This window comes from Mauremys reevesii, linkage group 11, assembly GCF_016161935.1.
Source record: "Mauremys reevesii isolate NIE-2019 linkage group 11, ASM1616193v1, whole genome shotgun sequence".
NCBI lineage: Eukaryota > Metazoa > Chordata > Testudines > Geoemydidae > Mauremys > Mauremys reevesii.
The window spans coordinates 73,787,791-73,925,423 of NC_052633.1; the positions used below are offsets into that span (position 1 = coordinate 73,787,791).

General features: G+C 49.2%; 1 long non-coding RNA gene across 4 annotated transcripts; it reads left to right on the plus strand.

Annotated features, from left to right (window-relative positions):
- Positions 1–58,783: 58,783 nt before the first annotated feature.
- Positions 58,784–117,266, plus strand: LOC120374854. 4 transcript variants are annotated; one of them, XR_005586289.1, is made up of 3 exons: positions 58,784–58,883; positions 114,093–114,242; positions 116,779–117,266. It is a non-coding gene; the product is annotated as an uncharacterized LOC120374854 (long non-coding RNA). The 4 variants fall into 4 exon arrangements; XR_005586288.1 differs by lacking the exon at positions 58,784–58,883 and adding an exon at positions 91,856–91,944; XR_005586290.1 differs by lacking the exon at positions 58,784–58,883 and adding an exon at positions 113,886–114,006.
- The last annotated feature ends 20,367 nt before the right edge of the window (positions 117,267–137,633 follow it).

A 137,633-nucleotide genomic window follows, 5' to 3' on the forward strand; every position in this document is an offset into this window, starting at 1 on the left:
AGACTTGGGAAAAGATTTGAGTCATTACAAAAATGTAATTCTATATCATGATACAGCTGTGCTGGGCTACGGCAGCTGGGGCTGGGGGAATCGGTAGATCGAGCTCTCAGATTAGGATTCAGGGAGCCCTTTGGTCAAATGTAATAAACACAGACTTGTTCTATCTGGAAGGCATTTATTTGAGAACATGTAGCCTCCTTAATAAAGTTTTATATCTGCTTGTCAGGCAACAGCATGTTTCCCATGTGGGAACTGCAGTTTCGACAGAGGATTCAGAGGTGTGTTCTTTGCTTTCATTGGGGCGATTCATAGATTTTAAGATGACCGGGGGCCATTGTGTTTGTCTCATCTGACAACTTCTATCATGCAGGCCAGAGAATTTCACCCAGTGACAAAGAGGGAACTTAGCTAAGATTTAAATGATGTGGGTTACATGTATTTAGCTCTCTCCTTCCCAAGACACACAGAAAAAAATCCTTTTATTTATCTGGCCTACCTAACATTTCTTTAAAAAAAAAAAAAAAACCCTGTGTATTTACCGGTTAGATTTTGAAAGTCTCCTTCTCCCAACAGTCATAGCACTGCCACTGATTTAATAGACATTAATGAAATTGTGCAAAATCAGTCTGATCCAAAGCCGCTTGAAAGCGACGGGAGTCTTTCCATTGGCTTCGGATCATGCCCCACCAGTGATGGGTAGGAACCAAATGGCAGTGCCATTGTAGTGAGATAGAAGGAGGTGTGGAGGATGTGAGTCAAACATAAGCTACTGCTGATGCTAAGAAAAGAAAAAGCCAACAAGGAACTAGAGATGCAACTGACTGATAGCACTGACACCATTAGAAGCATATGCCGGGTGGAAGGAGTGAGAGAACTGTCCCCATGAGTTGAAGATAAACCCTCCAGGCAAGGTCAGGATAGCGCAAGGGAACGAGAGAAGGTAAGGAAACAAAATGATGATGTAAACGGAGATATTAGCCTGGATGGAGGCTAACAGGCAAACAGTGGCAAATAGAGGATTAATAGGAAGGCACAAGGAACAATTAACTTGCTGAGAAGAAGCACGTTCCTGAAGCCTTCAAATTACACTGCCCTGCAGGGTGAAGTCCATTGAATAAGACTGAGCTCCTGTCAAAATGTGGGATTTTGACGTTCAGGGACTGTACTGCTTGCCTAAGGTCCGTGCTAGGACTGAGGGTGAATCCCCGCCCCTTGCTTTAACCACTCAACCTCCTCCCACCCATCCCTGTTGACTTGAAGCCATGTTCTGATCTGAGTTACAACAGAGGAAATGCAGAATATCTTTTCAGAAATGCCACAAAACCTTGCTGTTTGATAAAGCTTTTCCGCCATAACCAGAATTATACTCCCAGCCTCACCTGCTGCCTTCTTCCTTCCTCCTGCAAAACCAAATCTAAATGAAACAAAGAAACAAACAGGTCATACCCCAAACAGGGCTTTCTGCACCTTGAAAATGGAGAAGGCCTAGAGTTGCCACCTCACCAGGTTTTCCCAGGATTGTCCTCTTTTTGAGGTAACTGTCCTTGGAAATCTTTAAGGGTGCTCACTCACATGGCCAGCTGCCCAGTTTTATGGACCCAGGATCATCCTGGATGTCCCAATTTGTTGTACCTCAGAGTTGGCAACCCTAAAAATGGCTCCAGATTCCATAGAGCCTGCTAGCTACTTCTCTATTGCCAATGAATTTTATATGGAACTGTGGAAGGCACTCAGACACTCCGGTAATGAGGAGCAGTACGAAATACAAGTAGACAGTGGACATTAGATTTACAGCATACAGACAGAGAAATTAGATAAAAGCATCCATACTGTTGCTGGAAGGTTGCAGCATCACCCTACTTTGTTTCTTAGAAATCAGACCATGACACACATGAAGCCAAAGAGAGAGAAAAAACAGGCTGCACCCTAAGGCAGCAAGGCACAGGTCACCCCACTTTGCTCTAAATTGGCTCTTTCCAGAATGATTCGGATCACACACTTTGCTACAGAGCCCTCTACCTGCAAGGAGGACCAGGGACACCACTACGCACATTCTCTAAGTGATAGCTTGCAATTCCAACATAGTACTCAATACACCACAGTAAATACATGGAGCAACTCTTCAATTCTTCTCCACCTGGTCCTGTCTTTTGGAGATGTACTACATTCAGTAACAGAAGCATCCAAATGGGAAAGCGTTTGCCGAGAAGTAACCGCCTAGATTATAAATTGGGATCTATCTGTGGCGTCCTTCAGGTTTCAATGCTCAAGACCTTTCCCCGCCTTTCCCTTTTATAGATTTATTTACCTACTGAGTTGTTTGTACTATATGTAGCCAGAGTAAGATGTTGAAATCTATCTATCTATCTATCTATTTCCATACACCCCCCTCTATCTATCTAGCTCTCTATCTATCTATCCATCCCCATACACCCCATCTATCTATCTATCCATCCCCATACACCCCATCTATCTATCTATCTATCTATCTATCTATCTATCTATCTATCTATCTATCTATCCCAATGAACATGGACAGAAAGGTTATTTATAAAGCAGAATGTATAGGTTTCTATGTCCAAATGTTCCTTATATTTAGATGTACTGCCTGGTTTTGGTTAATTCTCACTCTAGTTTCATTTTCCATAACACACCTAAAGGAGTTTGGCCATAGGAGCTTATATAAATTTCAAATCTGTTATGATGTGTCTGGTGGATACTACAGTGTGTACAGAGAGGAAGCAATGGATTGAACTCGGTACTGGGAGCCAGGAACTTCAGAATGTGGATTGAGAGCTGATCTGGAGTCCCTAGGAACTGAGCATTTCCATCTTGTGTTGCAAGGCGAACATCACAGTTTTGATCCAGAACACCTACTAGCTTAATCCTGGCTGAAATTAATTCTCTCATATATATGTATAGTTTGAGCCAGGTAATTCAAAGCATTGTAGAGTCGCAAAGCTGTTCTTTGGGTTTAATAAAATAGAACTGGATAGACCATTCCTGTGGATTCATTTTAGAACCTCTCTACCTAAAACTTAGGAAATGAAGAGTTACATAGGAAATCCATGCACAGACATTCCCAGGCAAAGAGTAGTGCACATGTGAAATATATTACTAAGAAAGGCAATTTCATGAAGAAAAATCAGTGATTAAAGACAGAGGCAACTCGCTTCCAACATAAAAAATAGATTAAAGGAGAAAACGCGCTGAGGTTCAGAATGTGAAACACACCAAGGTGGGGTGGTCTTATTGAACCATTAGCTTTTTTCTTGAGATGACTTATACATCTATTGCCAACTATTATATCCCTCTAGAAATGAAGCAGATCATCGTTGTGTGGCTGTGATTCCTTCTCCTCATGTGCACAGATGCACGTTTAGATGGCTGTGTGATCTAGCGTTACGAGGGGGGATAAAGTTTGGAACCAGGACGTGAATTCTAATCCCTGATGTGTGAGTGACTCAGTGTGTGATCTTGTGTAAGTCCTTGGCTGACTGGGAAATGTATGATCTCTTTGGAAACCAGATTGTCTCCAAACTGAGGCCTCCATCAGTCATAGGGAGGCCACGCCCTTTGTTAATAATAATAATGACCAATAAAAGATAATGGCCAATGGTTCTGCAATCACATCAACTCCCTCGGCTGCATTAGATCCGGCCCCATGGACTTGTGCATGTCCAGCTTTTCTGAACAGTTCTTAACCTGTTATTTCACCACAGAGGGCTGCTCACCTCCTCCCCATACTGTGCTGCTCAGTGCGGCAGTCTCAGAGCTGACCTTGTCTACGAAGACCGAGGCAAAAGAAGCATTGAGTACTTCAGCTTTTTCCACATCATCTGTCACTAGGTTGCCTCCCCCATTCAGTAAGGGTCTCACACTTTCCCTGATCTTCTTCTTGTTGCTAACATACCTGTAGAAACCCTTCTTGTTACTCTGAACATCCCTTGCTAGCTGCAACTCCAGTTGTGCTTTGGCCTTCCTGATTACACCCCTGCATGCTCAAGCAATATTTTTATACTCCTCCCTAGTCATCTGTCCAAGTTTCCACTTCTTGTAAGCTTCCTTTTTGTTTTTAAGCTCACTGGGGCTTTCTCTGTTAAGCCATGCTGCTTGCCTGCCACATTTGCTATTATTTCTACACATCGGGGTGGTTTGTTCCTGCACCCTCGATAAGGCTTCTTTAAAATACAGCCAGCTCTCCTGGACTCCTTTCCCCCTTATATTAGCCTGTCAGGGGATCCTGCCCATCAGTTCACTGCGGGAGTCAAAGTTTGCTTTTCTGAAGTCCAGGATGCATATTTTGCAATTCTCTTTTCTTCCTTTTGTCAGGATTCTAAACTCAACCATCTCATGCTCACTGCTGCCCAGGTTGCCACCCACTTCTACTTCCCCTACCAGTTCTTCCCGGTTTGTGAGCAGCCGATCAAGAGAAGGCAGGGCCACCCAGAGGATTCAGGGGGCCTGGGGTCTTTGGCGGTGGGGAGCCACCCCCCCCCCCCGCCGAATTGCTGCCGAAGACCCGGCACTTCATCGGCGGGTTCCGGGGTGTAAGGACCCCCCGCCACGGGTCTTTGGGGCACTTCGGCGGCGGGTCCCGGGGTGAAAGGACCCCCAGCCACTGAATTGCCGCTGAAGACCCGGAGCGAAAGAAGCTTCGGGGGCCTGGGCCCCACGAGAGTTTTCCAGGACCCCCGGAGCGAGTGAAGGACCCTGCTCCAGGGCCCCCGAAAAACTCTCGTGAGGGCCCCTGCGGGGTCCGGGGCCTGGGGCAAATTGCCCCACTTGCCCAACCCCACCCCCACCCCCGGGCGGCCCTGAGAGAAGGGCCATGGTTGATTCCTCCAGCACTTGCACCAGGAAGTTGTCCCCAACACTCTCCAAAACTTTCCTGGATTGTCTGTGCAGATGTCAGGGTGATTGAACTCCCCCGTGAGAACCAGGGCCTGTGATCTGGAAACGTCTGTTAGTTGTCCAAGGAAAGCCTCGTCCACCTCATCCTGGTCTGGTGGTTTATAGCAGACACCCACCATGACAGCACCCTTTTTGCTCTCACCTTTAAATTTAACCCAAAGACGCTCAACAGGCTTTTCTCCAGTTTCATACTGGAGCTCTGAGCAGTCATACTGCTCCCTTACAGACAGTGCAACTCCTCCAGCTTTCCTCCCCTGCCTGTCCTTCCTGAACAGTTTATACCCATCCATGACAGTGCTCCAATCATGTGAGCTACCCCACCACGTCTCTGTTATTCCAATCACATCATAGCTCCTTTGCTGTGCCAGGACTTCCAATTCTTCCTGCTTGTTTCCCAGGCTTCTTGTGTTCGTGTACAGGCACCTAAGATAACTAGCCGATTGCCCTGCTTTCTCAGTATGAATCAGGAGGCCTCCCCTGCTGCACCCTCCTCCTTGTGTTCCCTCCCGTTATCCCACTTCCCTACTTACCTCAGGGCTTAGGTCACCATCTCCCATTGAACCTAGTTTAAAGCACTCCTCACTAGATTAGCAAGCCTGCCTGCGAAGATGCTCCTCCCTCTCTTTGTTAGGTTGATCCCATCTCTTCCTAGCAATCCTTCTTCCTGGAACAACATCCCATGGTCAAAGAATCCAAAGCCCTCTCTCCAACACCACCTGTACAACCATGCATTTACCTCCACAATTCAATAGCCCCTGCCTGGGCCTGTTCCTTCGACAGGGAGAATGGACAAGAACATGACTTGCTCCTCAAACTCCTTTATCCTTCTTCTCAGAACCACATTGTCTGCAGTGGCCTGCTCAAGGTCATTCTTGGCAGTATCATTGGTGCTCACATGGAGAAGTAGGAAGGGGTAGTGGTATGAGGGCTTAATCAGTCTCGGCAGACACTCCGTCACATCCTGAATTATAGCTCCAGGCAAGCAGCACTCTTCTTGAGTTTCCCCATCTGAGCGGCAGATGGATGACTCCATCCCCCTTAGGAGAGAGTCCCTAACCACCACCATCCATCTCCTCCTCCTGAGTGTGGTGGTCATGGAATCCCCCATCCCTAGGACAATGCATCCTATGCCTTCCAATCAATCGGCTCTCCTTCTGATCCCTTCCCTCAGGGCTGGTCTACACTACGGGGGAAAATCGATCTAAGATACGCAACTTCAGCAGCGTAGCGGAATATAGCTAGTGAAATATAAATATATATCATCAACTCCCCGCGCCTCTCCACGCGCGATCGATGCATGTCTATGCTCCGTCGACTCCGCTACGCGCCATTCGGGTTGGTGAGTTTCGGGAGCGACAGGTTGGGGGGATCGATATATCGCGTCTAGATGAGATGCGATATATCGATCCCCGAGAAATCGATTGCTACCCGCCGATACAGTGGGTAGTGAAGACGTACCCTCAGATAACTCTTCGAAGCCACTCTCAGCAGTAGTACCTGTGCAGAGAGCCTGAAATCGGTTTCTTACCTCTGTAACAGCTCCATGCTCTTCTTACAGGTACAGTCTCTGCACCATTCAGTTGTGTCCATGACCATTGTTTGGGGAGGAGCCATTGAATGAAGGTCTTTTCCCAGCATGCACAGAGGTCTTCCACATTGTATAGTCACCTCCTCTTTCCCCATCCCCTGGGAAAGGAACCTCAAGATGGTCCATTTATTGTAAACTTTATTGCCTTCCTACAGTCTAGACTCCGATAGTCAGGCTTGCTGCCGGAAGTAGATACCAGAGATACATTCTGCTCTGAGTTACATCAGTGTAGAACTAGAACAACTCAGTTGAATCCAATGGCAAAGCCTATTTAGCTGCTCTGGATGTGTCATGGGATCTAATGGGGGAACCAAAAGACTTCCAGGATTATGATTTAACAATAGGAAGGGAGACGCCCTGGATAAAGAAGGGTATTCTCTAGGAGGCAAGTGCTCTCAAGTGCATCCCTCTTCCTGAGCTGTGGAGGTGGTTATTAGAATGGATCCTCCATGTGCACATCACAGACAGAATTTAGTTCATAGTTCTGCCTCTTTTTAATCTGACAACTGCACAGCCATGCTCACGCTCCTGCACTATCCCTCATCAACCTCCTGCCGTCTTCTCCTGATCTATGAGCACTCCCACCTTTGTAATTCATGCCACTGTAGAAGCCAGAGAGGAAGAAGAACCAATGAGGCTTCCTCGTGCTAAAACAGGATTGGTCGCTATTTTATATACTTTCTTCAGTGTTTTGTCCAAGCTACTTTTAAAAGACTTGTGCAATGGAGTATCACCATTTCCTGTGGGAGACTATGTCGCAGACTAATAGACCTGATTGTAAGGGCTAAATTTTCCATTGCTTAGTTTATTCCCATTATTCCGAGTTCCACCCTATATCAGCCCTCTCCTATCTTAACATTTATGCTTTTCAAGCACATGTAGGCAGTTGTCAAGAGCTGTCCCCCATGGTAGGCCATAGATATGTTATGCTTGGTGGAAACAAAGTAGTGCTAGGCTCACATCTTCTCCGGAAAGGGCAGTCATTCCTCACGGCATCTCTTTCCATCACGCAAAATTAAATTTCTTCAAAATCTCCAGCCATGGAAGGAGGAAGGTTTCCCAAATGAAAACACAAAAACTTTCCGTGAAATGCCAGATTGTGCGATATGAACCATTGATGGCCCGCCGGCCACAGCTGCTTCCGTTTAGTCATAGTGTGTGAGTGAGTGAAGAGACACTTGAATAACACATTTTCACTGGAACATCCCTTCCAATAAGTTGTGTTAGTGCAGCTGGAGTCACATCAAAACCCAATGCACCGTGTGGAAAGCAATTACCCACTGGAAAAGGGAGGAATGAAAAGAACTCTTAGCTATCCTCTTTCCTAATGGAGCCGACCCAGATTCAACAAGTCTACAAAATACTTGAGCCACGTTTTTTTTTCCCCTTCTTCAAGCTGTATCTAAATGATACAATAGCGGAGACCGGTGACATCCAGCTGAGACTAACATTAGCAAGTTCCTACCGGCGCATCCTGGCTCCTGGCGGCTCTGATGAGATCTGTTCTGCTCCTTACAGACCATGAGGGTCCTGATTAGAGTTGGGGCTACATTAATGTGGTGGATATAGGCACACACCAGCAGCCCAGCCATGTGATATGGGGAGAATTCCGCTAAGCTGATGGCATTCACTTTGGTCCGTCTGGTGGCTAGACATAACCCAGCTGCATATTTTTGAAGTTCCTGAGGTTGCTGTGGGATTGGACCGGAATAGTTCATGAAGTGTAACCTATTGAAAAGATGAAGGAGTTAAACGTTAGAGGCTACATTTTGCAAACGAGGTGTGTACATTGCACCAGCAAACGATATGAAAAAGAAACCAAGCACCTGTGTGGTCAAAATACATATTCATGTTGCAGAACAGGAATCCACCCATATGCTTCCCTGTTTGTAAATGCCCCAGTAGCCCAGCAAATTCAAGTGAAACCAGAGGAGCTACATTTCCTGCCGGAGGAACAGGGCCATTCTAGGCATGAAATGCCTGCCAAATTGAATTTCTTTCAGATTTGCTGGCTGTCTTGATGGAAACTTTTCAACGTCAGTCATTTAAAACCTTTTTCTTTTTAGTGAGTCCCGGTACTAAGTTACTGGCTGGTCACCATATATTCAGGATGGACCATCAGTAAGTTAATCTCCATTGGCCAGTCTGGTGCCCTATTAGCCTCTCTGACAGCCCACAATATTTTTATTATTATTATTTATTATTAATATTATGGGACCTAGGAGCCCTAGTTCTGGACCGGGACCCCACAGTGCTAGGTGCTGTACATACACAGAACAATAAGACAGTCCCTGCCTCAAACAGCTGAGACTCTAAGCATAAAGCAAGAGACAGACAGATGGGGGACTACACGGAAATAATATGCTTAGATTATAAATCAAAGGGCCAGAAAAGACCCCCTGGAGTCTCCCAGTTTTCCCCCCTCCCTTGTATTTTGCAAGACTCCACCCTGTTGTACTACTTCACTCCTACCAGTATTATTTTTTTAATGGCCTTCTGTGAGTTTGGCACAGCCACGTAGAGGACAACCGATTCCACCTCGACACATGTGGGTGTATGAGGCTATGGCTGGTGGAGGGTGGAAAAACGCTCCCACCTAGAGGAGAGCGGGCGGGGGGGAGGCACAGCAGTGTCTGGTGAAGAGGTGGGCACCTTGTGGGAGATGCTGATGACCATCACACCCCCCTGAAATGAGGGAGGGTGGCGATCCATTCCTCACCTCCCGGGAAAAACTCAGCAGCTGACAAGATCCAGGGCCGGATTCATCTTTTGTGGGCCCTGGCACCTGGACTGTGGCCCTGCCACCTGCTCCGCCCGTGCTCCACCTCGAGACCCCGCCCCCGCTTGGCCTCTTCCCCATGAGGCCCCGCCCACTGCTTGCATAGAGGGGAGGGAACAGAGAGAAGCAAGCAGCGGGTGGGGCCTCGGGGGGGGGAAAGAGGCCGAGCAGGGGTGGGGGCTTAGGGAGGAGCACAGGTAGAGCGTGCAGCAGGGCCACGGTCGGGGTAAGGTTGCCAGGTTGCCAGACATTAAAAGCCCAGTTAGCAGCGGTAACCGACCTCCACCACCCAAGCGCTGGCAGAGCAGCCTGGAGGAGCAGTGGCGCACTCAGGAGCAGCATTGGCGGAGAGCGGTATGGACGGCTCCGCTGTCCTGCCCCGAGCGTGGCTCTCTCTTCCCCACCTTGCCCCAGTGACTCACCCCCGGAGCCCAGCTCTCTCTCCGATGTCCTGCCCCAGTCACCCCTCCACCGCCACAGCTCTGCTCAGCTGGCAGGGGGAGGGTGGTGGAGAGAGCAGCCAGCAACGGTGGGGGAGGGGAAAAGAGGAGCAGCGGCGTGGCCTCGAGGGAAAGAGGTGGAGCAAGGGGCGGGGCCTCGAGGGAAAGAGGTGGAACAAGCGGTGGGACCTCAAGGAAGAGGTGAAGCAGGGGGTGTGGCCTCAGGGGAAAGAGGTGGAGCAAGGGGTGGGACTTCGTGGAAGAGGTGGAACAGGGGATGTGGCCTCAGGAGAAAGAGGTGGAGCAAGGGGTGGGGCCTCAGGGAAGAGGTGGAACAGGGGGTGTGGCCTCAGGAGAAAGAGGTGGAGCAAGGGGTGGGGCCTCAAGGAAGAGGTGGAACAGGGGGTGGGCCTGGGGAAGAGGTGGAACAGGGGGTGTGGCCTCAGGAGAAAGAGGTGGAGCAAGGGGTGGGGCCTCAGGAGAAAGAGGTGGAGCAAGGGGTGGGGCCTCAGGGAAGAGGTGGAACAGGGGGTGTGGCCTCAGGAGAAAGAGGTGGAGCAAGGGGTGGGACCTCAAGGAAGAGGTGGAACAGGGGGTGGGCCTGGGGAAGAGGTGGAGCGGGGATGGCCTTGGGGGAAGAGGTGGAACAGGGGGCCGGGGAGGTTAAGGTGCTCACTATCTGGTTTTCACAAAGAAGAACGTTGCCCCCCTAGGTCAGGGCACTGGTGCCTCTTCTGAGTGTGGGCACGGCGCCATTGGTGCCATTGTCAACCCGATACTGCCAGGATCAGAACCCAGGACAAAGAGCGGGAAGTTAGTGACTCCAAAGCCTGCAGCAGCCGTGCTTGCACAGCGCTGTTATAATGGACATAAGGAGGGGTGGGGGGATAAAACATGAGTGCTCAGGAAAAGCACAAGGCGCCTCCAAGAGAATCAAGGAACAAGTGCGTTAATTAAGAGAGCAGCAAGGAAACTGAAACGCAATGTGACCGAGGGGAAGCCAGAGAGGCCCTGTCAGCCGCCTGCTTGGCAGGACACAAAGTATTTCAGCAGAGGAGTCTCACAGCTGTACGGAGCAGGTGCAGGGCAGACAAGCCCTTGTTCTGGGGCTGGAGAGAAAGGGAAGGGAGGAAGGAAGCTGGATTTTCCCAAGTTCCAAACAACAGCACGCACGAGAGAGAGAGAGAGAGGAGAGAGCAGCCCTGGGGGTGTCTCGGGGCAGAGGTGTCACTCTCCACTCCGAGAGCTTGATGGGCGGACGAAAGATGAATGGCCTTCACCCGCGCCTGGTCCGCTGCTTCTGTGCCATGGGACTGATCAGCTGTCAGGCCGGAGAGGAATAAGCTAAACAAAAAGCTTTCACAGGCCTCGTTCCCAGAGCCACGCATCACCGTGTGCCAGGAAAAATGAGTCTTTGCCTCCTTTTGTGTGTGTGCGCACTGCTACTAATGCTTTCGCCTTTCTCTCCCTGGACAGCTGGAGGGGAGCCAGGCTGCTGCTGTTCTTGTGGCTACAGCCTGACCGCGGGGGGACTGGGGCGGGGGGAAGAGTTTCCTTGCGGTTGAATAGGATAGTGGTGCAGCAGGAGGAATGAAGGCAGTGCAGGTATTTAAAGGAAACCCTAAATGTGCCTGTTTCCAATTCCCTTCTGTTGGTCACCTTAGCTCTCTCTTTCCCTCCCCTCATAGGTGCTGACTCTGTGCTTGCTCCAGGGCTGGAGCACCCACGGAAAAAATGTAGCGGGTGCTTAGCACCCACCGGAAGCCAAGCTCTCTTTCCTTCCCCCCCACTCCCACCCTCCTGCCGATCAACTCCTCCCCCTCCCTTCCAGCGCCTCCCAGCGCCTCGTACACGCCGCAGAACAGCTGTTCCGTGGTGTGCAGGAGGCGCTGGAAGGGAGGGGAGGAGCGAGGACGGGGCACGCTCGGGGGAGGGGGTAGAATGGGGGTGGGAAGAGGCGGAGTAAGGTCAGGGTCTCTGGGGGAGGAGGCAGGATGAGGACGGAGCCTCAGGGGAAGGGCTGAAGTGGGGGCGGGGCCTGGGGGCAGAGCGGGGGTGGGGCACCCACCGGAACAAATAAAAGTCAGCGCCTGTGAGCTAGAGCCTCCACTCGCACAAATTGTTGTAGCTCACTTGAAGCCAGTGGAGCGCTGACAGTTTACTCCAGCTCAGGATCCGGCCTCCATTCTCCTGGCTCCAACAGTGGCCGGCACTGGCTGCTTCATGGGAAGGTGCATTCAGAAACCCTGCAGCAGACAAGTCTCCTCCTGATCAGCAGTTTCCTCCTGATCCCCATTAGACAGAAAGTCTTTTATGGCCTGAACCAGGAGGGCTTACAGCCTTTCCACGCTATTGTGACTCTGCATGCTCTTGTCCCGTTTGAACCCTGCTAAACTCTTGGCCTCCGTGCCAGGGCGATATCAACTGGGACAATAGAGAGATTCTGCACAGCTCTCAGGAGTATTGCATCCCGATTGGAATCAGCCTCACCGCTTTGCATACCCTGTCCTATAACCTCAGTGTAAAATGCCCTGTGTTGTCTGGCATTTCCAGGTGCACCATGCTCATCCGATGGGTATCCAGCAGGATCTCAGAGGCCGGGGTGGATCTCAAAGCATAAACTTCTCTACGGCTGGAGCTGTCCAGATCCTCCAAAAGATTTAGGCACCTGGGAGTTAGGTGCCTAAGTACTTTGGAAGATGTGGGCTTAGGTCCCTTGCTTTGAAGGGAGCAGCAGACTCATGCATGGTCCAGCCACTGGTCAGCCACGGTTACACACATTCTGTGGGCTCATTGCAGAACGAGTCTCTTGTCAATAGCTAATCTATCACTTGGACTGCGATGCCATTTCCCCAGGCACCGGAAAGAGACAGTATCAACTGTCCAGCTACCCACTTGGTCCTGGCCTATCTTTTATCTTCCTTTGAGAACTGCTCCTTCCCCTTTCAACCATCTCACCTTGGGCTGTGGCGGTATTACATCTCTCCCGCTCTGCAGGGTTGGGCTGGGGCAGCTGGCACCAGCGAGTCGAAACTGAGCCAGTCCCCCAGTCTGATGCTTGGGACACCCCACTGCAAGGTGGGGTGTGCGTGACCAAACAGGGGGAGCTCTTCCCTCTGAGTCTGAGCTGACTCCAATGCCCCAGAGAGGTGCTAGGGGACTCCATGCTGCAGGGAGTGATTCCCTCTGAGTCGGGACTGATGCCAATGCTCTAGCACGAGGCTAGCGGAGCTGTGCTGCCAAAGGCGCTGTCTGTTTGGAGGGGATACAAAACCCGAAAGCCTGACCACTTGTAGTAATTTAAACTCCTGTGGCACTTTTCATTTTTGCCTACCTACGTTTCCCCTGTGCTTTCATTTGGCTACAGTAGTCATTAGAATACGGCATCCTGGCCTGAATTGTTTTGTTTCCGTAACCTCGTCAAACAGCTGCTATGTTCCGCTCCAGAGGTGGCTGCATTCCAGTGGCGGGTCACAAGATTCCTTACATACGTGAAATTTGGGAAACCCTTTGGGAGCCAGAGGTGACGTGTCAATGGTTAGATTGTTATCACTGCTGTTAGTATCTCAGCAAGACAGGAGAGAGCACCTGTGTTTTATTATTTTCACATGCTCGCCTTGGCCTCCCATAACTCTTGGCATTCCACCCCACCCTGTCTCCGCTTCGCTCCTTCCAAATGTTTCAGCCTTAGCAAACTTTCCCCCAAATCGTACACTGGAATCTGCTCTCAAGCTGCTGATTGCCACAGCACCAGGTACGGAGCTGCCGAACACGACCCTGGGATGGGGCAGCCAAGCAGCTGGGCCGCATCACTTCGCTCAGGCTGCGTTAGGGAGCGTCACGCTGCATTTGCCACGCTGGGTTGGGTCCCTGTTTGCAAAATACTTTCTGGGCTTCTCAAAAATCTCCCCTTGGCTCCGATGATGATCACTGGCAGGGGAGAGCTTGTTCCAACTTCCTCGCTCCTGGCCCTTCTCTGTCCACCTCAGCTGGCATGGCTTTCCTCCACAGAGAGGACTGGAGAGACATCTCTGTACACGGCTTTTGCTCACATTCAGCTTGTGGCAAACTCCTCTGTGTAATAACAATCTTCTGCACTCCCCTAGAGAGAATCACCCTTGAATCTCAAAGTGCCCTGGATGCATTCACTCCCTTGGGGCCTGTCCATAGGTGCTGGAACTAGAGGTGCAGGGGGACTGTCAAACCCTCTGGCTTGAAGTGGTTTCCATCATATTCAGGGTTGACAGTTTGATTCAATGGCTGTCAGCACCTCCACTATACAAATTGTTCCAGCGCCCCTGGTTCTGTCTACACTTGAAAGTTAATTCAGATTGAGGTAGGTCTCTGAATTCAGAGTGCAATGGCTATCCCATAATATCTCCAAGTGTGGACAAGTCCTGGGCTTCACAACCATCCTCTGTCCAGGACGGACACTGAGACACAGAGAGATTATTGGACTTGCCCCAAAATCCACAGCAAGCTGGTGGCACCGCTGGTGGAATTCAGTCTCAGGGCCTGCTGGCGCTCCGTTCTATGTTCAGTCCGGATGGCCATGCGGCCTCTCACAAGATACAGTATATTTCACCCAAATCAGCAGGAAACAGGGCCCACTTTCTGAGCTTAGATAGCCATGGACTGGTCTGGCACCAGCCTCCCCTTGGCTAATTATTGCATTGCTGCGTCAAGCTTTCCTAGGATAAGAGACGCTTTATGAATCCATCATCATCACCACCATCCAGATAAGGAGGCTGACACCTGCGGTGGCCAAAAACGTCCACCTTCGTTGCCTAAAAATATGCCTCTCTGTAAGCGGCCACAATGTCAGAGGTGCCTGTGTGCTGGCAGCACCCACTGACTGCCGTTTGCCCACGTGGGGCTCGATTGAGGTCTCGCTAAGGTCTCCCGTCACCCTGGTGCCTGAGCACGCCGGACGAGGTTAACACTGAGCAAAGCCCTCAGGACCTGGCCCACAGAGGATGGTTTTATGTATTTTATTGCTAAGCAAATGTGCTGAAGAAACAAGTAAAGAGCTGGAAAGCTCCCTCCCTGCCTAGTTACATGGCCCCTTCCAGTCATTTGTCCAGTCCTTTGGGGTTCTGGTGAGGGGGAAGGTGATAACCTTCTAGTACCTAGAAATCCCCCTCTCCCGTGATTAACACCAGAGTCCAAAGTAAAGTCCTAGACAACACAAATGGTCCCTTCACCCGCACCAGGCTCCTTTACTCTCAGGGCGGGACTCCCCCACGGATCGGCGTGTTCCCCACCCTGCTCGACCCACAGAGGATGGGAGTGGTCCGGCTCTCGGCACCGGAGCCCGGCTCGTTAGCTCAGCCTATGAAGGCTCACGCTGTTAGCGCGGACGGTCCCGGGTGTGCCGGTTAAAATGGCAGCCATTACACGGGGATTGCGCTTCTTCCTTTCCAGTCACTGCCTCCCCAGCACGGGTTTAGGGGAGTCCACTCCCTCCCTCTACCCTGCATTCTGGGCCCTGTACAGAGGAGCAGCCGTCCACTCCAGCTTCAATATGCTGCACTAGGAGCTACCTCCTACCATGCCAGTCGCTGGCCAGGCTCCTTCCCTACCCCCTCAGCCAGGGCACTACCTCTGGCTTCACTCTGGCTCCCCAGAAGCCTCCAAGCCAAGCTGCTACTCCAGATAGCTCTCCCTAGCCCAATGCAAGGAGATTCTGCTGCAGCTCCTCCACCCGTTGCCTGAGCCACGGGGAGCCTTATCGCCTGCGTTCCCAGCAGTCGCTCGCCTGCCCCCACTCACAACGTTCCTCTGGCAAATCCAATCACACCAAATTCCTGGCCTGACGGGGGCCAAAGTCCCAATAACCGGGAAGGGGAGGGGGTTGGCCACGGCTGCCATGAAGGGGCCAGCACCTTTTGAGAAAGCATTTTTTTATCATGCAAAAAAAAAAAAACAAAAAAAACCAGGCAATCCTGGTGCATTGCACCAGGCATGAAGAGCTTACATGTGTGAGCATCATCCACACAACCTGAAGGTCCTATGCCCCAGTCAGTGTTCCCGGGGGTCAGTCAGCTATGCCATGGCACATCCCATGGCTGCGGAGGGGAGACCGTATACGTGCAGCTCGGGAGATGTCGGAAGGTCTGGCACGTATGATGATCAGTAGAATTGGAGTCAGAGGGGCCATTACCGGTGGGACACCCACCAGTGGCAGGGCGTTAGACAGGGGCAGTGCAGCCACATGGACAGAGCAGGGTTTAATAAAGTTCAGCTTGCTCAATGTAGCCTGAATTCAGCTTCGCTCTTGGCTAATGAAACATCATGAGCTGCTTCATCCGCACTGCTGTGAAGTCTATCAATCTAATGCTCCTCGTGCTAGGCTTAGCTCTCCACCCCCATACTGACAGCTTAATTGCTCCGGAGAGGACATTGTGTTCTCAATGCTTCTCTTTTGTTCCTTAGCGGGTCTGGGGGGACCTGCTGTGCGTGCTGGGGGCTGTAAAACAATGGAGCCATTATTGTTATTGTGAGGGGAAAGAAATTCAGATCAAATTTAAATGGAAAGATGGCTGGAGCTGTTCTCAGAGGCAGAGGTCAGGTTCTCAGCAAGCCACGAGGACATCCGAGGGCTAGGCCGAGATGTAAACACGCCGCCTTTGAGGAACAGGGAGGAGGGCATAATCGTGCAGGCTGAGCAATCTGGGAGCGCAGAGCGGGGGGCTCTGCAGGGGCTAGCACAGCGGTTGTCAGGAGCCCCGGAACCACGGCAGCAACCAGCCAACCAAAGAAACATGAAATGTTGCGACCATGTCTAGCAAGAGCTATTTCCGGGACGGATGCTTTTGGCTGATGAACGAGCTCCTCTATTTAATAAATTGTGAAATTCCATCTTGTCTCAATGTCACGCCCCCCTCAGCGGTATCCCCAGAGGGCCCACTGCCAAATCTTCACACTCTAGCAAAGACAACACCTGGACAAACTCATATCATTAGAAGCAGCTACATTTCAACAGGAAAGATTTTTGCCTAGGTCCTTATGACCATCTCTCACAATTGGTTAATGGATTTAGCCTCACAACCCCCCTCCTCCTGCACGCGCGCACACACACACACACACACACACACACACACACACACACACACGGGAGGAACAGAGCGTGTAGGGCCGAAATCCTCAGAGGCACCTAGATACCTTTTGAAGCCAAAGTGACTTGCCCAAGCTGGCCCTGGATGTTCATGGCTGATCTGGGAATTGAATGCCTGTCTGTCAAGTCGCTGGATAGGGGCCTAACCTCTGGAGCATTGGTAGACTATTACCCCTGTCGAACGCTGTTGGAGGCCCACGTGAGATGAGCTGGTTGTCTCACTCCCCCTTCCCTGACGGAGTCTCCCAGAAGTCCTCCTCAGAGACATTGAACCTCGCACATGAGGTACGTAGCCTGAGGAGAAACACGCCGGGGAACGAACTCATGATCAGTGCGAATGCGGAAGGAAATGAGATCAAAATGGATCAGAAACAATTGGAAGTTCTGTAAGGATGAAAGGCTGGGGGATTTGACATGTTTGGAGAGATTAAAAGAATTTAAACACATATAGCTTGGCTAAGAGACAGGGCGGGGAAACTTGATAACATTTTACAAGTAGCAGGCGTAAGGGGATTATTATTGAAAGTGCAATTTGGGCAGAATATCAGGGAAAACTTCCCGACGGTGCAATCTATCAGAACAGCGTATTCCCTAGAGGGCACTGATGGAAGCCCAACTCCTTGAGTCATTTAAAACTTGACTGGACACAGCACTGCCGAATATACTATCAGGGAACTGCACTCCCTTGCCGGTGGGAGTGGGAAAGATGATGTCATGGTGCTCTCTTTCATCTCACCCTTGCGGTGGAATTAGGCCAAGTTACACCAGCAGAGGCGCTGACCCTGAGCATGAATGGATAACAGGGAGGTGCTTCTCCAAAGCACAAAGAGGAGGAGATGCTGAGATGGGGAACTTTATGGGAATGTCTGCACTGCAGCTGGGAGCATGCCTCGTCCGGTAACTCTGCATGAGTCAGAAATGGGAGTGTGGCCATTGCAGAATGGGCTTGCCACCCGAGCTCGGACGCAGGGGGATAGGGCGGGCTGGGACTCGGGAAGCTAGCCCATGCCATAATGTTCACACTGCTATTTTGAGCACGCTAGCATGCGTCTGCCTACCCTATATGGCAAAATGAAGCACAACATCATTCTCTTCCTTAAATAAGGTCAAATGGAGGAGAAATATGGATACTCCTCAAAAGAAATCAATCCTCAGTCTGGATTACGGTTTCCTTGAGCCTAATGGATAGATCATGACTTCTGACATTCAAGCCTACCTCAGCACCAGAAGACACCTGCCATCTTTAGCCCTGGTTTTTGCCATGTGGTTTTTGACTGAAACATGATCTTGTCCAGAACTTTGTAACCCCTCATGAAACCAATTTTTTGATGCTGTTTCTATAGACCTATTTTCGAATATGTTCGTTATTTCACAGATCTACTGATTTTGCGTATTATGTTGCTCTGTGCTAACCTGATTAGCACAAACCCAAGAATTTCCTAATTTTTTAAAATTAAACGTACTTATGGATTTAGAGAGGAATTTTCCAACAGCGCCTAGACTTAGGGTGGGATTTGCAATTTCATCTAAGTGACTTAACAACACATGTCCCATTGAAAGTCAGTGCAGCTTGTGCTCCTAAACCTGCTAGGTGCTTTTAAAATCCCACCCTAAAGAGGGCAAGCCATGCAAATCACTTGTGCTGTATCCTTTCCGCTTGGAAAAATACTCAATGGGTTGATTGCATGTGTGCAGTCAAACAAGGTCAGGATGCACTCCATGGAAATTCAAAGGGGAGGGTGGGAAGTCGGTTTCTGTTGTGCTGATGTTTTTCATATTATGCACAGCACAGCACGACCTTTGCCATCTCAAAGCCAGGTCGTGCTGATTAATGGGCTGTCGTCCCAGCTAAATGAGGTTCAGAGGGGTGTGGGGTTGCTGGGAGGGGTTTCTCCTAACTGCTTCTCCAGGAGAATAACTTCAGGTCGCTCTGCACCATTAAATGCAGAACCCGGGGCTCTTAATTTATCAGGTGGGAACTGAGGATAATTACTTTTCAGGCCGTTGATACACCCCAATCGCGCTCACAGCGGAAACAAAGGGAAATTTGGGGGGCTCGGATTGTGTTTACATTCCGGTGAAACTGGAGCTTGGAACTGCGTGGAGCTAGAAAGGGAGTGCGGGGCTGGGGTGGAGAGAAGGACTGGCTGTTACAAAGTGACTGACATATTCATCGAGCAGTCTGGACTCTCACGCGCCACAGGTGGTCAGCCCAGCTGTCAGGCAGGCCAAGTTTGCAGAAAGTAAATTCAAAAGCTGCTAGTCTGTTGCATGTGTCTGTAATGAACAATCTTGCTAGGAGCAGTGTCGGATGGATGATGGGATACAGGACCTCTTGCAAGGACCACAAGAGTCAAGTGATGCTAATTTTAAGATTATTTTTAAGGCAGATTTCTCTCCTTTCCTCTCTATCTATGGTTTCCATGTTGTGATTATCATCAAGGTATTTAAGCATTACACCAAATTAAAGATTGCCAGAAGAAACTGTCATTTCCTCTGCTCTGTTCTTCCCAGACAGAAGAGTGTGATTTATGCGGCAGGGGTTTTTTTAGTTATTATTTGTTCATTTTTACGTGCACTGACCTTGAAGGAGAGTTTTTTTCTAAAAGGGATGTATTACACCATAACCTGCCGGCTGGGCTCATCCCGAGCTCTCCTGGCCCGGCGTTCCACAACCAGGAGCAAGAATGCATAGACGCTGCCCTGTAGGTGCTCCAGGTTGAATGCTCTGTCTATCCCCGGGGCCTGATGGTTGGAAGCCGGGTCTATCCAGCTGAATCATTCCTGTGGAGTGCAGTGGTATTGTCTGATCACCCCCAGGGCCCAGAGAAAGCCAGCACCTGTGTGTCACGGTCAATTTTTCAACCAGGATTGGATTTTGTTTTCTATGTAACCCACACACCTCCTGGGTGTGGTGTTCTGTCCCATCTAGTGGCACCCAGACCACTGGAGAGAGAGAGAGGTTAATGAGTCTGCTCTACAGCCTTAGCTAACAACCAGGTGGCTTTTAGCTCATGCTGCAGAGGCTCATGCACTAAGCTCCAGAGGTCCCCGGTTTGATCCCGCCCACCGACAACCGGGGTCTGGCACCGTTACATCTAAAAGGTCTGCTCTAGGAATGACCTAGGGGCAGGTCTCTGATCTGTGCTATGCAGGGGGTCAGACTCGATGAGCACAGTGTTTCCTGCTGGCCTTGGAATCTATGAATCTAAAAGAAAAGGGACTGAAACCCAGTGGCCACTGGGAGCGCTTTGATGAGCCGGCCCACGGGCTATTTGTCTCTCTTCCTCCCAGCCTCTGCAGCCAGAAAGCTGGGACTGGGAAAGACGAGCCGGTCTGGTGCTGCTCCTCAATCAGCCACTGGGGACATCACTGAGCATGACCCACAAACCCTCTCCCCTCTACAGCACTTCCAGCCCCCTGTGGCCCCAAAGGCGCAATCTGAATGTCAGCCCTTTTACGGGCTTTTCAGGGAAATCCACTTGTAAAGGATCTCTTAAAAATCTCTAACAGATGTACGCACGTCCCCTGGGGTCAATAAACACACCCTGGACTCTTCTCCTCTCAGTCATAAAAACAATAAGTGAAAAGAACCCCAGATGCAGACAATTGCCCTGTGTGATGGAGCACAGCCAGACTTGGAGAGATTAGAGGGTAACGTAACCATCTATCAGTTGCTAAAAGGCGTCAGCATTGAGTGCCAGCTATGCCAGCCATGAAGATATTCACAAGGGCCACCAATCCTCATGCTTCAGGATATAAACTGATCGCCAGCTGGGGACAGGCAGGAATTTCTCTCCTGGCTGTGTATAGTATTGCACCAGGGCACAAGTGAATTATGGTGTTGAGCAGTGAAGGGGGTGGGGCTTCATCCTCCAAATTATCCAACCATGGCCGCTTTCAGATACAGGAAAGCAGACCTCACGGAGCATCGATCTGATCCAGTGTGACAGTTCCCATTGAACTGGGGGTCCTGGTATGAAACTGCTGAAAGGGGTGGCATAAATTCTATCTGAAGTGCTCCTCTGGTCCCCATAATCACAGCTTCTGAGCTCCTCCCAATCTTTAATGTGTTTACCCTCCAAACCCTGTGTGGTAAGGAAGTGCGATGACCCCTTTTTGCAGATGTGGAATTGAGACACAGAGAAATTAATGGCCAATTTTTTTAAAGGTGTTTTGGCACCTCAATACCTTTAAGAATCTGGCCCTAAGTGACTTGCCCAAGGTCACTGAGGAAGTCGGTGGCAGAGTAGGAGGCTGGATGCTGGTTTCCCATGTGCTAGACCACTACCCTAACCATTGGGCCATCCTTGCTCCTTTTCTAGAATGGCTCTATGCAGTGCCAATGCCACTGAAATCGATGGGACGTCACCCAGTATTGTGTGTTTTTCACGACACTCCTAACAATCTCCTGTCAGCCCCTAGGGATGCTCTGTTGCCGAGGACCTTCATTGCTGAGGCTGGGTAAAGCACTCAGCAAACCCCCAGAGCTGGCCACTGTACTTATTGTGAATTATTTTAGGTCAGTGCTGGCTAGAGGCCCCAGCGGAGATCAGGGCCCTGCCGTGCTTGGTGCTGTCTGAACACACAGTGAGCACCAGCTGGTCCCTGTACCATCTATTACAATAGACAAAGGGGTAGCGGGGAAACAGAGGCAGAGAGAGGAAGTGACTTTAGCACTCACTTCCTGTGGGATCCAGAAACAGAGGTTAGATTTTCTCAATCTATTGGGCCTTGCTGGTGGGCCACACTGACTCCTCCAAAGGAAGTAGGCATTGGGGGACTGAATAGGTCCTTTCCATCTCTGATAGCTGCAATTCCATGCTAGTACCAGGTGGTGGTGGGGCTGGCGGGGGGGGGGGGGGAGACTGAATTCTAAGATCACTGGGGGTAAGCTCAGGTTCCAGTCACAAAGTTTGGCAAATGTGCCCTGAACCCAGGCTGCACCAAGAAATGTCACCTTGTTGCCAGTCAAAGCACGTAACATCACAGCATCAGCTCAGAATAGCGCATGTTCCCATAGTTCAGAGCATGGGGCCAGACTGGTTACGAGGGAGGATATCTGTACTGTTTGTTTAAAACTGCGGCCGAGGACGTTAGGCAGAATATCTCCAGTGAAGAAGAGAGAGCAAAACACTTTAAGGATAATATGGTTTCCCTTGTTCTAACAGAGTCCCTTGTTCAGTGTTAGAAGAAAGTGACTCTCTGTTATTTTTTACCATTATCACATGGCACTGAAGGTTTCCTCCTTTACTTTCAAGCCAGGGCTCCTTGTCCTACCATCGGCTTAAATCACAAACAATTCCTCTTTCCTTTATTTATCTGTGAGAATTTAGACCGCGATCATTCAGACCAATGAGCTGTCTCTCTACTAAGATCCATAAACCAAATTCACTCCTGGTGCACCTCCGCTGGCTTCGGTCAGGTCTGTCAGTCTCTCTTATAAATTCTACTTCAGGCACACTCAGCACTGGACTTTTTCAAATCACTGTGTAAAACTCAACCGATTGCTCTTTAGGCTGTAAGATCCTTGGGGAAAGGCCTGACTTTATTCAGTGTTTGTACAGAGGGGTCATGTAATCGTGTGTGACCGGGGCTTGACCCTCTCCGAGGGGCGGAGGGGAGCCACACCGACTCACTACACGCCGTCAGGTCCGGGCAGGTCCCCGGTGTTCCTGGGCGACAAACACAAAATCCCAGGGTGCGGGCCCTCTGGCTCGGAGCTGCGCAACAATGCAGAGTCAATGGGGCTCAGACCCCTTTTGGCTCAGGGCTGAGCAAAGCACCAAGTTCAGGGAGCTCAGGCGCTCTGGTTCAGGGCTAAGCAGCAGTACAGTTTAAAGGGGCCCAGCCCTAGGTTCGGGCAGGGCACCAAACACAGAGTCACCAGGCTCAGACCCCTTTTGGCTCAGGGCTGAGCAAAGAATCCTGTACCTAAGCTCGGGCTCGTATGCCTGAGCGTTGGGTGAGGGGGAGTCTGCCATCCGTGAGTGGGGTGGCAGGGGGGGACGCAGGCCCACCCACTCCACTGCGTCCCAGCCCAGGGCCCTAGCAGCGGCTATCACCGCTGACGGTCAGTGGGGCTCCTGACCGCAACACACTGACATCGGTTCGGGTATGTCTGCAGCCTGACTGGGGCCGGCTGCCCCCGGGCTACTTCCGGTCTCCCCCTCAGGGCCTACCTGGTCCGTGGCCTCGGTCCCCAGCCAGTCCACCAGCACGGGCTCCTCTCGGCCAGGGCTTGGTGGCAGGTCCGGCAGTTCCTCGGGGAAGTCCGGCCAGGCATGCTCCGGCGGCTCCTCCGGGTAGCGGGGAAGCTCCGGGGGCTCCTCCGGGTAGCGGGCACGGGGAAGCTCTGGGACCTCCTCCAGGTAACGGGCGCGGGGAAGCTCCGGCCAGTCTGGGCGGCTGCCCTGGGTCCCTGAGGTTTCCCAGTCGCGAGCTCCCTGTGGCACGTCTGCTCCCTGCGGCGGCTGGCCCCTGACTGAGCTCTGGCTGCCAGCTTTTATCCTTTTGGGTCGCCGCCTGACCCTTGGAGGGGCGGGCTCAACGCTCCTTAGCCCCGCCCCCTCAGGCTTCTGTCTAGGTGCTCCCTCTGCTGGGCAGGAGGGGAGCCACACTGACTCACTACAGGTCACAATGGGGTCTTGGTTCATGACTGGAGCTCCTCGGTACTACCACAATACGAATAGTTAATAATAGCAATACAAGGCATAGCCTCTGATCTCTGCCTCATTTCTGCTGCCCTTATATGTATTATTTATTGTGTTTCTATATCGTCACCAAGCTTCGGAGGACTCAGCGGCCCAGCTGGTTCCTAACGGCTAGAGAACCATTTCAGCTCAGGTTCCCTGGTTCAAATGAAGCTAGACTGGTGCTCAGAAATCCCTCTGATGAGACAGGCAGACTAGTCAAACAAAAGTCAGGATCAGTGATCCGGCTAGACCAAAATCCCGACCAATCATCGTCCCAAAATTTAAGGGTTAGATCAATTGACATCGCTCCATGGACAGCAATGGGCTTGCGTTGATTTGCTCCATCAGAGGATTTGGCCTGAAAATCAGATCCCAGCTTTCTAATTTATGCCCCTCTTTGTCATGACCATCTGATCATCATTCAGTGGATTTTGTGTCAAGATTGGGTGGTCTCAGTACATTGCCAGTTGCATAGATGCCCAAATCACACAACCCTCTCCCCCTGCCCATTGCCTAATGGGCAGCAACTTCAACAGAGAGGTGATTACCGTATCTGACGTAGCCACAGTGGAGCAGTAAAAACTGTTTTACTTCTGACACCATGTTAACAGCTGCCAGAGATGCCATCCACAGTGTACTGGAACAGCAGTATATTGTACTGGTCCTACAAAACCCTGGGACTGTGTTGCATATTCATGAGCCCCACCTATGGGCATCTTGTTTATGAATTAACAGGACATCTCATTTAAAGAGCCTTCATGTAGCACCCTTAGCTAAACCTCTTGTGCCTCTAAAGCAAACAGAGCAGCTAGCAGGCGAAAAACAGCAGAGAAAGGGGCGGCAGGGTTGGGTCAGATTCCATTCTACTCCCCACGGAGAAAGGGTGGGTGAAAGCTAACTCCTTCCTGAAGTGATGTCACCAGCTATCGGTGCCCAGAGCACCAGAAAACAGCAAACATATATATATATAAAAATACATATTTTTAAAATACACCCATATTACAAATAAAAACAGTCTTGCATAAAGAGGGAGACTGACTGAAATATGTTCCAACTTAGCTAGCGGTTCAAGGAATTCAAAAGTACGCCCATAATAACATCAGTCGGGACTGCTCCAGCGCCAGACCTTCCGCGCGGCTTGATTCCATATTGCCAGCGAAAAATCTGTTCTTCATAAATAGTTTAATCCTAAAGGAAGCCCATTACATTTTTTATGCAATTGAAGCAAATCGCCTGCTGCCAATATCATGATTTAATACCCCTTTTTATTTGCAATAATTGCAGTCAGATTCTTGGGGCAATATATCAACGATTTCAAGGCCAAAAGGGACCACTGTGATCATCTAGTCTGGCCCTGGAGTAACACAGCCCAGAGAACTGCCCCCAAAATAATTCCTAGAGCAGATACTTTAGAAAAACTTGATCTAAAAATTGTCAGTGACAGAGAATCCATCCCAAACCGTGGTTCATTTTTCCAATGGTCTATTAATCTCAATATGCTTTATTTCCAGTCTGAATTCGTCTGGCTTCAACTTCCAGCTATTGGATCATGTCAGACCTTCCTCTGCTCTACTGAAGAGCCCGTTATTAAATATTTGTTCCCCATGAGGGTACTTATAGGTTTTTAAGGCCCGGCTTGACAAAGCCCTGGCTGGGGTGATTTAGTTGAGATTGGTCCTGCTTTGAGCAGGGGGTTGGACTAGATACCTCCTGAGATCCCTTCCAGCCCTGAGATTCTATGATTCTATGATAGACTGTGATCAAATCATCCCTTAACCTTCTCTTTGATAAGCTAAATAGATTGAGCTCCTCACGTCTGTCACTGTAAGCTTCTTTTCTAATCCTTTCATCATTCTCATGGCTCTCTCCTGATCCCTCTTCAATTTATCAACCTCCTTCTTGAATTGTGGGCATCAGAACTGGACACAGGACTCCAGCAGATCCTGCATCTGTGCCAAATACAGAGGTAAAATAACCTCTCTGCCCCTACTCGAGATTCCCCTGTTTGTGCATCGCAGGATCACATTAGCTTTTTTGGCCACCGGGAGCTCATTGTTAGCTGATTATCCACCACAACCCCCAAATCTTTTCCATAGTCACTGCTTCCCAAGATAGAGTCTCCCATCCTGTGAGTGCGGCCTGCACTCTTTTTGCCTAGATGTATACATTTGCATTTAGCCATATTAAAACACATATTGTTTGCTTGTGCCCAGATTATCACGTGATCCACATCACTCTGTATCAGTGACCAGTCCTCTTCTGTATATACCACCCACCCAATTTTGGTGTCACCTGCAAACTTTATCAGATGATTTTATGTTTTCTTCCAAGTCGTTGATAAAAATGTTAAATAGGGTAGGGCCAAGATCCAATCCCCACAGACCTCACTAGAAACATACCCATTCAATGATGATTCTCCGTTTACAGTTACATTTTGAGATCTATCAGTTAGCCAGTTTTTAATCCAATTAATGTGTGTCATGTTAATTTTACATCTTTCTAATTTTTAATCAAAATGTCACATGGTACCAAGTTAAATACCTTACAGAAATGTAAGTATATTATACCAACATTATGGCCTTCATCAACTAAACTTGTAATCTCAACACAATAGATATCGAGTTAGTTTGACAGGCTCTATTTTCTATAAACCCACATGGACTAGCATTGATTACATTACCTTCCTTTAATTCTTTATTAATCAAATCCCCTGTATCAGCCACTCCATTATCTTGCTTAGGACTGTATTAAGAGGAGGCCTGGGATATAAACCCTGGTATCAGAGGCCCAGTATGAGGCCTAAGGCCTGAACTAAAGTAATGGTCAAGACTTTGCGAACATAAAGCAAAGTGAAGCTGTGAGCCAGAGGCAGGCCCTGCTCACAGAAGCTGGCAAGGAAAGGGCTGATGCTGCAGAGAGAGACATACCTAAAAGGTACTGGACACCAGATATCAGAACATTCACATACTCGTACACTCCACACAGATAACAAGGAACAGGCTGAACCATCCCAATGACAGGGCCAAAAGGGGAATATGATGGATAGAGTTGTTTTGTTCGAACCAACATGTACAAGGTGAGAGGTGGCACCTTACTACGTAGAGGGGTTGCACCTTGCTACGTAGAGGGGTTGCACCTCCGTACGTCAGGAGTGATGTGTAACTTGTTTGTACCTGTGTATAAGAATGCATCCCTGGGGCGGTGTCTTTGTCCAGCCTAGGGGGCAGTGGAAAGTCCCACCACTGACTGAGCTGAGTCCATTGCCAGGGAGCACATATGTACTGGCTAGCAGCACCTTAGCAGCACCTTGGACTTTGTTTGCCCGGGAGCTGGAGACTGTGTTTCTCTTTGACAATAAACCTGGCCAACGTGCCTTTGTACCTTATTAGAGTCTGTGGTCATTGGGGGTTCTCTCGGGATCTGCCGTGTCAGCTATCTGCGCAGAGCTGGGGCAGCACACAGAGGGAACACACGCACGCAGCCGAGTGATATCAACATTGAACAGAGCAGAGCACCACACCGGTAGCATCTGATGACAAGGACCAATGTCAGACTGCCAGGCCTATAATTACCTGGGTCATTCTGTTTACCCTTTTTAAATATTGACTTATCATCAGATTTCTTCCAACCTTCTAGAACTTCCCCAGAACTTTATGAATGATTGAAAATCAACATTAATGATCCTGCGATCCCCTCAGCCAGCTCTTTTAAAATTATTGGAAGGAAATTATCTGAACCTGCTGATTTTAAAATGTCTGACTTTAGTAGCTGCTGTTTAACATCCTCCTGAAATAATAGTGGAATTATAAAGAGTTTATCATATCATATGACTACATCATCTGTTTTTTTCCCAAGTACAGAACAGAAATATGTATTGAACACTTCAGCCTTTTTCTGCATTATTATTGATAATTCTACCCTTTCCATCTAGTAATGGACCAATACTATTGTTAGCATTATTTTTGTTCCTAATATACTTTAAAAACTCCTTCTTATTGTCCTTAACTCTGCTGCCCATAAATTTCTCGTGTCCCTTTGCTTCCCATATCAATTTTCTTCAGTTCCTAGCTTCTGATTTATATTCATTACTGTCCACTCCCCCTTTCTTCCATTTGTTTTATTTCTTTGTTCCATTTGTTCCACTTGCTGCCTTGTGCTTCCCTGCTAAACCAGTTTGTTTGTTTTTAACCAATATCGGCTTCTTGCTCGATTGTGGGATGTTGGATTTTGGGACATCTAATAACGTATTTATAAAGAATTTCCAACTATCAGTCACATTTTTCTGATTAAATTTTTCCTCCCAGCTGATCTGGCTCATAATTGTTTTCAGCTTTGTGAAATTGGCCCTTTGAAAGCACCAAGTATTTATGCCACCGATCGGGGCTTTATTCTGCCTGCACCCTATAAATGTGATTAAGTTCTGATCTCCTCAAGTCTATCACATATTTTCTAATCCTTTAATCATTCTCACTGATACATGGCTAGACCGTAGACTCTTTGGGGCAGGGAACTGTCTCTTACAATCATAGAACCATAGGACTGGAAGGGACCTTGAGAGGTCACCTAGTCCAGTCCCCTGCTGTTACCAGATTTGCCTGTTACTTTGCAGTATGCTCCTTTAGTAGGGTTACTCTTCGGGGGAGGGGGCTGTAATTCTAGCAATGTACTGCCTGTGTCACTTGTGTTCTCATACGAAGCTCTACTTCTTCTTTCTGCAAGTTGCTAATGGAGATGCCTCCCTGTCCCATCTCCAATGCAAATGAGGCTAGGGGAGTTTCCTTAATCCTGTCACCCTTGTGCAGAGGGGTTTAGGTGTGTCTTCCATGGCCTTTTCATTGATTTTTGTAAGTCTTCTGATCGGTTTTGGGTCAAGCAGAGGCTGGGGCCAGGGGTCTTTTGTGAGTCAGACAGGCTGGATACTGCACCCTGGTTCCCCAAGAACACAGAGCTGACAGGTAACACTGCACTCATGGCAGGACTAAGTATTATCTAGACCATCCCTGACAGGTGTTTGTCCAACCTGCTCTTAAAAATCCCCAATGATGCAGATTCTACAACCTCCCTAGGCAATTTATTCCAATGCTTAACCACCCTGACAGGTCGTTTTTCCTAATGTCCAACCTAAACCGCCCTTGCTGCAATTTAAGCCCATTGCGTCTTGTCCTATCCTCAGAGATTAACAGGAACAATTTTTCTCCCTCCTCCTTCTAACAACCTTTTATGTACTTGAAAACTGTTATGTCCCCTCTCAGTTTTCTCTTCCCCAGACTAAACAAACCCAATTTTTTTCAATTTTCCTTCATAGGTCATGTTTTCTAGACCGTCAATCATTTTTGTTGCTCTTCTCTGGACTTTCACCAATTTGTCCACATCTTTCCTGAAATGCGGTACCCAGAACCGGACACAATACTCCAGCTGAGGCCGTATCAGCGCAGAGTAGAGCGGAAGAATTAATTCTCGTGACTTGCTTATAACACTCCTGATAATACATCCTGGAGTGATGTTCTCTTTTTTTTCCAACTGTTACAATGTTGACTCATATTTAGGTTGTGGTCCACTATGACCCCGAGATCCCTTTCTCCAGAACTCCTTCCTAGGCAGTCAATGTGTATATACAGAGTGCCTAGCAAAATGGGGCCTTGGTTGTATTCGAGGCCTCTAGGTGCTAGTGTACAATGTAGCACATGATGTTAGGAACATTCAATTTTCAGAGAAGAAAGGTGATCTTGAGGCTAAGGCACTGGACTGGGATCCAGGAGATCTAAATTCAATTCCTCAATCTGCCACAGATTCCTGGGCAAATCATTTCCTCCTTTCTTTCACCAGCCCTTTGTCTGTTTAGACTGTAAGCTCTTGGGGCAGGGACTGTCTCGTCCCGTGTGTTTGTACTGCACCTAGCACAGGGAGGGCCGTTTCTCCTTTGGGGGTCTCTCTATCTGCTATCCAAGTAATAATAATGGACCTGTCAATCACGTTATGTCGGCCACCCATCAGTTTTTAATCCAGCTCCTTATGAAACTGTATCTTTGCAGTAAGTGGCCCCTATATAGGGCCAGATCCAACATCATGGGAAGCTTGTGTGTGGATTTCCGTGTGGATTCGATCAGACACACAGGGTACCACTCCCAAGGGATCTCAGTACAGGACCCACACAGACAACAACAAGCGAGCCGCAAAATGCACTAATCTTCTTCAGCCAAGACTCCTATGTGCTACAGTTTGTTTCAGCTCTGCTAATTGTAGCGACACGGCGGGGACTGACTGCAGATAAGAGTGCTAGTAATGCACCAGGGTGGCGAACATCATACTCAGTAGAGACCGAAGCTGACTAGAGAAGCGTACAACAGAGAGAGGAAACTGGGGAATACGGCAGGAAAATAAATTGCGGGGCCAATCCTGTAAGGAACTTTGTACCCTCAACTTCCACTGACTTCCTCAGGAGTTGAGGGCACACAGTGCCATGCAGGACCTGAAACCTGCAATATGACAATGTTGCAAAGAAATCAACCACTGCCATCCTCCTATCTGTGCAAGGCCTAATCCTGCCCTGCTGCCGTCAGTGGGAGTTTTGCCATTGACATGAATAGGGCTACAGGATAGAGAATTTAGAGAACTTCTTTCCTCCTTAGATTCTGAAACTGCACCCACCCCCCTCCTATCTGAATGTTCTTGTCCATAGCAAAAGAAGCACACAAAGCAATGCCATTTTATTGTGTCCTGGTAAATTAGACTGCCGGTCCCTGGAAAAAATCATGGAGCAGGTCCTCAAGGAATCCATTCTGAAGCACTTAGAGGAGAGGAAGGTGATCAGGAACAGTCAACATGGATTCACCAAGGGCAAGTCATGCCTGACCAACATGACTGCCTTCCATGATGAGATAACTGGCTCTGTGGATATGGGGAAAGCAGCGGATGTGATATATCTTGACTTTAGCAAAGCTTTTGATACAGCAGCAAAGAATCCTGTGGCACCTTATAGACTAACAGACGTTTTGCAGCATGAGCTTTCGTGGGTGAATACCCACTTCTTCGGATGCAAGCATGATACAATCTCCCACAGTATTCTTGTCAGCAAGTTAAAACAATATGGATTGGATGAATGGACTATAAGGTGGATAGAAAGCTGGCTAGATCGTCGGGATCTACATGTAGTGATCAATGGCTCCATGTCTAGTTGGCAGCTGGTATCAAGCAGAGTGCCCCAGGGGTTGGTCCTGGGGCCGGTTTTGTTCAACATCTTCATGAATGATCTGGATGATGGATGGATTGCACCCTCAGCAAGTTCACAGATGACACTAAGCTGGGGGGAGAGGTAGACATGCTGGAAGGTAGGGGTAGGGTCCAGAGTGACCTAGACAAATTGGAGGATTGGGCCAAAAGAAATCTGATGGGGTTCAGTGAGGACAAGTGCAGAGTCCTGCACTCAGGACGGAAGAATCCCATGCACTGCTACAGGCTGGGGACCGACTGGCTAAGTGACAGTTGTGCAGAAAAGGCCCTGGGGATTACAGTGGATGAGAAGCTGGATATGAGTCAACAGTGTGCCCTTGTTGCCAAGAAGGCTAACGGCATATTGGGCTGCATTAGTAGGAGCATTGCCAGCAGATATGGGGAAGTGATTATTCTCCTCTATTCGGCACTGTTGAGGCCACATCTGAAGTATTGTGTCCAGTTATGGGCCCTCCACTACAGAAAGGATGTGGACAAATTGGAGAGAGTCCAGCAGAGGGCAACAAAAATGATTAGGAGGCTGGGGCACATGGCTTATAAGGAGAGGTTGAGGGAACTGGGCTTATTTAGTCTGCAGAAGAGAAGAGTGAGGGGGGATTTGATAGCAGCCTTCAACTACCTGAAGGGGGTTCCAAAGAGGATGGAGCTCAGCTGTTCTCAGTGGTGGCAGATGACAGAACAAGGAGTAATGGTTTTAAGTTGCAGAGGAGGAGGTTTAGGTTGGATATTAGGAAAAACTATTTCACTAGGAGGGTGGTGAAGCACTGGAATGGGTTACCTAGGGAGGTGGTGGAATCTCCTTCCTTAGAGGTTTTTAAGGCCCAGCTGGACAAAGCCCTGGCTGGGATGATTTAGTTGGGAATTGGTCCTGCTTTGAGCAGGGTGTTGGAGTAGATGACCTCCTGAGGTCTCTTCCAACCCTAATTTTCTATGATTCTATGATTTCAGCCTGCAATGTAGGAGAGCTGGATCAGGAAGCAAAATGCTCTAGAGAAAGGAACTGGTGATAATGGTGCTGAATATGTATAGCCTGGAAAAGATGGAGAAGTGATGTAAAGGAAATGAGTCATGATAAAACCATATCAATGTCCATTAACACCTAGGAGGAAAGGTGGAGGGCTGAATTCTGCAAATAGGCTGCGGGGGATGAGGAGCAAAGAGAAATGGTCTAAAGATCAATGCGGAAAACTCCAGGTCATTATTGTTATTTACTATGTGTATGGTGGTGGTTAGACATAGGGGAAAAAACACTTTGTAATGGGCAGCTGGAGTGATGGCGTTGGGATGACCTGCGCCAATGGGAGAGTGGGCTCACCAGCAGCAGAGGAATTTGATCAGATAAGAAACAAAGCCAATAAAATAGATTTGACAAGAGAGAGACCCTGGGATGGGATGGTTTGCCCAGAAGTTGCTCTCAGACCGATGCACCTGTGTTTTAAACGTATGGCTGATTTTAAAATGAAGAAATTTGGGAGGTTAATAATTCACTTTGGATCCTTTCATCGCTAAGTCACTGGCCTGAATTTAGATGAGGTTGGTAGTCACCAACTGATTACCAATGCGTCAAATGAATTGTGAGGGATGGTTCTCAGTTCAAATCATAGGTGTCCCCATCACACAAAATCACACATGGGTGTCCCCATCACACCATCAAAGAAACTGAGGCACATGACCTACCCTCTTGTACCTAGAGGCTGTCCCGCCACATCAGGGAAGAGGTTTGTTCTTCGTGGCTCTTCTTGACTGGTCTGCAAATAAATATTTTCATCTCCAGGGATATCCTTCTGACATCTCATCAGACATCTTCCAGCAGCAGCAAAACACATAGGCCGCTGACTAGATGGACCATTGGTCTGATCTGGGATGGGAATTTCTGACTCTGACTATAGACAGCATCAGGAGCTTCTGAGGAATCATAGAATCATAGAGTTAGAAGGGACCACAAGAGTAATCTAGTCTAACCCCCTGTGACGGGTTGGATCACAGAAACCCCCTTGGGAGCTGCCAACTGATGTGACGAGACTACCTCTGAGCCTGTTTTCCCTGGCAGCTTGGGACTTCAGTGCCCTGCCTGGTTTGAGCTGGACATGCTAGCCTGCTGCAAACCCAGACCCAGGCCTGAACCACGTCCTCCGCAAACTGCAGGCTTAACTGAAAACAGCTCCCAATGGGGTCCAAACCCCAAATAAATCCGTTTTACCCTGTATAACGCTTATACAGGGTAAACTCATAAACTGTTTGCCTTCTATAACACTGACAGAGAGGTATGCACAGCTGTTAATACCTGGGGTGGGGGCAAATACATACTCTGGGTTCATTAATAAATAAAAAGGGATTTTATTAAATACAAGAAGTAGGATTTAAGTGGTTTCAAGTAATGACAGACAGAACAAAGTAAATTACTAAACAAAATAAAATAAAACACGCAAGTCTATGCCCAATACAGTAAGAAAGTGATTACAGCTGAAATCTCACCCTCAGAGGTGCTCTAATAAGCTTCTTTTACAGACTAGCCTCCTTCTAGTCTGGGTCCAGCAATCATTCCCACCCCTGTGGTTACTGTCCTTTGTTCCAGTCTCTTTCAGGTATCCTTTGGGGGTGGAGAGGCTAGCTCTTGAGCCAGCTGAAGACAAAATGGAGGGGTCTCCCAGGGACTTAAATAGTCTCTCTCTTGTGGGTGGAGACCTCTCCTTTCCCCTGTGCAGAATCTAGCTCCAAGATGGAGTTTTGGAGTCACATGGGCAAGTCACGTGTCCATGCATGACTCAGTCCTTACAAGCCAGACCACATTCCCAGGAAAGTTCAGATGTGGATTGGCATCTTAAAGTTCATTGTTAGCTTAAGTGTTTCTTGATTGGGCACTTAACTTTCAAATTCCTTTCTCAAGAAGCTGCCCAAATGCCTTACTAAGGCTCCTTAAAATCAAACAAGTACATAGCCAATATTCATAACTTCAAATACAAAAATGTTACATGCATACGAATAGGATGAATATATTCAGTAGATCATAACCTTTACAAAGCTATGTTACATGGCATATGTAGCATAAAACATATTCCATTTATGTCATATACATTCATAAGCATATTTCCATAAAGCATTATGGGGTGTAACATCACGCCCCCTTAAAGTGTATGACTCTTGAAAGTTCAAAGAAGAAACCCCTACAGTTGGTAGTCTAGAGGCTAGAGTGTTCCTTCCAAACATCCATTGCTTAAAGGTTGGCTGATGACCTCAAACATGAGGCTTTGACCTCTTGATTGTTTTTATTCCTTTGTATTATAGCTCTGGATATTCTTGTTATCCATACAAATGCCCAATCCAATGTTGTTGTTGTTTTTCCAAATGAAGAAACTTACAATAAAATAAGAGAGAGGATCAGTTTTGCCCAAAGTCATCCATCTGGAAACACCCCTGAAGGCTCTAGAAACAGTGTATTCTTTAAGTGGCATTGATGCACGGTATACTAGAATGACATGCCAAGTGAAAATGCAAGAAACTGCTGTGCTAGGCACAGTGTCTGCAGCCTAGGAAAGGGATCTTCTTTGAGAAGAGAAAGTCAAAGAGAATGGAAAGATGCAGATTTTGTTTTCTATAGATGACAGACTACAAACTCAAGCTAGAAGTCTTGATGTGACATGTATAGTTTCTGCTTTTGCTTCTGTTTCATTGAATGAAAATGAATAAACCCCCTGAATTCCACAGCAGCAAGTCAGGACAAGGAAGAGATTGACACCCTGTCTGTAAGAGAAGGGATTACGAGGCCTGAACTCCAACGGTGCAAGACAGCAACGAAGAAAGGAAACAAAACTGTCATGAGCGGTAGCTTGAAGGGACGGGAATCCACAGGCTGAAAAAAAAGTCTTGCTATGGAGTAAGTAAATGGGAGAAGACGACATCTGGGAAAACAGAGGAGAATTCCACACACACTCTGAAACTGCATCACTGAGCTTATGTAGCATGGAAGTCAGTTTGGAATTTGACCCCAAGGTTTTGCTATAGAAGATCAGATGGTGCATGTTTTAGCATCAGAAACGTGACCAACGTCCAGTACTTTAAAGATAGGTATGTGGGGGGGAAATATCCCGGAGAAGAGAGCAAGAGGAAAAATTTGGTTCTGGTATAACACCATTGTACAGTCCCAGTTCTGGTGGAGCAACGCCACCCTGGGGTAATTCTGATGAGGTCAGTGGAGTTACACCAGGGGTGCACTTGGCCAATCTACTTCTAGAGGAATCCAGGGGAAGCAGACGTATCCAGCTCCAGCTCCCCCCTCCCCTTTCCAAAGGGCAACCGAATCCGAGTACAACCCAACCCCAATCACCCGGGTAGTACCCGGGCAGCTAGCCTGGGCCGCCACTCATACTCCCCAGGCTCCACTGCTGTTCTCAGAGCTAGCGTCTGTCTACCCACAGTGGGACACATGCTCCCAGCTGCAGTGTAGACGTGCTCTTCGAACCACGTTCCATCGGGATTTAAAGACTCGAAGTGATGCAGAATCCACCGCGCACATTCCAATGGCTAATTACTTTCTCCGCTAAAAATTTGCGTCTCATTTCCTGTTTGGATTTGGCTGTCTACCACCGCTTCTAGCCATTTGATCTTCACCATCATAATGCCCCCTTCTCGCCTTGAAATGGGTAACTCTGGAATAATGGCAACCAAGCCAGCTAGCCACAAAGGTTCCTATAACGTATGCATCACTGGAGTGCCTTGTAAATCGACTTAGTATTGCTATTATATATTATTGTAGCACCCAGAGGCCCCAGTCAAGATCAGGGTTCCAGTGTGCTAGGGGCGGCACAAACACAGGTGAAAGATACAAGGTCGACATTTCAAAAGAACCTAAGTCCTATTTTTCAGACATGCATTGTCCACCCGGGTGCTCAAGTTTCATTAGAAATCAATAGTGCTTCGACTCCTAAAGGCTGGCTCCTGCTGGGGACACAGAGAGGAGCACTGCTATATGGATAAGATCTGCAACAGCCCTGAACAATACATAGTAACACCACGGTTGCCAAGTCCTGTCTGTGCCTGGCCCAGAGACACACTCACACGGCATTGCGGCTGGTATGAGATAACAAGCTAGGCTGTCTCTGAGAGTGGCTGGCTGGCGGCCGGAAGAGGATATTTACTGCCCTCTGTCTTTGGAACAGCTTCACACTTCTTGTGCTCCCAGCGTTGACCCCCCACTGATAGCGTCTCCGCTTGTTCCTGAGCCTGGCTTGTTTTCCCAGGCATTGCAACAGCCTGAAACAGCCAGAGCAGGACCATTATCTCCTATCCGCTCCCAGAGCCCTCTGTATGCCCACAGCAGCAGCTACATAACAATAACTGAGAATCCGAAGGGAATTTTCCGTTGATGTACATTCCACCCACTCACTGTTTGGCAAGTGGTCAGATGCTGTTCCTGAAGAATGCAATGCTGAGTGGTCGGCAGTGTCCTGCACTAGCCCAAGCCACGTGTCTGCAGTGCAGGTTATAAGGTAAGCTAGCACATGAACAAGGAAAAGACTTTGGCAGGAGATCTCTGAGTGCCAGGGTGTGTTGTTCGTGATTCACTAGGAGGCACTCTAACAATGCCCCAGAGATGTTATAAGAGGAACTTCAGAGGAGATGCAAAATGGAGGTTTTGATCACTCATGGTCGTTAAAGAGCTTTTCAAACGAGTGTAGGCGTTAGCCCTGGGGCCCCATTCAATTTCCAACCCGGGTAACGGCATTCTGCTGCTCCCAATTCCTCCTGCAGTTTGAAGCGGAAAAGGTACTCCGCACTTCCTGTCCCAATCTCTCGTGTAGGGATGGTGAGCTCTTACACAGCTGCTGTGTCGCACCCCAGAGATGGCTGCATTTCAGTGGTGAGTCAGAAGGTTCCTCTAAACAGCGATTCATTTGTGAAAGTGGTGTGGGATCCTTCTGCAAAGAGGCTGCTATGCATACGTGCAAGTCATCCTCGTCTTTAAAAGGAGAGAGGAAAAGCAGACGAACAGGTATAACATCTCACTCCCTACCTGCTGCTTTCTGGGTGGCCTAGCTGCCAAACACCAGCAATCTCTCTGCTCCATACCTGGCATCTGTGCTGTGGGATCCTGGAATGAGCAGCCCCAGAAGACGGCAGCCATTGTAACCGATCCTGAAATGATCTCCCTTATGAACACTCACCTGCTCCAGACTGGTCCAGCTCTGTGTCTGAGGATGAAAAAACAGACACAGAGAGAGAAGAATTTGTTGAGGGGCAGCTGAGCTGAAGAACTGAATTTTACATTCATTTTTCTCATCCCCCTCCTCCTAAGAGCCCATGAACCATGAGTCTGCCTCATCCCACTAGCAGACCGAGCCAGATCCACCATAGCAGAGCAGCCATCTTCACCTTGCTCCGGCCCGTACGTGCCCAGGTAGCCTTGCCCTCAGGCTTCGGTGGCAGACAATCTGCAGGAGCTGGGGCTTTTATGAAACCCAACATATGCTCCTTTGTGGTGCAGCTGTAGCCCACTAAACGGATGTTAGAGCCACTAAGAAAAGGACATGCCATTCCTTCCCACGCATGAGTCACGTGGAACCATCTCTCTGCTTGGAAGGGGAATAGTCGTTTTCGGTTTATCTCCTGCTGCTATCAACCCCCAAGCATGCAACTCAAACACACAGTCACACTGCCAGCAGAGCTTACTATGGCCAACAGCGAGAAGCATGTAGGAATCGGAGAGGTGTGTGTGTATTCTGCAGTAAGAGCCGAAGCCAGCTTCCTGTTAGCCTTGATTACTGAGGGGCAGGCTTTTTAGTAGAGAGCAAACATGTGCGATCACCTGCAATCACTGCATGAGTGAGAGGCCAAGGCTGGCTTGATGGCTGGTGGCAGCCCATGAGGGATGCAAGGGAAGGATTCAGAACATGAAAGGCAAGAGGGGACGGAGCTTAGCCCGCAAGAAGGCTCGGGCCCAGGCTGCAGGAGTAAATACAATCCACCCACAGCTCTGTTACCTCATCGGCAGGGCTGGCTCCAGACCCCAGCGCGCCAAGCGTGCGCTTGGGGCGGCGTCCCGCGGGAGGGTGGCAGGCGGCTCCGGTGGACCTCCTGCAGACGTGCCTGCGGAGGGTCCGCTGGTCCCGCGGCTTCGGTGGAGCATCCGCAGGCACGCCTGCGGGAGGTCCACCGGAGCCGCGCGACCAGCGGACCCTCCGCAGGCACGTCTGCAGGAGGTCCACCGGAGCTGCGGGACCGGCGACCGCCAGAGCGCCCCCCGCGGCGTGCCGCCCTGCTTGGGGCGGTGCAAATCCTAGAGCCGCCCCTGCTCATCGGTCCAGGGACTCTTTGCCAGGAGAAAACCTTTGGTGATTAGCTTGATGGTAAAGGATTAAAATTTAAAATAATCATAGTTGGAGCCTGATTTTTCCTCCCTCCCTGGCTAGAGGCAGAGGCAGACCATTGTACTGCAGCTAAGGCTTAGTTAGCGCCTGCAGCAGCCCTACCCTGCTTAGCATCACCAGCCGTCAGCCGCACCTCTGCCCACTCTTCCATTCATGACGCTGGCTTCCCATAGCAAAGGGAAGTGGTTTCATTTCCTTCACCTCTTCTCCCAAATCAGCTGGGACCTTTCTGTTTTAATTATTTCTCTCTTTTCTTGCTCTTTCCTCGTACCTCCGAGCTCCAGCCCTGGACCAGAACCCCAGGTGTCCGGTGCTGTACATAGACAGAACACAATGGCAGTCCACGCCCCAAGGAGTTCACAAGCTAGCTATAAGACAAGAGCCGACACGTGGATGTAGACAGACAAAGCTGTGCGGACAAACTAGGGGCACGTCTACACCGCAAAACAATAACCCCATGGCAGCAAGTCTCAGATCCCGGCTGAACTGACTCGGGATCAGGGAGGTTCATGCTGCTTGGCTAAAATAGCAATATAGACGTTCCAGCTCAGACTGCAACCCCTCCCCAGGTTTCAGAGTTCAGGTTCCAGCCCAAGCCGGAACGTCTACACTGCTATTTATCCCCGCAGTAGAAACCCTGCAAACCCGAGTCAGTTGACCCAGACTCGAAGATTCACTATGTGAACAGACCCAAGAAGAACAGGTTGGTCAGTGTGACGGGCCAGGGGTCTTACTCCTTCTCTGCCATTCTTTTGCTTTCACCTCTTTCTCCTCCTTTTCCACCGCTCCCCCGCTTTGCTGTTTTTAGTGGCAGGATGGGAACAGTAGGTCACAGAACTGAGCTGCAGATGCAGGGCCTGGTCCAACGCTCCTCAGAAATCCGCAGGAAGGCCCTTGATTCCCTCAGTGACTCTAGCCCTCGGCTTACAGGCTTGCTAGAGCTGGCAGAAAAACAGGACCTGTTCTTTGTGAACGTTTAAACATTCATTTTCACCTGTTTTTAAAAAAACTGAAATGTTGATGAAAAATGTATTGACATTTCAAAATTGTGTCGCCAGCTTCACTTTTTGCCCCTGCCCTAGCAGTTCGAAAGCCACTACCCTACCTCTCCTTCTAATCCCTCCTCAGCATCCATAGGTCCTTCCGGCTCCTTCTTTCCCTGCTGACCCCTTGGGTCTGCCTCCATGTGCCCTGACCTCTTTCCAGGGCCCTCCACGGAGATTACCTCCACCCCTGTGGCCTATGGAGAATCGTCATCTGACAAGGACTCGGTAGAGTCCCATTGGGGATGGCCAATACCCATTTGAATAAAACCAGAAACCGCTTGTTAGACTCGGATCTGTCCAGCTGCTTACACAGAAGGGAACCAAGGTTCAGCAGGAATCTGGGCCCAGTTAGCCCACCTTGCTGCATGGGGTGGGTGTGTCAGGCTTGCTTTGTTCTTAGACCGAGTTGCAGGATCAGGTCTCAAAACAAGACAAACAAAATCATTCCAAATGGCTGAGAATATCAGCAATCCTTAAAAACACGACAATTATGTGTAGTACACTGCACAGGCAGTCCCAACCCAAGGTCAGTGCCCCATTGCACTAGGAGCCATAAAACCACACTGTGAAAGTCCGTCCCTGCCCCGATGAGGGGACAAGATAAATGGTAGGGATTAAATGGCTAGGTCATACAGGAGGATAATGGGAAAACTAGGGTTAGAATCAGGATCTCCTGACTGGCAGACCAATGCCGTATCTGCTAGACCACATTGCCTCTGATGTTACCTTAAAAAATTTCATAGATCCATAGAGTGGAACCCTGGCCCCTTTAATGTCAATTGAAGTTTTGTCATTGGCCTCCATGGAGCCAGGATTCCACCCATGGAGTTTACGGCCAGAAGAGACCATTATAATCATCTAGTCCGCCCTCCTGCAGAACCTAGCCAACAGAATTTCTGCTTCAAGCCCACATCTTGTGATTGTACAAGCTCATATTGCATGTGCCCAAAGAGGAAGCACATAAGCTGCCTGATGAGTAATTCAGATGAAGGAAGACAAGGTCAAAAATCATAATCTGTTCACTGAATAACCTGGAGTAAATCATGTCAGATGAATGATTTTGCCAGCTTGGAAAAGGCTTTAAACAGGAGCAGGTAGACTCTCAGAGGTCTCAAATATTCCAGAGCACCTGGGCTGCATTTCAGCTAAGTTTCATGACATCTTCTTCCTTCCTTGCCCAACAAGCTCCATGCCCCCACCAGATTGACTGATCTAACGTAATATTAACAAGAAACCTTAAAATACACGGTGTGGTTTTTATCTTGACAGCTTTTCCTTCAAGTGTTGAATTCTGTGCTGCCCTCAAGACTTAATTTTTCATTTGAGCTTCTAAAATTCTGGGGTTTTTGCTTTCCAGTTGACAATAAAACAGAATAGATTCAATCCTGTGTTCGTGCTACAGTGCAAGGAGAGGGGTAATAATAACACCTAACTCTTACATAGCGTTTTTCATCAGTAGATCTCAAAAAAGAGCTTTAAAAGGAGAGGAATATCATTATCCTCCAATGATACACTGTGGTTGAGTTGTTGGCCTATGCTATGAATTAAGGATCTGAATCTATTGTCACATACAAGTCCAGAGCGGCCACATTGGTGTAAATGTGAGTCAGAACCTGGCATTTGAAATCCAGAATTCACTTGAAATCATTGTTCCAATATGTGATATCAAACTTTTCTCTGTTCTGCCTTTTTGTCTATCTCTTGTCTACCTGATTGTCTTGTCTGATGCAACATCAATGGTGTGGAGAAAGTAAATAAGGAAGTGTTATTTACTCCTTCTCATAACACACGAACTAGGGGTCACCCAAAGAAATTAATAGGCAACAGGTTTAAAACAAACAAAAGGAAGTATTTTTTCACACAACACACAGTCAATCTGTGGAACTCCTCGCCAGAGGATGTTGTGAAGGCCAAGACTATAACAGGATTCAAAAAAGAACTAGATAAGTTCATGGAGGATAGGTCCATCAATGGCTATTAGCCAGGATGGGCAGGGATGGTGTCCCCAGCCTCTGTTTGCCAGGGAATGAGCAACAGGGGATGGATCACTTGATTCCCTGTTCTGTTCATTCCCTCTGGGTCATCTGGCATTGGTCGCTGTCAGAAGATGGGATACTGGGCTAGATGGACCTTTGGTCTGACCCGGTATGGCTGTTCTATCAAAACTATTCAAACCTCCTCTATGGAGTTTCCTTGATGTCCATAGTTCCTAGTAATGGGGTGGCCCAGGTTGTGGTCAGAGTCCCACTATGCCGGGTGCTGCACAGATACATAGTGAGCAATGGGCCCTGTTGTGAAAACCCTTAAGACAAAGAGGGAATCATTACACTCCCTGGTAGTATGGGGAACTGGGGCACTGAGCGACAAAGGGAATTACCCTAGATCACACAGGGAGTCAGTGGCAGCACCATGAATTTGGACGTAGCTTCTCCTGGGTTCCAGTCCAGCAGCTGATCCACAAGACCGTCTTCCCTCTTATTTGCTTGATTTTGCTGTTTTTGAAGAGGATCAATCAAATCAGAAGGAATCCAAGATATGATGATCATCTATGATGATCTAGTGCTCCCTGCAGGCCATAGGCCACCACCACTTCTTCCCCCCCCCTCCCCCCATCCCCCCCTGCCCCTGGAGGGAAACGGAAAAGGAAGGGGGCCCTGCAAATCTTCCTGGAGAAAATTCCTTCCCGACCCCAATATGGTCAGCAGCTGAACCAGACTCTCCAGCCATACTCTCCCAGCTCCTCTGGAAAAAAAGGTTATATCATATCATTGACCCATTGTATATTTACCAGTGTGTGGCTAATTGACCTATTGACTGAGCCGTTATCCTATCATATCATCTCATCATATCAATCTCTAGCTTATTAAAAGTCTTAAAGTCAGTCCTCCCCCCCCTGTGTCCTCGGTAGGCTGTTCCAGTATTGCACTCCCCTGATGGTTAGAAACCTTCGTCTAATTTCAAGCCTGAATTTCCTGACTGACCTGATCAGATAACTTCACAGTTCAAAATCCTGCTTAGAGCGTGCACAGTGGGAAATCCATTTCTTTGCAGAGGGCCAGCATCTGGTTGTGTGCCACTAAGGGTCCCATAGGTCTTTTGCTGGCCCTCTGTACAGGGGCGAATTTCACCCTAAAGATCTGAAATCTCAATGGGCTTCCATTAAGGCTTACACAGCCGCCCTTGCTCGGTCTGACTCTTGTTTACCCAAAATCTGCTCGGGAAAGCATTGTTTCTTCATTAGCTCTTTGAAAGGCTGACCTTGAGAGGGGAAAGAGCACTCTCCTATGAATAGCAAGCAAGCAACTTTTGGTCCTATCTGTGGTAATGTTGAGTTTCTGAAACCATCCTAACCTGCTCGTGAAAGAACACACTGACCCTGAACTTGCTTATTTCAAGCTAATTTGCAGAACGATGCTAGCCCCTTGGCCCTGCTCCTTCCTTCTTGTTCAAGAAGTTGGCTGAAATCTGTTCCTGAGATTTATCTTCCCCTGCCCCCATGAAATGGGAGATAAGGATACTTGGTTTACAGGGTTATTATGAAGAGGCTTGATTCACTGGTGTTTGTAAAGCACTGGGAGATAACGGGCCGGATCCTCAGCTGGTAAACATCAGCTTAGATTCACGGAAGTGAAGGGAATGACAGAAGTTTACACCAGCTGAGGAGCTATGGAGAGCAAAGCTAAGCTCTGACCATTCAAAGCCAGTTCTCCCCTCCCTACGTTTTAGTCAGCGGAGCTGGCCGGGAAAGGATGAAGAGAGCCACAAGTGACTTGCCCCAGGTCATGCAATAACTCAGCCCCGGATTTGAACCCGGGATGCTCCTTAGTCTCTTAGCCCTTTGTGTTAATCACCCTGGACCACACACTCTTCTCCAGTGGCTGAAAGAGCCTTAGCAGCAGAATTCCAGTTTATTTTTAGAGACTTTTACGACTGTATTTATCATCCTTAGACAAGTTAATCTCGGGTATCATCAAGTTTACTCGCTTTGATCTGACAAATCCAGCCTTTTTTCGCTATCTCTGTGGTTAATATTTTCCCCGCTGCAATGCTGTTACGCTGCAAGGCGATGGAACGCGGGGGCAGGTCAAAGAACCCAGCTGAGGGCTCTGCAAATATCATGCAACTGTGGGCCAGATCTCTCCTCATCACATGAGCTAACCAAGAGTTGGGCCAGAGTAATACTTGGACAAGACACCTCCAGACAGAAGCCCCGGTGGCTATAGGAAACAGGGGCAGGGGACTGGTTTGTGACTCATTTTCCAGCACCGAACCCCAGCATGGAGCAGTGCTGTTTGAGACACCCTTCTTTAGTCCCTAATCACTTGTGATCGGTAAGATCCTGTAGAGCTTTGCAAGAGAAGGCGTACAAGATTCTTGGTCCAATTCCATTTGAAGTCATGTGGACTCATGTGCCCCAATGAAAATGATGAGGGGGCTGGGGCACATGATTTATGAGGAGAGGCTGAGGGAACTGGGCATATTTAGTCTACAGAAGAGACGAGTGCGGGGGGATTTGATAGCTGCTTTCAACTATCTGCAAGGGGGTTCCAAAGAGGATGGATCTTGACTGTTCTCAGTGGTGGCAGATGACAGAACAAGAAGCAATGGTCTCAAGCTGCAATGGGGGAGGTCTCGGTTGGTGTAGCGATGTGACAACTCACCGGCGCGGCGCCTCCTGCTGGTCATCCTGGGAATTAGCTCTCCAGCTCAGGAGCGCCCTCTGCTGGCTGATGTCCCACTTCACTCAGGCCCCCGCGTCCCTCCCAGACCCCGGTGCCCCTTCCCTCGGGGTTCTGTCCTCTGCAATACCCCCGCAGTCTCTGGATCTCCCCTCCCTGGGGAACCCCCAACGCTCTATCCCACCTTGCCTCAGTGGCCTGTGCCAGTCACCATCTAGCCCCCGCTCCCTGGGGTGGACTGCAGTCTGTGAGCCACTCATCATCGGCAAGAGGGTTAGGACCTGCTGCCTTTGCCTACCCTGGGCTGCACCTCTGCAACCCCAGTACCTTCCCGGCCTTCAGCAAGGCCTGCAGCCTGGGGGTTTTCCAGCCTGGAGCTCCCCAGCTCCTTTGCCTTTCCCCAGCCCTGCTCGACCTCAGGCACCCGGCTCAGCTCCTAGGCAGCCAAGTCCTTCTCTCTCCACAGCTACAGAGAGACTGCCTGAGCCCCTGCCTCACAGCCTTTTTATAGGGCCAGCTGTGGCTGGAATGGGTTATCTAGGGAGGTGGTGGAATCTCCTTCCTTAGAGGTTTTTAAGGTCAGGCTTGACAAAGCCCTGGCTGGGATGATTTAGTTGGGGTTGGCCCTGCTTTGAGCAGGGGGTTGGACTAGATACCTCCTGAGGGCCCTTCCAACCTCAATCTTCTATGATTCTAAGTAACTGCCAAACCATCTTCCCTCGTACACTCCAATTCAGTAATGCCCTTGAGCATGTGCGTAAGTCCCACTGACTTCTGTGGAATTTCTCACATGTTTTAAGTTGAACACGTAATTAAATTCATCCTCCAGCTTCATTTCATTGCCTTCTTAAACTGCTGCATAATGTTGCTGTAAGCTGTTAAGCAGCAGCTGCATTCCACCCAAGTGGTGGCTGCATCGCACTGGCAGGTCAAATGATTTTCTGTGTCCAAATAACTTACAGTCATTGAGGTCCTTTCGCAAGCAGGGTGATTAACGTTAAGGTAACATTATTATTATGTTGCATCCGAAGAAGTGGGTATTCACCCACGAAAGCTCATGCTGCAAAAAAACGTCTGTTCTATGCTACAGGGTTCTTTCTTTGCTGCTTCTACAGAACCAGACTAACATGGCTACCCCTCTGATTATTATTATTATTATTATTATTGCACTCAGGGATCTAAATGAGAGATTCTGAACCCCAAGGCTGTGGCATGCGGATCGCTCACAAGTTGTGAGCCTGACAGTAGTAACATTGTGTAGACTTCCTTGAAAAGCATCTGTTGTGAAGGTCCACAGGAAATGCCGCAAGGAATTCTCAGTCATGTCTGAGGAGACATGGGTGAATCTGTAATAACAGATAGGAGAAAAAAGCTACGGGCTTGTCTTCACATACAGTGCTACAGCAGTGCAGCGAAGACACTCCTACCCTGACGGGAGAAGGTCTCCCATTGGCATAGTTAATCCACCTCCCCGAGAGGCGGTAGCTATGTCAGCGGGTGACGCTCTTGTGTCAGCATAGCACTGTCTACAAGGGAGGTTAGGTCAGTATAACGACACCTGGTCTGGATTTTTCACACTCCTGAGTGACGTAGTTATATCACTATAGGTCTGTAGCAGAGACCTGGCCTCAGTTGCCCTGCTCTGAATGAATGAAATTTATCGCTGTACGATATGCTAATCCTCCATTAGACGACCATTTCCTGTTGAAAATTCAATTGCATAGGTCACTTAAGCTTAATTAAGTGCTGGAATAAGGTTCCACCGCCATGGTCATAGTCTTACCTCAATAGATCAGGAACACCTTTGGACCTGGACCTGGTCAACTGGATACTTTGTTCTTCTATGATGATTCTTTTCTGTTTGATTGGGGGCGGGGCCCGTAGAAGGAGACTGAGTTCTTCTGAAAGTCAGACAGTCGCGCTCTTTGAGTGGTTCTCTTTCATTGGTCCTCCCGTCACACCCAGTTCTCACCTGTGGCTCGAAGTAGTTGCTCGTATGTGGCAGTGGCAGCACCCAAGGGTGCTGCCTCAAATGGCGGGCTAAACCCACTGGAGGGTAGCCATGAGGGGAAATGTCTGCTCTGGCAGATGGGCAGAGAAGACCTCTCTTGGAGCAGCTAGCCCACTGCAGCAATGTGCGAGGGGTGATGTGACGGGTGGAGATGAACACTAGAAGGCGAAGTCACCAAAATGCTGACGTGGGACTCTGGTTGTTCAGTCTTGAATCCTGGGCAGCCAGGCTGTTCAGCAACACCCAGATGACTGAGCAGCCTTTTTCAGGGCAGCACAGTTCATGCTAGTAAGGGAAGGTGCCCTCAGCACTGCCAGGCCCTCTTTAATCTGGCCAGTTCAGCGTGACTAGGGGATCAGCCGCACAGCAGGCATTCTGTAAGAAATACAAGCGCTCTCACTGGAGTGACATGGAGCACACAGACGCTAACGGACAAGGAGAACACAGCAGCAGCTGGAAGACAGACAACGTTATTTGCAAGGGAATTTCCTAGATCCAGCACTGCCACAGCTGCCCTTAGCAAAACCAGCCTTGCAGACAAAGACTCCATAAAGGAACTAGGCGGTGACTGCACCTTCTCTTGGAAAGGGAGACCAATAGGGAAAGACAGAATGTGTGGCACTGGTTATGCCATTAAAAACAGCCCCAACTCACTCTGTGACTTCCACTTGGAAATTCACACTTTGCCAATCTTAACAGTGCCTATGAGCCAAGCATGAACCGTACCGAAGAAATAGCAGAGCAGGTCTACTCTGATTTGGGTGACATGATGTAATAGAATTAGATCTGCACCCAGGGAAGAGAAACTGGGAGGCTTTAATGCCAGGGCTGGAAAAGACAGTCTGGCTTGGAGTGGAGTAATGAAGAACAATGGAGTCATAAAAATGAACAGCAGTGGTCTCCTCCTACTCAGCAAGTGTGCTGAGTATGAGCTCATTATTACCAACACAATTGTCAGGCAAGCCAACCAGTATAACACTTCATGGATGCATCCGAGATCAAAGCACCAGCACCGGCTTGACTATGTCGTTACACAGCAAAGAGACACCAGGGACATCAAAATCACCAGCAAAATTCCAGGAGAAGACTGTTGGATTGACAACAGGCCAATCTGAACCATTCTGAATTTTCGCATTGCGGCTTCTCAGGCCTGGTCTACACTGGGGGGGGGTTCGAACTAAGGTACGCAAGTTCAGCTACGCGAATAGCGTAGCTGAACTCGAAGTACCTTAGTTCGAGTTACTTACCCGTCTTGACGGCGCGGGATCGAAGTCCGCGGCTCCCCCGTCGACTCCGCCACCGCCGTTCACGGTGGTGGAGTTCCGGAGTCGACGGGAGCACGTTCGGAGTTCGATATATCGCGTCTAGATGAGACGCGATATATCGAACTCCGAGAAGTCGAACGCTACGCGCCGACCCGGGCGGGTAGTATGGACGTACCCTCAGTGAAACAATGCTGAGCAGATTAACCTGAGATCGGACATTGCTAAATGGAGACATCCACTCCATCCAGAAAAATAAGGGGAAACTTACAGGAACAAATTGATAGCGTCCCATAATCACCCCATGACACATTCAAAATGTGGAATCTATTCAAATAGGCCATCCTTCAAGCCTCAGAAGAAACCCTAGGGAAAAACTAAAGACAACACAACACTGGCTTGGTGAAAATGATGATGAAATCAAAAAGATCCTCAAGGAAAAGTATAATGTCTTTATATCTTGGCAAAACGACAAAGAATCAACATCAAAGACAAACAAATTCAAGTACCTGCAAGCCAAAGCTCAAAGACATCTGCTTGTTCTACAGGATAACTAGGAGGAAAAGAAAGCATAAGAAATACAGCATTGCACTGCTACTAACAACACAAAGTTGTGTTATGACTCCCTAAAAACTATTTGTGACCCATCAAAATTGGGACCAGCTCCCCTAAAAAGTTAAGATGGATCTACATTAATCAAGCACAAGAGGCATCTCCGAAAGATGGGTGCAGCACTTTACTGAGCTACTCCACCATCCTTCTACTGCCAACCCACCTGACTCAGATGAGGTAATCCAGCACCCCAGACATGAAGAAATTGCGCAGCCACCTATCCAACAAACGAAGTCAGGCAAGGCAAGGCAATTTTATTTATAGCGACGTAGCCACAGGCCCATATGCCATCAGGTAAATCACCAAGCAAAGACAGCTGAAATCTTTAAACTTGCAGCCCAAAAACTGTCAGCTATCTAGATGACATTATTAAGGCTACCTGGGAACCAGAGAACATTCACAGATGCAATCGTAGTTATGCTATACACAAATAAAGGCAACAAATCTCCGTGTAGCAACTAAAAGGGCTCTCCCTGATTTCTGTCAGAGGTACAATCCTCACTTGTATTTTGCTCACTCAGCTTGTCAGAACAGTATCCAATGTAGACTCAGATTGGGTGGGAGCACCACAGACATAACTTTCATTGTGAGACACTGTGACGTTCTGTGCCTCGGGGGAACACCCTGCACCCCCATGTTCATCCTTATAAAATGATTGTGTGGTATCCAATGCAAAGTTCGTGATGTTGGGTGTCTTCGGAAGGCTCATGGTGCACTGGGCATTGTTATTATGTTAATGTTATAGGTAATAATTTCAAGTATATAGTTATGAGTCTGAAAATGTGTCCTCATGGCTTAAAACTAGCCCAGGCAAACTCTCCAAGAGCAGAGAGGCAGTTCACACCTCATCAGGCCATGTATGAGACAAACCCAGCCCAGCCTCACAGGAACAAAGGACACTGGCCTAGGCAGCAACAGAGGATCTGCTGGACTCTGCTGCCCATTCATTTCATTTGGTGGCCCCTAGTTCTTATATTATGGGAACAAGTAAATAACTTTTCCTTATTCACTTTCTCACACCACTCATGATTTTATATCCCTCTATCATATCCCCCCTTAGTTTCCTCTTTTCCAAGCTGAAAAGTCCCAGCCTCTTTAATCTGTCCTCATATGGGACCTGTTCCAAACCCCTAATCATTTGAGTTGCCCTTCTCTGAACCTTTTCTAGTGCCAGTATATCTTTTTTGAGATGAGGAGACCACATCTGTACGCAGTATTCAAGATGTGGGCGTACCGTGGATTCATATAAGGGCAATAAGATATTCTCCATCTTATTCTCTATCCCTTTTTTAATGATTCCTAGCATCCTGTTTGCTTTTTTGACCGCCTCTGCACACTGCGTGATTGTCTTCAGAGAACTATCCACGATGACTCCAAGATCTCTTTTCTGACTCGTTGTAGCTAAATTAGCCCCCATCCTATTGTATGTATAGTCGGGGTTATTTTTTCCAATATGCATTACTTTATAATGAGCTTCCAGGGGATTCCCCCTGCCGCCACCAGCTGGGGAGCTGCTGGGGATTACTCCGCAGCTCCCGGCCACCACAGGATGCAGGGCTACCCTGTAGCTCCCAGCGGCTGCAGGCTGAAGTCATGGAGATCTGTGGACGTCACAGATTCCGTGACTTCCACGACCTCCGTGACCAAATCGTAGCCTTAACCATCACTTTAAAATGCTGCTGTCCAGTGCAAAAGCAGGGAGTTAATGATTTTAAGGGGGCTCTCTTTGGTGGCCATGGGGATTTGTTGCCTTTGGAAGCTGAGTCTCCTGTCGATGAACTGATAAGTTCACTATTTGGAATTATTTGTGAATTTCTTTTGCAAATAATTCTTGTTCTGAAAATTATGAATACTGCAAACTGTAGATTTTATAACTGAGCATAGAAGTAGAGGAAATCAGAGAACGTTTTTGACTAGTTGGCCACTGAGGACCCAAAGACAATACGTTTCAAAAAGCATACAGCTTATAGAACAATACAAAAAGAAAAACAGGATGGAATTTCCTTAATCACTCAAAATTGGCCTAACACTGTTCCCATTGTAATTAATCAGAGTATTACCATTCAGTTCAACAAACATTAAATTAAGCCAACACTGAACGCATTTGAAAATCCAGTCCAAAAAGGAATAGCAGACAGAACAGGTCCATAGTAAGACAATTGGAGATGCTTTTTCTGGGAATGTCTTTTTAATGAGTTGATCAGAAATTTTCTGTGAATGTTTTCTGGGAAATTTTCAATCTTGTTTGAATGTTTCAATTTTCCATTGGGAAAATCTGAATGAAATATTTCATTTCAGGTCAAGTTGTCCTGACTCAAAACATTTTAGGTTTGTCAAATATTTCGCATCAGTTCGACCTTAGTCTGTGTCAGCCAAAGCTGCCTGAAGTGCTGCTGGCAGTTGCAGTTTGGGTGACTCATGCATTTTCTTCTATGGGCTGAGCTCCCTGGCTGGACAAAAATCTTCCCTGATGCATTGCGGCAGCCCAGGCAGATGCAGTTCAAAGTTGAACCAAAGCGAACCGCAAAATTTCGACATTTCCAATTTTCACTCGATTTTCTTTTCTGTGAAAAATGTTGCTATTTCCACTTTTCATCCCAATTTCCCATGGGATGGACATTCTGATTTTTGATCAGCTGTAATAAATATAAATAAGAATCAGTGATCTCCTGGCATGCACGTGTAACAGCTTCCATGGAAACAAACGGAACAGCAGCTGGTGTTTCTTCACTCTACTCTCTGAATGTGGAAAGCTCCCCCATCGGTCTGATGCATTCTCCTGTTCATCCCCCCTGAAGCACCTGGCATTGGCCACTGTTGGAAGACAGGATACTGGGCTAGATGGACCTTTGGCCGTTCTTATGTTATTTCTGATCTTACACTTAGAGGGCCAGGAACCAATTCTGCATTTGCACATCATTTAACGCAACAGGGTCCTGGTCCAAGACTGAGGCTCCTGGACTCTACTGCAATACAAATAGTAAGTAGTAATAATCAAAGATGCTGTGAGCTTCCAGATGCAGTGATATTAACATGGTCCTTGTATTTACAACTACTTACACCATCGGGGGAGCCGTTACTCAAACGGATTTGAATATCTCCATGCCAGTTCCTCAGCTGGTGAAAACCATGGAAGTCGATTGGCCTGCGTTGATATACACCAGCCAAGGATCTGGTCCTCGGAGTGTAGGAGGAGCAGTCCTGTCCTCTAGATGTTGAGTGCGTTGCATTTCGAGTTGAACGTGCTTCATGTAGGGAATGATCAAACTACACACACTGAAGTCAATGGGACTCCACTGAGAATTGGATCAGAAAGTTACAGAGCTATGGGTGGCTGTTAAACAGGGAGTGTGACGAAGTTGGCTCCGCAAGGGTTGCACTAGTGGTTTGAGGGAGTTGAAGTATTTCAGGCCTGAGGCTCATAAAACTCAGCGTTAAGTTGAGTTCTATGGGTGTAAAGTGCTAAGTCTCATTAATTCCTCTGCAGCCGGTGAACTGAGCTCTGCGTTACTGGATTAGGGAGTCTATTGAATAAACCGAGGTCCTGGGAGGATTTAAAAGACCCTCCGGCTCTTTTCACAACAACAGGGATTTGCCTCACTTTTACCCCTTCCTCCATTTGGGCACCATTTAGTTCTCTAACTAAAGAACATAGTCGTAGGACTGGAAGGGACCTCGAGAGGTCGTCTAGTCCCATCCCCTGCACTCCTGGCAGGACTAAGTATTATCTAGACCGTCCCTGAGGGGCGTTTGTCTAACCTGCTCTTAACAATCTCCAGTGATGGAGATTCCACAACCTCCCTAGGCAGCTTATTCCAGTGCTTAACCACCCTGACAGTTAGGAAGTTTTTCCTAGGGTGACCAGACACCCCATTTTTAAAGGGACAGGCCCATATTGAAGCCCTCCTGCAGGTGTCCCAACTTTTTCTTTAAAACAGGCAAATTGTCCCGTAGTTTCTGGCTCCCCCCGCCCCCATCAGTACTGGCAAGTCCTGCTGCTGGTTGGTCCTGCCCCCAGGGAGCGTGGGGCAGCTCTGTCCTCTAGGCACCCTCCCCTCTGAAGCCACCTCTCTGGCCTGGTTCGCTGAAGCCCCTGCAGTCAGGGTCCCTGGTGCACAATTCAGCCTTACGGCTTAACCCCTTTGTACCCGCGCTGTAGCCAGGGGACAGGAGGTCTCTGGGTTATGGCAGTGGCCAGCAGCAGCCTGGAGGTGTTAGCTGCCTTTCGACGCTGTGCAGGCAGGAAGGGACAAGCTGCTTCCAGCCACGGAGGAGTGGGGTGGGGAGAAAGGTGAGCTTTGCAAAGACACAGGCCCGGTCATCCCTCCCCACCGCCTCCTCCTCTGCAGCGGGCCACATTCTGGTGTGAACCCTGGCAGAAATCTGGGAAGGGGGGGGAGCCTGTGACCCTGCGTGCCCCTCCCCCCCACACGTGTTGCCTCCGGAAGATGCGATGCCAAGTACCAGAAGAGGCGAGTCCATCCCGGGGGCCCAGCCAGGCACGGAGGGCAGAGAGCGCCAGGCCAGGAGGGTTGGGTCAGCCCCCTGTGTGAGAGAGGTGTATGGAAGTGTGTGTGTGTCACCGCTCCCCATGCAAACCTTAAAAATAAGAAGGTAAATAAAAAGACTCCATCTGCGCAGGATTTCTTGTTAACAGGGGCTCCGCCAACTTGATGTGTATTTGAATGTTTGTACTGCATCGTTGTGATCGATTGCCGCTGAACTCGCTTGAATATGAATCATTTTACCAGGTCTCCCGTATTCAGCATAGGGAAATACGGTTACCCTACTAATGTCCAAGCTAAACCGCCCTCGCTGCAATTTAAGCCCATTGCTTCTTGTCCTGTCCTCAGAGGTTAAGAACAATTTACCTCCCTTCTCCTTGTTACAACCTTTTATGTAATTGAAAACTGTTATCATGTCTCCTCCCGGTCTTCTCTTCTCCAGACTAAATAAACCCCATTTTCTCTGGACTTTCTCCAATTTATCCACATCTTTCCTGAAATGTGGTGCCCAGAACTGGACACAATACTCCAGTTGAAGCCTAATCGGTGTGGAGCAGAGCAGAAGAATTATGTCTCGTGTCCTGCTTACAACACTCCTGCTAATACAGCCCAGAAGGATGTTTGCTTTTTCTGCAACGGTGTTACACTGTTGACTCATATTTAGCTTGTGATCCACTTTCACCCCCACAGGATGCATTCTGCAGAGTGAAAGGGAGAACCAGGCATCAAACGGTTAAATGAAATTCAGTGCTGCATCCCATAATGCAAAATATTGCTACATTTATTGCTCTGCCTGTTGCTCTAAGTCAAGAGGAGAGTATAAAAGAACAGGAATGGCAGACTAACGATCTATCAAGTCAGGATCTCTCTCTGCTGTTACAGAACAAGGTGTAATGCCCCCAGCATGTACTTAAGATACTATGATCCTGTTAGATCTTGGAAGCGAGAAGAGCAGTGGGATGAATTATTGCTCAGTCTAAGGTGCTCTTTCCTGTGGTTCAGTTCTGAACCACTGCTGCAGCACAGTGCTAGGGGGCTCTGTGTGGCTCCCAGTATCATAGAATATCATAGAATATCAGGGTTGGAAGGGACCTCAGGAGGTATCTAGTCCAACCCCCTGCTCAAAGCAGGACCAACCCCAACTAAATCATCCCAGCCAGGGCTTTGTCAAGCCGGGCCTTAAAAACCTCTAAGGAAGGAGATTCCACCACCTCCCTAGGTAACCCATTCCAGTGCTTCACCACCCTCCTAGTGAAAAAGTTTTTCCTAATATCCAACCTAGACCTCCCCACCTGCAACTTGAGACCATTACTCCTTGTTCTGTCATCTGCTACCATTGAGAACAGTCTAGATCCATCCGCTTTGGAACCCCCTTTCAGGTAGTTGAAAGCAGCTATCAAATCCCCCCTCATCCTTCTCTTCTGCAGACTAAACAATCCTAGTTCCCTCAGCCTCGCCTCATAAGTCATGTGCTCCAGCCCCCTAATCATTTTTGTTGCCCTCTGTTGGACTCTTTCCAATTTTTCCACATCCTTCTTGTAGTGTGGGCCCAAAACTGGACACAGTACTCCAGATGAGGCCTCACCAATGTCGAATAGAGGGGAATGATCACATCCCTCGATCTGCTGGCAATGGCCCCTACTTATACAGCCCAAAATGCCATTAGCCTTCTTGGCAACAAGGACACACTGTTGACTCATATCCAGCTTCTCGTCCACTGTAACCCCTAGGTCCTTTTCTGCTTCCTAGCCATTCGGTCCCTAGTCTGTAGCAGAGCATGGGATTCTTCCATCCTAAGTGCAGGACTCTGCACTTGTCCTTGTTGAACCTCATCAGGTTTCTTTTGGCCCAATCCTCTAATTTGTCTAGGTCCCTCTGTATCCTATCCCTACCCTCCAGCGTATCTACTACTCCTCCCAGTTTAGTGTCATCTGCAAACTTGCTGAGAGTGCAGTCCACGCCATCAGGATGGGTGGTCCTGATGATTTATGGCCATTCCTAATCCTTTCCACCAAGGCAGGGTTGTTATCTTCAGTCTTCCTAGACGAAACATACCTCCAGTGGTTCGGTTCTGTCTCCCTGCATTCTCACTGCCGATGGTGCTCTTTCTCGCCCCTTGAGCTTAACTGGGCTGGCATTGGAAGACAGCGATGGGTACTTTAACCTTGCAGGATTCCTCTTTATTTCAATCCAAAGCAGGGAGAAGTGGGGGCATGGATAACCCGCAATGCCTCATCTCAGTCCATCCTTGCTCCAAAACTGTTGTGAAGTGGTGCCAAGCCCGTCCCGAGGAATGCCGGGAATCCATAACTGCTGTGTTTCTCCCAAGAGGTAGCTGCCGTACAATGGTGGATGAAGTGAACCCTACTGTGTGTAATATCCTTATGGGCATGTTGTGTGGCTTAATTAGCTGATGTTTGTAAATCACCGTGCAACCTTCTGATCAAAATCATGTAGGGGGTGAAAAGTGTGATGCTGATGCTGAACTCATTGATCATTGTTATTGTGCCTTCCCATACAATTGAGTGGGAAAGCCTCTTCAGCCCCAGCCACCAATCAGCATAAGCCCTGAAATATGAGCTGTGATGGCACGTTTGTCCCCATTACTGCAACTGCAACTTCAATTCCTATAGGTGTAACATTTCCTGTGTGAATTTCACCAAGATATTTGCTTTCCTAATATCCTGCACCAGGGAGTTACACAGGTTAATAATAGTATTGTATATAAACTATTTCTTTCCATCCCTTTTTTAAAACATATTGTCTTTTAATTTCACTGAATTTCCTCTGGTGCTTGTAACGTAGATAGTGTTAGAGAGGGAGCATCAGAAAGTGCTGCAGGGCTCTATTGCTATGCATGCAAGTTTACATGTAATATTTTGAGTTTTATAGCTTCTCAGGCCAGAAGGAACCACTGTTCTCATCTAGTCTGACCGCCTGTGTAACACAGGCCAGAAAACTTCCCTGAATTAATTCCTATTTGAACTAGAGAGCTTTAAGAAAAGCATCCAAACTTGATTTTAAAATTCCCAGTGGTGGAGAACCGCCACCACCTTTGATAACTTATTCCCTCCCTGTTAAAAATGGACACCTCTTTGCTATGGCATGTCCTCTCAGAGGATCTCCAAGTGATTTAATGAGCATGAATCCCTGAGAGGTAGATAATATTATGGTCTCTGCTGTACCAACGAGGGAACTGTGGCACAGAACTGTCATGCCCACACTCACAACAAGACTCTGAAGCAGAACTAGGAATAGAAACCACATTCTGCATTGCTCCGTGCCTGCATTCAGCACAGGAACAGACTGGGGGAGCCGGGGCAAAGGTCGCTTTAAACCGCCTTCGCTCTCTCCAGATTGTCCAAGCAGCTAGGCCATGCCTGTTCCACTGGCCCAAGACAGAGCAGCCTCAAGGCTGCTGTGACTTACATTCTGGCTGCAGGGGCCCCATGGGCCATCTGCCCAGAATAGCCGGAGTGCAGCACACTCAGGCAGGCCACACCTCCTCTCCACCCAAACATTCCCTATGTGCTGGTCTGCGATGGGGGGCGGGCAACATGGAGCTAATGCTGCAGCTTTGCTGAGCTTGGGGGGCCCCTTCCATAAGGCCTGCTCCCCGGGGCACTGGATTGGCAGAAAGATGTCAAGGGCCTATGACAAATCAGCCCCCTCCGCAGGTTTCTGGACGTTAGCCACACGACCATCTCTGCTCCGCGTGGATCGGCCCCCTGCCCGGAGACACAGCAGATGTGCAGCGACTGTCTCCCTTTTAGCTGTTGCCGACCACATTTTTGCAGATAATAATAATTACAATAATCGGCCTCCTTACCACCCCCACCCCCTGCCTCCCCGAGAGATTCTGGGCAGAGCTCTGGGGAAACACCAGCCGGTGCAGCTCAGTCGTAAATCCAAACCCACTCCAGCACGGCGTGGGGGTGTCTCCCAAAGTCTCTTTCCCGTTTATGTCTCACTTCCAACCCCAAGTTCACATAGAAACAGAGTCACTTGTTTGCTTTTATTTCAAGCTGGCTTGGGGGGAAGGTTACGGGGAAGAGATGAGACAGCAGATATTCAAACCCTTTTATTTTCAGGCAGAGCAACAGTGCCCCCCACAGTTTATTCCTCAAAGTGCAGCTAGGGAGAATGGGAAAGAAATGGGGAGGGATTCTATTTGCCACCTCTTTTGTGTTGATTCTCAGGGCTGCAGCCACCTGCTGTGAAGAGAACAGGAAAGAAGAGGGGATCCTGTAGGTGCCTGACTGTTTAGATGACCAGGAAGGAAAGTTCTTCCTGACTTCTCCCCAACCAGGCCTCCCCTCCTACCGGAGACGCATTATGCCACTGGGTATTACATGAGTCTACTTCAGAGCTGGTCTCAAGCTGTGACGTTAAGAGCCAGATCTGGGTTTTGAGCATGTCCAAAGCTGGCAGATGTTTGGATCTAGAGGTTTTAGTTTGGTCTTATTGTGGTGATAGAGGCGGCTGCAAAATTCCGGGCTGAAAAGGGGCTTGGATTCTGAACACGCAACCCAGGGAATGTCAGACCAAAGTTTTGGACCTGGGGTTTTGGTTTGGATCCCCATCTAAAGCGGCATTGCCAAACCCAAGTGTTCACAAGTCATGAGTCAACTGCTTCCAGGGTTTTTTTTTGTTTGTTTTTTGTTAAAAACATACACCTGGGTTTCTGTTTGCCTTCTGGTGCATTTAGGTTGCACTCAGGTCATGTTTTCAAACTTTTCTCTGTAGCCACAAGGATTGGAAATGTATTTCGTGTTTTAAAAATGAAAGCTGAGATTCTCGTGAATTCACGTGACTCCAGGAGCTGGAGCTTTGTGAAAACAGCCAGATACTGCTCATTAACTCTCGAGAGCTGGTGACCCTGTTATAAAGGAGGGGGTGTTCATTTACAAAGCCCCTTTCCTATCCACATTTAAGACCTTCCTTTAAGGTCTGCTTCTGTGTGCTGCTTACATTGAATCAAGCTGATTTTATAAATGAATCAACTGCCCTTCCCCTAATCTCTGTGACTTTGTCTGATTGTCCTTAGATTACAAGCAAGGATCACCCCCTCTAGCTCATTTTGGGTGCTCCCATCAAATAATATATAATACTATATAGCTCACATCCCATATGAGGCTGGCCTTTTAAAATATGTAATGCTCCGAGGTACGTCAAACAGTAGGAACCATGGAGGGAGGGAAGGGTAACAGCTCACAGATGTCTATGGTTTAAGCATTTCAGATCAGCCACAGTTGCAGAGTGGCTGGGTTACATCAGTTTAGTGAGGGACAATAATGAAAAATCTCCACTCACTATCGCGGAATATTCACCCGTAGCCAATGAAAAGGGTTACGTTGGTTGGTGCTCTAACTTGTGGATTTCCATAACATGTTTTGAGTTCTTTTAATTTTAACCTTAACTCTGAAATTCCCGGTTTTCTTGTGTTTGTTTCATGGATGACTCATCTGGGATGGTACATTTCTTGATGCTTGTTTGTAGGATGAGGGCAACGTTTCTGTGTCATTTTTTACCCTTAAATTACTGATTCAGGCTCTCAACCTTAACAGAGCCTGGAAAGAGCTAATCCCCAGAGCCACCAAGAGGAGGCCCCCTAGTGGTAAGTGGACGCCGTGACAGCACCACACAAACTTTCCATTTTCTTTCAACTCAGCGTGACACCATAAATGCTCCCCTCTGGCCCTCTCACTGCAGATCATTTCCGGCCTATTTCTCTAGCAGTTTGCTAGGAGAGGGTCACGTTCCTTTTATTGCTGGCCATTATCCAAAAGTTCACTCCATTATCCTTGTGCCGGACGAGGGCAGTACCTTGCTGTAGAGTTACACATCATAAAACAGACACCTCATTGTTAGTCTTCACGGGGATACAACACACAGAGCAAGTGCACATCGCCTGTGCCCCCTTGGGGATCAAACATCGGTGGGCTTGCTGCTATCCAGCCAGCGGAGCTGGGACAGAGCCGTCCGTCAGACACAGGTATGCAACTTCCATAGAAGTCAATGGGCTGCTTCTTCCTAAATTCTGCATCTAATTCACATTTCGTTACTAGTGACGCACAGTTAAATACAACGAAAGCCTTCAAATCCATCCTCTGGCTTGCAGAGCCAGGCTTGATCTAATTCTGCTCTGAGGACTTTCCGCTGATGTTTCCAGCCCTTTCTTAAACTGGATTTTGGGCATCTGACCCCATTTGGTACCTCTGAAAATCCCAGCTATATGTATGAACTAGGCATGACCCAGACCCCTAATCCCACATCCCCAAACTCCCAAATGCTGGAGCCAAAGCTGAATTTTATGCTTGGCCCTATGTCTACATTGGGGCAGTCCAGACCCCCAGATCTGTACACACACACCAAACTTTGGTGTAGTTTGGCTCCAAACTTGGCATCCTGTCTGAAAGGTGATTTCATTTTGCATATCAGCAAACCCAAGCTGCTGCTGTGAGACCTGCAGCATGATTCACCTGCTGAGATCCACAGCTTCTGTGCAGGGCCATGAGATCCATTTTCCACCTATCTTTCAGATGTACTCTTGAGCACTGGTTACAGAGTGTGCAACGCTCGGCTGCCTATATCAAGACCACAGCAAGGAAGAGACAAAATCTGACAGAGGTTTGGTTCAGGTGCGCACCCAAAAATGTGTCTGGTTCTCCAAATTCACTGACCCTCTTGAGTTTGCAAAATAGGCCCGGAAGTCTCACAAGTGCAGCCTCATACATGCGGTTTGTCTGCACCCTTGCTTCCACGCAAAACACAGGGATGCGGCACACAGCCGTGATCATGATTAGAAAAAATGAGGGACTCTGGGTCCAGCTTTTTGGAGGGACTTGGGACCAGATGTTCAAGTAATCAGCGCCCACAATCAGGGCCACATTTTCAAAAGTGCTCCGCCACCAAGCAGCTCCCATTGTGACACTGATTGCCAGAGCTCAGCACGCAATGTGCTAAGCCCTACGGAAAATCTGACCCGCTCCTTTTGGTGCTCAAATGGGAGCTGAGTATTTTTGGAAAATCTGCCTAACGTTTCACTGAATATTTCAAAATGCCAAAATTTGGAGTTAGCTCTCCCAGGTGTAGAACCCAGATCCATAGGTACCAGGTTGCTCCCCCCACCCTGCCTCTCATCAGTTTCCTATGCAACTTTACTCTTTTGTGAACAGCAGTATAGAGATTTTGTAAGGGGGGACCTTTCACCCAAGAGGAACCATAACACAGGAAAAGTAATGCAGAGCATTTATTTTCCCTTCTGAAACACACTGTGTGGGGGTTGCTTTCTATTGTCCCCAGGCTAGGACATCCTGTGGTCTCATTATCTGGTTGCATTAGTCATGTTGCATTACATTCTACATTATGCAGCAGGAGTGACCTGACCACGTGACACAGCCGCCCAGATAATCTGAGCAGAGAACAGCGCCCCTGGGAACCACAGAGATCTTGTATGCAATGTGTGTGTGTGTATATATACGGGGGTTTGATGTGTTTTGCATTTCAGAAACTTCCTGCCATCCACAAGTTCAAGGGCAAAGTCCCTCTTCTTGCACGTATTTAGCTGGTGAAATGGCTTGAAAATTCAGGCACAGCCAGGCTCTCTTTGGAGATAGGTTGGTATATGGTATTCCAGACCCAGCTCTTCTCAGCATCAAGCTCACCGTGGGAGCCTCCCAGACAACTTGCCATCAACACGCTTCTTCAGCCCTCTTGCTGGGCTGTACATTGCACGCGTGGCCTGTGGCAAGATATCTGGTGGAAGGACATATCGCCCCCTAGTGTTATATAGGAGGGTTTGCCTGTAACAGGGACCCAGAAGTCTTACAGGTCCCACTCCAACGTTGTTCAACATAAACGAGCTATTGTGAATCCTCATCCCGTGAAATCATAGAATCATAGAAGATTAGGGCTGGAAGAGACCTCAGGAGGTCAGCTAGTCCACCCCCCTCCTCAAAGTAGGACCAACCCCAACTAAATCATCCCAGCCAGGGCTTTGTCAAGCTGGGCCTTAAAAACCTCTACGGAAGGAGATTCCACCACCTCCCTAGGGAACCCATTCCAGCGCTTCACCATCCTCCTGGTGAAATAGTGTTTCCTAATATCCAACCTAGACCTCCCCCACTGCAACTTGAGACCATCGCTTCTTGTTCTGTCAAATGGAGACAAGACCATGGAGCAGTCCCCTGTACAGTCCTTTGTGACATCATAACCACGTCTGCAACAACCATGCGTGGAGTCATAGATGGAGGATTATCACTTGAAACATGATCCAAGCCTCATGAGTCAGCTAAGTGTGGGGTGTGACGTCATAAGCAGCTGCAGCTGAGGACTTGTGTTTCACAGCCATGCTTCTGGTCTCTGTTTTCACACGATTTGAATAAAGGCACATACAACAAATCAAATCAAAGAAATCCCATCCTAGCAGAAAATACAGGATATCTCAGCATATCTACGTCTCATTTTAGGCATCTAATATCATGCACAACTGAACACTTCACCTGCTTGTGCAGCTCCCACAAATGCATTTGTAAATTCACAAATGATCTATAAAGCCACTGGTCCGCGACCTTCCCTGTTTTACAGGTTGACAACTGTGGGGACCTTAGTCGAGCAATTACACACACATTGTGTATGCGCAATTGCACACCAGTAATGTCTGATAATCTGGTGTGCAAACTGACTCCTCATTGTTTGAGTGGGATGTGACATTTGCTGTGTGCTAATAATATGTCTCACTTGTACATGGACAGTTTTATTTAAATGCACCCATGAGTTTGTTCATGCTTATTTCATCTACCCTAAAATGTAGTTTGCACTCTGACGGGCTCCCAGCATAGACTCGCCCCAGGCTTCAACCAGGGAGGAACCAGCTGACATGGTAAAGCACGTGGCATGTGTCAGAGCTGCTCCCTGGTTTCATGAATTAACTGGCTTCTGCCTGGCAAGGCTCTAGCTAGATTAAGGACAGTGTGGTCAGGGCCACATGTTCAGAGCTTCACATCTTATTTTGCATGTACAAATAAAACAACCCTTTGTACGTGCAAAACCTCCACCGCTTTGCATGCCAGTCAAGTAGTTACTTGTCTGCAGTGTTGTTGGAGCCGTGTCAGTCCCAGAATATTAGAGGGACAAGATGGGCGAGGTCATATCTTTTCTTGGACCGGCTTCTGTTGGTGGGAAAGAGAGAAGCTTTTGAGCTCGACAGACAGGGACTCAGACCTTGTCTACACTGCAGGATACTTCAGTATAACTGATGTCGCTCCAGGGTGTGAATAATCCACACCCCACAGCGAGGTAAATTATACCAACCTAAGCACTGGTGTAGACAGTGCTCTGCTGGCAGGAGAACGTCTCCCACCGACATGACTACCCCCTCTTGCGGAGGAAGGAGTTGACAGCAAATGTAAAAAACCGGGACTGGGGTGGGGGGTAATAGGAGGCTATAGAATAAAAAGACCCCAAAATCGGGACTGTCCCTATAACATCAGGACATCTGGTCACCGTACCCGGGGCGCAGCTGCACTGCGGTGAGTGCTGTAGTGTAGTTCACATGTAGCCTCAGTCTCACAGCTAAATACAAAGGGAAACAGATTGTTTAGCAGAAGTAGGTAACACATATTGCAGATGAAGTGGCCTGTAAAACACCTCTGCAGTCATGGGGGGGGGAGGAAAAAAATAAAAGGCTGGGGGGGAGGTTAAGTGGGTTACAGATTGTTGTAATAAATCAGAAATCCAGTGTAATGGCTTCTTACAACAACCTGTAACCCACTTCGCCCCCTCCCCCCCGACTGGGGAGGTGTTAACAGGCCACTTCACTGGGACTGGCCCCTGAAATATGTGTTAACTCCTTATGCTAAACAATCTGTTCCGCTGTGTGTTTAGCGGGAGGCTCTGAGAACCTTTCCCACCCCCGAGAAGAGCTCTGTGCGTCTTGAAAGCTTGTCTCTCTCACCGACCCCAGTTGGCTGATTCCCTCACCCTGTTGTCTGCCTGGCTAAAGCATTGGAGGTACCAGCACTTGATGTGTTGGATGCACCAGCAGCAGAGGTGCTGATTCCGTGGGTGCCCCGGGACTCAAGCACCCACAGGAAAAAAAATAGAGGGTGCTCAGCCTCCCCCCCCCCCAGCTCTAGCCTTTCAGTGGGGCCCCGGGGCTGGCCACTGATCAGAGAGCTGATGGGAGGTGCTCAGGGGAAACAAGGAGGCAGAGAGGAGAAAGCAACTGGCAGGTGGGCGGGGGGAAGGATCTCAGGGGAGGAGGGAAGAGGTGGAGCAAGGGTGGAGCCTGGGGGCGAGAGGCCGAGAGGGACAGAGCCTCGGAGGGGAGCAAGGGTGGAGCACCTGCCAGGAAAAGCAAAAGCCAGAGCCTGTGAGCAGCAGTGCAGTGTGTGCGTGCGAAGGAGCACGCGTCCACCCCTCTAGGGTGACCAGAGAGCAAGCGTGAAAAATCAGGACACTTTTTTTTTCAGGGGAAGCCAGGATAGTTGCCTATATAAGCTAAAGCCCCTAATATTGGGACCCCTCCAACACAATGGCTGACATCCTGGTCCCTTTGAAGTCAATGGAAGTTTTGCCATTGATTTCAGGAGGGGCAGGATTTCACTCAGTATTGTCAGAGTCTCCCCGGTACCTCCCCCCACACCTCACATGTTTCACTGGTGCATGTGCTTGGCCACTCATTGAGGAGGCAGCAGCAGCAGGTCACATGACATGCGCAATAACGCACCAAATGGTCCAGCCCACCTGCTCTCCTTTCACATTTGATTTGATCTCAGGAGACCAGTCATGGTCCATTCTGGGTGATCAACCCTCGCGCAAAGGAACTGCGTTGTCCCCAGCTCAGCGGGGATGGTGGCTGCAAGGAATTTGAAAAACACCGACTTCGGCGTACGCTGCTTTTCCGTGAAAAGATAGACACGTTCGCCTTTTCCCGTCCCTGTTCCAGAACTCGTCGTTCAAATTAAAATCTCCAAGAGCCGGGGAGCTGATGCAGTCCAATGGAGGGTGGGAGGAAGCCCTCTCTAAGTCCTCCCCAGTCCAGGAGCAAACTTCACTGGCTTGTCACATACTGGCAGAGCTGGTGAAAGCCACGTTTTCCTTCCGGGTTTTAAAGTTTTCAGCCTGATCTGCACTGTTAAGGCCTTTGCCCATTGCATTTTCTTGGCATCCCATCCAGGTACTACTTAGACATCTTGGCCTCTCTGCCCAGGCAGCAAGAAAAGGGGCAATTCCATTTTATTCAGACTCACAGATTAAGAACTGACTAGCTGTCATCTAACAGGATGGCAGGGCTCTTCTCCTGACCAAGTGTTCAAAGCCTGTCTGGAGAGAATGACTTATTCCTGCTGACTCATGGAGGCAGGTGTGGCTTGTTAATGCCAGGCTACATATAAGGGAAGTGAGTACGATCCTCCCTCACCCCAGCTGTCCCTCCACTGGAGACACCAGTGCAAGGACAGGAGGTAGCACTGGGAATTGAACCCTCTTCCTGGAAGTGCATAGTCAGCATGCCAACCACTAGACCACCCTCAGAGGCTGCTGGATTTGCACCCTAGCTAATATCTAAGAGAAACCCTGCAATGCTGAAGGCACCTAGATGCCAATAAGAGAGAATGGGTGTTTGGTGACATAAGTATGCAGCCTTAGTCCACATAACAAAAACCACCATCGCAATTGCCACAGTGACATCTTTGTCCCTTTCGCTGACGTGGCCAACCAGCGTCTGATCCTGTCCTTGCTTGAGTTTGGTTGTCACTTAGTTCTGGTGCCTCTAAGGTAGGCACCCGACCCCCATTGAATTCAGTTGGTATCACTCTCTGGGTAAAATTTTCAAATGCACCCAAATCCCATTTTCAAAAGTAACTCAGGCACTTAGGAGCCAAAATCCCTGTGACTCTTTGGCTCCCGAGTGCCTCGGTCTCTTTTGAAAATGGGACTTAGGCACCTCAGCCACAAACATTTTTGCAAACGTGACCTTCTGAGCCTCAGTCTCCCTGCCTGTAGACTGGGAATAATAGCACTGCCCTGCCCCACAGGGGTGCTGAGAGTTTGAATATGTTAAAGAGGGTGAGGAGCTTAGCTGCTGTGGTGATGGGGGGCAGATAGGCACTTAGATAATGCAGAGTAGACTGTTGGCTGGATTTCTGTTGGTCTTCTAGATGCAAAAGTTTCAAATCCCATCTGTAGTTCCCAGTTCCCTGTCTACTGGGGCCCTGAGACTGGGGAAATCTTCTAACTGAATGCTAACCTAGGGTCCGTGCATGCCAAAGACAGGCCATTCAGACTCACGAATTAAGAACTGACTAGCTGTCATCTAACAGGATGGCAGGGCTTTTCTCCTGACCAGGTGTTCAAAGCCTGTCAGGAGATAATGCCTTATTCCTGCTGACTCAGGGAGGCAGGTGTGGCTTGTTAATGCCACCCTACATATAAGGGAAGTGAGTGCGCTCCTTTGAGCGGAGGGAATTGGTGTTTAAGACAGGTTGTCCCTGTGGAGAAACACCAGGAACAGCTGAGGTTAGGGAGGAAACTTAGGGTGAGCTTTATGTTTTGGTTCTTGTTAAGGGAGTTACAAATAAAGGAAGACCCCAGGGAGCGGGTAGCTTTGGAGGCAGTACAGTGTGTGTGAGTCTGTGTGCAGAGCCAGGCCGGAGCTCTGTCTACTTCAAGGTTGCAGTTTCCATCCAAGATTGGATAATTTGCAGGAATGGGGGTTCCTGAAATCAAATGGAGAAAGTCAGGGGGGCTTGCAGGTTACTCGGTTCATCCAAACTCTGCTGCTGTAGGCCAGGATTTTAAAGAGCCCTAAAAGGGAAATGCAGCATCTCCGTGCTCTCCTCACATCTCTGTGACTGCAGCCAAAGCCAACCCCTGGATGTGCTAGACTCCTTCCTAGCTGGGTCCTGCTACCCACTTACCCCTTAGCTAGGGGGATTTTCTGTCTAATGCCTCTGCCTTGTTCAGGTGCCCAAAAGCTTTGCGAAACCATTATCCTGCTACATGAGGGAACCTCCCTCCCCAGAGAGTGGCTCTAGATTGTATCTGCTGTGGGGTGGGGGGGTCTTTTGGCTTGTCACTTGATCTAAAGGAATAGTTGATGATTGCAGTTGATGATGCATGTCTGAGCCCTGTTGTACAGTCTTGGACACGTACGTAGCCTCTGCCTTTCCCTTTGCGATAATGGCAGCTTGGGGCAATAGCGCATCTGGTTCCCACAGAACAAGCCCCCTGAGACATGTTCTCTTACGGGCAGTGTCTGATCTGCAAACTTACAGCAGGGTGAGGAGCGAGGAACCCGTGTAGGGGAAAAAGAATCAGCCTGAAATTCTTCCGGATGATAAACTGTGCTTCAGATCAATGAAAACTCTGCACAAAGGGCTAATTCTTCATTTATGAGGGATTATGTAAAAGGGGTGGGATAGCTCAGTGGTTTGAGCATCGGCCTGCTAAACCCAGGGTTGTGAGTTCAATCCTTGAGGGGGCCATTTTAGGGTCTGGGGCAAAAATCTGTCTGGGGATTGGTCCTGCTTCAGGGGGTTGGACCAGATGACTGCCTGAGGTCCCTTCCAACCCTGATATTCTATTATGAGGACATAACAGTGCATTTTAGTTACATTGGCTATTAGTGCCCTATGGGTCATGCTTTAAATTAAAAATAGCGGGGTGAGGGAGCCTCTGCTGTGAGTATGTTATCTGAAGACTTGTTTTCGGTAGCACCATTGGCCTTGCTCGTTCTAGTCCCAAAGGAATCAAATGGCACTTCAACATATTGGGGCCAAATCAAATAGGCAGTGCCTAGTTACACCACTGGGGAGCTGGCCCATGTTTGAAATTTGTTCCTCTGTATTTTGTCAGCACCATCTGGTTGCATGTCACTCCCTCCCCCCAATTTTGTGGGCAGAAGAGAGGTGGGTTGGAATTGTGAATTCAGCCAGAGATTGGGCTGGGAAATGAGATGCCCTCCTGGGACCAAACATCCTAGGATAGACCGTCTCCTGGTGAGACTGTGACGTGACAAGACCAGCAGTGAAAGGCAGGCCACAAGATGCGGTGGACCCACTTGATTCTTTGTGAACAAGGACATGCATCCAGGCCAAGAACTGGTTGTGCCTTCTTATTTTATTTAGTAAATTTCATGCTATTGGAAGGTGACAGACATACAGCACTGGAGATCACGAGATGTTCTATTGATCTACTCAACGGGTGCAGAATGGGCAAAAGTAGCAAATGTTTTCTCCCCGTTATCTTGACCACAAGCCTCCACCTTGCGCATAGACTTTAAGGCCTCTGGGGGAAAGCTGCCCAGAACTGAAACCGTGGTTAATTTCTGGTGACTTCGGCCTCCAAGGCCCATGATTTGAGTTTGCTCAAGAAAACCAACATGAGTATATCAAGAAAGGGATAGAGAAGGATTACGGAGAGCACCGGATCATGCCAGGCTTCCCATTAACATTCACCCTCTGTGGGAACACTATCCTCAGTCCTGCTGCCCCCATCTCAACAGGGAGAATATGGAGCAGCTCAGCGCTTCCACCTCATCACCCATACAGACAGGCCGCCCAGGAAGAATACAGATCTCCAGCATGTCATCTTGATCCATCCACGCTGACTGCGTAGTGCTTTGCACGCTGGATCAGTCATGTGGTCCGACCACACTGAAGCTGCGGGAAGCGATGGGCTGCATTGCAGAACTCCATGGGCTGCATTTGGCCACTTTCGAAGTAGCAAACGGCGCTAGCCATTTCACAGCTGTTCTCCTTTGGCGGTGGAATGCAGCCGCCTATTGATACTTCGTTGATTTAGGGTAACAGCCAGAACTGGCGGCCCTGGAAGTGCATGTAGTTCTGTCCCATAGGCTCAGTTCTCAAGCGGTTAAATGCTTGGCTGTCCTTTTGCCTAGACACAGCAAAACACAAACGCCTGCCTTGAAAAGCCTGTCGCCGGCAGGTATATTTCATGTCTCTTTAAGTCTCTCTGAAAAGTACTGACAAGGCAGATTTTTGCCTGCCTGCCTAATTACGGTAAGACAGGGGGGAAAAAAAAGGGCCATGGAATCCCCTTTCATTACGTTTTCCATGAGAGGGAACAAAACAAGATCACGCTCAGCAGAGCATTATTTTTAATCAAGCTTATTATGCACAGCTTTTACGCCCCCCTAGGCCGGGCTTCCTCACCAGCCCATTTGCAAAACCTCAGTCACTGACCTCACATTTTAGAAGGGACGGTGGATTTTATACACAGACCTTAATTCTGCCCTAACCTCAGTTGGGATCCTTATAAATGCACACGTCATATAGGGCAATTTGGGGCCCACCATTTACTGTATATGTTAGAAAAGAGGTTGAGCTAAACTTCCAACCCATGAGGTCACTTATTCCCACCTCTGTGGTTTAGAAATGGGACTGAACGTTCTCTTCATTGCACCAGCACTCCTGGGTTCTATTACCCACCTAGCTATTGACAGGTCTGTCAATCAATCGTTCCTATAAAAACCATCTCCAAAGCATCAGGTAAATCAGGGCTATGTAGCAAGCTTCCTCGTGGAGGTCACTGTTTGAGTCTTCTCTCTTCCCCAGTCAGAGAAAGCTCTGCTCCTTCTGTCTTTGTCATCATTCAGGTGATGGTGAGGAAGGTTTATCAAAGGGAAGGACTTCCCGGTGTACCCTAGGGTTAGTCATACCCTGGATTAATCTAATTTTCTGTGCCACTGCCAGGCCCCCCCTTTAACCAGCTTGACTTTCTGTGGCCTTGGACAAGTCACTTAGCCGCTCTGTGCCTCGGTTTCCCCAGGTGTGGAATGGGGTTGGTGATACTTCCCTTGCTGGGCCTCACAGAAGGTTACTGGTCAAGTGCTTTGAGCTCCTGAGATGAAAAAGACCTCTAGGTGATGCACAGGTTCGGGATGTTCCTTCTAGTCTGTTTTATTCACAGTGGGGCAAACCCTCTACCCAGCAACCCGCTGCCCAGGCCAGGCGTTGGGGGTGTGCGTTCAGGACTGGGGAAGGAATCCCCTCCCAGCAGGCCAGTAGCTCACCACCTGCATGGGAGATGGAGGAATCCCTGGAGAAGTAGTTCTCACCCCACACACACTCACATCCTGCACAGGTAGTTTGCACAGAGCAAGGCAACACCCTCCCCGAAACCCTCTGTGTGAGTCCTGTGCATCCATCCAATGCCCTTTGTCAAAACCATACTGGCTCTGCGGCACAAGGCCCCTTGGCAGCCGTGGGAAAGGGCTGGATTTGCTCCAGTATGTCCGCTGCGGGGACTTTGAGCACCAGTGCACCTCGGTCCCGCCCGTTCTCACACAAGAGTCACGTCTCCTGGGGACTGTAATAGCCGGGTCTCATTTCAGTTGTTGGGCTTCGTGTGCGCACATCGGTGGCCGAGGAGTTGCAGGAGGGCAGGCTAGACGATCTGGTGGTCCCCATAACAAGGCCTGTGCACTTTGAACAAAGATGGGGCCTACACAGGGGCAAAGCCTCCCTTGATTAATTCCACCTGCAGAGCCCTGGCTAAGGTAATAGTGGGCCAGACACCATCCCTAGCTGGAAGGAGCTCTCTCTAAGTCCTGGCCCTGTACCCTCCCCTGGAACCCCCACAACCCCCAGAGCCTCAGCCCCACCTCCCTCGGCATGGCCTCTTCCGCTCTCAGCACACTGAGTGTGGTTTGATGGAGATGGAGCCAACTGAGCTGGGGTTCTTACTCCCAGAGAAAATCAGAATGTTCACAATGACCCAAGTTCCCCGAACGACCAGCCAGTAGCCTCCCCAGCCTGACCCAACTGGAAGGAGGAATGAAAGAGATTATCATGGCTACTTCTGTTTTTAAAAAGATGAGGAGAATTCAGATATAAGAGTGAGGGGGGCCATAAAAGTACCTAGATAGATGATCTAGCTACATCCCTACCTATCTATGGGGAGAGAGAGAGGAAAGGCTACATTGTAGTATTAACATAATCAAATATCAACTTAATTATGTTACCGCCTTCCCCATAATTACTGTACTCACCTCACTGTTAATTCTTCCCACCCCTTGAGACGAGTCTCCCCAGCAGAGGAACATTCTAAGGGCAAAGATTGCACGTGCCAAGTTCCAGGCTGCGGTAACCTTTTATGGACTAATCGTAACCCCCTGAAATGCGCTTTGAGGAGAGCATCTACTCTAAAAAGGGAGAAGCCCTGATGTCACCTTCTTCAAAGTAGCACAGATGGGAATGTTAAGGTCGGAGGGTCAGAGTGGGTAATCAGCAAATTAAATTGAAATTCAGGTCCCAGGGACTCCATATCGAAACGCTCATAGAACATAAGAACGGCCATACTGGGTCAGACCAAAGGTCCATCCAACCCAGTATCCTGTCTACCGACAGTAGCCAATGCCGGGTGCCCCAGAGGGAGTGAACCTAACAGGTAGTGATCAAGTGATTTCTTTCCTGCCATCCATCCCCACCTTCTGACAAACAGAGGCTAGGGACACCATTCCTTACCCATCCTGGCTAATAGCCATTTATGGACTTAACCACCATGAATTTATCCAGTTCTCTTTTAAACGCTGTTATAGTCCTAGCCTTCACAACCTCCTCAGGCAAGGAGTTCCACAAGTTGACTGTGCGCTGTGTGAAGAACTTCCTTTTATTTGTTTTAAACCTGCTGCCCATTCATTTCATCTGGTGGCCCCTAGTTCTTGTATTATGGGAATAAGTAAATAACTTTTCCTTATTCACTTTCTCCACATCACTCCTGATTTTATATACTTCTATCATATCCCCCTTAGTCTCCTCTTTTCCAAGCTGAAAAGTCCTAGCTTCTTTAATCCCTTCTCATATGAGACCCATTCTATACCCCTAATCATTTTAGTTGCCCTTCTCTGAACCTTTTCTAATGCCAGTATATCTTTTTTGAGATGAGACCACCACATCTGTACACAGTATTCAAGATGTGGGCGTACCATCGATTTATATAAGGGCAATAATATATTCTCCATCTTATTCTCTATCTCCTTTTTATTGATTCTTAACATCCTGTTTGCTTTTTTGACCGCCTCTGCACACTGCATGGACACCTTCAGAGAACTATCCACGATGACTCCAAGATCTCTTTCCTGATTAGCTGTAGCTAAATTAGCCCCCATCATATTGTATGTATAGCTGGGGTTATTTTTTCCAATGTGCGTTACTTTACATTTATCCACATTAAATTTCATTTGCCATTTTGTTGCCCAGTCACTTAGTTTTGTGAGATCTTTTTGAAGTTCTTCACACTCGGCTTTGGTCTTAACTGTCTTGAGCAGTTTAGTATCATCTGCAAACTTTGCCACCTCACCTTTTTACCCCTTTCTCCAGATCATTTATGAATAAGTTGAATAGGATTGGTCCTAGGTCTGACCCTTGGGGAACACCACTAGTTACCCCTCTCCATTCTGAGAATTTACCATTTATTCCTACCCTATGTTCCCTGTCTTTTTTAACCAGTTCTGAATCCATGAAAGGACCTTCCCTTTTATCCCATGACAGCTTAATTTACATAAGAGCCTTTGGTGAGGGACCTTGTCAAAGGCTTTCTGGAAATCTAAGTAGACTATGTCCACTGGATCCCCCTTGTCCACATGTTTGTTGACCCCTTCAAAGAACTCTAATAGATTAGTAAGACATGATTTCCCTTTACAGAAACCATGTTGACTTTTGCCCAACAATTTATGTTCTTCTATGTGTCTGACAATTTTATTCTTTATTATTGTTTCAGCTAATTTGCCTGGTACTGACGTTAGACTTACCGGTCTGTAATTGCCGGGATCACCCCTAGAGCCCTTTTTAAATATTGGCATAACATTAGCTATCTTCCAGTCAGCCGATTTAAAAAGACAAACAACAAGTTAACATTAAATTAAGTAGTATCAGCCGTGTAGTCTGGATCTGTAAAAGCAACAAAGAAGCCTGTGCCACCTTATAGACTAACAGACGTTCTGCCGCATGAGCTTTCGTGGGTGAATACCCACTTCTTGCATCTGAAGAAGTGGGTATTCACCCACGAAAGCTCATGCTGCAGAACGTCTGTTAGTCTATAAGGTGCCACAGGATTCTTTGTTACTCAAACCATAGTTAATAGTTCCGCAATTTCACATTTGAGTTCTTTCAGAACTCTTGAGTGAATGCCATCTGGTCCCGGTGACTTGTTAATGTTTATCAAATTAACTTGTTAAAGTTTATCAATTAATTAAAAAACCTCCTCTAGTGACACTTCAATCTGTGACAGTTCCTCAGATTTGTCACCTTCAAAAGCTGGCTCAGGTTTGAAATTAAATGCCACAGCGTTGGGCTGTTGAGATGTTCTTCCCACCACAGGGATGTTATCATATTATGGTCACTATTTCCAAGCTGTCCTGTTATAGTTACCTCTTGGACCAGCTCCTGTGCTCCACTCAGGACTAAATCGAGAGTTGCCTCTCCCCTTGTGGGTTCCTGTACCAGCTACTCCAAGAAGCAGTCATTTAAAGTATCGAGAAATTTTGTCTCTGCATTTCGTCCTGAGGTGACATGTTCCCAGTCAATATGGGGATAATTGAAATCCCCCACTATTATTGAGTTCTGTAGTTTGATATCCTCTCTAATTTCCCTTAGCATTTCATCATCACTATCACTGTCCTGGTCAGGTGGTTGATAATAGATCCCTAATGTTATATTCTTATTAGAGCATGAAATTACTATCCATAGAGATTCTATGGAACATGTGGATTCACTTAAGATTTTTACTTCATTTGATTCTACATTTTCTTTCACATATAGTGCCACTCCCCCACGTGCCCCATGCAAGACCTGTTCTGTCCTTCCGATATATTTTGTACCCCGGAATGATTGTGTCCCATTGATTGTCCTCAGTCCACCAGGTTTCTGTGATGCCTATTATATCAATATCCTCCTTTATCACAAGACACTCTAGTTCACCCATCTTATTATTTAGACTTCTAGCATTTGTGTACAAGCACTTTAAAAACTTGTCACTGTTTATTTGTCTGCCCTTTTCTGATGTGTCCGATTCTTTATGTGAATGTTTCTCGTCTGATCTGGCCCTTATATTATCCTCTTCCATCCTCTGCTCCTGACTATAACCTAGAGAATCTCTATCAATAGACTCTCCTCTAAGAGAAAAGCAGTCGGCTTTTCCCCATCTCCTAGTTTAAAAAGTGCTCTGCAATCTTTTTAATGTTAAGTGCCAGCAGTCTGGTTCCACTTTGGTTTAGGTGGAGCCCATCTCTCCTGGATAGGCTCCCCCCATCCCAAAAGTTTCCCCAGTTCCTAATGAATCTAAACCCCTCCTCTCTACACCATCGTCTCATCCATGCATTGAAACTCTGAAGCTCTGCCTGTCTACCTGGCCCTGCGTGTGGAACTGGGAGCATTTCTGAGAATGCCACCATAGAGGTCCTGGATTTCAGTCTCTTCCCTAGCAGCCTAAATTTGGCCTCCAGAACGTCTGTCCTACCCTTCCCTATGTCATTGGTACCTACATGTACCATGACCACCGGCTCCTCCCCAGCACTATACATAAGTCTATCCAGATGCCTTGAGAGATCCGCAACCTTCGCACCAGGCAGGCAAGTCACCATACGGTTCTCCCAGTCATCACAAACCCAACTATCTATCAAATCTCCCATTACTAACACCTGCCTTTTCCTAGTGACTGGAGTCCCCTCCCCCCAGAGAGGTAACTTCAGTGCGAGAGGCAACCCCAACACCATCTGGAAGGAGGGTCCCAACTACGGGAAGGTTTCCCTCTGCTCCCATTGACTGCTCTGCTTTCCTGGGCCTTTCATCCTCCGCAACAACGCAGGGACTGTCTGACCGGAGGTGGGACAATTCTACAGTGTCCTGGAAAGCCTCATCAACATACCTCTCTGCCTCCCTTAGCTCCTCCAGTTCCGCCACCCTGGCCTCCAAAGCCCATACTCTGAGGGCCAGGAGCTCCTTGCACCGAATGCACACATATGCCACCCGCCCACAGGGCAGGTAATCATACATGCTGCACTCAGCGCAATAAACTGGATAGCTCCCACTCTGCTGCTGGGCTTCTGCCTGCATTGTCTCCTGCAGCTACCTAGTTAATGGAAAGGTTTTGTTTAAATCAAGACGTTTCGAATGTAGTTTAGTTTACCGGTTTTAAAGAACAGCAAGTGAACCTTGCCCCCTTCCCACTCCCCTTCCAAACTCCCTTGCAAACCTCCCTGTTAGCAGCCCTGGTCGCAAAGCTCCCTGGTCACTTGTGCACTGCTTTATAAACAGGCGGGGGCAGGGGGGGGCGGGGGGGGCAGGCAGCCGGGGCGGGGGGGGCGGGCGGGAGGGCGGGCGGTGCTCGCCCGCGCCCGCATGCCCGCGGTAGGTCCAGCCGAGCCGGACGACAGCGGACCTGCCGGGCGACCCGCGCCGCGCGTCTTCCGGCCCGGGCTCCCCGGCTCAGCTGAGCGCAGGCAGGCCGCGCCCGCGAGGTCCGCGTGGCCCGGCCCGCCGGCCGGCGGCATGCCCCGGAGGCCTCCGAGCGCCCTCCCCCCCCCGCTCCGCCCGGAGGGAGGGGGGGGGGACCCCGCCTGGGGGGGGGAGGGCGCGCGCGCTCGCGCTGCTTGGGGCAGCCTACTTTGTAGAGCCGCCCCTGTTTATAAAGCCCTGGCCTTCTTGATAGCCTTGCCCACTGACTAAGACTCAGCCAATTAACAGAGGCTTCTAGCTTTCAAACCTTACTTTGAAGCTCACAGCTGTGTCCCGTCAAATCGAGATTATCATGGGGATCACCTCTTGAGGAAGGCAGGCCCTGGACAGGCAGGGGATTTAAGCAATTGATGACCTTGGCTAGCTCAGAGCATAAATCACAAGGGATCCAGAATATTTTTTCCGAGAAATACTAAAGCGAAACCAATGATAGATGGTAGGCAGATGGCCCTGGAAGGGAGACAATTTCTGCCATTTGTTCAGGGAGCTTTCTGCGAAGATTTTATTTTTGTGTGTGTGTTGCCACGGTATTTGCTGGGTTTGAAGCCCCTGCTGTTTGCGCAGCGTCGTTCCTGCATCTGGGATGCATTCAAAGAACTGGTTTGGTTGTAAACAGGACTGGATTTTCAGGCCTAGCCCAGGCCTGGCTCTGACAATGTGCTTAGGCCCAAATCCTCAGCCCGTGTAAACCAGCTGAGCTCCGTTAACTGTCGCATGTTGACTTCAATGGCGCTAGACAGATTTATGCAGGCTGAAGATCTGACCTTCTGTGTTAAAAGCCATGTGGAACCATTGCCAAGAAACTGTTTGCACCCACCGATGGTCTGGTCACCAAGCACATCTGGGTGATGAGAACCAGTGGGTCCCTGCCAGGATTAGGATCTCATTGTTCTGGGTTCCGTACAAACATACAAGAAAAGGCACCCCAAAGGGTTTAGGATCTAAAGTAACTGAATGTGGAAGCCAAGACTAGAACAGGGTTCAATAAAGAACTAGATAAGTTCATGGAGGATAGGTCCATCAGTGGCTATTAGCCAGGAGGGGCAGGGATGGTGTCCCTAGCCTCTGTTTGCCAGGAGCTGGGAATGGGCAACAGGGGATGGATCACTTGATGATTCCCTGTTCTGTTCATTCCCTCTGGGGCACCTGGCATTGGCCACTGTCGGAAGACAGGATACTGGGCTGGATGGACCTTTGGTCTGACCCAGTACGGCCATTCCGATGCTCTAATGAGAAGACAAGGGCAAGAAACATAGGAGGATAAGTGGTATATTTTCTTAGATACGTTACAGCTGGGACTCTTTGTGAGGAGGGTGGTGATAAAACCAAGAGGTGCTAAGGTATCACTAACAGTGCCCCATGCCAAGCCATAGCCGTTACCCAGTTTACCATGGGGCTCACGATAGTGCTGGCTGTTCAGAAAGGCTTGCAAATTAAAGGGGAGAGGCTGGGACAATACCACTGGGACATTCCTTGCATAAGGGGCAGCAAAAGCCAGTGCAAGAAGACAGCAAAGTGAAAGGAGCAGCTCACAACCCCCATGCTTTCTTCTGTGTCCTTTCTACACAGTTCCATAGACAAGCTAGTCAATAGGAAGGTCTTGGGTGTGATTTAAGCTAATCTGAGGCAGTGTTACCCATTGGCTGGAGCCCAGGAGCAGGGCTCGAGGTTCTATTCCTGGCTCAGCACTGACCTGCCATGTGACCCCAGGGCCGTCAGTTCACCTCTATTTCCCCTCCCAATCTTTCTTTGTCTCATCTAGGGTGACCAGATGTCCCGATTTTATAGGGACAGTCCCAATATTTGAGGCTTTTTCTTATATAGAAGCTTATTACCCCTCCCCCCCTCACTATCCCAATTTTTTCACACTTGCTGTCCGGTCACCCTAGTCTCATCCATTCAGTCTGTCAACTCTTTGGGACAGAAACTGTCTCTTTCTATGTGTATGTAAGTGTCTTGCATGATAGGGCCCTGATCTTGGCGAAGGTTTCTACGTGTCAGACCAATAATAATAATTTTCACAGGTGCTGAGTGCCTACACCTCCGGCGGGTGTCACCTGCTTAGCACCTTTAAAAATGAATTCAGTGGTGCTACAGCAACCCAGAAATCAGGCTAAGGTGCCTGAAGTTGGGCCCTGCATGCGTGAAGCACTGAAAATCGGTGAGCACTTCTGAAAAGTTTGGCCATACAGAGTGCACTGGGGTTGGGGGTTTTTTGTTATGATTATTTATAGGTTCATTGTATGTTCCCTTCAGTCTTTCAATGCCCCTGTTTTGTACACTCCCCTCCAGCTCAAACGTTATTCTGGTGTGGAGCCAATCCAGAGTCTAGACCAATAATGATAGCCCACAACTCAGTGGAGCGTTTTCTTAATTGCCCGCGATGCTTGTGGTATAATGTCAACATTCCGACAAATGGAGAAATTAGTAGCGGCCCATTTGGTGCTCCAGCCTGTCCGCCTGCCAGTGCAGAGAGCTCCTGCTTGTAGATTTCCTCGAGTTCCATTCCACCCAATGTTAAAACAATCCCAGCCCTGAAGCTTCCACCGCTTCCAGTGCCCAGCATAACTGAACGAGCGGGTAGGGAGCTGTGCTGAGACTCGGCAGCCGCTGCTCCGCTGGGTGACCTGAGCGTGTTGCTTCATCTTTTTTCCATCCATTTCCCCTCCCTGCCCTTGTCCACTTTGACCGTCACCCTTTGTCCACACAGCAGCTGGGGGGGTGGCGCTTCCCGGAATGAGTAGACAGATACATGCTAGCTCTGCTCACGCTAGTGAGCTAAAAATAGCCGTGTGGCCACAGTCGGCGGCTCCGGCTAGCCACCGGCATACAAACTTGCGTGGGTCTGTCGATTGGTGCTGGGAAGAGCCCTCTCAGCTGCTGTGTTGACATTCCCTTATGGGTGGACACTGTGTGTGTACAGTGCCTAGCGCAATGCGGCCATGATCAGGCACTGCCATGATATATAAATAACAATCCCAATCAGATAGATGCTGGTAACAGTAAGAAGTTTGATACTCCGCCTAAATATTCCTTTCTCAGTTTAATCTCATTACTCTGTGTTACAAAAGCCCTCCAGCCAACCCTAATTCTCCTCCTTCCTTTGTTTGCACCGTTCTGTCAGCACCTCTCGCTAACCATCTCTTCCCCAAGCTGCTGCGTACATATTGGGTCTTTTCACCTTTCCTCCTAAGCCCCTCCAGCCCCATTGCATTGGTCTGCTCTGAAAACTTTCCAGTTTGTCAGTAACCTTCCGGTAATACAAGACTCGGAGCTGAGCTTAGTATTCCAGGTGCGGCTGCCTCTGAGCGACGTAGAGAGGGGCTTTTACCTCCCTGCTCCTTGTCTGCTTCCAGATCCCTCCTTAAACGAGTGCAGCAAAAAACGCAGTTAAGGGCTTCTCTTATTATTATATTTTTGTGGTAGCACCTAGGACCCCAGTCCTGGTCCAGGACCCCACTTTGCCAGGCACTGTACAAAGGTGGAACAAAAAGATGGTGCATGCCCCAAGGGTTGACCATCTAAAGATAAGACAAGAGAAAACAGCTGGAGACAGACAAACAGATGGGAGAGAACCAGGAGACAATCAGACGATATTGGTCAGCAAGGACTTGATTAGGTGAGATATGTCCAGGTGCCTAGGTGCACTGTGGGAGGACCGTTTGCATCAGTGGTGCTATCACACCAGTCCTCTCTATCCGCCCTGGCACCCCAGTGGTGGAGCCCGTCGTGGCAGTAATCCCAACAATGGTTGCAACAGCTGTGCACTGTTGGGAGTGTGTGTATGTGTGGGCGTACGTGCCAGGAGTGCTACAGGCATGCGAGACAGACCCTGCAGTGCTAACAGGGACGAAAGAACCAGACTGATTCAACCTGCTCGCTGCCTTTTGACCAAGGACAGGGCCCAAAGGGTTATGCTGAGAACGTTTTGGATCAAGCATGCCCTGGGATGGCACAGCATGGCTGAAGAGGGGAAAGAGGATGGAGGCAGAATGACAGCTGTTCTTGGAGCAAGAGAAACCCCATACCTATGGGGTCCAGACAGACTAGTTTCCCAAGAGACAATTAAACTACCACCTGTCTCTCTGTTTATCAAAGGATCGTGCTACCCCTTCTAGCCACAGCTTCAAGCTGGGAGCTCAAGTGCCATTGGTCGCCCACCATAACCCTCTCGCTGAGTCGCTGGTTTGCAGGATACAGTCTTCCATCCTGTCAGTCCGGCTTACCTTCGTCGTTTGGTCTGACCTTGCGTTTGGCTGCGTCGAGACCCACTTCCAGGGGCAAGCAGCCACCGCTGCTCTGGCGTTTGCTAGCGGCCTCGACTGTGCAAAATGGACATTTCATTGCATGTGTGTGACAATCACGGCATGTACAGGGCCCCACAAATGTTAGTAAGTCTAGGGTGTGGCATCTGCAGTGCCTCATCGTGGCCTACAGGCTCAGGTCTCCCATTCTGGGACCCTATTCCCTGGGGCCTATAGCAAAGGGTTCTATAGAAACATAGTAGACCCAGGGCTAGCTACGCAACGAGGCAATAAAAACAGCTGAGAAATGCCTTACTTTAAGCCAGTGACTCTCAACCTTTCCAGATGACTGTACCCCTTTCAGGAGGCTGATTTGTCTTGCATACCCCCAACTTACACCGCACTTAAAAACTACTCGATTACAAAATCAGACACTAAAAAGACAAGCGGGTCACAGCCCCACTGTTACTGACAAATTGCTGACTTGCTCATTTTTACCATATAATTATAAAATAAATCAATTGGTATATAAACATTGTTCTTACGTTTCAGTGTATGGTATACAGAGCAGTATAAACAAGTCATTGTCTGTATGAAGTTTTAGTCTGTACTGATTTCACTACTGTTTTTTATGCAGCCTGTTGTAAAACTAGTCAAATATCTAGATGAGTTGATGTACCTCCTGGAAGACCACTGTGTACCCCCAGAGGTACACGTACCCCTAGTTGAGAACCACTGCTTTAAACAATCTAAACAGGGAGAGTTTTCTTGCCGGCAAGTTAAAGAAGTATGGGCTGGATGAATGGACTATAAGGTGGATAGAAAGCTGGCTAGATTGTCAGGCTCAACGGGTTGTGATCAATGGCTCCATGTCTAGCTGGCAGCCGGTATCAAGCGGAGTGCCCCAAGGGTCGGTCCTGGGGCTGGTTTTGTTCAATATCTTCATTAATGATCTGGAGGATGCCGTGGACTGCACTCTCAGCAAGTTTGCAGATGACACTAAACTGGGAGGAGTGGTAGATACGCTGGAGGGTAGGGATAGGGTCCAGAGGGACCTAGACAAATTCAAGGACTGGGCCAAAAGAAACCTGATGAGGTTCAATAAGAACAAGTGCAGAGTCCTGCACTTAGGACGGAAGAATCCCATGCACTGTTACAGACTAGGGACCGAATGGCTAGGAAGCAATTCTGCAGAAAAGGACCTAGGGGTTACAGTGGATGAGAAGCTGGATATGAGTCAACAGTGTGCCCTTGTTGCCAAGAAGGCTAATGGCATTTTAGACTGTATAAGTAGGGGCATTGCCAGCAGATCAAGGGACATGATCATTCCCCTCTATTCGACATTGGTGAGGCCTCATCTGGAGTACTGTGTCCAGTTTTGGGCCCCACACTAAAAGAAGGATGTGGAAAAATTGGAAAGAGTCCAGCGAAGGGCAACAAAAATGATTAGGGGGCTGGAGCACATGACCTACAAGGAGAGGCTGAGGGAACTGAGATTGTTTAGTCTGCAGAAGAGAAGAGTGAGGGGGGATTTGATAGCTGCTTTCAACTACCTGAAAGGGGGTTCCAAAGCGGATGGATCTAGACGGTTCTCAGTGGTGGCAGATGACAGAACAAGGAGTAATGGTCTCAAGTAGCAGTGGGGGAGATCTAGGCTGGATATTAGGAAAAACTTTTTCACTAGGAGGGTGGTGAAGCACTGGAATGGGTTACCTAGGGAGGTGGTGGAATCTCCTTCCTTAGAGGTTTTTAAGGTCAGGCTTGACAAAGCCCTGGCTGGGATGATTTAGTTGGGGATTGGTCCTGCTTTGAGCAGGGGGTTGGAGTAGATGACCTCCTGAGGTCCCTTCCAACCCTGATATTCTATGATTCTAAAATAAAGGTTTTCACGGCCTGGTAAAGATTGTCTCCCGGGCACTTGCCCTCTCTCTTGAGTTGTATTAAGGAGACAAATGAAAGAGCTGCCCAGCTCCATAAAGCCTTCCCATTTATAAGGGCACAAGGAAGGTAACATGTTAACCAGACAGTGAACTTGTCCAGGCTTTGATTCCACGAAAAGTTCTCACGTTTGGAGCACAGAATCAATTTAGCCAGCTGATCACTTGAGTTCCCGGATTCTGTGGGGAAGGAGTCTCTTGTCTCTCTCCACCCCTCTTGGGCTGTGGCCTGGGCAGGTGCCAAAACTGTTGTCATTCCACGGGGACTGAAAAGAAAACCAGAGCAAGGACGCGGATGGCTGCGGTTTCATCCCCATCGATGGATGTGGCTGTAAATCTGTGGTGCTGAACAGGGATGTGTACCGTTGCCCTCTCATTTCACAGCAGTACGTTGAGGGAGCAAGAAGAAAAACTCTCCACGTCACACGTTATTGTCTGCCAGCTGGTGGCCAGGCTGACCTGATTAGCAGAGCCCCTTGCTGTGTGAATGCCTCCTGCATGTTACCCCTGCTTACTCTCCAGCCAGAACCTGGATGGTCCTGGACTGAGACTCCGGAGAGAGCTGGCTTCTATTCCAAGCTGTGCCATAGAGTGCATGTGTGACCTTGGGCAAATCGCTTCAGTTCCCACCGGAGAATATGTCCCTTTTCCCCACTCCGAGTCTGTTTTATTTGCCTAGGTTTTAATCTCTTTAGCACTCAGACTTTTTGTTTCTATGTGAATGTACAGCATTGAGCACCACTGTAGGACAAAGGAACTTCTCCCAATAGGACCAAACAACAGGGGGAGCCAAATACATTAAAGGAGAACCATTAAAGTTTCCATTTGGTCTTGGGCTTGGCCATTATTTCGGGGGGGGGGGGAACTAAAAACAGAGGTGATGTCAGTGTGCAGCAGAGGAGCCATCTTCTTTTGATGCCTTATCAACCCTGTGATGGGGCACTCAGCTCCTGAGAGCCTCCTAGCAGCTGGGTGTGGTACTGCAGGCCTTTCCTGCCCCTGGCGCCCCCTGTAGGTGTCAATCTTGCTTGGTAGGTCTTCAGTGGCTCAGCCTTCCAACCAAGTCACACACACACAAAATAATCCCCCCCCCCCAAGGATAGCAAAAAGTCCAACACAACTATCAACCCTCACCAAGGTCTTCAGCCTCATCTTTGGGCCTTTTAATCCTGCCCTTTGATCAGGCTTCTAAACAAGTCTTGTCCCCTTCTTAAGGTTTGGGCCATTTTCCCAGCGGCCAGCAGGGGAACCTGCACCTGCCCATTACTCTGGGTCCCACCCAGGGGTCCTACACACAGCAGCCATGTACTGCTGCCTTGAGTTTGCTGCTCTCTCCTGGGCCTTTTCCCAAGTAGCCCCTTTCTCCTCGCCCTGGCCTCAGGGATGAAGATCTCAGATCCTCTTCCTCCTTGCTGAATGCCAACACCACCTCCTCTGGCCCCAGCCGGGAACTGTCCTGCTCAGGCCCTGCAGCTCCTTTTATCTGAACCTGCTGGGCTCTGATTGGCTGCTTCTCTGCAGCCTCTCTAGGCAGGCCTGGAGAGCCCACCTTTCCTGCTCCTCCATGGGGCCTCCAGCAAAGGGCCTCGAAGGGCCAGATACACCCCGCCACAGACCCCTACGAAATAAAAAATTAGGATGGGGAGAAATGAAGATGTAGACATTGGTCAGAAGACATCAAGTGCTGACCTCCCAAAGTTGGGCCATGAGGATCTATACTGAAATAGGGTAACAAAAAAGTTTCTTCCAGTGTGAGAAGGTCTTGACCCCTCTCTCGGGGCTAGGGTAACAAGCCCAGGTTGCCTTTTCTAGGCTGTGTCCACACTCGTCTTACATCAGTGCATCTCCATCAAAGGCAGCAAAGATGGAGGCTGCAGCGTATTTAGGGTTTGATCAAGGTTAGGTCACAGAATGGCCAAAACATCCACCACTACTGCCATTTGGTGGAGTTACAACAGTGGTGGCTTCTTCAAGTCTAGAGAAAGCCCGATAGAGGATATTTGTACTATGAGGGTAGATGCTAAATCCAATTTCCCCTCTGAGGTTGCATGTGGATCTTTCAAATGTCTCTGTAAGAGTCTTGTGTATAATTAGAGCTGGCGGGACATGTGTTTTTAGGTAGGAGTCATCCTCCCCCCAAGACAAGGAGGCAAAGTTTAAAAGAAGGGGTAAATTATAGTCTACATTTAGGAATTGAAGAATCAAAAATTTCCTCTTCAGCTGAGCCACAATGAAGTAAATTTAACACTTAGTGATTACAATGGTGGAAAAACACCATCGACAGAGGCATAACAAAGGGATCCCAAGACTTAACAGTGGGAAACTGATGTCAACCAAGTTCAAAATGGATGTAAGATGCACATTTTAACAGCGAGGGTAAGTAACCACTGAACTAGCTTCCCGAGGGCTGTGGTGGATTCTCCTCCACTTGGAGCTTTCAAATCCAGGTAGTCTGCTTTTCTTAAAGATATGCTCTGATTTCACCACAAGCTTCTGGTCTCCATGTGGGAACCACTGGGTGAAACTCTATGGCCTGTGGGTTTCAGGAGGTCATCACAGACCCTTCTGGCCTGAATATCCAGGAATCAGCACACAATGGGGCAACAGGGCAAGCTGAGGAATGCCGGGAAGATTTTAAACTTGAAAAGCGATCATGAGATAGAGCTTTTTTGTGCCCTTATCTCAGTTTCTACTTTGCTGTTGGTTGAATTAAGAGACCATAGCTTAGTCGAGGGAATGGTCAGCTCAACCAAATCACCTTCCCCTCCTCTCCTATCATCTACATTAAGAAGCTGTCGCCTGTACCTTCCTCACCCCACCCCCTACCCCAAAAACCAGGCCCTAAAAGAGGGGTAGTGAACTATTTTTTGTCAAGGTCCAAATTTCTTGGTCAAGGTATAGTCAAGGTCCAGACTCCAGAGAGAATAATAAAAAAAAATTAACAACAATAAAAAGTCAATAAAAAGATGTTGGGTTCATTCAAAAGCATCTGGAAGTGCAGATTTGGCCCATGGTCCACCTACCCGTGCCCTAAAGTCTCCTGTTAGCTGGGGTGCCCGCTCATGGCATGGCTGCTTTCGCCATGGTCTCTCTCCAAGGGGAAGTCAGACACGGTTGCCTGGCAGGCCCACTCCCACACATCATTCCTGTATGGAGTCGGGAGCAAGAGTCCTACTTCACACAGCCAGTAGAGGCCCTGGAGCCAGGGTTGCCAATTTTGGTTGGACGGTTCCCTGGAGGTTTCATCACATGACATAATCTTTAATTAAAGTTTAATCTTTAATTCCTGAAGACTCCAGGGCAATTCTGGAGGGCTGGCAACCCTAAATGGAGCCCGGAAGGGTAAGAGAGCTGCTGTGGGCACTGAGCGGTCGCCATGGCACCGCTGGGCTGCTGAGTCCATCCCCGAAACACATGCCATCGTTCCCTGGCTGGAAGGGGTTAAGCGGGGCTGAGCATGTCTTGTAAACAGACTAGATGTGTAATCTCTGCTTCTAAACCATGTGTTTGACTCCAGAACACGCCTTTAATCCCGTAATTACATTCAGAGCTTGCTGCTTGCAGTTAAGGAAATATGAGCTGCCTTCCAAATGGCACCGCCGCTGACCCGAAATGATACCTTTGCTTACCGAAATGGACTCTACCGCGGAGCCCTCCGACTTCCAGAATCCACTCCCAGGGCCTCGGGGCGAGTGCACATTAGGTTGTGTCACTGGTGGTTTTGCTGAAATGAGAGAGCAGGGGTAGCGCCTGCAGCCAGCATGTCCCACCGAGTGATTTACGTCCGTTCTGTTGACTCTTCAGTCTGCGCTTGCCAAGACCGAGGGGGAATTCAGATCCCGAGAGGATGGTGAATTGGGCCAGCTTGGAAACGTGCATGGCCCCAAACTCCAACCCCAGTTTTCCCCATCAGAAACTCAGACCCACTAAGGGGAGAGACCTTTTGATCTGAGAGCTGGTCAAACATTGGATCCTGTTTGACCCAGCAAAACTCTCCCTGGAGTTTGGAAGCCTTTACAATTCTTTCCCCCTCGGTGCTCTTCTGCTCTGGTGGGAAGGAGCAGATCATCCCCAGGATCCCTGGCTAACAGGAGGGAGGCATGGCTAGCGGTTAGAACAGGGGACCAGAAATCTGGACTGTAGGTTTACATTCCCAGCACTGCTGCTGATTCAGCCTGTAACCCTGGGCAAGCAGTTTATCATCTCTGCTTCTCGGGGTCTCGTGGATGCCAGGAGGCCCAATTAATGTCTATAAAGTGCCCAGGGATGCTTGGGTGAAAGGACTGAGTTTAGACCTTCAATTCTAGCTCAGCACGGCTGAACCTGGGCATCAGCAATGACAGGACTCCATCCACATCCCAACTGGCGACATCAGAAACACACGCAAGAACTTGTCCCAAGTCCTTATGCTTAGCAACCTGCTCCACCTTGTGTCCGGCTGTGATGCTCGGAGGCCCTTTCCCAGCCCTGCAGAAGCGCTCTGCATGGCTCAATTGCTCATCTCTCTCACCAACAGACGTTGGTCCAATCAAAGATATGACCTCCCTCGCCTTGTCTCTCTAATATCCTGGGACCGACAAGGCTCCAAGAACACTGCAGATATCTACGGTAGCTATGCAGCTCCCATCACTGTACTAGGTGAGCACGGTGCGGTAGGAAGTACTATTATCTTCACATCTCAGGTGGGGAAAGGAGGCAAAAAGAAACTAGCCCCAAAGCGCACATGGAGTCTGTGGCAGAGAAGGGCATTGAACCTGGGTCTTCCATGATCCAGGCTAGCGCACTAACCATTGGAGGATCCTTCCTCTCCTAGTCGAGAGGTTAGACACGCAGCCCAGGGCACTGATGTCTCACCAATATCCTGGGACAGCGTCTTCTCCACCAGGCAGCGTCTTACAAATGAGCGACTGATCCTCCCCATTCATTCTTGGTGTAACTCGGTTGTCTTCCTTTGATTTACACCAGGATGAATTTGACCCCTCCCAATGGTTATTTGACTCCTTTCCAAACCATTCTTCCCTGGAAACGGCGTAAAAGCAGTTTCTCGCTCTGGATCAGCAGCACTTCTCAGTTTCAGTCGGAAGCAACCCAAGACCAAGCCTTCTCGGGCAATTTCAGAGCTTCTGAAGATGGAGCTGAGTGAAATCAGGAAGTGCAAGGGAGCATGAAAAATCAAAACCCTGGGGAATAAAATGATCCAACATTTGTCAGAATTTCAGTGAGGATTTGAGTGTCTAATGAGAATTGAGAGAAGTTTTTTCCCCTCTCCAAACCACTTTTCCCTTCTGGATATGACAGGAGAATGTACCAGGAGACGTGGCTGAAAGTTTCTGCCACACTCCGTGCACAGCGTACGTAGGCGAGCCTTCTTAGAAGGAGAAAGGCTAGCAGGGTCCTTGAACAAGCCGGGGGGCGATGGGCACTCCAGGCATTTTGGGGTGCTTTCTAAGTAATAGAGTTATTCTATCACAGTGCATTCACAAGCTCTCCCAGGATCCATCTGCTTGTTCCCTTCATGGCTGTGATCCAGGAGGACGGGATGTCATTAGCAATGGCTAAAATGACTATGTAACGGCAGGGTTCATCATGCATTTCGGTGAGCTCAGTTCTATTGTCATCAGTGCACAAATACTTGTTGGCTAAACTCACTGCTGAATGCTGCTGGCCTGACTGAATCCCCGCTCAGGGAAAACTCCCGTTCCATTGATTTCGTCTTCGCCAGGTGCGTCAACGTAGCACTGCCAAGAGCCGCGTACATACAATGAGACCAGGGACACCATGTCAGAGACAAAAACCAAAAAGACTTGAATCAGCGACACTTTGCAAATGTTTATTTCTCGTTTCCCCCTTAAACAGAGACAGTTGTGTATCATTCAAGCTGTTCTATAGAACTTAGTCATCCCCAAAGATATGTCCAAGTATGCCGATATCCACTCCCCCTTCCCAAACACCAACCAGCTGTCTTTGGAGCCGGCTTTCCCAGAAATCTCTTTCTCAGCCTCACTTCCACTGTAGCATTTTCAGACCTAAATCAAGGAAGGACTCGGTATCTCCTCTAGTGCCAGGCGGCTTTTGGAGAGTTTTCAGCTTATCATTCACACGCGCTGGGATCCAGCAATGATCTGCCTGTTCGCTGAGCTGTGAAATCAAGGTCCTAACTGTTCGGTCATTAAACATGCCACCGTATTTTTCTCAAGTCCCAAAGGTGTTAACTTTGGCTTCCCGGCCAAGGGCCAGTCTGGATCATTCCAATCTGACCACTTTCAGCTGGGCAAGGGTGAAGACATGCTCTCTCCCTGCCCAGTGGCTGGGTCCTACTGTGTGTTGTCAGCACTTTCTTCCTCGTGCCTTGGGATTTATCTTCACCACATCTATCGTAGATACATACTGCAGTATTGGAGCACCTCACGGTCTCTAATGCACGTCCTCACAACACCTTGGGGAGGTAAGGTGAGGCTATTATCCCCTCTTTACAAATAGCCTTTCTGTGCCTCAGTTTCCCTAAGGGACAGTTTTTATTTAGGTGCCTAACAATGCAAGTAGCCGCCGAGTGGGATTTCCAAAGGCGGCTTGGCAGGTTAGGCACCCAGCTCCTGTTGAAATCAATGGGAGTTAGGTAGAGCAGGCAAGAGCCTGAACACCTGGGTCTTCCTTCCACCCATCCCCTCCACCCTAGTTCTGTAATCAGTGTGGAAAGCTGGTGAAATGTTTCATAGCTCCTAAGGCCAGAAGGGACCATTGTGATCATCTACTCTGGCCTCCTGCGTAACCCAGGGACTTAGAACCCTGGTGCAAAAGGGGCATTAAAAAGAAACGCCAGTTACAGTGATATAGAGAGGCATTTCCTGAAGGGTAGGGGAGCTCTCTTGGAGTGAGGAAATGACAGACTCCCCTCTCAACTGTTCTCTTCACAGTAAAAAAAAAAATCATCTCTTGCCGGGTTTGCAAAGGTTGCAAAGAAAACCTTGAAAAATGTGACCCGAATGTAGCTGATGCATGTGACGCCTGAGTTTGCAGAGAGCCTGGATCAAGAGCTCTGAGGTGTGAACTGCCCTGTCCATTGCAACAGCTGCCCACTCAGCTGCCAGGGACAACGTTAAATGTCAGCATTTTAAACTATTTCATTGCTCATCAACGCATGGAAGACGGGAGAGGAAAGATCATATAATGCAGGTCTACGGGCCCCATCCAAAGCCCACTGAAGACAAAGGAAAAGATTCCCTCAGATCAGGCCCTTGGGTTTTACTTTAGACAACCTTGCAATCGAGAGAGTTTGCTGCAACTTCTCCCCACAGGACGCTTTCCAGCTCCTGTTCATCAACAACCAAGCATGTCTCGGGACGCTACACTCAACACTTTTGACAATCTGCGGCTTGTCTGAACTTCTGGGCATTGCAAAAAGCTAATTTTCAATGCCCCTCTTACCCTATTTCTGAGCTGCTCAGACACGAAGTGAAGAGGCCCTTATAGGAACCAAGATAGAGGAGCTAATAGATCCCCCTTTCCATCTATGGTTCCGACTCCTGAGCAACAAAAAGGGCCTAGTGTCAAGTCAATTCCCGTAGTGAGGTCACAGCAGTTCAGGACGTTTCAGCAGGCTGGTTAAAGACTAGACCATTCCATGGCATTTTCCCATGAGATGTTAGCTGCTCCGCAGCTCTGGTTTATGGGGATGGAAGGTGAACGAGCAGGAAGTACCCCTGGCAAATCCAACGCACCGACTGTGGGGAAGAGAACAAGGAACAAACCAGTCTTTGTTGTGAAGTCTCCTTCCATTGCTCACATGCAAGAGCTGAGAGGGAATAATTCACCACCAGTACTTTATAAATGAAATTAGGGCTTGATTCAAAGCCCGGTACATTCAGTTGACTTTGACGTCCAAAGGGCTTTGGATCAGGACTTTAACCTCTTTTCCATGCTCCCTGAATCCCTACACTGGCAAAGTGCGCATCTCATCCCTGAGGATAATAGACTACTACTGCTGTCAGGCTAATGGAATTTGTCCTTCAGCTCAGAAGGAAGTAGGGTGACCAGATAGCAAATGTAAAAAATCAGGACAAGGGGTGGGGGGTAATAGGTGCCTATAAAAGAAAAAGCTCCCAAAATCAGGACTGTGCCTCTAAAATCGGGACATCTGGTCACCCTAGAAGGAAGAGGTCTATGCAGAAGGTCCTGGGTTCAAAGCTTGTGGATGACTCATGCCTGAGTTGGTTGTGTACTCGTCCAAAGGACAGTAGGAACAACATGGTGTGATTTTTTTCAAGACTATTCAACACTCTTTTCTGCACATATTTTGTCCCAATGCTTTGATCCAGAGGAGTTTGTTGTGAGTATTTTATGTTTACCATTGGGCTGATTGGCGCTGTGTTGCTCAGATAAATTACATGGTTTTGTTTCAGACTCCTGATTGTCTGAGAGAGCAGCAGCCCTTTTGGTGCAAGCACTAGCATGTGCAAACCTAAATTTCCACGGTCTGTCATGTGAGTGGCATTGCAATTCACTTTCACCCAACATTCATGCCAGAGAAAATCAATCAAGGCAAACTCCTGTCTGCCGAGAGCAAGGTCAGAGACAGCTCATGAAAAAAGTCTGTGCAAGTATTAGCAGGCTTTTTCTTTGCAGAATTCAACTTTCTCTAGCTTCACTGCATCCATAATGAATAGCCAACTCTACTTCCATCTAAAACCAGTGAGATCTAGAGGCATACAGGAGAAAAGTCAGAGACTCAGAACTGGTAGAGCAATTGGGCTGAAACGACTCGGCAGGTCTCAGAAAGCACAGTGCTGCATCCGAAGAAGTGGGTATTCACCCACGAAAGCTCATGCTGCAAAACGTCTGTTAGTCTATAAGGTGCCACAGGATTCTTTGTTGCTAGTGCTGTTAAAGATACCTTCAAGGAAAGGGAGTCGCGACCTTCTCCAAGTCTGCTGGGAGATAGCAGAGATCACGCTGTGGCTGGAAGAAAGAGGAACAACAAGGACATCACGTTCTGGGGGTTTTGCAGCACATTTCGGGGAGTTCCACAGAAAGGGGTCAACTCGACCTCCAGGCACAAACTCACAGAAGCGAGCGGAAAGTTGGCCGCAGAGCAAGAAACATAGGATAATTCTAAACGGGATCCTTTTTACGCTGGAAGGAAGTTGCTTGTGGAGTACCACAAGGCTTAGCGTTGGGTCTGCACAGCTTTTAATTATTTATATTGTATAAATCAGAGGTTGGAAAAATCTCCTTAGCAAGCCAACACCCCGCCCCTCCGCCCCCACCCCTCTCTCTCCATTATGCTTACTGTCTCCTTCGCTCCTTTTTGTGCTCTGCCTTCTCTTCCCTTCCTCCCGTCTCTCTCTGCTTTGTTCTCTTTTGGTTTAATATATGAAATGTTACGAGTCTGGCATTTAAAGACCAAGCTGATTATTAAAGGTGGAACTGGTAGTTTGAGTCTGCAGCCGTAAGGTTCTTTTCATGTAGGCTTTGTTGGGTTTTTGTTGCTAATTATTATTTATGTGGAAGAAGCAGCTAGAGATCCAGGGCCCCATTATGCCAGGCGTTGCTTATACATGTAGTGAGAAACAGTCCCTGGCACCAGAGAGCTGACAATCTAAATAGACGTCCACCTAGGTGAGGTACGTGTCGAGCCCCTGTTATCACAGGAGCCGAACGTGTCACAATTTGTAAGGTGTTTATCCTGTGAGGTCAGTAAGCGCTTGCAGTTGGGGAACTGAGGCACAAAGAGACTAAGTGACTTTCCCATGGTCACCAAGGGAGTTAGTGGCAGAGTCAGGAATTGAACTTGAGGCCCTGATCAGTGGACCATCCTTGCTCTCTGCGCTGTGACTTGTTCACTAAGAACCGGACCGTGGCCTCCATAACTCACTTCGCAGACCGTATTGGAGCTACCATCCGGGAAATGCTTTAGGTGCTACTGATCTGTGCTGGATTCTGACCAGCGAAGAGGATGCGTGGTTTCATAGAGTTCCCAGAAGACTGTGTATGGGATGGTCACCATATCTCACACATAATTAATGGTAACAATTCGGCAAGGGATATAAATCCTTATGCTTCAGGGCTCAAGTCAGTCCCTAGCTATCAGAGATCAGGATGAGCCTCAAAGTGGGGTCACATATGCTACCGAGGAGTTCTTAGACCTTCCCCTGAAATATCTGGTGCCAGCCGCTGTCTGAGACAGATAACTGAGCTAGACGGGCTTTGAGCCTGATCAGTGAGGCGATTCCCATATTCCTGTGCTAGTGATGGGCAAGCTTCTGGGCTCTGCAGTTTGTGCCGGATCTCACAAAAGGGCAGGGTCTATTCTGAAAGAACCCACGTTTTCCTGCTTTCATCTGTTTCAGAAACACCACAAGGAAAGTTCTTGTTACAGCGTTTCCAGGGCTAGGACCAACCCCGAGCCCCATTGACTCCATCGAGGCCAGGATATGGGCTGTGCTCTCTGACAAAACCAAGAAGTGCGCAGATATGCCAGGAAAGGTTTGGGTTTTGTTGGAGTACAAAGGCTTGGACGAGGTCTAGGCTTGGTTGAAACCATCCATCCATCCATCCTGTCCAACCATCTCTAGCACCGAGTCGTTTTGAATCTGCCATGTACAGACATTCAGATAATACTGGACTTCAGAGATTCAAGCGGCAATGAAAGATTGGTGTCAGCTTCTCCGGCTTGTCCTCAGATCAGGATCTGAGGTGCTCTGAAGAGACACTTGTTTCTAGTTTCTAAACATTCTGAATGATGATTATCCAATCAGCAAATTTACTTTACACTTTCAAGCCTGCAACAAAAGTGAATTGAGTTGGTAAAAATTAGCCCAAAAATGAGTAGATTTGAAGGCCAGAAGAGATCATTTATGATCTAGTCTGACCTGCCTAACACAGGCTGCAGAGTTTCACCCCGTAAGTCCTGCAACAAGCCTGATAACTTGTGGCTTTAGGAAAGAGACATCCAGTTTGGTTTAGATTGCATGTAAACGGTCTCATTTACACAATAATGAACTTAGCTGGCCAAATCCACGTCTGGTGTAACTCCAGCGACTTCTGCAGAATTTGATCCAGTGAAATCGAGGGGACTATCAAAAGGCAAGAAAGGGTAAACAGCAGGGGAAACTGAGAACAGCCAAATGGAAAAGCCAACTGGCTAAGGCCATAAGAACGGCCATATTGGTTCAGACCAACGGTCCATCTAGCCCAGTATCCTGTCTTCTGACAGTGGCCAGTGCCAGATGCTTCAGAAGGAATGAACAGAACAGGCAATTATCAAATGATCCATCCCCTGTCGCCCATTCCCAGCTTCTGGCAGTCAGAAGCTAAGGACACCCATAGCATCGGTGACCATCTTGGCTAATAGCCATTGGTGGACCTATCCGCCAGGAACTTATCTCATTTTTTATTAACCCAGTTATGCTTTTGGCCGTCACAACATCCCCTGGCAACGAGTTCCACAGGTGCATTGTGTGAAGTACTTCCTTCCGTTTGTTTTAAATTTGCTGCCTATTAATCTCATTGAGTGGCCCCTGGTTCTTGTGTTATATGAAGGAGCAAATAACACATCCTTATTCCCTTTCTCCACACCAGTCATGATTTTACAGTCCTCTATCATACCCCCACTTAGTCATCGCTTTTTTCCAAGCCGAAAAGTCCCAATCTGGAAGTTGTTCCACACCCTTAATCATTTTTGTTGCCCTTCTCTGCCCCTTTTCCAATTGTAATGTATCTTTTTTGAGATGGGGTGACCAGAACTGCACGCAGCACACAGATGTTTTTCTTATGCCCTGAACTTTTTATGTTCTTAACTGAAACCCAGAAAAATGACCTGGGAATATAAACACAGACATTCTTTGTTACAACAGAGGCATCTCAAACCATCAGGATCTGTGTCGTTTTAGGGTAATCTTTCATATACAGATCCCGCTGGGAGGCAGAAGCAGTGCCATCTTGTGGTTCAGGAGAACAGGACTCGGAAGAAGGCAAATCTGGGTATTTGTGTTCACTCATCCTGCCGTGTGCCTTAAGACCAGCCTTAAGTCGACAAGCCAGGTAAAAGCAAGGGCTAAAACACACAGGTGCTTCCGTTAAACTGACCTTTCCTCAGTACAGTTCATGTTTAATGAAATGTTGGAGTCTTTAGCATATGGACTGTGAGATGTTCCATATCAGATCAGTCCATATCAGATCAAGCCCGATGCCTTCCAGATATTGGGGCCCAATATCGAATGCCTCAGAGGACGTCAATAAACCTCTGTAATGCACCCGGCCAATTCTGAATTGCTGAAAGCAGTAGGGGAGAAAACTAATTACTTCCTGGCTCCTGTGGTGATTTTACTCCCTAAAGCCAGAGAACAGGTTACTTTTCTCTTTGGCTGATGTTGCGACAAATGTCAGCAGGCACTGGTCCAGCCACGATATTTAACTTGCCCTCCCAAAGCAGTGAGTTCAGCTACACAAATTGTCATTTTCTTTCATTTGTTCTAAATAGGGCCAGATTCTGACCTCAGCTGCCAGGGCCAGCTCTGGCTTTTTTGCCGCCCCAAGCAAAAAAAAAAAAAACCAACCAGGCGAACCAAAAAAAAAAAACGGATGCAAACTTTCAGTGCCGCTTCCTTGGCGGCTCGCGGCTGTGCTGGCGAGCCTTTGGGCGGGCGGCGGCTACACTCTGGCTAGCGGGACTCCCTGCGCTGCAGACATGCCCTGGGCAGCGGAGTGCGCGCCCCAGCTACCGGAGGGGAGAGAGCGGGGGGGAGAGAGAGAAGGGGGTGGCCAGGGCTTCCTTCAGCTGGGGCACTCGCCACTTGGCCCCTCCCACCGCGCCGCCTGCCAGGAGGGCTCCGCGCTGCTCCTCCCTGCGGGTGAATTGAAAATCGTCGGGAAGGACGCGGGCTGCCAGGCTTGCTGCAGATCTGGCACCGGCTGGGGCAGGCGGAGCGCGCAGCCAGCTCCCAGCAGGGCGCTCCCCTCCTCCGCGCCGCCGCCCCCTACAGCGGCGCACTGAAAGTCATCGGCGAAACAAAAGAAAAACAAACATACAAAAACACCAGGGCGCAGGGCGGCCGGAGCAGCAAACCAAAAAAAAAAGGCGGCCGTGCCATCCTAGGATTGGAGGGAACGCCGCCCCTTAGAATCTGCTGCCCCAAGCACGAGCTTGCTCGGCTGGTGCCTGGAGCTGGCCCTGTCAGCTGCACCAGTATGGCTCCAGAGTCATTTCTGTGGAGTGACTCCAGAGTTACGCCAGTGTATGCCAAATCAGAATTAGGTCCAGTCTCTCCAGGGAATCTACAGAGGCTCCACTGAGTTGAGCTACTAAAGTTAGCAGTTCCATAAGCAGCACGTCGCAAGTCTCCATGTTTACGTAGGGCCTAATTCTGTAGTCCCTTCCTCGCGTGTGTAGTCCCACTGAAGTCAAAGCAAGTAAGTGTTCTCAGGATCAGGCCTCTATGTAGCATGAAAGCGTGTCAGCTGGAGAAAGAGCTGGGCTGTGTTACCAATGGTCTATAAGTATTTTCTCAACAGCTGTCGGCAGTATTCTGGAAGATGCTTGAAACTTTACTAGGTTACCTGTGATTCCAAGTACCCAAACTATAACCATCTAACTTGGGTACCTATGTGGCTTTCGTCACTGTAGAGTCTGATCACCTCAGCGTAATGTATGTTTCATCTCAGCACCCCAGGCAAATGGGGAAACTGAGGCACCGACCTTTTTAAAAAAAAATTGTTTGTTTGTTTCTTTTAAATTATTTGTCTCCAATGACACAGAGCACCTGGAATGCAACCCAACGATCCTCAGCAATCCCGGGCCAGTTTCGTAACCAACAGACCTTGCTTCTTCCTGTTTACACAAGTGTTGTACAAAAACCGGCCCAAGAACCTGCCAGCGCTGTCAGTACAAACTGTAACCATCTCTAAGCATTAACTACGTGCAGCTTGAAGTTTGTGAGCACGCTCTGCCCTAGCTGTTCCATAGTGCGAGCTTTCGTAAAGCAATTGTAACAGGCCAGCTTCGGGGAGAGGTTCTAAGCAAAAATGTGCTGAGTAAGTCTGTTCAGTAACTGCGCCCGGAATCCTCACGTTGGTTACATACAGAACATGTGTCTACCCAGGCTGCAGATTTTTCCTAATTCTTTTCTTCCCTTCTGTTAAGTGCCATGCACAGCGATAGCAAATTATAATCAGATCCTCAGGGGATTGACCCTTGTGATTACAAACTCTTGGAATACAATCCCAGTTAGAATCATAGACTATCAGGGTTGGCAGAGACCTCAGGAGGTATCTAGTCCAACCCGCTGCTCAAAGCAGGGCCAACACCAACTAACTGACCCTGACTTCCTTCCTTCCCGGCCTTGGGAAGGTCACAGGTTTCCAACTTGGGTACCTGTATTTCAGCACCTAAACACGTGCTCTGATTTTCTGCGGTGACCAGGTACTATGGGGATAGGGAGCTTTGTTGTGGCAGGTGATGCGATTACACATGATTTTCCGAGTTCTTTTCCGTAGGATGCGAGCGAGTGTTGACTCTTGAGAAGACATACCGGCTGTTGCTGTTAGTTTGGGGTTTTGTGTAGCAGCAGCTGTGCAAACACCAGATGTGTGCTGCCTGCTTTGGGCTCCGATTCTGAGCAGAACTGAGCGGTGACGCCGGGCTGAGATTCCTGGGTTAAGGGATCGCACCGGAGGCTGTTTGTCCATCTCGCTCCCGGCCTGGTGTATGTGTGGAAATAAAGCGAGTGACACACAGTACATACCCAGGCTCCCAGTTGCTGATTTCCCCTCCTGTGAGAAGCTGACCTGCAAGGCCCCAGACATCAAGGAGCACTCTGCAGAGGGCTGCCGTCAGGGTCAGAATGGGATGCTGACGTCAGAAGAAGGAGCAACACCTGCAACTCCAACCAAAGGCAATGGGAGCTGCAGCTGCTTAGAAAACCCGCAGAGCGCTGGCCTGAAGCTCTCTAGCTGAGTTTCTGCATTTGCGCTAAGTAGCAGCATCGCCATCAGTCCAGGACACGTCTCCATGGTTCCTTTTACAATGAAATGTCAAGGCAGCTGCGAGTCACATAACGGAGGCAGAATTATCCCCAGACACAAATGCAGGTCTGGGGTCTAGTGCTAACGTCAAATCTGTCACGAACCGGGACGTGGGTAGCCAAGGCCAGCGGTCGGAGCAGGAGTCAGGAGTCAGAGCCAGGAAACCAGTAACCAGAGTCAAAGAGTCACAGCTGGAGTCAGGATCTGCAGCTCCGGGCGCGTGTACCAAGCAGGCAGAGATCAGTTGCTGCTGTTGGCTTTAAGAGCAGGCTGGCTGACTCCCTTGGCTACCCAGGCGGAGTGGTCCATCAGGCTGTGGCTCAGCAGTGCTCAGGGGCTGTGCAGAGACTGGATATGAGTCAGCCGTGTGCCCTTGTTGCCAAGAAGGCCAATGGCATATGGGCTGCATTAGTAGGAGCGCTACCAGCAGGTCGAGGGAAGTGACTATTCCCCTCTGTTTGGCACTGGTGAGGCCACATCTGGAGTATTGTGTCCAGTTTGGGGTCCCTCACTACAGAAGGGGTGTGAACAAATTGGAGAGTCCAGCGAAGGGCAATGAAAATGATTAGGGGGCTGGAGCACATGACTTATGAGGGGAGGCTGAGGGAACTGGGATTCTTTAGTCTGCAGAAGAGAAGAGTGAGGGGGGATTTGATAGCAGCCTTCAACTACCTGAAGGGGGGTTCCAAAGAGGATGGAGCTCGGCTGTTCTCAGTGGTGGCAGATGACAGAACAAGGAGTAATGGTCTCAAGTTGCAGAGGGGGAGGTCTAGGTTGGATATTAGGAAACACTATTTCACTAGGAGGGTGGTGAAGCACTGGAATGGGTTACCTAGGGAGGTGGTGGAATCTCCATCCTTAGAGGTTTTTAAGGTCAGGCTGGACAAAGCCCTGGCTGGGATGATTTAGTTGGGGATTGGTCCTGCTTTGAGCAGGGGGTTGGACTAGATACCTCCTGAGGTCCCTTCCAGCCCTGCTATTCTAGGATTCTATGATTGAGCAGGTGCAGCAGTAATTCTCATTCCTGATGCTATTTGGGCAGGGACAAAACCTCAGTACAGAGACCCCAGGGGGGTTCCATGGGGCTCACATATCCACCCCCAGCAATATCACAGTGTGATGCTAAGACCCCAAGGCATAAATATACAGAGAGATACGACCTTACTCAAATAAGCGTCCCACCTGCTCCTGGCCCCGGGCTCTCCTCCTGCCCCTTGCGGTGGTTCCTGGGGGCATGGGCACAGTGCAAACTCATCCTTGCAGTTTCCAGTCCCTGCCACATGGCCTGATTCATTCCCCATGGTCACTGCGCTGGTCGGGGCTCCCCTACTGGGTCTGGGCTGCTCTTCCAGCCTGGCTGCAGATGTGCCTGCTTCCTGCAGCGGCAGCAGCAACCGGTGTTCTGGCCTCCACCCTGTGGCGCCTCTCCCAGCCCCACCCCTGTGCCAGCCACCTGACCCACAGCCAACCTGGTGGCCTGAAACCCAACCCCTGTCCCTACTTGGGTCAGGCTGAGCTCCTGTTCTGTAGTGGCGTTCCTCTCCTCCAATGAGGAAGCCGTGTGGATGCCAAGCGTCAGCCAGGGGTGGGATATAGGGTTGACCTTGACTAGCTATATCAAGCTAACTGTCCCAATTTTAAGAAGCATCTGCTGTTGCAGTGACAACACAGCCTGATCCAAAGCCCATCAACGTTTCTAACATAGATCGAACAGAAGGTGAGAGGGAGAGGAAAGCTCTCTCCATTTTACTGGTGGCAACTGAAGCACTGAGGGATGAAATGACTTGCTCAAGGTCATACAGAAAAGTCGGTAGCAGAGCAAGGAAATGAACCCCAATGTCCTATGTCCCAAGCCAGTGCCTGAGTCACAGACTTGTCCTTCCAGCCTAAATGTCTCTTCTCTTAATTCATCTCATTACTCCTAATTCTGTGCACCCTTTGTCCCACACAAGAGAGCTCTCTTTGCCAGTACTGGGCCCACTCTATAAGACTATAAGATTCCCCAGCCATGGCTGCAGGTAGAGATGTACAAATACCCTTTTGGGGGAGTGGGGAAGGGTCGGCAGCTGAACCAAAAAAAAATGTTTTTATTTGTTTGGGGTCAACCTCAAATGAACAATTTTTTGGCAAACTGAAAAAATCAAACAAATTTCATTTTGGAACGAACCAGTTTCATGTCCAAGGGTTTTTGTTGTTGTTTTGTTTTGTCTTTTTAAAATTTTATAACAAAACTGAAATCAAATACAAAATACAAAGTCACACAGAAAACTCCAAATGTTTCATTTTTGAAAATGGTGAAACAACATTTAGACTTTTTTGGGTTTTTTTTTTTTTAGTTTGTTTTTCAACTGGAACAATTTAGCAAATTCAGCACAAATTTGAAAAGCTTTCAGTTGCCCCAAATGTATACATTTTGGCCCCCAAAAAAGAGTTTCATTTGAAAACTGTTGCCCTGCTTTAGTTGTAACAAAGTTTTAAATTGCTGGGGATGGGACCATTGCCAAATAATACTGTCTTTTTGTTTATAAGCAAGAGGTCCATTAAGGGGCAGAAAAAATCTTTGGACAGGCAGAGACGGCCCCCAGGCCTTCAGAAAAATTCCTCAAAAAGCAACACAATTCTTCACGTGATGGAGTTGAACCTGTCCCCAGCTTTGTGGCATTCAGTCCAAGCGATGAGTGAGATAGAGGGGCAGATTTGGAATAGGCTTTCCGGACGAGTCAAAATACACTGCAATAGGCTAGGGTTGCAAAACATCTTTCAGCTGGAAGCTAATTGCTCTCATGAAACAATCCTGCTGCTGGATGCAAGGGGGAGAATCTTTTCCAATGAAACAATAACAGAAAGGGAACGTTTCTGCTATCTCGATATCAGCTGCTGGTCAAAAGGGGCTGTGGTTCCATTGTTTGCTAAGAGCTTTGTTTTGCAATTTTGAAACTGAACCATACAGAATTTGGAAGGTCGCTGTTGCTGCCTGAAAGCCTCATCCTCCCAGCCCTGCCTGCTCTCCCGGGCCACTCGGTTTATGACAGGCATGCTTTTTCTTGTCCTCGCCAATCCCTCACTCATGCGCTGTCTTTAACAGCTGTTGGAGCAGCTGGCAATATTAAACCTCTGAAAGATGGCACAACAAAGGTAAACTGAGTCGTGGCAGACTGCTGGCATGGAGAGCGGGGCTTCTGAGCCCTGTTATTACAAAGCCAGGATATGGAGCAGCTCCAGAATTTAAAGGAGGGTTACTCAGATACTACAGTAGTGTAAACCACCTAAGTAAGTAGATAGGTAGGTGCAGACACCAATTCTCATCATTGGTATTATGGCAAAACCAAGAGATCCCCGCGCAGGATCACAGCCCAGGTTCTGTAAAGACATCGTGATTTTACAGTCACAGGAGACATGCCACGTATTAGACAACTCTGTGGTGCCCTAATGCTCCACGGCAGCCTGCTGGCTGAGCCCCAGAGACAACCCAGGTGTCTTTAGCCCTAACCACTGGAACAAACTGCTTCTCCAATCCAGCCCGCATAGCACCATCCCAAAGTGACCCAGCCGCCTCTCACACCCCTGTTCGGGATCACTCCAGGAGCAGGTGTTCCAAGGCTGTGGCAGTGGGTCAAAGCCCTAGCCAGCAGGGGGGCCAGGTCATGGGGAGGGAATCTCCGGTGCTGGTTGGTATCCCAAGCTTTTGCCTCTTCACCAGCCAACTCACTCATGCTCTAGTTTCTACTTTATGCCCCGGTTCCTTCTATTTCCCAGCTGCGCTGAAGCTGCTGCGTCCACTCTCGGGCCATGGAGTTCACCACAAATTACTGACTTCATGTGTGCAGGAAACATGCACCACAACTGGCAGGGGGCGAGTGTGAGAGCTGTGCCAAACACACACACACACAAGCAGCTCCCTCTCTCTACCAGTGTTCTCGCTGCAGTGTTTGTGTGTCTCTGAGGAAGGATTTGCTAGATACCCACAGAACAGTGATCAGTTTAGACCAGTTCAGCCTGGCTCCACCTCACGGGACAGTCCCGGGTCCAGTCATGGCTGCCGTGAGTGCAGAATACACACACACACACACACACACACACACACCAGTGAGATCAGATCCACTCAGCAGAAACAGGGAGTCTGCTAGTTGACCAAGTTCACATCAATGACTGTGGGCACACGCAGGCCGGAAGACGTGGGAGTTTCTGCACCAGAAAAGAGGGCCTCGTGTATTTACCAGCCGTTCTGTAGCAGCGAGCGAGCCTTCTCCCTTCCCCGCATTGCAATGACAAACCCATCTCTCTGCAATCGGCTGCACAGAACAGTGGCACTGGCTGGCATTTGGCACCTGTCGCCACGTCGTAGCGCAACATGATTCATGAGTTAACATACGTCCGCGTTTGCTGACTCCGGTATCAGCTGTCTTTCCTCACCACCTCAGCTGCACGGCTTTCCCTTTCTTTTATTCCATCCTCACTTTCCCTTCTCCCCTCCTGTTAAAGTTCTTCCCCCAACCGATGGCTCACCAGCCATTTCCTTTGACCACAGAGACATCTGCTGGGCTGCGGAGGACAGGCCAGCGCTTGTTGATCTAAGGGCTGGGGATTGTTCTCCTGGAACGGATGTCTTTGGAGTTTGTCAGGACAGTCAGGCGGCTGGCCATGACTTTCGCAGAAAGGTAGCAACATTGAGCAGACTGCAGCGGCTGCTTTCATTAGGCGCCTATAGACCTGCCTTAGGGTGACCCGGAGAGACCCTGGCTTTTGGACTGGCTGGACACTTCGGACTCACGAATATCTCAAATGAGTCATCAGGTTGTGGGGTGACTCATCCGGCTCGGGGCACTCACCCTGGAGTTGAGGCTGGGCGGTCTTACACTCAGCACTAGTGTGAAGAGCACTGGCCTTGATTTGGACCGGGGGGAGCCAAACCCATGACCCACCAGAGAAATACTCGGGTCTGGTCATCTAAGGCCGTGATGGCTACTAAAAAAGATTCATGGCTCTTGTGTTGCTTAAATGATGGGAAAAGGAATATAATGGCACCTCCAGTAACCCTAGCTAGGATCCATGCTCCAGGGCGTACCCTGATCCCAGCCCGAGGAGTCAGGAAGAAATATCTCACCCAGCGACAGAGCGTTGCCCAATGAGTGGATATGCAGGAACGTCACCGTGCTTTGAAGCATCCGGCATTAGCGTTTTATGAGTGGATTTATGATGCAACCTCAGGTGTGGTGACCACATGACCACACGTCGGGCATAAATGGAGGCCAGAGGTGTGCATGGCGCCTTATGGACACGAAAACAGTGAGGTCCCTGCCTCAGAGAGTTACAATCTAGACTAGACACCAATTACATTAGAGAGACAAGGTGCGGGAGGTGATATCTTCTATTGGGCCAATGTCTGTTGGTGAGAGAGACTTACACAGAGCTCTTCTTCAGGTCTGGGAAACTACCCGGCTCCGTGTGGAGCTCGAAAGCTTGTCTCTCTCACCAACAGACGTTGGTCCAATAAAGGACATCACCTCCCCCACCTGGTCTCTCTAATGTCCTGGGTCCGAGACAGCTACAAGAACACTGCAAACACCAATTACCTTGCCAGCCAAGCACAGGGCCTCAGAGGCTAGTGCCTGGCGTCCCAGAAGGAATTAGACCTCTCAAAGGTATTTATATGGCTCCTTTTACTCCAGTGTCGGAGCATCTCGCCATCTCTTACACCCTCCCAACACCCCTGTGGGATACAGAATTATCCCCCTTTCACCAATGAGGTGAAATGATTTGTCCACGCTCACACAGAAACACCGGCAAAGCAGAGAACTGAACCTAGGTTTCCCAAAATTGCAGGGCAGCCCCCAGTCCCTGGGCCATCCTTCCTCTCAGAGGGAGGCTTAGAGGAAAGCGTCACGCATTGCTGGGAGCTTAAAGGCCCAGGGATGCTGAGAATGTCGTGTTGCAGAACTGGGGCTGGTCAGCAATCCTCAGCGGCGGCATGAGCAACTCTTAGCGACCCTACCACAGGATCAGGTGACAGGAAGGGAGGCCGCCCCCCAGCACCATCGGCGGTCCTGCACATGGGTGCTAAGGTGTCCCGGTCCAGGGTTTGGGCTTGGCCTCTTACCAGGCTGCAGCTCCGCCTCACTGCAGTGTCCCTGGCCACAGAGAAACGGCAGTGCCCCGGGAAGCAGACCCCTGGCCACGCAGATAGCAGCACTCCCCAGCGCACTGACTGGGGACCATCCCTTGGTCTGCAGAGGGTCACTACCCAGATTCTGCTGAACTCCTGGCCTGGACCAATCACTCATGGAATGGGGTGAGGACTACACCAGCCGCCCATACGTCCGCACCCCATACGTGCCACTTCCCACCCTCTGGCCAGCAACTGCCATGTGCCCTGGAAACTTCGCCACACAAAACAGGTGGCAGCAGAAGGCCCAGGCATATGGAGAAGTGGCTGGCCAGGGAGAGCTCCATGCTCTGAAAGGACAAGAGGCAGAGGAAGGAGCTAACAGGCCAGGAGACTTCTCTGGGGAACTCATCCCTGGGGCCTAGGGTTGGTGTTTCCCCACACAGTTGACTAGGGGCTCCTACAACAGAACCCTATTCTATAACTATTGATGCTTCCTGCTCGCGACCTTCTTACCCTACCCGTTCGGCTTGTACAGCCAGCACCCGGCGCAGCTGCCTCTGCAGCGCCTGCTTCTTTCCAGGGAAGGTGGCCGGGTGGTTCAAACCCTGCACTGGCTTCCAGCAGATCCAGTTCAGTTCCCAGCTCTTCTGCGGACTCTCTAGGTGACCTCGAGCAAGTCACTTAGGGTATTTAGTGGCTGCATTGTGAAGCCAGGTCTGTGGGATCTGGGTTTGTGGACTTGCTGTTTCCAGTGCTGCGCTTGCGCGTCCACACTGCACTGTAAACCTGGGTTGCTGGGCCCGGGGCTCACAGCCGAGCTAACGCATCCGCACTGCGCTGGGCAGCCCTTCTGACTCAGGTCTGGGGCTTGAGCTGCATCCATGCTGCCAAATGGCAAGGCTTGGACCCCAGTCACAGCAGGAATCGGGCTCCAACCCACCCCCCTAACAGGGTCCCAGGACCTGGTTCCCATGTGCTGGCTGATCCAGATCAGACTGATTGGTGTGTGGACAGATGTGGGTCTTGAGCACAAACCGCAGGGGAAGGGGGGGTTTCCCCTCCGTAAAATGGAGCGGAGACCCCTTCCTTTCTCCCACCCTTTGTCTATTTAGACTGTGCCTTGCTGTGTGTCTATACAGACCTAGCACAGTGGGCTCTTACTGCTACCGTAACACAAATAAATAATAACTGCTAAGGAAACCAGGCTGTTGCTGGTGGAATGGAAACTTTGCTGGAGCGTCGTGGTTCTGCCCAGAGCCCTGTGATATTTCGGATACAGGAAAGCCGGATAAATCTCCCAAACCCCAGTGTCATTCATAAGCTCTCTGTCCATGCATCTTCCCAGCCCAGTGACAAATGGAAAGTATTTTCACTCGCAGCTGTTAGAAAGTGAATGGGTAAAAAAAAAAAAAAGCTGATGACATTTAACCACCGCAGTCATGTCCTTTGTATAACATTCTCCAAAGTGCATCTGAAAATCTGGGATGAGAATCAAGACCAGATCTCGTCTGTAATTTACCAGAAACTCTGGCAGCTGAGGGAAAGGAAAAAAGCCTGCAGTGTACAGTAGGTGAAAGGCAGAGATCCGTCATTTAAACGTCTGCTGGAGTTTCAGAAATACTGTATGGCGTGAATTTAGCAAGGGTACTCAACAGATACTGTCAAGGGAGTTTCCATCATTCTCCCCTTCCCCCCGTCATTCCCTGTTCTTCAAAATATTCATACATTGGAGCCAGGCTCCAGTTGGAAGCTGTGTCCTAGCTGCGACTTATTTTCCTCCGTTACATCTGGGTGCATCGGCTTGTTATTGTAGGGTTGCTCATGTGACTAGTAGAGCAAGCATCCAGCTGTGCCGCACGGCTGGCCATGACCTGCGTCTGGGTCGTTAACGGAAACACTTGGCTAGCTGCAGCGGGTGCTGACATTTGATTGAAGGGCTGGTCTTGCAGGAGACTTTGGGCCCTAGCAGGAGGGTGCTGAGGCGGGTGTTAAAATAGGTGGGTGCTAGACCCATCTCGGCCTTGGACCTGCTGTTTGACCTCGGCTAAGTTGCTTTCTCTCCCTCCCTTTGTGCGTAGACTGTGAGCTTTCTGTGGGTGTCTGTAGCATGCCTAGTACGATGGTGCTCAGATCTCAGTCGAGCCCTCTGGGAGTATTTCTACACTGCAAAGAAAAAAAACCAAGGCATCAAGCCCTGATTAATTCACTCAGGCTCAAGGGCTAAAAATAGCAGCACCTCGCCAGGTTTCAGAGCCCGAGTAGGAATGTGTTCACTCCTGGTTTTACCCCATTGACCCGGGTTCTGAGACGGGGCTTCGCCAGTTTTTCTTTGCAGTGTAGACATGCTCTTTGTGTCAGAAGAAGCAGAAGCTGCGAAGGAATGCACTGCACATCTCGCATGCAGCACCGTTGCGGAGATCTGCAGGCTGAGACACCCAGCTTGGTAGCTCTGGTGCTGCTTTTAATCTCTGTGTGCTGCAGAGTCCAGTTGGGAGGGCAATGGACAGAGAGGCAGGAGGCCTGAGTTCTGGTCTCACCACTGTCACTGACCTTTGATAGCCCCTGCCCTGATTTGTGCCTCAGTTTTCCCAGCAGAGAAATGGGGATAATAGACTGAGTTAGGCTCTATGGATGCAAAGTGCTAGGTAATTATATAACAATCCCCTTGAGATGATCATCAATGAGGTGCTTCTGATTGATAAACAGGGTCCCAAATATCCAATCCCAAATGGGCTGTGGATCAAGGAAAATGGACATGCGCACACATTCTTTCTCATACGTGGCTGAAATTCTCAATGTCGCCAAGGGGAATTAGATGCACAATTCCTATTGACACGAATGGGGGAGGAGAGAAAATAAAGTGTCTATTCAGGTTGGCAGTGCCCCTTTAACAACATATCTGCATCATTGAGCTTTTTATTTGACAATGCGGGGCACTGTGATGGCAGCACACTGACTTCCTGGGTGTGCGTATCAGACAGAGAGGTTTAAAAACCTAATAATAATAATAATAATAAAGTACTTCTCATACAATGCACAGTCAACCTGTGGAACTCATTGCCAGGGGATGCTGTGAAGGCCGAACTACAGTGGGGTTCAAAAAAGAATGAGATCAGTTCATGGAGGACAGGTCCATCAATGGCTATTAGTTAAGATGGTCAGGGATGCAGCCCCCTACTCTGGGTGTCTCTAGCTGCTATTTGTCAGAAGCTGGGAGTGGACAACAGGAGATGGATCACTTGATGATTCCCTGTTCTGTTCGTTCCCTCTGGGGCACCTGGCACTGGCCACTGTTGGAAGACAGGACACTGGGCTAGATGGATCATTGGTCTGACCCAGAAATGGCCATTCTTGTGTTCGAATGGAAGAATGCATCTCTTTAGCTTTTGCCTGAATGGATGTGCTCAGGGGATAGCTGAATCCAGCCCTTCTCCTCTGAAGGGAAACATCCCTTTGACACAGCTCCCTTGAGGTCTGAGGTGAGTGGAGCTGGTGGGGAAGAACTAAGCAGCAGAGAAAACGTAAAGTGGTCTCGGAAAATCTAATGCTCTCACACAGACTGAAATCTGCATAGAGAGGGGGAAGCAAAGCCCAGTATCCTACCATTTCAAAACTGCAGCAGTGATCAAAACCTGCTGTAGCGTAAGCTTGCACGGGCATCTCATTAAAAAACTATTACTTAAAAAACACAGCTTACATTGGATGTTGTTAAGGCAATTTAAAATAAAACTCCCCATCTGTTCCCCATTAGGCAATTGTCTGTAACTGCTGCGTTATTATAAAATCCTTTGTGTGTTCCACATGTGCTTATCTTCAGGCATGACCCAAAAGGGGCTGACCCCTGCTGGGAGTTAGAAAGTAGATGGGCTTGTCTTTTCCACTGGCTTTGTCTATGGGGTGTGACAAAACTGAGGAAACATCTATTCCGCTCTGCTGAGCTCTCTGTTACTTACAAGATCACTTTCACCTGAGACATCTAGGTATGGCCATACATACCCATCTGTGTGCCCGCTCATATATTTAGGTTTGGTATAACAATTTTAACAAAAATCTAATATCCCACAGGTTGAAAATGTTTTACATTTTTTTATTTAAAAAATAGTTTTATTAGTGTTGGGTGCAAAAAAAACCCCAACCCCTCTCTTCCGCCCCTCCCACACACACACACATATCCTCCCCCCCAGAGCTGCAGAAGTTCGGATCCAGATTTGAGTTTTGCAACTCATCGGTTTTGGAAAGCCAAACTCAAAGGGAATGAACTAGTCCATGGTGAGCGAAATTGACCAGTCATGCTCAGAAATACGTAGGTCTTTTCATCTTAAAACACATTACAAAGGACAATAGATATCAGTGGTAGCTCCAGGACTAAAAGCTAGCACCTCCTGTTTTCTAGGCAGCTGCCTACCCACCAGACCACACTATCCCCCAAAACCAAGCAGCCTCAGCAGGGAGCAGTAAATGAGTATTTTAAAAAATCCCCTCTATTTTACTCATGTAAGTTAGTGTTGTCAAACAACACAGGGAAGGAACTTAAAAAAACCCAACAAGACCTATTCATCTGACCCAGTCTGGCCATTCTTATGTTTCTCCTCTGAAAAAGACCCCTACATTCTGGCGAATCAAAGAGAGGGGCCTGTGAGTTAGTGGACATTATGTGTATGCAGATTCCTGTCACATACCCAGGAGAAATCCATTCCCAGCCATGGTACCTCATCTGAAACCCTACATGGGCACTGAAGTTCATATCTGTGCACACCTGAATCATGACGTCTCTTTGAAGATTCCAGTATAAATGGGCTTTGGCACTGAATTAGATTCAAGTTGGAGCGATCTGAAACTTACTATATTTAACCCAAAGGCAGCTAATTAACTCTACAGCATGAATGTCCCCGGTGCATTGCAGCTGCATCTAGCATCAGTGGAGAGAGAAGGTGCATTGCCTTCCAAACCTCCTTAGTTTTTTGCCAGGGAAATATCAAATATCGTCTTCGGGAGAGGTTCACTCAGGGAGGGCAGTTTAAAGGATGGTCGTTAACGATTTCATCCCTCGTGTGAGAAAAGAATGAGGGAGGGACAGATTTGCCCATTTCAATCTGAGCCTCTGCTCATTTTGGTGCCACAAGTGGGTGGCCCTTGGAAGATGCCCCCACTTAACCTTTTTCCCCTGGCCAAGAAACAGCTGAACCAAAGAAGCCTGGCCGAGCCCATGGGCATCTTCCAGCCCCTCCAAAGGAACCCTAGGGAAGCTCAGAGAGCACAATCTACCATGAACTGGCCATGTGCATGGGTGGGGCTTATTTTGTGGGTGGAGCTTAGGAAAATACTGCCTCCTTGTCAGGTGCTCCAGTTAGAAGGCAGGATGTAAGGTGATTCCATTCCAACCCCCTAACAATGCTGGGTTATCTTCTGTGGTAGGTGAGCCAAACCCATGTGCACTTCCGCTCCTACCGCACAGAGCGCTGGGATGGTCTGGGCAGGGTCCCCCAGAGCAGGAGGTCATGGAGCTAACACCCCTTGGAGATGCACGGAGCGATCTCTCCCCGCAGCATAGCTTTTATTCAGGCTCTTTGCACACTCAGGCAGACGTTGCTGCATTGATTACCCTTGGTGCACATTCTCAAGTTGTCTTCATCACTATGTGGGCTGGAAATGTCCTTTTTGATGTTAATGGCAGCTGAGAGTCTGAGGTCATCCCATGACTTCTGCAGCTGGAGGCAGAGGCACCAGCTTTTAGGAACTTTGCCTGAATCCGACCCTGCCTGTGAACAAATACAGGACGACTAGGAAGTCTGGGCCAAATTCACCCCTACAATAATGGAACTGGCTTAAGTGGCTTTGCCCCTGCTTAAAAAGGGCTAAACTTGCCCCCCTTGGATAAACGTTAAGTGTCGGAGGGCAGATTGCTCGTTGCATGCGACCGGGCTCTTCCGGCAGGAGCTGAACAATGGAACGGTTTTGTGGACTCACCCAGCACGTGTCCTCTTGCATTTGCAGCACAGAGGTTGCCACACCCGATGGGAGAATGATTTTCCCAACTGGGTGTTCAAAAAATGCCCCACGTGCCAGTTGTCTACACAGCACCACCAGGAGTGTACATACAGCCGTGGTAACTGTGTGCAGAGATGACCCCCTTGGCCATCTCATTTGCACAGCCCCAGCGTCACTCGTGAAAGACAGACCTTCAGTGAAACACCACATGCCAGTTGTCCACACAGCACCACCAGGATTGTACATACAGCTGCAGTAACTGTGTGCAGAGATGACCCCCTTGGCCATCTCATTTGCACAGCCCCAGTGTCACTCGTGAGACACAGACCTTCAGTGAAACACCAGGCCCGGCAGCCATGCTCCACGTACAATATGAAATAGTGGTTTGGGGGGGGAAAAAATCAACACCTTCCACAATGCTCTGTTCAGTTCAGTTTTGTGGGATCTGGAGCTGTGCAGAAGGCTTCACTCGTGTTTTCCTCTCACCCCTCCCCCGGGGAATAAGCAGTGATTTGTAGCTAGCTCTGAGTTTATAATCTGACGTAGGTGCCCTGTGCTTATTACAAAGGCCTCCTGCCTGTGGGTGCTTGAGAACAGGATCATTTTCCAGTTTAGGAGACTTGCAAATGGTAGTGGGAGGTTGTTTGTTTGTTTATTTGTCTTTTGGGGGTGGAGGGGGTGTCTTTTTTTCATAATATTTCCTTCCCTACGTCACTCATGGAGGAAAGAATCCTCAGAGTGTGCTTGGACCGGGACCCGATTTGGCTTGAAACGAATGTGATCTATAGCCAAAGAAAGGAAAGGTGACTAAAAAAGAAGCAATGCCAGCGAGGCTAGGGGTTTGGCTTTGATATTTTATGACAAAGTTAGGAAGGGACAACAGTTGCTAGAGAAAATGAAAATCCTCCTCTTGCTTCTAAAGCGTTGCCCAGGATTAAGATACAACGTTGGCAGAAAACGCCAGGAAACATTTCTGCTTTATTTTGGCAGACCACGGATTCCTCTCTGGTGTATCTACCCCAGGGTTTTTATATGACAAGGGCCTGATCCAACTCCCGTTGAAGTCGATGGAAAGGTTCCCATCTTAGATGGAGCAAAAATGGAGTCAAATTCCCTACAGTTTGGGGAGAGGTGGTGAGGGTTGTACTGAGCTGGAGAGATGGGATCAGCACAGGGGGAAGTGTTAGGGTGTTGCAGAAAGGCACCTATGTGATGTTGCGGTTCTCAGGACACATTTTTTGGTGGCCTCAGAGTACGGCCACCAACTCTTGCTGGTGGCCGCTTTCACACTTTTTCCTTGAATACTTGATTAGCTTTAGGAAAAACAAATAAATATGCACGGGTACGTGTCCAAATCACTGTCATTTCTTTATTGCCGGCTAGTAAAGAGAGCTCCGTGGATCAGCTGTCCAGTCTAGGAGGAGATCTGCTTCGGTGCTCTTAAGAAGTTGTGAAAAGTGATATTAACAAACATACAAGTATCACTTTTCACAGCAAACTTACTCAGTCCTGGCAAGCCTGGGAACAAATTAAGCCCTGGATGGCAGGGAGGTCAGGGTCGATGGGGTGGGGTGGGGCAGTGGACGGGAAGGCAGCAGGGGGCTGGAGCCTGAAGCCCTGTGGCCAGATCCTGAAGCCCCATGGACAGGGGACGGGGCCTGGGGATGGAGCCCAAAGCTGTGGGGCTGGAGCCTGGGGCTTTCTGCCCCGCCTCCCCAGGGCTGGAGCCCAAAGCCTGAGCTCCACCACTCCTGGGAAAGTGGGGAACTCACGGACTGCCTGCTCCTCCAGCATTGTGCCCCACGTGTCTCCAGGTGGGGGGCAGGGTCCAACCCCTGCTGGCAGCCACAGCTAGGGTGACCAGATGTCCCAATTTTATAGGGACAGTCCCGATTTTGGGGTCTTTTTATTATATAGCCTCCTATTACCCCCCACCCCTGTCCCGATTTTTCACATTTGCTGTCTGGTCACCGTAGCCGCAGCAACCAACACCAAAGTGGGGCATCCCAGAGCAACAGGGAGGGACCACTACTTTGCCACTCCCCTCCCCCCCAAGCACAGCCCAGGAGGCTGTGGCCACAAGAAAATCCCATGGTGGCCGCATGCCTCCGCAGTGGCCGCATTTGAGAAATGCTGAATTGTAGACACTGTTGGTTGGAATAATGCCATGCATCCTAAGCTGTTCGGATTCACTGTAGTAAGCACCTACCAACCCTACCCAACTCCTCTGCCTTCTCACCAGTATTTCTGGGACTCCCCACCACCCTCAAGATGTCCACTGCCCTCTAGAAAGTGTCCGGTGGGGAAAACAGAAGAGAGCTCTGTGGATCAGCTGCCCAGTCTAGGAGGAGACCTGCTCTGGTGCCCTTAAGAAGTTGTCACAAAGGCAGAGGTGCTGAGCAGCTCACAGACTCCTCACAAGGTAGAGGTGACAGGCAGCGGACAGCTGAGTTGTCTAATCACTGGGTTTGAAATAGCTGGGCACCTGGGAGGAATGGCCGACTCAGCCTTTCATCATCCCCGAGCAGATCAAGACAGCGCTGCTCCGTTTACTATGAGGAAATCTTTTGAATGAGACCTGACACACCCATATCTTCCAATCTCCTCTAGGCGGGTCTTGTCTGAGGCACGTGAAAAAAGATGTGGCTAGACAAACTGGTGATCCCATGGCTTTTCCTTGGGGTCAGGGTTTGAATGAAGGCCAGATCTTGGCAAGATTGTGACATCTTGTGCAGAGTCAAACCCCTTTTTGCTCAAGATTTGGTACTGACAGGCCAGATGGAATACCTCTCGCCCCTCCACAGCTGCCTGTAAGAGGGCCCGAGTTTCTGTCCCACATCGCAATACAGGTAGTGCATGGGTTGATAGATCCTGAACTTTGTGCAGACTTTTTTGTGTCCATAAGCAAGACGGGGGCTTCATGCAGGAGGGGGCGAGACCTATCAGAGGACGTCTGCTTTGCTGCCACCTTTGAACCCTGCTTGCTGCCTAGGTAGATTAACTAATTAACACTCTCCCCAGTCCTCCACCCCCACCTGCACCAGGGGTTCTGGTGGTCCAGCTCTGAGGTTCTGAACCTTGGTCTTCTGCCACGAATTGTTCCGTCCCAGAGTGGGGGCAGCATCTTGGAGAGCAGGGTTGAAATTCCCTGACTTCTCCACAAGCCAGGCAGAGTTGGTGGCATAGTCAGTGACCTCTTCTTGACCAACCTTGACTCTGACACATGCAGTGGCGAGGTCTAACGGTCAGTTGCTAGCTCAGCAGAATAATGTCGAGGCGAGAATGCATCCAATCTCACGGAGATCTGGCCGTCCTTCAGTCGCTCATTGTATCCCAACCCAGCATGGCGTGCTCTTCAACCACGTGCCCCTAGGAAGGACAAAAACACCCCAGAACACTATGCGCTCAAACTCTCTATTGGCACACGAAGGAAAGGCGTGCGGGCCCTGACCCTATCTGGCTCCGCTGGCAGGGCCGCTCCCACTGATCTGTGGATTCGCGGGATTAAGCCAGATATGGAAACTTCATTCCACCGCTCCTGGGGTAACGCCATGGTCACTCTGACTGGCTCAACAGACTATGCATGTTTGATGATGATGAGCATTAGAACAGGTCTGTTTCCCTTTCCCCCACTGCCATGTTGCATGGCTGTCTACTGTGGCGCTGTATACACACAGCGGATGGAACACGTTGAGACAAAAAGTGCTGCAAAAATGTACCAAGATTACCCAGAGGATGTGAAACGAGGGACTTTTAAGGTCATGGGAAGGTAGAGCTCATGCTTGGAAAGAGGCGGAGGAAAAAATCCATATGATTCCCAAACCCCAAAAGCATGATGCCGATTTGGGCACATTGGTCTCATTTTTGAGTTTTGTATTTTGTTTGCTTTTCATCCCACAAACTGCAATGTAAAGGAATCCGTTTGCTTAGCAAAACATGTACTTATACATGCAGGGCAATTTCCCTTGGAACCAAAAACAGTGATTAAAAAAGAAATCTAAACAATGTCAAAAATGGATCTCCAAACGCGGGCGGCCGGCGGCATTAACGATGGCGCGCTGTGTCCCCGGGGCGAACAGACAAGCTCACGCAGAGGATTATTGGGAGAAGACACGGGTACCTTGCTTTCCGGTTGGGCCACACCAAGGCACGGAGCGAAGCAGCTCAACAAACCAGTGGGAGAACTGGGGCATTTGGGATTTCCTAGATCCCAGGGCTGGGCTCAGGCCACTAGATTCCTTTTCCTCTAAGCAGTCCCAGGAAATGTGGAGATGAAGTGAACGGGGACAAAGGAGGACTTTGAAGCCCATATTCAAGACCAGTGAGGGTGTAGCATTCTGATGGCTCATGGTTCCTAAAATGAAAACGCCTTGGGTCAGACACAATTTTGTTACTATGCTGTTTGTGCGTCATTCAGCACAATGGGGGATCCTGATTGGGGTTCTTCTGGCTACTACCCCAATAAAATAATATCGTAATAATGATTAACAACCCAGAAGAAGACCCAGAGAGGCTGCTCCATTCCACCTCCCAGTATCTGGCAGGCATCTTTGGGGCTTTTAGAAAGCTCTGAGCTAATCCGTGGGATTAGAGCAGGACTGTTAATACGGGCCTAACGTCTGGTCAAAGTAGCCTTACTGTAATTGTCTATGCGGCATCCAGATTAAAGAATCTGCCTCAACACTGTACAGAAAACCCCTGCAATCTAACACCTGCTGAGGGGAAGCCAGCCTGAGAACTCATCAGTATTACCAGGCTGGATCAAACCAGTGGTCCATTTAGCCCCGGCATCCTGCCTCCAGCTATGGTGAGTTCCAGCTGCAATGGAAGAATGGCCTTTGAGTTGTTCATGTATCTAGCTTGGTTAGGGACATGTGTTTCCTGCCTGGCGTTGCGGTTTCCAGCTGGAATTTTATAGGGGGAATCCTGGCAGTGCAGCGGCTGGCAAGTGGAGTAATAAGTGGTGTGTGTTTGTGTGTGTGTGTAATGAAATCCTCTGCAATAGCTCATCCCTTTCACAGCCCACTGCCTCTATTGTCGCTTCTTGAATGCTCCTCATTCAGCCTCCAAATTCCTTGGCACTCTTCTGGCTTTGGTCCCTTTCCTGTCTCTCCTTTTCTGCACAGAGGTTTTGTGTGTGTGTGTGTGTGTGTGTGTGTGTCCCTGCCCCAAAATAAGCAGAGTATCTTTGTCAGCCAGGCAGGTGGGGATAGCAGGGGCGAGCTCTGCTTATCCCTGTGCTGAATGAAAGCAATCAGCAGAACAGGGGCTAGCTGGAACTTTTCCTAACAGGTGGCGATGGCCAAAGAGCCATATTTATTTCATGCTTTCTAAAGGGAGAAGGATAATCTAAAGGGACCACAGCTGATCCTCTGGCCAACCCCCAGGGCTCCCCCTCGCTGGGTAACAGAAGTGGCTGAGCCTCTGGCTATGAGTTAACTTATGATCATTTATTACTAAGGACCTGCAGTAGGTGCTGGGATCAGAAGACAAGGTTTACAGAAAAACAGTACAGACTCAATGGGCCAATGGAGTTACTCCAGAGATGAGCTTGGCTCCATCTGCCCTGAGAACATAAGAACGGCCAGACTGGGTCAGACCAAAGGTCCATCTAGCCCAGTGTTCTGTCTGCCGACAGTGGCCAATGCCAGGTGCCCTAGAGGGAATGAACAGAACAGGGAATCATCAAGAGATCCATCCCCTGTCGCCCATTCCCAGCTTCTGGCAAACAGAGGCTAGGGACACCATCCCTGCTTATCCTGGCTAATAGCCATTGATGGACCTATCCTCCATGAACTTAACTAGTTATTTTTTGAACCCTGTTATAATCTTGGCCTTCACAACATCCTCTGGCAAAGAGTTCCACAGGTTGACTGTACATTGTGGTAAGAAATACTTCCTTATGTTTGTTTTAAACCTGGTGCCTGTTCATTTCATTTGGTGACCCCTAGTTCTTGTGTTAGGAGAATTCCTTATTCACGTTCTCCACACCAATCATGATTTTACAGACCTCTATCAGATCCCCCCCTTAGTCGTCTCTTTCCCAATCTGAAAAGTCCCAGTCTTATTAATCTCCCCTCATATGGAAGTTGTTCCATACCCCTAATCATTTGTGTTGCCCTTTTCTGTAACTTTTCCAATTCCAATATATCTTTTTTGAGTTGGGGCGACCACATCTGCACGCAGTATTCAAGATGTGGGTGTACCATGGATTTATATAGAGGCAATATGATGCTTTCTGTCCTATTATCTATCCCTTTCCTAATGACTTTTTTGACTGCTGCTGCACATTGAATGGATTTGGCAGAGAACTCTCCACAATGACTCCAAGATCTCTTTCTTGAGTGGTAACAGCTAATTTAGACCCCTTCGTTGTATGTGTATTGTTGTGATTGTGTTTTCCAACATGCATGACTTTGCATTTATCCACACTGAATTTCATCTGCCGTTTTATTGCCCAATCACCCAGTTTTATGAGATCTGTTTGTAACTCTTTGCAGTCTGCTTTGGACTTCACTATCTTGAGTAGCTTTGTATCATCTGCAAATTTTGCAGGTTGGTCATTGTTTGCATTGTGATATTTTTTCCTAAATAGGGACAGAACAGTCACTCTGAGTTAGCAGGAGGAGGCTTAGTGGGAAAAGATGGTCTTGAATGAACAGGGGGTGGATGGCTGCCGAAGACATGAGAGGTGACAAGGAAGCCATCAAGAAGAAGACAAGAGTGTGAGAAAAGGATGGAGAAGTGGGAGGGTTGAGACTCTGGACAGCAAATGAAGGGGGAAATGGGGCAAGGTGTGATCTATTAGCTGGGCTGGAAAAGCAATGTAATGGACATGCCTTTTTTTCAGGGCTGTTGGATTGTAGACCAGCAAGCCAAGCACTGTGGGCTTTTCCTCGTTGACCTAAAAGGCCTTGCAGTTGACTTTTCCACACCCTGGGGACTGCGCCTGACAAACCCACAGGCTATCCTGATACAGATGCTTCATGGTGTGTATGTCGGAGTAGGTAGCAAAGGACACCGGACCCTTTTTTTAAAAAAAGAATATGTTTCTTTTCCATATGTTTCATTCCAGGCTCTAGAATGGCTGGTTGGGAAGCTGCCACCCAAACTTGAGAGGTGACATGACAGAGGAGAATTTGGGTGGATCTTGTGTCCAATCCGTTTATCCTGAGGATGCAGCAGTTACTGTGTTTGGTTACTGGAGGGAATTGTGGGGGCTGGGGTGAGTATACCACCCTCTCAAGTTTTCTGCCAGGTTGAGTGGTCTCTGGTAAAGTCAAAGATATTTCAGACAGGTTTTACTGGGCTGTTTGGGCATGCTGGAGACAAGATGGACAATGCTCCTTTGTCCTAGCATGAGTCTGCAGCCTATCCTCAGGGTTGGGAGGGGAGGAGGAGTAGGACAACCCAACCTCTGCTCAAAGCAGACCCAAAAACCAAAAAATATCCCCCCCCCACGGCTTGTCAAGCCTTGTCCTTAAAAACCTAAGGGGAAGGAACCACCACCACCTACCCCCCTTCCAGCCCATCACCACACCCACCACTAAAAGTGAAAAAGTTTTTCTCAAATCCAACCTAAACCTCCCCCTCTGCAACTTGAGACCATTACTCCTTGTTCTGTCATCTTCTACCACTGAGAACAGTCTAGATCCATCTTCTTTGGAACCCCCTATCCTCAGCCAAGCTCAGAGACAGCAGCCTACTCAGCCTCTCCTAATGGCGCACTTACTCCTAGATGTGCCTGTGATGTCTCGGGGACATGGGACGTCCCCTCCACAACAATAAAAGATGCTGATACTATAGACAGCACCTGACGCCCCCATGCATGCCGGAGCAGGACTTTGGGGTGGGGGTTAGGGGGTCACCCAGTGCCCCGTGAATGGCTGTGCAGAAATGATCAGTAAAGCTCATGCTGTCGTTTAGGTACTTTTACAAATCGAGACACTAGAGCTTGAGAACAAAGTACCATTGTCTTCTCAGCCCATTGTCTCCAATGACCTCTGCTTCCCGGAACATGGAAATAACACCAGAGACACTCCTGCCACCGAATTTCTTACCTAACTGGGAGTAGGATGTACCTCTCATCTGTGCAGGAAAGCTTGTCCTGGGACTGGCAGGGACTTCCTGGGTCCCCGAGTCCCCTGCCCTGCAGTTCTGATTAGACGCGCATGCGAATCTAGCAGATTTTTTAGCTTAGGTCGAAGTAGCCTCTTGAGCGGGTGCAGCAGAGCCTTCCGACGTCCATCCCGTCCCTAGCTAGGACTGAAGTTAGGAACATTCCCTTCTGGGCCATGCTCAGGCGTGACCGGACTGATTCCCAAATGGCAGATTCCAGAGATCAAAGCGCTAAAACGGTGTTAATGACTTTATCATGTGCTAACATGGGACACTACAGGAAGAGAGTCCTGGTAGCATTTGGCAGCGAATGCCTGAGGAGGCACCAAAACCTTGGTGCCAAACAAAACTCTCTGGGCTTTTTATTCTGGCCTCTTCTCATTCAAAGGCCGTTCCTCCGCAAACTGGCTCGGAGGTGCTGAAGGAGGGCTCTGCTTCCCCCATTCTGCCGCCAATGCTGGTGCAAAAGGAGACACGCTAACGTTAGCTTAATTTTGCAGATGACTTGAGCAACCTAACTTCCCTGTCCCACCCGCTGCTGCTTATCCCAGCCCCGTGTGTTCACCTCTGGAATCCTGCCCCTGTCCCTTTAACCCTGGCTTCTTTTCTCAGCTGGGTCAATTCTGGAAAACCTTTTCCTTGCTAGAGATCATTCCAGGCCTTGGTACAATTATGCTGAGGATTTTTGGTTTTGGGGTTATTGGGTTTGTTTTGTTTTTGCATTGGTTAAAGGCTTCCGTGGTTAAAGAAATCACAGATCTCCATCAATTTGTGCTGCCCTCAGTAAAGTGTGACGTGATCATGGTGATGCTACTGACCAGCTAGCACGTGTGCACCACCTATGATATTTATTACCCACCCTCCTAACCCAATCCAGCCCACTTTTTGTCCAGTCCACCAGCCACGGCATTGTCATTTAGATAATAAAATCCTTAACATGGAGACTATCATTTATTATACTGTCATTGGGAACACCTAGGGGACAGAACATTGGCCTGGGGCTCAGAGAAACCTGGGATCTCTTCCCAGTTTTCGATGACCGTGAGTCACGTCAGCCTCATTCCATGCCTCAGTTTCCCAAGCTGTAAAATGGAGGTAATGCTACTGACCTCCTTTGCAAAGTGCTTTGAGATCTATCAATGAAAAGTGCTACATAAGAACTAGAGATTATGATTATATGTTGGTACATCTAGCATGAGGTACAACCTTGCAATGACCTCTAGGATGCTACCACAAAATAAATGTTTAGTGTATTACATTACGTTTATAATTCATAATAATAATTTACTATTTTTTTCATCCAGTAAGACTGCCAAACTTGGCCCAAAAATACTATTATAAAAAATTTAAGTCCAGTGAAAATGTTTTCATTGCTTTTTTTTAAAGTCCAATGAAAACAGTTTTGGAAAAGGCCAAACAAATACTCCCCTGCATTGTTTGCAACAAAAACCACGCGGCTGCTCCAGAGGTGCTCAAAGGTGCATTTCAGGGACGTCTCTTGGCCCGAGTTCTGCAGAAGGTCAGGCTAGATGATCACAATGGTCCCCTTCTGGCCATGGAGCCTATGAATTTATGAAAATGCTAAGGTAGTGGGAGCCACATAGACGGCACTGCCAACTTTAATGTGAGTCTTTTTCTTACAGCCTCAGCGTCTGGAGCCACGTGACTGGGATGAGAATTCAATTTTCAGCCACAGCGAATAAGTTTCTTGCCCTCAACACTGCAGAGAAAAACCTGGAAACAGGAGCCAAGTGCAACCTCAAAAAAAAAAAAATAACCAGAAAGCAAGAGAAAACCTGAAATGTTTATTATTGTTGAAAATCTCATGCTATTTAAGGCAATTTCATGATTTTGGAGGGCCTGACTCATGATTTTTGAATGCTTGCAGTTGGCAATGTTGTGTGTATTGCGTGCCTGCCTAGATAGATTGACAGAATCATTGCACGTCTGGCTAAAACATATGCTCTAGTATGACCACAGGTTGCTAAACTAGATGCAGGAATCACTGAAATTCTCTGGCCCTGTGGTATACATAAGGTCACATTATCTGATCATCCTAGGAGGACTCCCCAATATGCCAACCTCTTCATGGGCCAGCTTGAAGACAAATTTCTAGACAAACGCAGCACAAAACCACTGATCTATGTGAGATACATCAATATTTGCGCCCTCTGATTTCCACCACAACTTCAACAACCACCTCTCCATTAAACTCTCTCTGGAGCACTCCCACACCAGCTTCAGCTTCCTGGGCCCCACGATCAGCTTCAGCAATGGAACCCTACAGACAACCATACTCAAGGAACCCCTGGACCTCCACTCTTACCTACACAGATCCAGTAACCATCCCAAACACACCAAGAAATCTGGAATCTACAGCCAGACACTCAGATATCACAGAATATGCTCTGAGGAGAAAGTCTGAGATATACACCTTAACACACTTTAAATTGCCTTCACCAAACAAGGACACTCCAGAAAAGTAGATCGCATCATGGAAGAGGCCACCCAAATACCTCAAGAAAATCTACCACAGTACAGAAATAAGCCCCCTCTGACCACACACCCTAGTTGTCACCTACCACCCCACACTGGATGTCATCAAACAACTACAAGCGGCACTCCATGGGGACCCCATCCTGAAAGAAATCTTTCCTCAACCCGCACTTCTGGCCTTCAAACAATCCCCCAGCCTCTCCAACTAATCATCAGAAGCAAGCTTCCCACAGACTAAGACATATCAACTCAAAGCGGCACCAGACCCTTCCAGAACAACAAATACAAAACCATCAGGCATATCTCCAGCGCTACAATGATCAACAAACCTTTCAAGATCCATGGATCCTACACATGCCTATCACAACATATGGCGTACCCTATCCAGTGCACTAAATACTCCAATAACAACAATGGGGGTGAAACCAGACAATCACTGCGCTCTCGAATGAACTCACGCAGGAAAATGATAAAAGACCGACACACCCTAGCACCTGCTGGTGAACACTTTTCACAAAGCGATCGCTCTAGATCTGACTTCTCAGTCCTCATCCTCAAAGGAAGCCAGCACAACACTTTTAAAAGACAAGCCTGGGAGCTTAAATTCATTAATATTGCTAGACACGTAAAATCGTGGTCTGAACAGAGACACTGGATTTATGGCTCATTACAACAATCTGTTACCCACATGTGAAAGAATCCCCGGGGTACAACCTGGAACTGGGGTCCTGCTGTGCCCACTTACCTCTCCAGCCTGGGTTGTCTCTCACAGTGCTTTGCTAGTGACAAGCAGAAAACCCCTCCAGGTGCTGTGATCACACAGCACAACGGTACCCCCAGCTAGAATTCATGAATGCTCCAAGAGTCACTCGCAAATCACACAGCCAATTCCCTCTAGCTCCCCAGCCTTGCACTCCAGAGCTGTATTTTCTAGCCCTAATTTATAAACCTATCTGCCCCCCCTCAATGTGGAGAAGACAATACACCAGTCTTTGTAAACTGAGCTGAGATTTCCCAAACACACTGTTTTAGGTAAAATATAAAACAGATGTATTAACTACGGAAAGATAAACGTTACGTGATTATAAGTGGCAGGCATAAAAGGTCAGAGATAGTTACCAAAGAAAATAAAAGATAAGCGCACAATCTAAATCTTAAACCTTATTACACTAGGCAGTATTTAGATCAAGCAGTTTTCTCACCCCACTGGATAGTACAGTTCTTAATAAACAGGCTTCTCTGTCAAGCCTGGGACCAGTCTCCTCAGTTGAAGTCATCTTCATCTTCTCAGTGTTCTTGTTGCTTCCCGTGCAAGTTGGGGAGGAGAAGGCCAAGGCATGATGCCGCTGTCCCTTATTTTATACCCTCAGTCCAGATGCCTGGAAGACACTAGCCCAGGCATACCTGGTGGGCTCTGCTGAGTCACAGAGTTGAGCAATCCCCCTGGTGTGGTCTTGTGCAACTGAGTTATAGAGCTGAGCACTCCCCTTTGTGTGGTGCTTGTGCAATTGTCATTGAATTGCAAACCCCTTGATTACAACTCCCCTGTTCATGAATGGTCGTTTAACACCCTCCTGGGAGTGATTTCATCACCTAGCAGTAGAGACTCTCAAACTTATTACATACAGCAAAATCCCATAACTTCATACACACTAATGCTATACATATTTGGACAGAACAATGGGTTTCAGCAGATCCTCACCTTTCATATGATATCTTACATGGCATGCTTTGCATGAAATATATCTGAATTATATGACCGGGGTGGATATTGGGGATTCCAGGGTGCTGCTTTGAGGTACAGAGTGCCACACAACTAACACTCTCCTCCCTATTTTTGTCCTATGACTGCAGAGGTGTTAACAGGCCACTCCATCTTGATTAGTCCTTTATGTGCTAACTCCTTGTGCTAAACCATCGGTTCCACCTTGCATTTCGCTGTGACACTGGGTGTACCTTTCCCAGACTAAATAAGAGCACTATGTGACTGGAACGCTGGTCTCTCTCACCAACAGAAGTTGGTCCAATAAAATATATCACTTCCCCCACCTCATCTCTCTAATATCTGGGGACCAACAAGGCTACAACAACACCGCATACATATTTAGGTTTGGCAGATTTTTTGTATTTGTATGATAACGCCAATGGAGAATATTGATTTTTATTTTTAAGCATTTTTACAACTTGGACCAATTTAAATTTTCAGTTGCATGAAATTACGGGGTGTAGGCATTTTTTCCCAATTTTTATCTATTTAAATGTTCATCGTTGCAGGAAATTTGGCTTGGTTCCCACCAGTATGTGACCTGAATTAGCCCGTTTTCACTGTTGCTAATCAGTCTCCTCCTTAGAATTCAATGGTAAACTGCCTGAGCATGGTGTATTTTCTAGGCATATTTGCAGATGCTCTGCTCTGACACCAGACCCTCTTTGTTCACGTTCCAAGCATCTCAAGTTCTAGACCCAGACCTGGGTGCAACGCTGTTCTAGGACTGCTTAGGGCTGGAACTCATAGACTTTAAGGTCATTATGATCATCTAGTCTGACCTCCTGCACAATGCAGGCCACAGAATCTCACCCACCCACTCCTGTAACAAACCCCTAACCTATGTCTTAGTTACTGAAGTCCTCAAATTGTGGTTTGAAGACCTCAAGCGGCAGAGAATCTTCCAGCAAGTGACCTGTGCCCCATGCTGCAGAGGAAGGTGAAAAACCTCCAGGGCCTCTGCCAATCTGCCCTGGAGGAAAATTCCTTCTCTTTCTCTACTTGTATAGGTTCGTATACCATGTCCCTCACCGTAGCATCTGACCTGGACTCTGATACTGTGGTTTTTGGCAGTCACACCCTGGTTGAAGTTTACATTTTCAAAACAGTTGTATTTCTGTGTCTTCCAATTTTTTGGTGGAACTCGGAGCTTGAGGAGAATAAGAAAAAACTCTGAGAGCTGTATCAGCCTGTATCTGTTTTAGAAAGCCACTTCAGGGTGCATCCTTCTACTGTCACAACATAACACAGCAAAAACACCCAGGAGTCTTTTCCATGAAGGAAATTCCTGGAGCTACATAAGAGACAAGTCCAACCTCTTACTAGAGAGAGCTATAAAAGTGACATAGCTGTATACATTGTTCCTCCTTTGGCATGAGTCGTTCAGCAAAATGCAGGGCCTTGCAGGTCTGTTTCTGTTAGGAGGAGAAACTGATCATATGAGACAGGTGTTTTCTTTGGTGCAATCGTGTTCACTAACGAAAAAATAAAAGTCCACAAAGTCCTGTTTCCTTAAACACAATAGAAATACATAGCAGCAGGCAGTTCCCTTGCTCAGAAATCCCCCCGTCTGCCACTCAAGGGGGCTCTGTGCCCAAGAAGGTCTATCTCCTTCCCCTCGGGATCAGGCTCACAACTCCTTCTCCTGTTTTTTTGCTTCCAACACACACAGTATGCGCCTGATATCCTAGCCCTGTGTTTGCAGCCAGGGAAACCCCCACCTAGGTTAGTTCTGGCCTGGCCACATGGCCTAATGCCTTGGGCAGTAGCCCCCATTGTCCACGGCATTTTTTACCACATAAAGAAGCTCAATTGCTCTTTCTGTTGAGCCTGCAGGATGGTGCTTGGCACCTGTTGGCTTTAATGAGGGCTGAGATTGTTTTTGTGTCCAAGACTCACCTGATGGCCGCCATGAGCCCCTTCCAGCATAACCATGAAAATGCTTAATATAAAGAGCACCATCTGCTGGCACAAAAGATTATGCAACATTGCTCGTCAGTCCGTACCCCTGAGAATGTTGCTATTGCTCTGCACTTCCAATGGCCTCTGGATTACACAGCTCTTAAAACCAGCCACTACACTTGCAGGTGGCAACACCTCAGCCTCACAGAAGAAGCTAAAAGTATCCGTCTTCTCAGCTTCTTGGAATGGGATGGCCAATCTCTCTGCCAGCGAGGACCCCTCATGGACGACTGGCTATGAGTCTCTGGGCTGCCGCTGACATGCTTATAAATGCACTGTATCCCCAGTGTTAATAATCCTTAACCTTTCCAAGGGCTTGGCTCCACGGGAAGGTTAGCTCGAGGGATAACGTGAGCGTTGCCTGTAACCCAGCTCCTGTCCACACACAAAAATCTCTAGCACAAGTTAAGGGGTGCTTCACACTTCATCTAACTGGCCCATCAGCGCAGGGGTGGTTCTGCACAGAGGCTGCGGCTACGGGCAACATCTCAAATTAGCGGAACTCACCAGCTGCTAATGCAGTCACTCGGCGCTGCTAACGCGCTCTGGGGGCATGTCCCCGCTACAAAATGAAGTCGGCCTATCTTACCTCGGCACACAGCCACCACTGTAATTACATCGCTCGTGCGTGTCTACACTTTGCTCCTTGTGTCGGCGGTGCGTGTCCTCACCAGATGCACTTGTATCGATTGTCCTGTTGGCGTGGGGCATTGTGGGACAGCTCCCGAAAGCCAGTAACGCTCGATTTAAGCAACTTGGCATCTGCCCTGACACTGCGTTGACCCAGTTACATCAACCTTGACTCTATGCCTCTCATGGAGGTGGAGATATTAAGTCGGCGTAGCGGGGCAGTTACGTCGGCGGGAGCGAAATTTGAGAGTAGACACATCCATAGTTAGGTTGATGTAAGCTGCCTTGCAGTGACCTAACTCTGTCGTGTAGACAGGCTAGGGTGTTGCTTCACAGGCCTGGGCTACACAAAAAAATTAGCGCGACCCAACTACACCGCTCAGGGATGTGAAAAATCCACAGCCCTGAGGGGCACAGTTAAACCAACCTAATCCCTGGTGTAGACAGCGCTAGGTTCATGGAAGAATTCTTCCGTCCACCTACCTACCACCTCTTGGGACGGTGAATTACCTGTGCCGATGGGAGAACCCCTCCTGTTGGCAGGAGTAGTATCTACTTTGCTGCTGTAGAGTTTCAAGTGTAGACAAGGCGGCGGCATGGCCACCCACACTGGACTAGCTAAAGTGGAGTAACTTGAGCTACGGCTGCGGTGAAAGCAAAGTGCTCTGTGTCTTCAAAGCCCTTTACAGACAGGAACAAATTCATCCGCACCACAGTGAGTCAATATTCCAGGGTAGGAATAAATGGTCACTTTCACAGTGGAGACATAGTGGGGTTCCCCCAGGGAACTATACTGGGACCAGTGCTGTTCAATATAGTCGTAAATGATCTGGAAAAAGGAGTAAACAGAGAGGTGGCAAAGTTTGCAGACGTTACAAAATTACTCAAGATAGTTACATCCAAAGTTGGCTGCGATGAGTTACAAAGGGATCTCACAAACCTGGGTGACTGCGGAACAAAATGGCAGATGAAATTCAATGTTGATAAATACAAAGTAATGTACATTGGAAAACATAATCCCAGCTATACATACAAAATGATGGGGTCTAAATTAGCTATCAGAGGGGTAGCCGTGTTAGTCTGGATCTGTAAAAGCAGCAGAGTCCTGTGGCACCTTATAGACTAACAGACGTTTTTCAGCATGAGCTTTCGTGGGTGAATATCCACTTCATCGGATGCAAGTAGTGGAAATTTCCAGGGGCAGGTATATATAAGCAAGCAAGAAGCAAGCTAGAGATAACGAGGTTAGTTCAATCAGGGAGGATGAGGCCCTGTTCTAGCAGTTGAGGTGTGAAAACCAAGGGAGGAGAAACTGGTTCTGTAGTTGGCAAGCCATTCACAGTCTTTGTTTAATCCTGAGCTGATGGTGTCAAATTTGCAGATGAACTGAAGCTCAGCAGTTTCTCTTTGAAGTCTGGTCCTGAAGTTTTTTTGCTGCAGAATGGCCACCTTTAGATCTGCTATTGTGTGGCCAGGGAGGTTGAAGTGTTCTCCTACAGGTTTTTGTATATTGCCATTCCTGATATCTGATTTGTGTCCATTTATCCTTTTCCTTAGAGACTGTCCAGTTTGGCCGATGTACATAGCAGAGGGGCATTGCTGGCATATGATGCCGTATATTACATTGGTGGACGTGCAGGTGAATGAACCGGTGATGGTGTGGCTGATCTGGTTAGGTCCTGTGATGGTGTCACTTGTGTAGATATGTGGGCAGAGTTGGCATCGAGGTTTGTTGCATGGATTGGTTCCTGAGCTAGAGTTACTATGGTGCGGTGTGCAGTTACTGGTGAGAATATGCTTCAGGTTGGCAGGTTGTCTGTGGGCGAGGACTGGCCTGCCACCCAAGGCCTGTGAAAGTGTGGGATCATTGTCCAGGATGGGTTGTAGATCCCTGATGATGCGTTGGAGGGGTTTTAGCTGGGGACTGTATGTGATGGCCAGTGGAGTCCTGTTGCTTTCTTTCTTGAGTTTGTCTTGCAGTAGGAGGCTTCTGGGTACACGTCTGGCTCTGTTGATCTGTTTCCTTATTTCCTCGTGCGGGTACTGTAGTTTTGAGAATGCTTGGTGGAGATTTTGTAGGTGTTGGTCTCTGTCTGCGGGGTTAGAGCAGATGCGGTTGTACCTCAGTGCTTGGCTGTAGACAATGGATCTTGTGGTGTGCCCGGGATGGAAGCTGGAGGCATGAAGGTAGGCATAGCAGTCGGTAGGTTTTCGGTATAGGGTGGTGTTAATGTGACCATCACTTATTTGCACCGTGGTGTCTAGGAAGTGGACCTCCCATGTAGATTGGTCCAGGCTGAGGTTGATGGTGGGGTGGAAGCTGTTGAAATCGTGGTGGAATTTTTCCAGAGTCTCCTTCCCATGGGTCCAGATGATGAAGATGTCATCAATGTAGCGTAGGTAGAGAAGGGGCGTGAGTGGATGGGAGCTGAGGAAGTGTTGTTCCAGGTCGGCCATAAAAATATTGGCATATTGTGGGGCCATGCGGGTGCCCATAGCGGTGCCACTGATCTGGAGATATATATTGTCATCAAATTTGAAATAGTTGTGTGTGAGGATAAAGGCACAGAGCTCAGCAACCAGTTGTGCTGTGGCATCATCAGGGATACTGTTCCTGACAGCTTGTATTCCATCAATGTGTGGGATGTTTGTGTAGAGAGCCTCTACATCCATGGTGGCTAGGATGGTGTTTTCTGGAAGGTCACCAATGCATTGTAGTTTCCTCAGGAAATCAGTGGTGTCACGGAGATAGCTGGGAGTGCTGGTGGCATAGGGTCTCAGTAGAGAGTCCACATATCCAGACAGTCCTTCAGTGAGAGTTCCAATGCCCGAGATGATGGGGCGTCCAGGATTTCTGGGTTTGTGGATCTTGGGGAGTAGATAGAATAACCCTGGTCAGGGCTCTAAGGGTATGTTGATTTGTTCCGGTGTTAGTGTAGGGAGTGTCCTGAGTAGATGGTGCAGTTTCTTAGTGTATTCCTCAGTGGGATCTGAGGGAAGTGGCCTGTAGAATTTGGTATTGGAGAGTTGTCTGGCGGCCTCCTTTTGGTAGTCAGACCTGTTCATGATGACAACAGCACCTCCTTTGTCAGCCTCTTTGATTATAATGTCAGGATGGTTTCTGAGGCTGTGGATGGCATTGCGTTCTGCACGACTTAGGTTATGAGGCAAGCGATGTTGTTTTTCCACAATTTCTGCCTGTGCACGTCGGCAGAAGCATTCAATGTATAGGTCCAGACTGTCATTTCGACCCTCAGGAGGAGTCCATGTGGAGTTCTTCTTCTTGTGCTGTTGGTGGGAGGGTAACTGTGTATCAGTGCGCTGTTCAGTGTTGTCCTGAAAGTATTCTTTGAGTCGGAGATGGCGAAAGTAGGCTTCCAGATCGCCGCAGAACTGTATCATGTTGGTGGGGGTGGCAGGGCAGAAAGAGAGTCCCCGAGATAGGACAGACTTTTCTTCTGGGCTGAGTGTGTGGTTGGATAGATTTACGATATTGCTGGGTGGGTTAGGGGTACCACGGTTGTGGCCCTACGTAGCAGGTAGGAGTTTAGACAGCTTACAGTCCTTTTTCCTTTGTAGAGAGGTGACGTGAGTAATGTAGATCTCCTGTCTTATTTTAGTGAAGTCCGTTTGTATGGAAGTTTGGTTATTGATGAGAGTCTCCAGTTTGGAGAGCTCTTTTTTGATGTTTTCCTGTTTGCTGTATAGGATGCTGATCAGGTGGTTCATCCGTTTCTTTGATAGAGTACGGCATAATCTCTCACTGTGGTCTGTGTAGTATGTAGATAGCAGTGGATTTTTTACTTTTAGTCCATTTGGTATGATGTCCATCCGTTTGCATTTGGAAAGGAAGATGATATCTGTCTGTATTTGTGCAAGTTTCTAAATTAGCTGTTATCGCTCAAGAAAGAGATTTTGGAGTCATTGTGGACAGTTCTCTGAAAACATCCACTCCGTGTGCAGCAGCAGTCAAAAAAGCGAACAGAATGTTAGGAACCATTAGGAGTAGGATAGATAAGAAGACAGAAGATATCATAATGCTGCTATATACATCATGGTACGCCCACATCGTGAATGCTGTGTGCAGTGCTGGGCACCCCATCTCTGAAAAGAGAGCTGAGAATTGGGAAAGGTGCAGAGAAGGCACAAAAAAAATTATTAGGGAGGTGGAACAGCTTCAATCTGAGAAGAGAGTAAAAAGACTGGGGCTGATCAGCTTGGAAAAGAGACGACTCAGGGGGGATATGATTCAGGTCTATAAAATCATGACTGTTGTGGAGAAAGTGAATAAGGACGTGTTACTTACCCTCAGGGGCGGCTCCAGGCCCCAGCATGCCAAGCGCGTGCTTGGGGCGGCATGCAGCGGGGGGCGCTCTGCTGGTCACCGGGAGGGTCCGCTGGTCCCGCGGCTCAGGTGGATCTCCCGCAGGCACGCCTGCGGGAGGTCCATCGGAGCCGCCTGCCGCCCTCCCGGCGACCGGCAGAGCGCCCCCCGCGGCATGCCGCCGTGCTTGGGGCAGCAAAATGTCTAGAGCCGCCCCTGGGCTACATACAGGCCCAGAGGAAGGAAGCCAGGAAGGAGACAGAGTGGAAGGAGAGTGGTAGCTCTTCCCTCCTAGGTGCAGAAGACCTTAAGGCTGCAACCCCAACCTGCTTGGGGCGGTGGGATTCCTAGAGCCGCCCCTGGCCCCTGCTTACCCTTTCACATAACACAAGAGTCAAGAGTCCCCTGATCCAAACTAACAGCAGGTTTAAAACAAACAAAGGGAAATATTTCTTCACAACATCCCCTGGCAACGAGTTCCACAGGTTGACTGTGCGTTGAGTGAAGGCCAACAGCATAACTGGGTTCAGAAAAGAATGAGCTAAGTTCCTGGAGGACAGGTCCCTCAATGGCTATTAGGCAAGATGATCAGGGATGCAACTCTATGCTCTGGGTGTCCCTAAGCCTCTGACTGCCAGAAGCCGGGACTGGACAACAGGGGATGGATCACTCGATAGGTGCCCTGTTCTGTTTGTTCCCCGTGAAGCACCTGGCCCCAGCCACTGTCAGAAGACAGGACACTGGGCTAGATGGACCATTGGTCTGACCCAGTATGGCCGTTCTTATGTTCTTATCTCCTTTCCCCAGATGGGGAGACCCAGGCACAGAGCCTGAGTTCCCCAGGTCACACAATGAGTCAGTGCAGAGCTGTCACGGGAATTCAGCCGCCCCTGCTGCTGCCCACTGCTGTTCTTTATGCAACAGTCCAAACCCCCTGTCTCAAATGAAATACGTGCAAACAGCCCTGCTCCTGGCTGGGATTTGTCTCTCCTTGGAGAGGCGTTGATAGATCAGCACTAGATGAACTGTGGAACTGACCCAGCAGAGGGTAGCTACAGGAGGGGTTTGCAGGCCATGTTTTAAGGAACGGTTTCCTCTCCTGCACGTGGCCCCGGTCTGGCACGGCAGCGTTCGAAGCTTCACACAAGGCGACAGTCCCGTTCTGGAAGATGGACCTTCTAATTCATAGAATCACAGACTAGCAGGGTTGGAAGGGACCTCAGGAGGTATCTAGTCCAACCCCCTGCTCAAAGCAGGACCAACCTCAACTAAATCATCCCAGCCAGGGCTTTGTCAAGCCTGACCTTAAAAACCTCTAAGGAAGGAGATTCCACCACCTCCCTAGGTAACCCATTTCAGTGCTTCACCACCCTCCTAGTGAAATAGTGTTTCCTAATGTCCAACCTAAACCTCCCCCTCTGCAACTTGAGACCATTGCTCCTTGTTCTGTCATCTGGTACGACTGAGAACAGCCAAGCTCCATCCTCTTTAGAAACCCCTTTCAGGTAGTTGAAGGCTGCTATCAAATCCCCCCTCATTCTTCTCTTCTGCAGACTAAAGAATCCCAGTTCCCTCAGCCTCTCCTCATAAGTCATGTGCTCCAGCCCCCTAATTATTTTTGTTGCCTTTCCAATTTTTCCACATCCTTCTTGTAGTGTGGGCCCAAAACTGGACACAGTACTCCAGATGAGGCCTCACCAATGTCGAATAGAGGGGAATGATCACGTCCCTCGATCTGCTGGCAATGCCCCTACTTATACAGCCCAAAATGCCGTTAGCCTTCTTGGCAACAAGGGCACACTTTTGTCTCATACCCAGCTTCTCGTCCACTGTAACCCCCAGGTCCTTTTCAGCAGAACTGCTGCCTCGCCACTCGGTCCCTAGCCTGTAGCAGAGCAGGTCCCTAGCCTGTAGCAATTCTTTATCCCCACACCCCTTCCCCCGAAGGCTGCTCCTGGTGGCCACAATGAGAGGTTAGCTGACCTCGTTCAATTAGTGGAGAACCACACGGTGGGACTCCAGGGGCCTCCATACGTTCTGCAGTAGCTGGAACAGCACTTTCCTTGACGCAGCTTCTCAGTCTGGCGCAAGGCCACCGCGCCACAGCCCGCCAGTCCGTGACACACAGGCAGCTGCAAACGCAATGAAACCGTAAATAAAAAAAGCCGTGGCACAGCCTCTCTCCCCTGCGTCGGCTGCCCCATCAATTTCTGACAGAGCCGGCAATCCAACCAACCTCACAGGCCACTGACGGGGCAATTTCAGCAGCTGGAAGAACCTCTCCCCCGTCCCTCCCGGACTCTGTTTTTTTTTAAAGGCACCTGCTGCTGTAACGTACATTCCCTGCCGAGGCATCTCTGCCTTCTCGTTCCTTTCTTTGGCCAGCAGCTCCTCAAGTCCCCGTTGTCTGCAGCAGGGACAGAAACGCCCCTTGGCCCATTTCTCTCTGGCGCATCCATGGGGGCGAGGGCTCCCAGGTAAAACACCTGAGAGCAGAACCTTCCGAGGTGTGGTTCGTGGACAGTGAGCTTTCCATTGCTCGCTCTCTTGTTGTCTTCTTCACGCCCGGGGATTCTGGGTGTCAGTCTGGGAATTCCCAGGCTCTGGAGATAAGGGTTCCTCAGGATTTAGCAACTGTCTTTTCCTCTTGACACTACATATTGGCCGGACACTAACTCACCAAAGATCAGGTTTGGTTCATCAGGCTAGCGGGTGGCTGGTGCGACCCGCTTTTGTCCATGCCTACTTCTCGTGAGCCCAGGGTCAGGGCCTTTCGGTGCTGCTTTGAGGTAGTAGCTTATTTCAGCCTGCTTCATTTCTGCTCCTACCTCTCGCTCATCACTGGGGTATCTGAGCACCCAACCCCAGTTACCAGTGGGCAGCATCCCATTTTCTAACCCAGGCCGTATCCCTCCACATTGCTGACCCTCGGGGTAAAGTGCAAACACGCTATCCCGCTTTGCTTCCACGTTCGTTGCTGCACCATGCAAATGAACCCTTATGTGCCGCTGGCTGGAGCTGGTCTGGGCAGGGCCCTCCCAATGGTCCGTCTTACCCCTGGAATGTGCTGGGGGTGCGGACACAACGTGTCTCGTGTGTGCACTAAGGGCCCTCGGGATGCTTCCGAGCATCCTCGTGCCCAGTGGCTTTGCTGGGAGTCGAGGGGCCACAGCGTCAGGCAGGAGCTGCTCACAAGCCCGAGACAGTTTTTTTCAGGGCGGCTCCTGGATGCAGAAGATCTGCCTTAAGGAGGCGAGTGAGGCTGCGAGTCCAGAAGGGGCTTGGGAAGAACTTCCAACCCCATCCGACAACCATGGAGTGACCCAATTCCGCCCTGGGGAATTCCGACCCCTGCTGGCTCCAGCAGGACTTGCACTGGCGGAGGCCAGGGAGGACTGTGCTCTGCAAGCCAGGGGAGTGCCAGACCTTTGACAATTCTCGGGGCAGAGCCACCAGCAGGGGGAGACCCCCGTTTGTTAGCAATGCAGCGCGGGCAAGGGGCAGGGACCGCGGGATCACGTCTCAGCCTGGAATGGCCCTGAGCCCTGGTGCGCAAGCAGTAGCAGAGCCTATGCAAAGGGGGCAGTGGGGTCTTGGGGCAGGAGGAGAGGACGGGAGGGGAGTTAAGTGAAATCCTAGCCCCACTGAACTCAGTGGCAAAATTCCCACTGATTCCACCAGGCCGGGATTTTAGTGAGTGGGTGACGTCAGAGAGCTTCGCTCCGGTGCAGTGCGGATCTGAGTCCAAATCGGGCTGCGGAGTTGGGTCAGCTTTTATTTTCTTCCTCCTACAGTGCCCTGTGGTTTAAACTTTCCATCAGCCTGAACGAAGACCCCCAGAGCCGAGCTCTCCCCTTCTCCTCCCGCCCCCCAATTCGGGGGTGGCGTGGTGTGCTTGAAATCGGCCTCCAAGTTTTGCAAATAGCCCCGGAGTGACTGGGAATCCCCTAGCCGAGCCCTCCCCCGAGCCAGATGTTTGCAATCCAGCTGTGGGGCTGAAGGCTGCAGCTTGCACTCCTCTCTCGTTCGGAGGCACAGAAACATCTGCACAGACAGCGAGACAGATGGCAAGGGGGGAAGAGCCTGGGGGGCAGGGGTGAGACCCATCTGAACGTTCGCAGGCAAAACCAGGCGACCGCGGGCATCGGTTGAGACCGAGTAGCCCCCGCGCCCCACCTGCAGCCTGGGGATGGAAAGCGATTGCTACCGTGGGCTAATTTAGCATTTAATGCTGCGATGGCTGGGCGTGGGAACGGCCTGTAATCCATCCTGCGCCCAGCATTCCTCCTGTGGAATCTGAGGGCTAATTGGATAAAGCCCTGGCTTTCCCCCCAGCCCCAGCCGCCCGGGTTTTGTTTCCATTTGGGCCGTCGGCCAAAGACCCCAAATTTATGACTGTGGGGGGCACATTAGCACTTCTCTCTCCCTGGGCTGGCGTGACAGGCAACAGCTCACGGGTGGAGAGGGTCTGCTTAGGCCAGCTCCCAACCCCCAATCAACCGGCGCTGTGTCTCCGTGAGACGTGCTGTGCGGGCTCCCTGGGAGAGCGATCGGCACGTTCTGTTCACCCGGGTGCCCTCCCACCCCGTGATTATCCCTCCAGTTCCTGCAGCGAGGCCGAGGGAGCTCACAAGCACGTGCCACCTTGTTGTGATGCGTGGCCATGCCGGGGAGGGTTTGAAAGCCACGGGTGCGGCCAGGAAAATGAGTCCTCTCCTCTCCCTGCTCTCTCCCCGCCTTTTCCTCCTCGCACCGGTCTCTTATTCAGAGAGGGAGAACGCCGGAGGGGCCGGGGCATGGGGGGACTGAGGGGACTTGGATTCTCTGCCCAGCTCGGCAACAGAGCCGGTGCAAGTCCTGTCCCCCACATGCCTCAGTTTCCCCACCTATAAACTGGCACCGGCTGTCCAGGGGAGCCATGAGGCTTAACTGACTGCTCTTTTCAAAGGCCATCAGCTCCTCAGCCAAAAGCGCCACGTCGGTGTGAAATAATGGCCCCCGCTTTTGCCCACCTCCTTGGCACTCGCTAGGTTAATAACCAGTGTTGGGATTCCCCGTCCCCGGGTCGGGTGCCTTGTGGCCAGTATCAGGGCTAGTTCTCCATGCACAGCTCCTCCTCGGCCCCAGCTCCAGCGACTCCTCCTCTCCCGCTAGGGACCCAGGACTGGCGCAAGAGGGGACTGCGGTGCTCGTGTAGTCCCTGCCAACAGAAAAGATCCTCCTGCTTCTGGCTCTCCAGGCTGGTGTTCCCAACGAGCTGTTTTTTCCGAAGCGCCTGCCAGCCGAAAGAAGAATCGCAGTCAAGTGCCGAGGTCTGATCTCTCTTGTACGCCCCAGCTAGTGCGTTTCCCGCCCCCCCGCGACAGCTGCCCCCACCCTGCCCAGCCCCCAACTCTGCCGCCACTTTGACCCGTGCCAAGCTGGAGCGACTGCCGCAGAGGCTGGTGATGGGAACAAAGCTGAACTCGCGCCCAGTGCGACTGTTCCCCGCGTTGGCCACCCCCACGGCCAGGGGGGTGAACGTGCAAATGAAGCCAAGCGTGCAAATGACTCAGCCGCAAAGAACCACTTACACCTGTTCCCTGTCCCGTTTGCACCAGAGGTTGTTACTCATGGCGCCATGTGTTCCGAGAGCACTTTCAGGGGCCGGGCCTGCAACAGAGACACCCAGTGAGCAGGGCCGGCTCCAGGCCCCAGCACGCCAAGCGCGTGCTTGGGGCGGCATGCCGCGGGGGGCGCTCTGCCGGTCACCGGGAGGGCGGCAGGCGGCTCCAGTGGACTTCCCGCAGGCGTGCCTGCGGATGCTCCACCGGAGCCGTGGGACCAGCGGCCCCTCCACAGGCATGTCTGCGGGAGGTCCCCCGGAGCCGCGGGACCGGCGCCCGCCAGAGCGCCCCCCACGGCGTGCCACCGTGCTTGGGGCGGCGAAATTGCTAGAGCCACTCCTGCCAGTGAGAGTCAGTCCCTGCCCACGAGCTCCCCGTGGAAATACACAACAAAGGATTATTAACCACTTACCACGGGGGTCAGCACCTGGCCCAAGGTAGCAGAGCAGGGATCGGACCATGGGGCTCCCAGACCAGCCTTCCTCTCGGCCATGTAACAACCAGCACCGTGGGCGGCCCCTGCTGCTCCGGGGACCAGGTAGGGAAGCCGTTGCTCCTCATCGAGGCCCGCGTCGGAGTGGGGCGTACGTGCCACCGCGCATCGCGCCCGGCTCGCGTACCGGGGGGTGGGCGAGCGCCGAGCCAGCCCCCCGCCTCCGGAGAGCTTGCCCTCCTCCCACCAACCCATTCAGTAACCGGACACCCCGACGAGCTCGTCTCGGGCAACGGGACGGCGGCCAGAGCTCATTCCTGGCATAGCAGCCGACGGAAAGAACGCGGTGATGAAAGTTCTGCAAAACCGCATCAGCCGGGCTGCAGCCTGCAGGAGCCGAGCTCCGAAAGGGACACGGCTGCTGGGCCTGCAATTCCAACCCCCAGGTTTGGTTTGGTTTGCAGGCGCAGGTATATGTAGGCTATGCCCTCCCACCCTTCAGCGCCAGCTTCTCTGCCGGTGCATTGTGCCTTGGCCAAGCAGCCGAAGGAGCCAGTTCGCCGACTCATTGAGCTCCCTCCAGGGCCATCAGAATGGAGCCGTCAGAAAACCTCGGGGCTTTCTTCAAGGTTTCAACATTAGTTTTAGGTCTTGTCTACACAGGTACACTCAGAAAAATGAATCCGAATTAACTAAAGATGTGAATTTAAAGGGGATTAGTGAAACTGCATTAAACCTCTGGGTGCGGGCTCTTTTTCAGAGTTAAAGTGGCCTTAATTCGGTTTAGTTTAACTCACTTTGGAAGTGGGTTTGGCGTATTCCAGAGCAGGGCTATAGATCCCCTCGTTCAAGCTCCCCGATGAAAATGTTGTCAAAACTGCTACGTCTCCGGGACACGTTTCGGCTTCAGGGAACAGCATTTTTCTAAGCATGTTCATTTCATTGAAAATGTTCCAAGCAGCTGGCGGCAGAGCCGAGCATGTGCAGTGCGGTCTCAGCAGTGGTGCAATCCAGTACCAAGGAGCCTAATTCCACAGTGAAAACCCCTCCCGCAAATGCTCATTGTGGTGCTAATTAGCGATGGGCTCAAGAGGTACGTCGTGATCCAGCTTTTGGACCCTCCGACGTTCAGGCGGGCTTGGGTCCAGGGCTGAGGGGCAATTTGCAGGCTCCAGGTTTGGATCTGAAACAGCTACAAAGTCCGGCGTGGTTCTGCTTTGGGCTTTTCAGTTCGGGTCCGTCCCTTCTGTGCACACCTGGCTTTATTGGCTGGGAAATGCAGACGCAAAACGAATATCAGACAAGCCTGCAAAGGGGAGCGCAGCCTTGCTGAGCCGAGACTTTTCTCTTTCGCTGGGAACTTTTTCCCATAGCCCTAGGCTGGCTCTTTGCAGATGTGGGAGAATCACTTCCTTTTATTTGTATAGCACATTTCACCCACATTTCATTAATGAATTAAGCTTCACAGTGTCCCAGGAGGTAAATGAGTGCTATGACCCCCCCCCCCTTTACAATGGGGAAACTGAGGCATTAAGCAGTTAAATGGCTTAAGGTGATCTGAGGGACCCAAAATTAGAAGACACATCTGAAAACTGGGACCCGAAGGTCACACCCTGTCAAGAAAATTCCCCAAGAGTCCTCTGACCACTAGACCACACTGCTTCTCAGTTTCAGTGCGTCACATATCTCTTTAAGATGAATGGGAGTTCCTTAAGGAGAATCAATACTGAATGCAATTTACTGGACCGTTGCCTGGGCTCAAGACGCACTCGTATGGGGTTTCCCTGTGCCCATATGATGGTACTTCTCATAGGCATTAGTTCAGCGGGTATTTTTCCCCTCGTAGGCACTAGGAGTTGTTCGCAGTGGGTGACAGGACACTGGGCCTGGAGGGTTACTCAGGTGTACGCCCACAAGCTTTGCAAAGCAGAACTGGCATCGGAGAAGGAAATCAAAGATTTCAAGAGCACGCCAAGATGAGTGAAGTCAAAACAGCCGCTGAAATGGGACGTGTCCCCTGGCCCCTCCAAGCCCCTGCCATTCGCTTTGCTGCACCACTGCAAATTTGACTAGAGGACAATATGCTGATAAGCCGGTCAGCTTTGCTATGCCGGTGTTATCACTGGGCCCAGCTGTGCACCCAGCTGTTGGGACACAGAGCTGTCCAGCTACTCCTGGCGGATCATAGAATCATAGAACATCAGGGTTGGAAGGACCCTCAGGAGGTCAGCTAGTCAATCTGGCTGGTCTGAAGTTATTCTGCTGACAGTGCCGATGCTCCGATCTCAAATCAGGACTTTACAGGCTTCTGCTGAAGGGTAAGCGATGTGCTAACCGCACTGGGCACCAATCCCCATCTGTAAAGAAGACATCCAGGTTAAATGCCAAGGAAAACATTGTAACTACAAGGCCAGTTAGACAATGGAGCGATCGTTCCCCTCTGTCATCTTCTGGAGGCCTCATCTCCAGCTCAGAGCAGCCAAAAAAGGAGGCCAACCCGAGAGATTGGATTTCCAACTCAGTACAGTACGTGTCAGAAGAGGACTTGGGGAGCTTAGTTATGTGGCAGCTCATGCAGTGCCGACATGGTCAATGAAGCTCCGAGTTCAGTGCCTGGATCTAACATTGTCCTATGCCCTTGGTCACGTCCCTGAGACGCCTGACCCAGGCAAATCACGGGCATAGGCATGAGTCCTGCTGCATTGCAAAGGACAGAGCAGATATTCCATTTAGGGAAGTGGGATTGTCGGGGCTAATCTCAGTTTTCTTTCTTTGAAGCAAACTTCGGGTCCTTTTCCAGTCACCTCACCGACTCTCCGCCCAAGCCCTCCGGCCAGCCCTGTGCATCTCGCTGTGATCACAGCGGGCAGGACTCGGTTACACTGGCAGGAGGGTGGGGTGGGGGCTGAGGAATGCTCATTTTGCCAGTTGTCAAGCAGCAATCAGAGCCCTGATAGATGAGGGAATAAGCTGAGCGCTCCCGCACGCTCACGCTGCCAGCCAACTTCCACTGGCACCTCGACGGCCCCGGCTTGCATCACACATCACAGCATCTGCTGGTGTCCATAGGGGCTCTAGCCCGCCATCACGCTGAGGGTTATTTTTACAGCTGGGGTGGGAGGCGGTGAGCTCAGGGAGAAGGCTTGAGGGCTTTCCAAGAAAACTCATGAAAGCTCCGAAACTGGAGCTGGGGTCCAGGCTGCCAAGACTCCAGGATCAGCATCTTCAAAATGTGTCTTTGGCATCGAATCGAGTGTGTTTGCACAAGCGGTCCAGACAGTCAGTATCAGGAAAGTTCTTCCTGGGGTGCAGGCTCTCTCCAAGTCCCAGGCTCCCCGGCCGTCTCTCTGAATGGGGCAGAATCCTGAAGAGAACATGCAAGACCCATGCACCGAGGTACAGGACACATCTCTGACATGCTGGCAGGCGGAGCTGCAGAAAACCTGAAAAGCAAGACTCTGCATGGAGGGGAGACAAGCAAGAGACAAAGCATGCCTTCCAGCACGGACACACATGATCTGTTGAGCATCAGACACCGACAGCCCGGTCCTCAACTGGCATTAAGTGAAGACGGCAGCACTTTGCTGCTAGAAAGCAGCTGAGGATCTGTCCCCGAGTGAGGCACCAGGGTTGGCAATCAAACCCAGGTTGAGTGCATAGAGCTGCTCCGCCCGTGCTGGCCAGGTTCTGTGATGCAGGGACACGTGCTGAGAACAGTTGACAACACATGCTGTAGGAGGGTTTAATGCAAGTGAAGCAGCTCCACTCACGCCTTGGACAGGAATTGTGCCAGTGGATGGGCAGAGGTTCGGGAACCAAATTGGCCTGATCATTGTCACTGGCAGAGCTGGTGGAAAAAGGCCAATTTTTTGCCTTCCAAATTTCCTGCGACATTGGTTTGATTCTTGAAGGAGCCCTCCCGCAAAGCACGGCTTTTCAACACAACAAAACACCCCGTTTTGGTAAAAAACAAAGCCATTTTTTGTCTATAAACATATTTCGGTTTCAAATACCGAAAACTGGAATTTTTTTTACTGCGTGTTTCCCTAAACCCAAACAAATGCTGGTTTCCCGCCACCCTTTTCTTTGATGGCAAACCAGAACTTTTGGACTAAACTGCAAACGTTTGTTGCGTTTGCAAAGCCACGTGCCACCCGCTAAAATCTTTTGTCCAACACATTTTGACCAGCTCTCGTTCACATGAGGCCTTAGGCCAGACTCCCTAACTGGTCAGCGTCAGAGGAAGGCAGCGTGTTAAAATCTCTCGCGTCCGATCTTTGGTGAGTTAGCATCGTCTTGGGCAGAGGAGCATAACTACAAAACACGTCCATGATTCTGCACATCCGGCACTAGACCCAGGATTCTGTTAACTAACCCATCAGTGCTGCGTTAGAGGGAGGAGCCGCTGCAAATGTTTGTATTTATTTATTTTGACTGGGTTGCAAATGTTGCCAATATCGTTTTCCAAAAACCCTCTGACTTACTGCCCAGAAACCCAATGCTGCGGGCCTCCTCCCAAACTCTATTTACAAAATTATAAGCTTTCCTTAGCCCTGCCATTCTCCCGTTACAATAATATTCTTCATCTTCGATCTAACTTTTTTTTTTTCGGTGCATGGAAAATATGATTTCACTGCAAAAGGATTTCTTATGAATCAATATAGCTAAGGAGCCCGTGCAAGAGAACATCGGGACATTTGCAGTAAATCACCCTTGAAGCAAAGACATCCAGAAAATGAGTTACAAGAACAAGCAGATAATCCCAAGTCATTTCCAGATGGAAAGAGGATATATTTTCCATACACTGGATCTGGTTTATGTGTCACAAAACGCACCGGTATTTATTTAAAGCCATTTTCCCCCTTGTACCATAGGATTGTGATTACATGAACCGAGTTTCAAATACTGCAAAAACTGGCTTGGCTTTAGGTAACAAATGGAAGATTTCAGATTCAGACCCCGGGCTCCTACCAGCTACCCCTGACCTGAGTTGAAATAAAGGTGAGCGCAGCATTAGCAGCCAGCTTTCCAACACTGGCTCCTATAGCCCTGAACCACTGAGGTGTAGTTTGTGGCTCTGATTCTGCAGTGCCCTGCACCCAGTTCAGTGCGGTTGTAAAACACACCCAGTTCAGAAGGGCGTAGCCTCTTTGCCCACTCAACGCAGCGCAAAGTGCTGACGATGGAAAGGAAGGCCCCGGCGGCTTGGTTTTCTGCACTGGTCAAATGCAGCCAATAATGGGAATCAGGGTGGCGTCATGGCCAAAGCACTGAAACCTGGG